We start from the raw sequence: 119,535 nt of genomic DNA, 5'->3' as shown, positions 1-119,535 counted from the left end.
GTGAATCACCTCCCCACCTCACTGCCCCACCTCAAGAGATGAATGTGAGAATCTGGAAAGGTATATCTGTGTATGTGTGATATAATTATAGACTTTTAGTTTGGTGTTTGCCATTTTGTCATTTGTATGTATTAACTATGCCAAGATTCAGTTTCCCAAGATGATGGTTTAGACCAAACACCAAGATCAAAGGCATCACCATTGGCAAAACACCAACTAAAGGAAATGGAGTTCATCCCTCCAGTACAGTTCCACAGGCTTGTAGAATTTCTCCCTTAATGTATCTATGCCAAGGCACACTGAAGTTGTTTTCGTGGGTTGTGGTGGCCCAGTACCTTCCTAATTCACTTGTTGGTTTTTCCTTTACTTTGTCATCAGGATGTATTTGCTGAGAAGTCTTGGGTATATGTACCATAAACATGAAGGTTAATATGAAGATATAATATAAGATGATATAAACTAAATCACCAGTCTCTGTCTGTATCAGATACATTAGCAAAGCAGAAGACAGTCCAGGGAATTTTCAGTGAATGTAAGTTTTTATTTTCCTGTTTACACAAACTCCATATGAAACTCCACATACACTCTGTGTAGACAGTTTTAACATATGTAGCTTAGAGATTTAGGTTAAGTTTAAGTCCCAGAACTGCCAGAGAGGCCCAGTTGGGAACATGAGCAAAGCTTTTAACCCTCAGCTCTTTGCTTGAATTGTATTCTGTCTCACCTTAAAATATTCATCTGCCAAATGAATAAATGTAAATCTAAGTCAAGTTCACACACAAACTTTCCAAACAGAAGAATACCATCTGTATTCAGTGTCTGCAAAGTACATGAATCAAGCATGAATCAACTAATTTTACATGTATTGATTTGGCAAAATCCATTCCAAGGATAAATATGATCAGTTTAGAGTCAAGAGAAAGCAGCAACATGACACTCCTTACAGTCTTTGAGTCACTAGCATAAAAATCTTACCTGTAAACTTACCTACCACTCCAATTCCAACTTCATTTATTCACTTCTTTTTCAGATTAAATGCTCAACAAATTCTGTTATATATTCTCCTGTCTTTTTTAGTGCTGAATATAATTGTGTGCATTGTCTTTAAATCAACATTTGATTCAAACTTTTTTTAAATAATGAATAAAAGTTATTTAGGGATAGTTTATGTAAATAAGCTTTCATTCATCATTAGATGTGATGCATATTATGTGTAATACAAATGAAGGTCTTCCTCAAAGCTTCAGATTTAGCAAACAACTACTGTATTTAAAATGGAACACTTCATGTTTCACAAATTAAACCACCACATTTTCAAAATAAGAGAAATTAATAAGCAAATACAGTAAGCCACTGGAAATTAAGACAAGAAAAAAAAAATCAAGGAATTATACACAGTTGTCAACTGTCTAATAACAGCTGTATGCTAGGACCAGTAAAACTTTTATAACATAAAGATTTTGAGGCTTTACTTCAAATTAGTAAGATCTGGGTCATTTGGGTTTAGAATACTTTTTGGTTACAAAAGACTTACAATGAAAAACCTCAATATGCAAACATTTATGTTAATTTCTATAAAACTAGACAGTAATTCTGTTCGTTATTCATTATATTAAAACGAACATAAATAGATTTAGATGAAAATAATTAAAAACACATTTTTATATAAGGTTTATTTTCAATTTATATAACCTTCTTTTATCAACCTTCAAAAAGCTAGTTAATGTTTGAAACAAAGTTGGTTTTCTGTCAAGGATAGAATGTACACAACCATTTTTTTTCTACTGAGCTCATATTTCAAAGTTCAAATGATCAGAAATCATATTACAATTTAGGAAGCTGATTGTCATAGATCAACATTTACTCAAAAAAGTTCCTTGCCAAGTTGTCTCAAACTCATTCTTGGAAAATTACAAGAATTACTACTTTTTATAAAAACTATTAACTTTGCATTCATAAATAATTATAACTTTGCTTAATGTTCTTTGTAATTTGGTAATAATTCAATAATAATTATTATAATACCTTATAAAGCTTATAAAACCTCATAAAACTCCAATAAAGCACTTGAGAGTTATTAGATTTTTTTTTTTTTTTTGCCTTACAAGCATGCTGTCCCCCAATTATATAAAACACAATACATATTTAAAAATCAATCAAAGTTCTAGCAAGGAATTAGAATTAAATCAAATGATTTGATGATAGAACTACATAATGTTTATAACTCATCAATAAATTCATTATAATACATTATTGGAGATTTACAAAGCATTTTTAGCGTTTATAAGTAGGCTTATAGAACAATGTTAACAAATTACAAAGGATAAAGTATAATCACAGTCATTATGCCCTTATGAAGGCTTTACAAAAAAAAATTATAGAGTTGTTTTGTCTTTTTTTTTTTTTTAAATATACAAGTTTTTTAAAAAATCCTCAGGTTTTAAATAGAAAGGAACAGCCTATAAAGGCTGTAGCTTCTTATAGTAAACAAAGTAATGGTCATGATATTTTCAACACCATAGATAAGTGTTAATATATAAGCAGCAGTGCATCAGATGGTCAAAAGTATTAGGTATGTTTTTAAGTTGATGATGTAATACAGTAATTAAGACAGCTTTAATACAGTTCATAGCTTTAGAATGTGATATAATTTGGCTTTATGGAAGCAATCAGTATCACCTTCTGCATATTTCCCTTTCCCCATTTCATCTTCTTTCTTTTTCCTTTGGAATGAAATTAGGCCTAGGTCACTCCCTGAGGAAAATAGGGAAAATATTAATTCATGAGCAAAATAAATAAATAAATAAATAAAAATCAAACTTTGGCAGTGCAGATGGTTTTCTTACATTGCTGGACTGTTTAACTCCAGTTCTCTGTGCCACTAAGAGAAATAAATAGAAATCAGCATTATCAAACACATAGTGAAAAGAAAACTAAAACTCTAATGAGATTTAGACAGATGAAAGATTAATACTTCACAAACACCGAAAGGTCTTAATGGAATGTAAACATACACTCACTATCCATTTTATTAGGAACGCCTTTACACTACACATTCATGTAATTATCCAATCAGCCAATCCTGAGGTGGCCTTCTGCTGTTGTAACTCATCCAGCTCAAGGTTCGACATGTGCCGTAGCTGTACTTTCAGCTCAATTTCCACCTGCAGAACTGCCACTTGATGGATTTTTTTTTTTTGCTTTTTGCACCATTCTGTGTAAACTCTAGAGACTGCTGCATGTGAAAATTCCAGGAGATCAGCAGTTTCTGAAATACTAAAACCAGCCTACCTGGTACCAACAAAAATGCCATGATCAAAGTCAGTGAGATCGCACACTTTTTTCCCCCAATTCTGATGTTTGATATGAAGTGAAATATATCTGATATAAACTGAAGCTCTTGAACTGTACCTGCATGATTGTGATTGATTGTGCTGCTGCCACATGATTGGCTAATTGGATGATTTCATGAACATGCAAGTGTACAGGTGTTCCTAATAAAGTGGACAGTAAGTGTATGTGAAGTACAGTCAATTAAAACAAGCAAGAAATTCTCTAAACCTGAGATGTTTAGAGGTTTTATCTGAAATGTGAGAGATGATTGCCCATAACTAAACATGCAGATAAACAAGAAGTAAAGTCAAAGTAAATTAAAAATTGCAATGAAAAGCATAGAGGAGTTGCCAGAGGACTTGTTGTTCAGTGATGGTGAATAGAGATTCATAATGGCACAAGCAGAAATATTTCTTGTAGCATATGTATATATATATATATATATATATATATATATATATATATATATATATATATGTATATATATATATATATATATATATAATAAATGTGGGGAAAAAAACTCAAAACAAGCAAGCTCTACAAGGACGATGTGATGGAATGTGACACATCTGTACAGAAGCATGCGTCCAATGCTTTGCCTTCCCTAATTACTCACATCTACATCCTAATAGCATATGTAATTATGCACTGTTGATATAGTCCAAAAACAGAGAGTCTATTCATGAAGCATTGCACATACTATGTGATTGCAATTGCACTATTCCTTTCTTGTTATGCGTAGTTTTACCTTGCCTTCCCTATACTGCCTTGAATGGGTTTGTGTTTATTCTCATGTTTCTAAACGTCAGTATACTAGTAACTGTGTCTAGCTCCATCAGTCAGTTTGCCTGGTTACACTCTTCACTATATTTTCCAGAAGAGTTACAAACCCTTTCAGAGTTGCCTCTATAACTTGCCTCTCAGGATGACTCTCAATCTCCTTCAACCAGTTCATCTCCCTCTCAATCCAGCTAGATAACCTGCTACATGAGTATCATCATCATCAATAACCTTCCAGAAACTCTTAAGCTGTTAGACCTGAGCCCATGAGCCTACGCCCACTTTACTCCAGTGGGTTGCAAGTCAAGGTTATGCCTAGGTTTACTGTGGGGATTTGGGCCATATATCTACTATATATCAGATGTCTAGGGTTAAGCCCTTGCATGCACTGTCAATCCCAAATGCAACATATCAGCATCAGCATCACCCATGCATTGTCCCAAATGCAACAGATCAACATCTGGTTCAAGTCATACCAATGCAACCTTGCTAGCCGCCGCTTATATACATGCTGTGGGCAAACATCCTCCGGGCTTGGGGAGGAGCAAAGCCCCTACTGCTACAAATACTGATTGCACATTATGAGACCTGGTCCTTCTATGTCACTGACTAACCACAGAATTTTGTTGTTTTAGGATTACTATGGCTGAAAGAAAAACAACATAACCTCAGGATTTCTGGACCAGTAAGGAAAGGTAGCCTGATCCACCAAGTGCAAGGAACACTGCCTTGAGCATCAGTGTGGATCTACTATCACTGCCACTAAAAAGGGTGTTTAAACTGCTTAGGTGTCCTCAGGCCTGTCTGAGGTCTTCAGTAAATAGGGCATCCAGAATGACTATGCCATCACTGTTGGGATTATGCCATAACCCACAGTTCTAAATGTACCTTATCTCCATCAAAGAAAGGGCAACTATGGCATACATCAATGAGGCCTTGAAGCAAGACTTCATCCAAACATTTAGTTCTTCTGTATCTGCAGGATTCTTCTTTGTGAAGAGAAAAATTAGAGGAGCCAAGCCCTGTACTGTGTACCAAGGATATTACACATTACTACTCGACCTGACAAGTGCCTGCAACCTTATTTGTATTTGGGAAGGAGAGGAATGGAAGACTACCTTTTCTACAATGCTGGGGTACTATGAATATATGGTTATGCCATATGGCTTAGCCAATGCCCCATCTATGGTCCAGTCTTTTGTCAGTTTTTATTGGAATATATCAATAATATTCTGGTGTTTTCTTCATGTTTGTCCATGTCTTCCACTGGAAGGAGCTACCTGAGGACAGCAGTTAACCCAGCAGGGGGACTGGTGTTAAGTTTCTCCCCAGGCTAAGTATTCCCAGAGATCCCTAGTTCACTCATTCACTAGAATAAGGTACGTCCAGTGTAACCTTGGTCACCAGCTACTTTTGTTCTATTGGATACCTGGCTCAGAAGAAGTATCAGTGGCAAGCAGTTCTAACATGGACCTCAGGTCATGTCCACCTGCAAGAGTCACCAGGAGACAAAAAGAGCAAGCAGATTGGTCCATTAGAAAGGCACAGGAATACAGGCCATCGTAGAGGCACTCCTGGACTCACACAGTAGTAGTGGTTCAGTTCATGGGTCCCTGCTGGGGACATGTTGGACCGTTTGGTTAAACCAGAGTTCCACACACATTGTCCAGATTGTCCAATCACTCATCCATGTGAGCAACATTCTGATTATCCTTCCCTACACACATGCAGCTGCCTGCCACATCAAGTCAGCCTCATCAAGTCATCCATGTCAGCCTGATCAACCATGACCATGTTGCTGGTTGCCTAGTTAAAAGGTGGGGATGCGCTGTGCTTGGCAGTACACATGCAATGCTTTGCCTCCCCTGATTACTTATACCCTCTGCATCCTATAAACAGACTAAACACAAAGTCTTGCACCTCCTTCCCTGTGCACACGTTAGCACCATTCTTTGCATTCTACCACTGACCAGATATATTTATGCCTAGTTATGTTTATACCTAGCCCTCACCACATTTTATATATTACTTTGTCTCATGCAGGAATTGTACCTAGCCTTATGGGTCTGTTATGACAAGGCCTGATTATGTTCCATTCAGACTTCTTACATCTACTCTCTTTGTCTTGCCCCGTTATGGCCACTAGTTCGTTGATTTAAGTTTAACTTTATCTCCCTTGCATTTTAAGTTTAGTTTACTTTAGTTCTTTGTGTTTATAGTTTAGTTCTTCATAGAACTATTACATAGAATTATTCATAGAACTATTTTGTTACTAACCTTTATTCTCTTTGTCTCAACTAGTAAATAAACCCTCAGTCACTAACTTGGTATAATCTTGGTCTTACTCAGAGAGGTTGAGGAAATGTCAATGTTCAGAGCTCACTCAATGGATAAAAGCTGTTGTATTTATTTGTGTTGAACTGTGCTGCATGTTTCATTTCTATGAACGTGTTAGGCGAAATACAGCCAAAAGAAAGTGTATTAAGAATCATTTGCTAAGACAGAGCATGTAGGAAGCCTATTGGAGTTTTAGAATTAATCTGAATGTAGCCATTTTAAGACTTCCAAACACCAAAACACACAGAATCCATTTTAACAAGTCATTAGAGTGCTCTTACAGTGTAGTCTCATTGTTTGTGCGAAGTCTCTTCTATCTCTGTTTTCCTGAAATTCTGAGCTTTTAGCTTCCACCACTGTTTACTGAAACACATAGATGTGTATAATGTTACTGCCCTCTGAGAAAAGTTACTTACTGTTAGAGGCTATTAGAAGACGCTATCCATGTAGTGAGCTGACCTGTATAACACCAATGCTGCCAGCAACAGTTAATCCTGTTAACTAATGTCTGACTTCTTTTTTTAGTATACAAGCTAGCCATGTGTCAGCACAATGATTTAACAAGCAAATCCAAATGAAAGTTGTAGTCAAGAATTCAGATGAATCTAAGATTTAATTGCAAATTGCATGCAGAATTTTACTAATTGAGGTGTTTACATACTGCGTACTCAATAATTGGTTGCCCTACATCTTGAGAACTATTCATAGCCCTTTCAGCAATGAGAGGATTTGAGTAAGTAATACTCCATTTATGAAACATGCTGGTAACTAAAAGATATGAATAGTTAAATATACTTTTAGGCCAAGCATGCTGAAAAATAAATCACACAATCCAGGTTACTCATATAAATTCCAACTAAACCAACTAATTTGCACGAAATGGGGTTATTCCTTATTTTATATGGGTTATGACTGTAAGTAAGGAATAAAGATGAGATAATTGTAGCACATGCAAAAAAGCAATTGCTTTTCATTAGATATGTTAATAAAATGTAATAAACTTAGCAACTTGTAGTATCAGTCAAGAGTTTGCACCTGACTTCAAAGACATTTGATTGATTGATTGATTGAAGGCAATGTAAGTAGTGACATTAGTGCCTCTGTTTAAATTTATTTCCGAAACAAATAAAAAAGACAAGTGCTTAGAATATGTTGGAATCTTGTTGGAAAAGCATTTTCAACTACTGTCACATCAGCAACTTGCTCTGGAAACAAATGAAACAAACTACGCTACCCAAGATCCTCTGCCAAACCCCATATCAGCTGAAAACCACTTCATGAAAACTACAACGATAGTAAACAATTTGATGTTATAGTGTTTAATATTGATTTTTTATTGTAAATAGGAAAACACTAAGCTTTTTTTCCCCATCAGGCTATTATACAAGTCTGAATTTTGGCATATTAATGGCCATATTATAATGCTGTTTATTGTTATTAAGATTACTTTGAAAAATTTAAAAAATAAGACTGATTTATGACTTTTTTTGGTCAGTTCCATATAGTGTTATCTCATATGTTCCATGTCTTCACTATTATTCTAATTGCGGAATAAGCAGCTATGCCCAAACTTTTGACTGATACCGTATACTATAACATTCATTTGTCATTCACTAGCAGAATATAGAATAATATAGAATCAACTTCCTATCATTGTTATTTGAAGACTTCCTAATGGCATGCAGACCGAAAGTACGGATTTACTGTACCTGACCATCACGGGGTAATTTATGCCACATATGTGATCACTAAGATAACCAATGATATTGGCGTCCTTACTGAAATAAATGGTGAGTACAGAAGTAAAAAAAAAAAAGAAAGATACGTAAAACAAGAAATGGAAAGTAATATGATGAAATTTGAAAAATCTGGAACTGTTTTAAATTATGGTTGCATCACCTTTTCCAGAGATTAATATCCAGAGATCAAAAAAATAAATAAATAATTAAGTCATTCATTCATTCATTCAATAAACACTTTATCCTGATCAGGATCATGGTGGATATGGAGTGCACTGGGCACAAGGTGGGAATACACCTTGAATGGGATGCCATTCCCTCACAGAGCCCCATGCACACACATTCACAACTAGAGTATGTTAGTGTAGCCAATCCACCTACTGGCATGTTTCTGGGAGGTGGGAGGAAACCGGAGAACCCGGTGGAAACCCACACAGAAAGAACATGCAAAACTTCACACAAACAGTAATCTGATCGCAGTATCAAACCAGTGACCCTGGAGCTGTGAGGCAGCAATGTTACCTGCTACCCCCTAATTTAGAAGTAAGGAGAACATGTAAGAAGGAAAGATGGACAAGAAGTAAAAACACTGGGAAAATGAAAAGTATGGATTGTTGAAAAGGTACTGGAATGAATGCAGAATGTTTTTAAAAGAAATTGATGAAATGGTAACAGACAGTAATATAAATGAGTCAAAAACTGAAGTGCCAAGGTACTGGAAAACTGGAAGTAATCAACATAGGAAAAAGAACAGAAAAAGGAGGACAAAGAAGGAGAAAGGATTTATTAGGCATTTTTGACCATGGAAAAGGATATGGCAAACCTAAAGTAATAAATTAATAAACAATGTTTCAATCAAAATCAAAAAGGTGTTTACATTTGAAAAACATTATATAACTCCAGTTTGTTGGGTGTTTGGGAACAGCTAAATGTTTCATGCACTTTGACTTTGCAACTACAAATACAAATGTGAATAGCTATGACTGTGTGTGTGTGTGTGTGTGTGTGTGTGTGTGTGCACGCACTTACTCTTCAAATACATCCTCTGTGTCCATTCTGCGGTAGAATTTGGCAAGTTTGACAGACATGATGATACTGGGGATAAGGAACAAACAGCAGCCACCCAGACCGAACCAGAATGTGTTCTGCAATGCACACACACACACACATTTCACAGCACAAACGTTACAAATTTTACCACAAACGTTACACATTAAACACTGCACACATTCATTTTCAATACAATATTGATCCTGACATCAGATCAGGATTTGTGTCATTTAATGCCATCTACAGATGCAATAAAGTAAAAAGGAGTTTCCTTCAGAACAGAGTATTCCTGTTTGCTCACTTCCTTGCCTAGTACCAATAGCTAGGTCTTCAATTTGTGACCGTGACCTCATGTGTGTAGTCTATAAAAGTTGGTTCTACTATGGTTCTACTTCCTTTTGTTCCAAACTGCCAGGGTGGTTTCCTTCAGAACTAGTGGAGGTGCTGATGTACTCTTTTGAGGATAAGAATCACTCAGTCCTATTGCTATAATGTACTGAAGATCACCACAGAGTTGTGAGGAAGCAAAATTCAGTCTGTAAAGATCTGGCAAAGGTAGAGGAGGAATTCTAATTCATCACATCAGAAATTCCCCAGCTAACACTTGTCTTAATGCCACCCAGGAGGTAGCCATACCATGGGCATTTGATGGATGAAGTTGCCTTTTGTCTTGTGTTCAAGAATGCTTACACAATCACTTTCTTTACCCAATGGGCTAACATGTCTTTAGAGATTTCACCTGCAAATTATCTTGAAAAAATCCTGGCCAGGGGCTCTGGTCCATATAGGCAATAATCTTTATCGCCTGTAATTGAACTGTACTTCTGCAGTTTAGCCAGTTGCTGTAGATCTCACCTCTTCGTGGGCAGACCCTCGTGTTTGATGGTGGTCGACAATGAATTAAGCAACTATGTATTTTCAAATATGATATATCTGTGCTTTTATGATTAACTGTGTCCTGGGACCATCGTCTTGCCCTTTTTTTTTGTTCAGGGCTTTTGTGTTGGCACTGACATGATCCATGCTATATCCTGCGTAGCTCCATCCATATGAAACCTAGTTTTGCAGGAATAGTGTGATTGTTAGATATGTTTTGTTAACAATGACTCACTGTCTTTTGAGTGCGTGACTAAGGTCTATGTGCCAGAAACCTGCCAGGTAATAGTGGCAGGTGGTGCAGGGCAGTTTGTACCAGGCTGACTTCCAAATTGCCTTCCAGTGATTCAGTAATGTACTACCACACATCGCTGCCATGTTTCCATTGCTTGGTTAGTGTTGCCTGTAGGATTTCTATACTTTGTGCCTGTACTGGAGGTATTAATCTAAACCTTAGTGCTTCTGCATCTGCCATCACAGCAAACGTTTCTCATGTCACGGCTTCTCGGTTCATGTAAAAGCTCTTTAGTGCTGTTTAACAAGCCGAAGAATTGTAGGATATCCCAGTCACTCATCTGGGTGATTATACCATGAGTTGGGTTAGGCATTCAATTAGCTTTGTCAAGTGGAAGATGCGGCTTCAAGTTCACTAAGGCAGGCTTAATACCACCCTGCAGCGCACTCGCGACTGTTGCTGAGTTGTACTCCTGCATTACAGTCTGACCACACAGGTGGTGGGCTATCAGCACTCTCCACCAAGGTGGACCTCGAGCAATATGACTCTGCAGTCATACCTGTTGCTTGTTTTGTTTCTTTTTTCAGTGATGTCTGAGTTATTAGTCTATGAACATGACTACAGATACATTTGTGTTTAGATTTGTATTTGCAGATAACTCATCATTTAAACATACCTGTTAGTACATTTTTGGAAACAGCCTGAATATTTCATACAGTATAGAGTTCTCTTCATCTATGAGTTGCTCTCTCCTTCAGTCTTTTCCTGTCTCTCTCACACTAATACATACACACACGCACACATACGCACAAACTCTCCAAAAACACCCCTCTTCCGTATGCAGCATTCAGGAGCTTCGAGTGTGAACAGTAAGAATCTTGTTCTGTGGTGTATGCTGGGTGTGTTGTACCCTCATTAGCATGTCCGTTAAATGCATCCATGCATGTACACTCTATTGCACAGGGGAAGCGTTGTAGCATGTCTTACCACTGAGTCCACTATGAAACTGCAGCCAACAATCTCCAACGAGTCAATGATGTTACTGATGGGTTTGCATTGAGCTACCTCCATCGTTAACTACAGGAAAACACACATGACAGCATTAGCAGTAAGTTTTACACAAATTTTATATTATAGATTACATGAACAACCAGGTACACACACTCACCGAAAGCTGAACCCAGTTAACATATTGTTTGAGGTATCCCATCAGATTCTTTGTGTATTTATCTGTCTCCTGTGATAGTGATAAGAAATAGAATATCCATCATTTAATATAAATATACATTATGAATATTCTCATAATATCAAAACCTCAGAATTATTATGTTCGTACTGTTAGACATTAAGATCCCATGTTCTATTTTATAATGTGCTTCTGTCAAAAGATACACTTCTTAAACCTTTTAGCCAGATGACCTTTTATTTCTATATGTTTATATATATTATAGGACTCATTAATATTGGCATACATTCAGATACTAAAGTAATAAAAATCTGTATACATCTGACAACTCTACAAAGTATTGTCTTCTATAATACTGCTTGTATCTTTATGTATTGTGTATGAATGAATGAAGTCATCACTGTAGCACTGATACCTTTTTGACCACATGTGAAGCATTGTTGGCAATTAGATACTCAGCTGCATCAATGGCACTCAGCACATTAGTCACTTTAGTCTGAAAGAGAGGTAATTAATAAATGAACAGTGTATGTGTGTTTGCAAAAAAAAAAACAAAAAAAAAACAGGCAAACCTCAAAAATATAGCCTTTGAGCTATGGACTTACAGGAAGTTCTTCAACTGTGGTCTGTAGTAACCTGATACTTTGACTTAATGAGCTCTGGAAGAGAAGCACGGTATTGCTTGAATAGACAACACACACACACACACACACACACACACACACACACACACACACACACAAGACTCCTACAGAAAAAACTCGTGGCACATGTCAACCCTTATGTTCTGTTCAGATCGAAAAGACCTATTTTACATTACTCTAAAAGTGAAACAATGCTGAAACTGATTTTCCAACAAGCAGGGCTCTGTAAAAAACTGTGTCAGTCTGGTTTTACATCGCCCCACCCTCAGCACCCAGTACGAGTATTAACAACCCCTGTTTGTTTCCCAGCTCATCAAAGAATCTTTAGAAAACACTCAGTCACCGTTCATGTGCTCCGCTATTACCTTGCCACAGATCTGAATATATTTCCCCATCTGTGAATCCAGTGTTTTGTTCCCTGTTGTATTCTTGCTTGTTGTATTTTTGATAATGTTCAAGCCTTGGTTTCGTTCTAATTGTTCTTAGTGTGTGTAAAGTTCTTTCATTGGTTATCAATAGTTCCTAGGTGTTTTTTGTGTTGTTTACTTCTTGACTTTGCTGTTTAACCTTCTCCTTGTTCTTCATCTTGTCTTAAATCTAGTTTTGTTCTGTTCAGCTGACTGCTCAACCTACAAACCCACCTGAGAATACCAGCAATATGAGTCAACTCCCTGTTGTTTCCCACAAGAACATTTCAAACCAGAGAAGTTTGAATGAGAAGCCAAAACATTATGAGGATTTCTCCTGCAATGTTCACTGTTTATCCACAGAAGCTTCAAAGGTGGCCTTTATTATCTTGCTCCTAACTGGAAGAGCATAAGTGTGGGCATGAGAGTACAGCATTTTGGGGAGAGGAAACATGTTACTATGAACACTTTATTCCATGTTCAATCATCCACAATCCACACATGGATTTTATGGGATATGCAGAGACTCTCCCTCTCCCTGAACTAGCTGATTACTCTCTCAAACAGACCAAATCACCCAAATCTCTCATTCACTCATGGTCAGACCTCAAGCCTTTCCAGTGCTACCTGAGTTAACAACAAAAAGTTCCAGCAGTCAATTAGTGGTTCCAGTGCAGTGGGGAGGTATGATAATCTGTTCATGCACAACTAGAGTGACAGAAGACCCAGGCTGATCAGGAAGGTACCTGAATACAGGTTGGGAGTAATCTCTGGTGTGACCGTCAACCAGAGAAGTGCAACTTGAGCTTGATTCCATGAAGCTGTCGTCCTGCTACATTGGACCCATCAAGATCCTCCGTCGCATCAACAGGGTGAAGTATAAGCTCCAGTTACCATCACATTTCCAAATCTTTCCATGTCACTCTCCTCAGGACTGTAGTTCCAGGACTCCTGCCTCCAAAATGCTGTCCCCTCTAACACTCCACCAGCAGCATGGTCATTGGATCTCCAGCTTATGTTGTGAGATCCCTCCTGAACTCCCACATAAGAAGGGGATATCTCCAGGATCTGGTGGACCCAGAGGGTTATGGTCTGGAGGAGTGCTCATAGATCCCTGCCAAGGATGCTCTGTACCCACTCCTGTAGGCAGGATTCCATCAATGCTACCCTGATCTGCCCAGCACCATTTGGGTGATTATGCCTTTACTCCCCGCCTTGGCAGCACCCCCAGTGCTCCATCTTGCCTGAGTATTAACACCTGTAGTTGATATCCCAGTTTCTACATAACAGGACACTTCCTCTCCTCACCAGCAGAGGTCATGGTCACTGAAGTACTAATGCAAACTCAGGTATCACTTCAAGGTACTTCCTAGTTCTGGAATATTTAAGCAACTCCTGTGCTTAGTGTGTGGAAATTTTGAGCTTTTGATCCTTTGTACTGCCTTAGTGTTCATTAGACCCTTGCTTTGTTCGTTGGATTACTCTTTGGATTACCCTTTGGCCTTGTTTATGCTACTGACTGTGATTCTTAGCACTGGCTACATAATGACTTTAATTCTGGATTATGTTTCTACTATAAAACAAAGATTAAAGCCATGCTGCAGTAATTGAAAAGAGATAGCCTGGGTCACTAAGTAGTGAACAGAACATGAGGGTTATTGCCCTTTAAATTATACACACACAGTACATTCTATGCTAATCACAACAACCGTGTAAAGAGGAATTTGGTTCCCTCATGAGACCCACACATCAAACCAAACACAAAACCAATACGCACAACTTCACATATTAGATCATTCACATTTCCTGAACACCTGGCTTACCCTGGCTCTGACAAATTTCTTTAGTTGCATATAAAAAGGAGTGGAGCAGAATTAAAAAAAAATAGAATAAGTCAGTTATTCAAAATGAATGATTGTGTGTTATTGTGTTTTGTGGACAAAGTGAGTGGGGGATTACCATGGCTTGCTCCATGGGCACTACTTGCTCTTTATGGATCTGTCTGATGCTGCTAGCATGGCCTTTTAGTGCATTTCCGAGAGCACCACGCGGCTGAAAAGGTGTAAGACAGAAGAAATTAAAGTCATAGTAGATTTCACATTTCACACAAATCTTAGGATTTTTTAAAATAACTTTTTCATTAAAAGAACCTTTCCACATGTGATATTCCTATCATTATGGACATACAGTAATTTAGCTTTTAAAACTCCCCCCACTCAGCTCCCTTCACATTACACCTCTGTTTTCTGACTTGTTTATATGTGTGTGTGTGTGTGTGTGTGTGTGTGTGTAGGTCACCCTTATGAATGGGGCTTTTGTCTGGCTCAGATCCACCATACGTCCACAAATTTTCCAGAGGTTAAATGCTATATGATAACTTGTCATAAATGCACATACTGTAGTCTGCTTCTGTTAAGTAAGGTATGTTTAAACGTAATCATATACAAAGCAAATAAAGACTAAATTCTAAATTAAAATCTGTATCACAAATACACATGTGCACTAGAAGACGTCTTATTACAATCCATTCTACTTTACGCTAGTGTGTAGTGTAGCACAGAAGTTTGTATACTACTACTCCAAGCAAATGTGTACAATTGTTTAAAAAAAAAAATTCTAATGTTGGCTAAATTATTTGTATTGTATTTGCTACATTCTTACATTTTTATCTGCTAGAAAATAATCATGCATGAACACCAGAAAATATAGACTGTTAATTAAAATGGATTCTAGGATTATGGGATGGTTCTCAAATAGGCTATCATCCTAGAAGGAACACAAGCAGGCATGGATTTGAGCGTTTCAGACATTAAATATATTTATATTAAAATATTTGTGATATTTGTGACGTCACATTGTTAGTGCCAATAGTTACGATGCTGTTTAATTTAAAATTTCAGTAATCTCAAACATAAAGGGATTACGTTCAGGTCTCACTATTAGCTCACAAAAAACACAAGAGCAAGAGTGCAGTGCAGTTATATGACACAGTTGTTGACACAGATCTCATGATAATTATAAAGATAAATATGCATGTTATTCAGCATGGATTTTTCCTTTAATATTAGGATTAATATACCCATTTTTTAAGAGTTTCCCCTAAATTGGCCAAGTAGGAGCTACTTCTTTTAGCCTTATGATTAGTTGTGAATATGGCTTTGGATTGTTACTTTAGTTGCACTGATTTATAGCTTTTAGATTAGATTAGATTAGATTAGATTCAAGTTTATTGTCATTGTTCAAAGTACATATACAAAGCCAATGAAATGCAGTTAGCATCTAACCAGAAGTGCATAAGTGGCATATTTACAATAAATTACAAATCAGGATATATAGCTATGAGGGTGATATGTACAGAGGAATGGATGACTTATGTATAGGAGGTACAGTAGGTATTATAAATAGGGATAAACGTGATCTATATATGTATGTACAATCAGTGTACAGTGGTGAAGACATGTTAAGAATATAACAGGAATATGAACAGGATATACAAATGAATATGTACATACATACATATTATATATATATATATATATATATATATATATATATATATATATATATATATATATATATATATATATATAAATACACATATATGCATGTATGTAAGTACAGTAGTGCAAAAACCGCATTATAATGTATGTAGTGCAAAGAAGCAAGGTGAATAAACAGTGAAGTAAGTAACTTTTAACACAGTTTTAACAGTATAACTCAAATATGGATTTGAGTTATGAAAGACGAAAGCATTAATTAAGCATAATCATGACTGAATAAGTAAATGACTGCAATATTAATTGCATAAATAGTAATTAACTGTATATATTCATATAATATACACTCACTGGCTATATGTCGCTTGTCAGTCCTTCACTATCTTGTGGAAAAAGAGCACCATGGGACCATGTCTGACTGGATATTATTTGGGTTGTGGATCATTCTCAGCAGAGCAGTCTAACTGATATGCTTGTATATCAAGTATACCAAGAACTGGAATTTTTAAACACCTCACTGTCATTGCTGGGTTGAGAAACAGACCACCAACCAAAAAGATCTAAACTGACACTTATGAAGAGCCAGAACACAATTAACACAATTGAAATATACAGCAGTGAGGTAGGTGTGTGTAATAAAGTGACCAGTGGCCACATCTGTTCAGTGGTGGTCCTGTAATGGTCCTATTTCATTGATGGACAGGTTCGACAGATGCAGATTTTTAGACTTTAGAAAGTTTTGTTATCGCCAGTTCTACATGTTTCTATGTTTCCACTTTACAGAGAAGGTGCTTTATGGTAAAGTTGTTTTGCTCACCAGATGGTCTGCCTCGGCCTCCAATTCATTGGCAAAGGAGAGAAGATCTACAACAGTTACTCCTTTATTGACCTGCCAAACCAAACACACACACACACACACACACAGAGTCAAAAAAAGAACTAAACATGAATCATTGTGGGTGGTCAGGGTGTCAGGGTTGTCAATACATTTACAAGAAATAAAGAGATACTTGCCAGGAAATCCATTGTGTTCATTGGCAAAAGCACTTTGCTGTGCTCAAAGAAGTCTCCTGTTTCCCACACATTCACAACTACGCTAATTTAAAAATGAACAAGCAGTATCATCACAGTATCAGGTCTTTATATATATATATATATATATATATATATATATATATATATATATATATATATGTATGTATGTATTTTTTTTTTAGTTATGTCCTGTGGCTTGATCATTGCTCTCAAATTGGAAGCAATTACTTCATGGGCCTAACTTTCTACAAAGGTTCATAGGATTCTCCTGTTTCTACCTGAGTTTCATTTAGTACTTCAGATCCGTAGCCTAAAATGAGATGACTCCGCATCCCAGCTCTTAAGGAATGATTCCCCTGTGCCCCATTTTTTTGTTCATTCTGGCCTATCATTATCATTCATAGAGATTAAAGAGAGATGGATGTCTCAGAGAGTGAGATTGTAGCAGTTCTGTCAAAAATGTACCCATACGCCTTTTAATTTAATTCCACAGTGGGGAATAGAGAGCTCCTGGCAATAAAAGCAGCCTTGGAGGAATGGAGGCATTGGCTGCAAGGAGCAGAACATCCTTTACTGTCCATGTGGATTCGAGAGCACAAAGACAGATACTCTGTCCAAAATAGATTAAAGAAGCAGAACATCTTTCTAAACACTCACACTGTGGCTTCTGTCTAATGAGAAACCAGGGCTCAAAAGAGAGAAACCCACAAGTCCAGAGTGTAATCTGGAGAAAACCTACATGCCTCAGTCCACAAGAAGGCAACTCATGAACTGGATTCACACTTCATTAAGATCAGCTCACCCGGGAATACAGCGGGACATTATGTTCCAGGAGGTCTTTGGATATTACCGGATCCCACCGGACATTGCCTCTGACAGCAGAGTGCATTTCACCTCCTGGGTCAGTGTGGATGTGATTCTACAGAGATTCCATCTCTCATTACAGATTTTCATCCTCAACATCCAGACTGACCTGCTTCCAGACTGAAGACATGCCCCGTCAGAGAAGTGATTGAGCTTCGGAGGGAAGGCCGATGTCTCCACAACAGCAGAGGTTGAGGTCTAACATGACCTCATACAAAAGTTTCACAATAGCTCCACATTATACAAACACTCATTCATTGCAAAGTCTTGCAAAATATTGTGGCTGTTATAATTCTGGGCCTGGTGTCTTACTGATCAATGATGCTCTTTTGTTTTGTTAACTCTTTTGGATTGTCCTATTGCCTGATTGTTATATGACTACTTCCTGGTTAATGACATTGAACTGGTTTCACAGCAGATGCTCGGAATTTGTATTAAAGCACATTTGCGCATGGATCCTCTCTCTCTCTTAGTATGTTCTGTTACATGTATTTTGTGTAGCATCGTGTATATTTCCGCTTTATTATTATCATAGTATACTATACTGACATACTAATATATGATCATATTCATATACTTTGATATACTGTAAATGTGTATGTGTTTGTGTGTTGTATGCATGCATGTTACCTCTGAAAGGTAGGCCTCATAGTTGATGTCCCCAAGGCCTGCATTGGCAAAATTGATGAGATTATCTTTTCCTTCTTCTTCCAGCAGGATTATTCCTTCCAAGTCTACCATCACCCCTTCAAATATCTCTGCCAGATTATGGTTATTCTGTAAAGCATAGATACAGTGCATTCAGTTTCGGACATCTTGTTAAATTCTGCACCACATGCTGAAAAAATGAATGGAGAACCTCTTTAGGATTCTGAATTGCTTTTATTTTAAATGGACAAAGATGAATCTCACCACGGTTCTGTTGACGAACTGGATGAAGTGGAATTGGTTCTCCAGTTGTAGTGCAGAATATATGCCATTATTCTCATAACAATCACTGAGAAATAAAAACACAAATAATGGCTTATTGTTGTGGTGCAAACACACACAGTAGCCATTACATTGTGTTATTTTTTTTTCTTCAAAATTGTACAGATACATCTTTTTTTTAGATACCATTTAATTTTTCCTTTTCAAACTTAATATCATTTTCTTCCATCAGTAAAAATCACTAATGTCTGAATGATTATGACTGATCAAGCACTATTAGCATTTTATATACCTGCTGTATTTGAAGGTATAATTTGCTAGTCGAAGGTTTAAGAACCGACATTCTAGTGCACTAGCTATGTTAGAAGTGTAGTTCTATTGACGCTTGGTGCTCAGGTCAGGTGCTCATTTTGCGAGATGCTCTCAAGAAGAGCTTCGTTCTTGCAATGCTTTCATTGTTAAGCTTGTTAAGAAAGTGGTTTGTGACAGCTGATTTTGAAATATAACAATGACAAGAATCAGCTAATTCTACAACTGTGATCTTTGGGCTGTTTCTGTTCCTCCTTCATCCTCTTCCTCACTGTACTGGGGAACAGCATGCTCATGCGGGAAGATTACTCTTTACACCGCTGTGAGCAGTGACAGGAAGGTTATGAGTTCAAATCCCAGCCACTGTTAGGCTCTAAACTACTCATCTTTACGGCAAATGAATGAATAAATTTATACATAAAAACATTTGCAAGATGCCATGTGCACCATTAGCTCAGTCACAGAAGCAAAAAGATTTGAGATTTATCCAAGATGGGTTACAAAAGTAGTTCTAAACTTAGACAGACACAAAATGTATAGACAGATTCACACACACACACACACACACACCTGTACAGGCTGCCGATGGTAAGATCAATGTTGTGGTTTTGGAACAGCATTCCGGGGAGGAAGTTCTTTTTGCCAGGATGGACCACGTATGGTGCGTCTATGATCTACATAGAAAAAAACATTAATTAATTGCTATTTATTATTATGTCCTGTTCTAATATAAATACTAAAATATGACATTTTGAAACTGAAATTTGTCAAACAGTTCTGCTTTGAGAAAGTCAGTTGGGGCTTGATAATTTTGTTGTTGAATGGGACCCAGATATGTAAGGGATAATCCACAGCTAGCTAAGTGGAGGCAAAGAAGCACTTGACGCGAAGTGGAGGGATTAAAATCGTATAACGCACACCTAGCTGTGGATTATCCTACTTCTTATACCATGGTCACTTTGCAGCATTGACAAGTTAAAGCTGTCACTGACTGAAAGGATAAAAATATTCATTAATTTTCATTATTTATTTATTTTTTTTACATACGGGTCATTAGATCTACAATTCTGCCCACTCCAGATTATACACAGAGATAAAGTAGTGCACTAAGATTACATTTATTTGAATGAATTATAATAAATTGTTATTAGAGGGAGAGCGAGGGAGAGCGAGAGAGAGAGAGAGAGAGAGAGAGAGAGAGAGAGGCTGTGTGTGTGTGAATTACCTGCATCTGTGCCACGTCTCTACTAATAATGAAGCTGTTTAACTACTGTATGCAACTATAACTGTAAACTGACTGGAATTACCTGTGCAATTCAACAGTTTGAACGCACACCTTCCAACCAATCAGAATCGAGTATTCAGACAGACCATGGTATAAATATCTGTACAGCATCTGCCCCAAATCAGTACATTTTCTTCCAAATCTTTACAAAGCTAACATGAACTAACATCTCTCTCTCTCTTTCTCTCTCTCTTACACACACACACAGATGTGTGTTCAAAGAATGGAGTAATATTGTTTTCAGAACATCACTGAGAATGTATACACATCTCATCTTTATATATACTGTATATATATATATATAATGTGTGTGTATTTATTTTACCATAAACAGCTGTCTGTTGGCCAGAGGCTCACAAACGAGCTTCTCCACATTTCCTCCAGTAACAAAAGTGGTGACCACAACTCCCATCAGCACCCATGAAAAGATGAAGCTAAAGCCAACGCCTCTGATTTTTTCAAAGAGAAAAATACAAAGGTTACAAACAACAAAGCTAATTCAGCTGTGCTGTGAATGCAGCCTGTGCTGAATTTTGTATAACTCATTAATTAGCTACCAGCATCATAGACCTACTAATATTAGAAGTCTAACGTTAGCTAAATTGAAGTATGCCTAGCATTGCCCTTGCTAGCTAGTTAATGACATGATTGAACAGAGAAAGGGTTTAGGGGTTTCTGAAACCTAGTTGTAGTAGCCAGTGTTGTTGAAATAATGTGATTTCACAGATAAAACACAGCTTTGGATCTGAACATATAAAACCGCAGGGTTTGTGTGGTTCTTCATACACACAGAAGCTTGGAAATTGAATACATTCTTAAATCTACTGAGGTGATTATTATTTTTTCTCTATTTTTGACCCGAAAGCAAGCTAGTTAACAAGGCTGCTAATGCCATAACACCCTCAGCTGAAATTATTTATCTGGAGACAGAGCTAGCAATTGGGACATGCTTAAATTGGAATTGAAGTGTATCACACGCTGACATGGAGACTGAATGATAAGTCTGCCAAAGTGCATTAAGGGAGCTCACACTCGCATCAGCTATTGATATCTGCCGAGCTGCAGAACTCTGGGTGAAAATGTTGCACAAGGCAGACTTGAGGACAGTGTCCATGCTGCAGATGCCTGATTCATGGGACTCTTAATCAGTTTGAAAATGTGTGGAGGAAAAGTCACTGTAGACACTTCCAGATGAGAGGAGGATGATGCTGAAGGTCGCATTTGCTCTACCAGGGCTGGAGTGTACACAGCTCTGCCAGGAAGGAAGTGCTTTGTTAATTTACCTCTGCATAGCATCCAGCAACGGTTGGATTCAAGAGTGACATGTAACATCGTAAGTCTGAGAGACAATAGGACAAAAGGAAACTGATATCCTGCCAAACTAAGCAGAGGCAAAACAATACTCATTTACTCAGGAAAAAGCAATGAACTTTTCAGGATATTCAGGATGCAATGCATGTTAAAGGGGCAAAGATACAAACTAGAAATTGCGGTCAGACTCAGCATGGGAATGTCTGGGACTGATGCAATTCACCACCCGAGAGGAGTTTTACAAAGTTGATAAGCTGATAAGGCTCAATTGTACAAGTATGAGCACGGTGGCCATCTAGCCCCAGTTAGTGAGCCCATTATCAATTTGCATTGATCCTTAGTCCCCGAATAAAGTGCATAGGAGGCCACATTACATCATGGACGATGTGCTTTATAAGCTCCCAAAAGACTGTATTTTCTAACTTGAATGCTCACATTGCGTTCTTACGGTGATCAAGAAAGCAGCTTTCCTAGAACATATTCACCCTGTGGTAGGAATCATTGGCTCACACTGCCATTGCCATTTGAGGTCTCAGTGCCACCATGAGATGCTCAATGGACTGAGCGGTGTGGAGCTAACTGGTTATGATATACTGGTCATTAGCTTGGGAGATTCAGAGGAGACCACCTGGGACCACAATGCTAAGCTCATTATCCTCATCAACCACTGCAGAGAGAGGAGTCTGAGATGCAAAGTTCATTCTGCTAGTTATGGTCAGACTGATTGGGTTATCATGGAGTCTGGCCCACAATTTGACTGTGCCACCTTCAGAAATATGCCCAAAACTGGGATCTTGAACATCCCCCAAACATCTGAAGCCCAATGGCAAAGCAGAGTGACCTATAAGAATTGTCAAGAGCTTCTGTTTTTTTTTTTTTTGTTTGGCTGCTCCTGTTAGGGGTCACCAGGGCGATTCATTGATCCGCATTTTTGATTTGGCACAGTCTTTACACCCGACACCCTTCCTGATGCAGCCCTCCCCAGTTTTATCCGGTGCACTGCCTTGTGCACCCCAGTGGCTGGGGTTGGTTCCCTGGCCAAAAATCGAACCCAGGCTGCGGCAGAGAGAGCACCAAAGTCTAACCACTAGTCCTCCAGGGACCTTGTCTAGAGCCTCTGTAAGCAGTAATAATCCATGGAAAGGCATCTTGCTCTGGAGAAATGCTCCCACAGCAGGCAGACATAAGCTCAGCACAGAGCCTGATGACACACAGACTAAAAACACCATTGCCTGTGTCAAATGCACTGTTCGAGAAGCTGAACCGTACAAGACAAGTAGCCACGGGAACTTATAACAATTCCGACTAAGACCTTCCAGAACTGAGCAGAGACAGGAACAAGAGACAGAGACAAGAGACATCTGGATCATATGTGAAGGTTAAGGGTGCCACATACTGCTGCAATCAGGTGGACCTTAGGCCAGCCAAGCCCACCCTTCTTACGAATAAGGAGTTTCCTGAACTGCCCAAATCTACCTAGCCAGGACTTATAGTTCAGGGTCAGGGAGGATGACCTACAATTGCCTTTGTGCGAGCCAGGAGGCCATCCTCCTGACACTGAGCAGCCTGATCAGACACAGCCTTCTGACAACAAGCCTTCTTTGGCACCTTAACAAATTTCATAATAACTTACATGGCCTTGCCTTAACGTTAATAATTTGAGATGTCGTTACTGTAGTAGTAGTATATGAGCTTTGCCTTAAGCAGACTGCTTGCTTGTCATAGTTTGCTGCTACTCAAGTTCTCGAAATGTTAAAAGGGAAATGTTTAGGGGACTGCTGACACCTAGTGGCAGGAGTTCACAAATAAAACACAGCTTCCACTCTGAGCATGCAGAACCACACATTTTGTGCTTCTTCACACACAAACAAATAGAATAGATGTTTACTTTTACATAATTGGACTGATGAATGGCTAGTTTTTGTTCAAATTTAATGCAATGTTAAATGATAAACATCAATATCTAAGTGGTTAGAAATATATCTCGTTGCTTTCACACTAGCTAGTTTCTGCTCATTTATTTAAAAAAAAAATAGCTAGTTAGTTACATGTAAATATTTATTTCTAAACAAATCTAGCATTCTTTTGAAGTAATTAAGTATGATTAAATGATTAATGAGAGAACAGTCTTCCAGCTTCATTGCATAATGTTACTGTATTCAATTTTGAAATATTATTCCATGTTTTTCATCAGTTGCTGAACAATAATAATTGTTGATATTGCCATATTTGGAACATTAACTATGTTTAAAACGGTAACTTACTAATCAATACATTGGAGATAACACGAGTACTATGAACCACAGTAATATGGGAAATCATGATTCAGAGTAAACGAGTTTATACGATACTCTGTATTCTGGTGAAGTCATATTATGTCACATTTAACAACATCAGTACTCACTAAGTTACACTGTGGGGTTTCCTAAGTGACTGGCTACTATTCATGACTACAGAATGGTGGACACCCGAAATAGAGCACCATGATATAATTTTTGAATTTTAGACGAATGGAAAAATTACTCTTGGCTGACCAAATTGTGGACATAATTTTTATATGTGGCAAAATTTGGCAGCATTATAATTATTAAATACTTAAATAATTAAAAATTTCATTATTAAACAACTATGATTGGCTGTTCATTTTAGATTCAGCTCATACCTGTTTAATCTAACTTACGCCATGAGGAGGTTGCCGCCTGTGTTTGAGAGGCAGCCACGTGTTGTAGGTGTGGTGTTCTTATCATGGCCACACATTCCACACATCAAACCCAGAAGGTTAAAAGCCAAGATCAGCACAACCATGCAGCACAGCACCACACACCCTATCCACCTAAGGAGAGAGAGAGATTGTTAAATTAAGATTGTTTTTAGGAATAGGAAATATTTTTTTATTTAATTTTTTTCTTTTATTTGAATGGACTTTAAATGAAAGACTGCATTTCTAAGTGGGATTTTGTAAGAACATATCTAGTCCTATTTGACAAAGTTCCAGAAGGTGTCAATGAAATATCTTTTAGAAAATTAATGCAGTACACAGTATTAACAATAAATTTCATTGTGGAATCCCAGGCTCTGTAAATAGGAGAAAATAAATAATTATATGGTCCATCAACATCAATCAGTCAGGAAAATGAAAAGCTAGATATTCAGAGTTCAATTCATATTCTCAGTTTTAAATAATGAGTTTGATTAATTGACTTGTGCTTGACTTTTGATGTTGATATTATAATTGATAATTGATATTCTAAAAAATAATTTTTAAATGAAATGCACCTTTAAATGTACCTTTTTTTTTTTTTTTTTTTACAATTTTATTTGAGATCTAGATGACAGTTAAAAGCTCTAATACAGTACTACGGTTTGGTGTCCCGTTACCTGTAAAAATCAAACTGGTCAATCTGTGGGTAGAGCGCTTCTATGTCCTTCTCTGCTTCTGTCAGAAACCGAGTGAAGTTCTCCAGTGCTGGTTCCACCGGGAACGTATTGGTGAAAGCAACAATTTCTGCTCCTGACTTATCCAACAAAGCCTTCACTTCTTAAGCACAGAAAGAAATATAGAGAGAGATGTAGATATACATTGGTGTACACATGGAGGTAAGAACCAAGCTTGTCTCACACAGAATGAGGGAAAGGTGAAACCGTGATAAACTAAAGTACTAAAATTGTACTAAAAGTCAGGTCTGAGGACATGTGGGTTAGCTGAGCCACTTAAACATAAAAAGTAGGGAATAAAACATGACAGGGTGGTGTGATGCGTTGCCACGCTGAAGTCGATTGCCTTCCAATAACAGCACATCCCAAAGTCTTTTACTCCTCTTATACTACATCAGTTTAGAAACAGCTTGAAAGACACATTGTACATTTTATTCATTTATAGTTATGTGTAATGTTGTGTAATGTCTGTATTCCTGTGTTCCTGTTATCACTTACATTATTATTATAAACTACAGCAATAAACAGTTGTTCCCTCACCAGGCTTTCATACAAATCCCTTTTGTAGTTGTTACTATAGAAAAGGTGACGTATTAGAACGATTAGTATAAACCTCGCAGGAGCTAGCACTACTGTCTGAACTGTGTTGTGTATATATATATATATATATATATATATATATATATATATATATATATATATGTGCAAAAGTCTTAGGCACCCTATATTTTTTAGTACAAACTTTGTTATAGATTTTTATTTTATGACTTCTACATTATTGATTCAGTACAAAAACGTTTTAGATTCCAAACATTAGTTTTCCAGCACAAAATTAAATGTTACAGAAAAATGTTTGTATGTCAGTAAAGAAAGCAGCAGATTACATAAGAGACACTTTTCAGATAAAAATCATAATGAAGGCTGCTGGGTTTCGTTGCAAAAATCAGAAGCGAGTCGACAGTCAGAGTCTCCAGAAGAGAAGACTTTGTGGCTGCTTCTGCAAGATGCTCAGTAACACTTACAGCTCATTTCCTTATAAAACTGCACACACTGCACCTGAGAATACTATTTTTTCTTTTTTAAAGCAACAGGCTGTCACACCAAATATTGACTTTGTTTCATTTATTACTGTTTACTGCTCTTTATAGTATTTTTTAAAATGTAGAAACATTTAATTTCATAATTTTTGAAGGCATCTTTGCTCTACAGCATTTCTTTTGCACAGTACTATATATATATATATATATATATATATATATATATATATATATATATATATATATATATATATAGTACTGTATACATATATATAATCAATCAACACATTTGGACTAAACACAATTGAGCATTCAACAGCACTGTGTGCATATTAGAATATCTCTATTAAATAGCATGCTGTTTTGTAAATAGCTCATGTCTATGTCTATGTGTGTCTGATGTCCTTGAGTTACATCATGCTGTTGCTCCTTCTTCTGCATATTCACATAGTAATAGCTGATGGAAATACCTTCGGCTTTGGCAATTCATTTAAAATCTGTCAGACATTTGGATAAATCATACCTAAGGATACTAAGGGTGTAGTAAAGCAGTAAAAATAAAGTGCATTAGTAAGAGAGCAAGAGAGAGAGAGAGAGTGAGAGAGACTTACTGGGCAGTGCTGAAGTTCAAAACAGAGGAGTACAGAAACAGAAGAAAAGAACAGTATTGTGTTTAGTAGAAACGTATAGAGAACACAAAACAGAATGGACATCCATCTTTCAGAAATTTAGCATGTCTTTCATTCTCAAGCTTACTGACTGTATCCAACCTTAATTCAGGACACTTAATCCAGCTGATCAAACTCACCTGCAAAAGCACCTGAACACTAGAACATAAACTACTCGTGCTTTATTATAGTAACAATTAACAGTTACGTTCTAGTCAGGTCGAGATGACCAATTTTTAAGTTTTAATAAAAGTGATACAATGCTAGAAATAATATTTTCTCTAGTTAAAATCATTTAAGAAATTATTTATATTTTCGATTATGCTTGTAATTATGATATGTGGTAGATAAGGTTTTAAAAAATGTAAATCAGTAACAAAAAATGTGATTTTTTTTTTAATCTCTTGCATTCCTATCATCTTTTATTTGAACTCCTACATACCTGCTCTCAGGTGGATCTATTTATATTATTATAGTAACAGATATAAACATAATTATAAATAAAAAAAAATGTAAAAACGAGACATCAGATATCAGGAGATACCGCCATCAGTGAGTGTAATAAATGTTTATAGATAAGTGGATGGATGAAGAAATTTTACTCACTGTTCACGAAGTCTTGTGTCTGTTCGCTCACTATCCTGGAAGTGTCATTAAAAGCAGAATAGCCCTAAACAGAGAGAGAGAGAGAGAGAGAGAGAGAGAGAGAGAGGGAAATAATGAGAGTAGCATGGTTTTCCATGTATCATAATGGAAAAGCTGTCTTGTGTTTATTCTCATGTCTCTTTTATTTAAAATTGTCACACCAGTACACAATGAACTAAATGACAGATTGACATGTAAGCGAAGAAATGACACACATGTAGTACCTTCTGTACAATGTAGCTGAGATCCGTCTCCATCACAGTTTCTAGATTTGCTAACTGAGGACTGACATCTGGTAGCTGCAACATAACACAAAAATTGCAGAGGTGGACTAAGTTGTGTGTCCAAAAATACAAGATGCATAGGAAAGTTACTGTAAATGATTGTTCATTATGCATGCAATCTGCATGCCATTTTATTAATACAGTAAAATATCAAACCCATCCATTCCTAACATTTAAATTTTTCTTTCTAGATCACTTTATTTTGTATAGTTATGTGTACGTCCTTTTTGCTGTGTAGTGTTGCATGCCCAACATGCCCAATACCCATATTGGTATATAATATGTAATTAAATCATATAGTTATTGTTTAAGTAAAGATTATTGAAAAGGAAGTTGTCTGCTTTTATCTTACTTCAGCCAAAATGTCCTCATAGAGTGGGACAAAATAGTGAGGACGATAAAACATACAAGACGTGTAGTGTATGTGTGTGTTTGTGTGTCTTACCCCATTAAAGTTGGCGCTGACAGCGAGCCGGTTGAGTGCGGCCCGGATGTTGTCGCACGTGTGTGTGGCGTTTCCGCTGCTGCAGGCTGGATCGTGGAGTGTGTTTGAGAGTGAACTGCGCTCCGACTGTAAAGACCTCCGCAGCTTGGTAGTAGCTTCTTGTAACGTCTCTAAGGATGTGCTCACATTCTCTAAAGCCTCCTTAGTGTCTCGCATTGCTTAACACACACAGATACAGGGACAGAGAAAGGATTGTGAAGCGAATGTATCCATAGAATTAATGTAAAATCTTAGTTAAAACTAGAAGTCAAAAAATATACGTGAGTGGACGTTAAATATTTAGAATAAAAATTAATTTCAGCTGAAATTAAAATGAAAAAAAAAAAAAAGTTTGCATATTCTTAACAATTAACAAAACATATGATTCAACAATTCCTATGAAAAGTAGCTTTATAAAGTAACTTTACATGCTGAAGATTAAGTGAGACTAATAGATATTTATTAAGCAAAGTTGATTGTTTATGGTATTTATTGAAATTGGTGTGAAGTTGATTGTTTATGGTATTTATTGAAATTGATATGAATTTCATTGGATATTTAAACATGTCTAGAGATCTGGGGAAAACCGACACATATTCATATTTCAACATTTTCTATTTTACTTTTTCTATTTCTGGAATAGTCCACACTTTTTCTGAACTGAAATACACTTCTCTTTTTCATCTCATCTCAATTACAATGAAGTAAGAACATTTTAAAATCTACTTACCCCCAAATGTGAAAAGGGAGAAAACTGTATTTGGGGCATGGACATTTTGACAACTGAATGTATTAGATTTATGTTTATTTCACTAATGGCGTGTAACTAACTAACAACCTAATCAAAGCCTGACATTAATTGTGTGAGGAAATTACACTTAGCTAGCAGGCAATTAGGAGTATTTAGACAGACTGACTGTTTTTACCGTTGTGTTTGTTAACCTGGCTCCTTACTCAACATGAGCTTTTCATGAAAATACCCAGGACAAGATTGAGCAAAACTTTTGAAATATATTTACATTTGCCTAAAGTAAAATTCAAAGTATGTCAGAAATATATCAAAGTATGTTATAGGCAGGAAATTTGGGCCAAAACCCATTTTATGGTCTATTTTTTTTACTGTTTGCCAGAATTCACAGTGACATCCAACTTGTTTTCCCAGACTGTAACACATATAATTAATAAATAATAGTGAAATGCACTCGACAGAACTGGTAGGCAGATGAAAGGCAAAAAATGGCCATGATAATGAGTAAGAGTACAAATGTACATTTTGAATTATATTCAGTTAAAGTAAAACGCCCTAAATTAACTTAAAATAACTTAAGTGCAGTAACAAAATACCCTTACTTAAGTACTTTTAAACTCAGACACAATCACACATATGCTCAAGTAATAACTACAAACACACACACACACACACACATAACCGTACAGGCACATACACATTGTTAAACACATAAACACATATGACCCAACATGCACACATGCAAAATGAGGATACAACCATACGTACACACAGGTTAGAGACAACTCACACAGATTCATACAATGAACTAATAACACATTCATCCAGACTCATATTCACATATACAGATTTTTTTGGACCATCAAACATCAAAGATTCCTGAAAGAGACCATTTAAAGTGATATTTATTCTGATTCAGTATAATCAGGCGATTCATGTAGAAATGTAGAAACATAGAAACATTTTTTCTGGCACATGCTGTAGCTTAGTTAGTCATCATAATTTAATCATTTTGGATACCTACAGTACATCACCTACATCAAAAGTGTGAAATGGTCCATACTTTGAAGTGTAGTAGTGGCATGGGGGCATAGTAAATCATAGTAAATCACATGGAAAGGCCAATGTGCTGTCAGTTTAAATCCCAGAACCACCAGGAAACCACTTCAGGCTATCAAGCAAAGCATTTAACCCATTTAACTGCTTAGATATACAGTAGGTTTGGATCCGATTCTGGTTCATTTGTGATTTGTTTTGGATAAAATTGTCTGTCGTATCATCATCAAGTTTCACAGTAATGGCAATAAATACTGCATTTAAGTTTGGATGTTCAAATACAGGGAGGCAAAGTGGAGGAAGAACTAAGGGTCACAACAACACAAACTACAGTAGACCAAAACCCACGTCACATGTTCTAAGTTCACGGCACAGGAAAGTCGGGTTTGATCGGTTACCTTTAATAGCACTTTCCACTTTGACTTTATAATAAAATCAGAGCGAGAGAGACAGAGAGAGAGAGAAAGGGAGAGAGAGAGGGAGAGAGCAGTCAAGCAGTCAGTGCTATGTTCATATGTGTGTGTGTGTGTATGTCCATGTACGTGTCCATGTAAATGTCATCGTCTTGTACTTTTGTAACAGATGAACTGTCGCAGGCCAAAAGTTACTGTAATTATAAAAATTAACAAAGAAATATTATGCTAAATTGCTTATCGCCATCACAATCCCCTTTCATTTAAATGAATCAGTTAGTAAGCTCTCTGTGTATGTACACAGTGTCATGTGAATTATACACTCATGTCTATACACTCATTCATGCAATTATCCAATCAGCTACTCATGTGGCAGCAGTGCAGTGTGTAAAATCAGATACAAGTCCAGAGCTTCAGTGGAAAAACATCACCTGGTCTTTTTCCAATCTTCATCTGTCCATTCAGGGTGAGCCTGCGCCCACTGTAGCCTTAGATTCAATTCAATTCAATTTTATTTGTATAGAGCTTTTAACAAAGGACATTAAACCAAAATAAATTGTAAATATGTGACTGTATCCCTAATGAGATGGTGGCAAGGTGGAAAAACTCCCTGAGGAAGAAACCTTGAGAGGACTCAAAAGGGAACCCATCCTCATCTGGGCGCTAATGGATAGTGCGATTATAAATAAATCCCTTCTATAACTGTGTTAGATTCCTTTTCGTGGCTCATAGGAGTGTAAACCTGATGTGGGTTTCCACTGTCGTAGCCCATCCGGCTCAAGGTTTGGTGTGTTGTGCGTTCTGAGATGCTTTCCTCGCTGCTTGATCCATCCTGATGCCCTACTTCTGGTTGGAGTTCTCATCGGTTGAGATCGCTCACTGCTGCTGGGGGTGGCCCCATATGGACGGTCTGAAGAACCATCTGGATTGCTGGGGATGGCGCCACCTGGGGCTGTGGAGATGGTTTGCAGATCACATATAGGGAGCTGTACTGTAATGGCCTGGGACTGCGATTGCTGTAGTGGCTTTGGGGCTACGGTTGCCACGAGCACCTTCATACTCAGGACTCCATCAGTGGACAGTGGATAGATTTTAACCAACTGGACTTCTTGCAAAATCTGTGATGAATTTATTGGTTGCACAATTGCACTATTTGTCCATATAGTACACAATAATAGAAGGAATTTATTTATAATTGCACTATCCGTTGCACCCAGATGAGGATGGGTTCCCTTTTGAGCCTGGTTCCTCTCAAGGTTTCTTCCTCATATCATCTCAGGGAGTTTTTCCTCACCACCGTCGCCTCTGGCTCGCTCATTAGGGATAAATTCACATATTTACAATATATATATATATATATATATATATATATATATATATATATATATATATTTTTTTTTTTAATCCATTTATTTCTGTAAAGCTGCTTTGTGACAATGTCCATTGTTAAAAGTGCTATACAATTGGTAAAGATACAATTGGCTAAATACAGTTGGCTCATCACATTGGTTAAGAGTGGTTATTGAAGTTACCGTAGCATCCCTGTCAACTCAAACCATTCTTCTAATGAATGGCCATTCTTTTCCACCATGTGACTGCTGCTCATTGGATGTTTTTTGCTTTTCACATTACTCTGTGTAAACTCTGTGAATAAGTGAAAATCCCAAGAGATCAGCAGGTTCTGAACTACTCAAACCAGCCTGTCTGGCACTATATAAATAAACTTGAATTGAATTGAAGTGGCCATATTCTTTCATCATAAAGTCCTTACAAATTAAACACAATTTCCTATGTGAAAAAAGCATGGAAAAAACATAACATCCATTGTGCGTTAATTAATTAGCCTAGTAAATGTTTGGAAGATGAAAGAGAGGAGTACGGGAGTTTGTATATTTAAACCCGAAAACTAACTTTCTTAACAGCTGACCAATTATAATTTTATTTTTAACATAATTAGAAGTCAGATTAAAAAAAGTGACAGCTTGTCAATCTCCCAAAGGCCACATTATTGTTGAAATATAGATTATTTTCGTAACCCACAAGCCATAGTTTTCCAGTTGCTACTTGCTACTCAGTAACTACAGCAAAAATAATACGAAAGGACCCACGATAGGAGTTTAAAGGGTTAAAGTGTCATATAAATCTGCTTGTGTTTGTGTGTGCATGTGTGTGTGCCCATGTATATACAGTATGTGTGTGTTTTGACTTTACCTGCTGCCATGCGCAGTACGTTGTCTAGCGCTGGCATCACATCTCTGTCCAGCTGCTTGTGTATCTGCCCACCCAACAACGGCCCAATGTCTGGTCACAATCACAATGATGAAACACACACACAATTAAAAAAAAAAAAAATCACACACAGTTAATGAAGACGGAAAAGAATATAATAGCATAAAACATCTAAAAATAAAATAAATATACGAAAAACAAATTAAAGAGAGAGAGACTACTTACTGTCTAGATTGGAGAGAACTTTATTTTTGGCTGTTGTGTATTGTGCAGTCAGATACTCGATTTGCTGTAAATGTACACAAATCAACAGTGACTTAGTTTGACTTAGTTTGTGACAGTTTCTCAGTGTGTTTATTAGTTCTAAAATCTGTATCTATGTGTATAACTACACACTTTGTTTCATTTATGTTATGCTGTTAGCATTCTGTGTGTTTGTGATGTGTGTTACTTTGTCACTAATATCATGCTGTTAGAATTCTGTGTGTTTTTTGATGTGTGTTACCGCTGGTGTATAACTGGCCAGTGATTTCAGGTCTTTTATGTTGGAGCTGACGAGTCGTTTGGTACTTTTGATCTGGGATGTGATGTTGTGGCTTCCTGTGTAGGCAACCAGTACACCCACTCTGGAACATACACAGAGATAACACTGTGTTATTTTGCATATATGTGGCATAATTACCATATGTTGTACATACTATTTTTTATGTTCTCAGTATCCCCTGTACATAGTATCCTCTTGTATCTACACTCCTACCCCCTACCACATTGAAGGTATGAGATGGTCTACACTCAGTAATTGCATACCTACAGTGTATACCTATATGCTAGCTGTCCCTGATAAAATTGCAACAAAGTGCACACACAAAGTGTAACAGAGGTGGCTTGCAGTAGCAGCCACTAACCACACAGGGGCAGTAACTCAACTACTTTATGCCAGCACACACACACAGTTATTTTTGAGGACCTCCTATTGACGAATGATTACAAGACATAAATATAGCAGCAAGCGATGCTTATCGGGGTCCAAGCACCTTCTCCAATGATTGAACCCAATGACCAGTTCTTGCCAGGTTACATAGAACAATAAAGATTCCACAGATGAATATAACTTAATAAGCACAAAATGTCTGAAATTGTATGAAATGTTGCTGAAAGTCATTTGGCTGAAGACAGCCATGTTTTTGAAGTAACCCAACAGAAATTCAAATCCAGTTACATATTAGCAGAACAATTCAGAACACCAAATTTCAGCTTAGACTCAGACTTTTGGTTCCTGACAAAGACCTATTTGAACTTAACTCCACCCCAAACCCTGTACACCTCCTTATGACACTGGCCTGAAGGTGCCTTTCAAGTTTCAAGTGGATCCATACAATCAGTCCTCAGTTACAGCTGCTGGATTGATTGGCATGTTGTTTGCAAATCTCTGCATGTTTTTGATCATTCTTGAATATTAGACCCCCGTTGCTTTGAATATTGCTTTTGTGTGCACAGACTTGGACAGCACCCCCAAGTGGCCAATTTGAGTAAGATTAGTAAGTATTGTTCCCAACCTGAACCTTCCATTTAAGTTTCAAGACAATAGCTCAGTGTTAACCCTGATAAACGCCTGCTGAAAGCTGATTGGCTGATGATGGCCAGGTTTTTTTTTAAGTAGTCAGGTCATCATCCATTTACAGACTTATCCAGATATGCAGATATCTACCAAATAACAGCTCAGTAGGACTTATGTTCCTGAGAAACAGTTATTGGAACTTAGCTCTGCCCCCTATGTATAACCACGCCCCAAACTTTGCATATGACCTCAGTACGGTTTACTGTATATACCTTTCAGATTTTGTGCAAATCCATGCTACTTATCATGAGTTAAACCTGTTTGTGTGAACTAGGTTCCACCTTATAAGAATTGATTGGCATGTGATTGTCATATTCTTAGAGATGGAGCGTAAATTTCAGCTTGATGCGACTTATGAGAAACAGTTATGACACCATAGCTCCACCCCTATGGATCACCATGCCCCAAACTTTGCTTATGACCTCAGAATCTTGTCCTGTATAAGCCTTCCAAGGTTGGTGCCAATCCATTCAAGCAAGCATATTACATCTTTTTGAGCAAATTAGGCTCAGTGGTGTAGTGGTCATATTGTTAACATGTTTCTGATAATTAATGAGGTTCACACACTGCTGAGTAGTTTGACACCAAATTTGTGAAGATAAACCAAAAATCCTAGGACTAGTTCGCAAAAGTTGGTTTTGCATATTATGCTAATTATCATAAATTAGAATGGCCAGAGCTAAATGGTTCCTGAGGCTTTTTTGTTTGAGAGAATACAAGGAATCAGTGGCAAAAAGATTTTCTTTGCAAGACTTACAGTTCATGAGATATGGACCACAATGTAAAACCTTGTGCTATTGTACCACCATCAGACCTATGTGGGTCCCTTCATGTACCTGAGTAGTGGGGGGCATATTGCACTTTCCCTCCAAATTTCGTGTTTCTATGACTTGTGGTCTTTGCTCTCCATACTATTTTAGCGCTGAATCATCATCATCTTCATCATCATAAGAAGAAGAATCTTAACAAAAACAATAGGGTTCCAGCACCTTCGGTGCTTGGACCCCTAATTAATGATATCTTCTAATAGATATATTAATGAACTCTAACCTTAACATCATTAACCAACAGGTTTTTCAAATAAAATCTCTAAAAACATTTTTTTTTTTCCTGTGAGGACCGGATGTATGTGAGGACATTGTCCTATAATATTACAGGATACACACATGTCCTATAATTTTGAGGACACATACCCAGACTGAGGTGGTTACAGAATGGTTTTGTAGCTATTGCAATCATGGTTTGTGATTATTATTAGTATTATTAGTATTATTATTATTATAGAGTCAGGAAAAGTGAGGGGAAATAAGTATATACACTTTTTTGTTATTTAATATACTTCCAATGCATATATCATATATGTACATATTGACACGTTGACTTCAAATCGGCTTTGTACTTATAAATATGAACAAAACTATGTATTCATAAAGCATTAACAAAGATATGTTTAAAATATGAAATTGCTAGGTATTTGATAAGATATATATTTTAGGGACCTCATCAGCAGACATATATGAATATAACTTTTGACTTTTGATCTGAAAGCTCGTCAGGTGAAGATGAAAAGGAAGAAGGGACGCCAATTTAACGGGAATGTGCAAATCAACGTAAGCTAGCTAGCCAGCTAAGTGATTGTGGCTTCTTCAGGATGTATTTCCACAAACGGAGCAAAAATAAACAAAACATTTGGCCATATTGTGTCCGAAATGTCAGTTATATCGATATCGATATTAATTTCTTGTTTATAGAATTGTTGTATAAAAGCATTTTCGCACTCATCATCGGCTGTGATTCGTCTATAGGCAATCAGTATAATGTTCAGTATAACCTACTACTCTGGTGTCATTATAAAAGATGTTCTCTTGGTTCACACAACAAGTTTCACACAACAAATAACACGCAACGAGTAACAATCATGGTTAAAGTGAAGGTGTACAAAGTCAAAAGACAATATGTGTATAAATTTGAAGTGGATATATGCACTGAAAGTATATTAAATAACCAAAACAAAGTGTCTGAATATTTATTTCCCCTCACTGTACACACACACACACACATCTACGCACACACACAATGCAGACAGGGCTCACACTTTGTGAAGTCTACCCTTCACAAACGCTCATTGTGGCATGAAGGCTGCAGTCTGCACAGTGCAGGAAAGAAAAAATAGGAAAGGTGAGAGATGGAGAGCAGTGAAAGAAGGCGGAGAATTTCTCTGAGGACAAAATAAGGGCTATCGATGTCACATAACTGCTATACACACTCACACACACACAGACACACACACACACACATGGGGAAAAAGAAACTCATGCTTTTGTGAATGCTGCAAAGTCACAACTCTTTCTCTCTCTGTCTCTCTGTCTCTGTGTGTGTGTGTGTGTGTGTGTGATTCTAAACCACTGCAGGTGTACTCTCGAGCCTTTCTTCTAAAGAGAAAGTTGTATTTGAGTTACACTGCTTTGATTGCAGCAAAATTGTGACTTTCCTCCAAATTTACATCTGGAATAAACAAACCGATAAAAAAACATGGCACGTAGAGCTGCATTAGCAACATCACACTAACAAGTGCCTTTCTGATTTTTAGAGAAATAAAATGTGAAGGACTGATGGCAAACACACACACACACACACACACTCATATTGCTGAAAACGTGCACACAGATGTCAACACAGTCGTTTCTATACACACAGAAAGAGAGTGAGAGAAGGGGATGGACAGAAAAAGGTACATACACAGAAAATAGAGAGAGATAAACAGGTGGACGATCCATGGAGGATGTCCAGGTTGCGATCCTTATTCTATTTCTAGCCACGTATTAGTGTAATTCACTTTAACTAGAGGTTCTCTCTCTCTCTCTCAGTCACACACACACAAACACACACACAGGGCTGAGCACGGGCATAAGCATGATTTCTGATCCATATTTTTGAATGACAGCTTTGAAATAATAAACACTATTAAACTATAAAACGGTTAAAACTTCTGTAATATATATGTATATGTGTGTGTGTGTGTGTGTGTGTGTGTGTGTATGTGTAAATTGTATCCTCAGTACACACTTTCATCGCAATTGGCTTACACAGTAGTTAGCAGTTGACTGTTAATGTTCTTGCTTAAGGGACTGGCATGAATGGCATCCATGCTTGAATTCAAATTCCCAACCTTTCTATCATTAATCCAGAACCTTAAACTTACCCTAATGATTCTGGTCCATTTTAGAACAGACCCTTGCACCAGTGCTGCTTTACACCTGCCTACAAAATCTAAACTTCAGTTTGTAAACAGCTCATGGACCGAGATACTTTTGTTTCAGTTCTTATGCTGAGGATATAATCTATTTTCTCATGTTGGAAGCAAAGCCCAATGCACACTATACAATATCTACTACTACTTTTGAAAAAAAAAAACAGTTATGAGGCCCTTCATTAATGCTGTACATTAACCATTGCCTAATCACTCCACTCTGTCGCCTTATAACATGATCACTCGTCTGGTTTCTCATGAAAAGAATAATGACGAGACCAAAATGTACACCAGAGTAGAGTATGCAGGTGTATGTATTCATCTGTGCTAATTCTATCCATGCTAAATTGCCTGTAGGTATGAATGGGTTTGTGAATGTGTGTATGCATGGTGCCAATGGACTGGACGCTCATCCATAACCACTCTTTACAACCGTGGTGAGCAGAAAAGCACCTCAGAACGCACAACATGTCAAAACTTTAGGCAGATGGGCTACAAGCGCATAAGAAAGTTGTCCGCTGTTTTGCTATATAACAAAAAGAAATAGCCTTGAGTGTTGGGAAATGATAAACATATTTCAGTGGAAGTTTGTATACATACGCGATAAACACAGATGACGTGATAAGCGAGACTGTATAGAAGCCACGTTGGCAGTCAGCGTTTTTGCGGTGCCTTTGGTGCATCTCGCCTCCGCAGTTCTCACAGCACCGACACAAGCAGAAAAATAAACCCACCAGCGGCATCAGTAGCACGAACACAACACCCAGCGCTGCCAGCACGATGAAGCCGATCTCATAATAAATGGCCTTCAGAGAGAAAAAGTGTGAAAAATATGAGTCATGGTTTATTTCATCAGTTATGAAAACCTTACGTGGCTCATTACAAAACAAGATTACATCATTCTTTATGTAAGTCACCACATTAACTGAGTCACAATCAGTGGTTCGCTCTTAAGCAATGCAATTAACACTGTAATTAACACTGAGCATCCATGGAAGATTGTTAGAATGGAACAATTTACATCAATCACGGAGAAAAGAATATAGAGATTTTAAAAAATTCATATGAAGATTTTGCTAATGGCAAATACATACATGTTTCAGTTTTAAATAATGTAATCTTGAATAGTCTTGACTTTTGGACAGAAAAAGAATAAGACTATGCAATAGTAATGATATTATAGATGGATTTCCAGCTCATTTATTTCAATGGCTAACAAAGTGCGTAAGTACATACAAGTACATCAGCAATGTGCTTGCACATGGATGCTCAAACATGAGTATGGAAATAATTGCTCTATGCCTCTTGCTCTGTGTAAGAGATCCAAAAGTCTATTATTTCTTACTGAAAACAGTGGGGCACTAACACATAACACAAAGAGGTCGATTTGAATGAAATATACAAATGAGTGACAAATTAAAGGAAAAAAAAACAAAAACAACATCAAGTGTGGTTAGTAAGGTGTTGGGCCTCCACAAGCCACCAGAACTGCTTCAGTGGAACATCTCTGGAACATCTCTGGAAAGATCTCTCTCATTTGCTGTTTTAATGATAGTCTTGGTGAGCACTGTCTATCATACGACTCTAAAATCTCCCATAGGTGTTCAAATGGGCTGAGATCTGCTGAGTGTGAAGTCCATAGCATATGATTTATCTCATTTTCATCTTCATTAAACCATTCAGTGCACCCTCTTGACTTGTGGAAGGGGGTGGAGTCATAAGAGACCACTCCCATCTATATAGAATGTTTCATTTCATTTCAGTGTTTCGTTATAGGAGAATGGTGATCAGTCCGAGCTTTGTATTGATTCGCAGTGGGACAAGTGGAGCCAAACCATGGCAGCAAAATAAATAAACCCAACCACAGCATAACAGAGCCACTGATTTATCTGTTTAATTTGTCACCTATCTGTAAATAGTGAAAACAAATGAAGAACCTGATATGACAGGAGATTTCGATATTAATTTGTTTAACGTGCAACGGTGTACACAGACGAACGAATACAAGATCAAATATCAAGATGGAGTTAAATGTAATGACAAGCATAAATATCAAAGTGGGGTTTTTTTTCCCGACCATTAGAATACAAATGTGATAGCAAGTGAAGTTGTTACCTGTAGCGTTAGGACAATGTTCTCCGGCTGTTGTTCCATAATGTTGAAGAAGCAGCAGTGACAAAATTAAGGTGAAAGTGAGATTTCGACAGAGTAATAAAGTCTAACAACTAACATATACACATCCACACAAAGACACACACCTTCTGGAGCTCCTCTGGTTTGATTCCATTCATGTTTTGTTGCAACATCCTGACAATAAGATCTGTATTAAAAAAAAAATAATAATAATTTTGACACAGACTCCACAATTGGGGTGGCAGTTGATATTACATCTACAAATGTGTATGTGAAGTAAAGGTAAACCCTATGGACAGTGTATGTGCATGTTTCAGATAAATAACTTATTACATTATTACAATATTAAAAAAACACCTCTACAGCATTTAGAAAGCAGCATTTTTGAATGCACTAGATCGCTATAACTCCAATTTACCTTGAAAAATAATCACTAAAATACTTAAATATCATATTATTTTATACACGAAAATATCTTATTATTTTCATTTAACATCTTATGACATCTTACGAAATTTCTTTTTCCATGAGTCCATTAAATTTTAGTGTCATTCATTCAACCCTGTTTACTGAAATATTTGGAAAGTTGAGGTTTGCGTTAGTTAGTCTTCTTATTCGTAAATTTAGAAACAGTCATGAACAGGACTAGGATATGAACATTTTCCCAACATTTTAATGCAATTTTCATGAATACCAAATTTCTTGAGTAAAATGCATGTGATCTTAGATTCAATGTTGGAAAATCATCCCTGTACACATGCATATATATAGAAATCTACATATATATATATATATATATAACAATCTATAAGTAGGCTGAGTCACCACTATACATTATTTATATATGGTTATCTATAATGTCTTTATGTCTTTTAGAAATAAAATGTATTATTATTACTAGAACACGACTGTTACTTAGCTAATTCTGAGTCATCACACACCCACATGTTTACTCACACCCGGACTGAAACATGCTTTATCATGGAGAATCATGGACATTAGCCCAACTCTCATAGCTTTTGTTTTTTATCATTCGAGATTAAAGCAGAAGGCAAACCTTCAAAACCTTCTAATCTGAACGCATTCAGTCAGTCTAAGGTTCGCTATGGTGAAGTGTTGGATTACTGAGCTGAGTGAATGTGTAGCTAAGACAAGGCTGCCATGATGTGAAAAGTAATTGATGTGTTTCCATTAGCTGGATATACAGTACATGTGTGTAAAACAATAAAAACAACAACAACAACAAGAAAGATAATATTGTTCTTTCATCTGAAATGCAAAAAATAGTCTGAACTTATGAGACGTATGAGACGTAACACTGACTGGCGTTACCAGATGCATTTGGAGCATTGTCAGATATTACGTTTGCTTTGATATTACTTATATATAAAAATCAAATTTTACTTAGACGTAAAAATCAAATGAGGCAAAACTCAGAGCATAATGCTATAAAAGAAGCTGAAATTGAAACAGGTCTTGCAAGACAGATTTTACAAACAGAAACAAGCGTAAGACAGATGTAGAAAGAACAGCATGGCACAACTCAACACACACACACACACACACAAACACACACACACAAAAAACAAAGCCATGAGCACCTCAACAGCACAACAGAAATCATATCTAGATAGACTTTTTTTTCTGCTTTGCATTATAGCACGTGTTGTTATTTTTTTTTTTTTTTACATTACATGCTGGGTGATGACCAAACTGTGCAGTGCATTCTGGGACCAACTATGAAGAACATGCCTTTATGCGTTGTCAAACACAATGTGACTAGCACACATGCCAGAAATCGTGTATCTGCCTTGGAAGCCATCAAGGCTTCCAAACACATTGGCAAACCAAAACACAACCGCAAATTCAGAACATGAACACAAAACAGCAAGAGTAGGTTCATATTGAACAGCACATGCTAGTTGCTGATTGGACAAGGCATACGACTATCACAGTTTTGCACAGTCTCTTGTCTAGTTAGTCTAGTGAAAACAATTGAATGACATGTTACGTATGTTATTACAGTAAGGAGTAATTCTTTAATGCTGGGCCAAGTTGACAGCGTATCTAAAATAACATCATTATAAATGCTCTTAACAAAAATGCAGAAATAAAAGCATCAGTAGATTCATCCATTCATTTTCCATACTGATTATCCTGCACAGGGTCGCAGGGAAGCTCGGGGACATCCTGGACAGGGTGCCAACCTGTCACAGGGCACAATCACACACAAGATGGAAATGCCAATCAGCCTACAATGAATGTCTGTGGAGGAGAACAAACTCCGTGCAAACTTCATGCATATAGTTAAGAGGCGGGATTTGAACCCCCAACCCCAGAGGTGCGAGGTAACAGTGCTAACCACTAAGTCATAGATTCATTTAGGCTCATAGTTCCTCTAAACATCCTGCAGCTTTCCATTTTCTGCTGTCTCTCAGACTATTGCATGCTGTAGCCAATCAGCAACAAACGTGTAATATTCAACAAGTTCAACATGTTCAATGAGGACCTTTCTGTTACGATATAATGCTGTCGTGTTTTTGGTTTTGTTGTTGCTTTTTCTGATTTCTCGTTGCATTCTTGGTGTGTTCATGTGCCACTCTTCACCTTCAACTGCTCACTCGTATCCTGTCTCGACTGTAAATCGCTTTGGACGATTGCAACGGCCAAATGAGGTAAATGTAAATGAATTGATTCATGTGTTCATTTTTATACATTTAAAATGAAAGTCATGATATTTGTTATGACAATAACTCGCTGAATGGCTATGGAATTTGGAAAATTACTACAAAATTTATCTCTATCCCTGCTTGGGATTATTTACTATACAAAAGGATTTAGTAATCATGTATATACAACAAAGGTAAAAAAAAAAAACTCGCACAGTTCCTAACTAGAGTGTATTAGTATTTTAGCTTTATGTTGTAGTGATTCAGACTAATGCACATCGTATTAGTTTAAATAACAATTCAAATTCGAGGACATATGAACTTGTAAAACAAGCACCTATGTCTAGTGTGTTTGTGTGCATGCGTGTGTGTGTGTGTGTGTGTGTGTGTGTGTGTGCATTTGGGAGGTTAAAATTTGAGCTGTAGATGTACACTTAGCCATAGTTAGCTGCGCAGAACATGATTACACAAGTGTGTGGGTATGCGAATGTGTGCGAGTGTGAGTCACTCTATTTGAAACACATGATCAGTATCATGACCTACATAAGCAGTCACAACACAACACAAATAGCAAGCTGCTTATACACTAATCTGCATTTACTGCATGTCTTATAAACACACTAACTCTTTCATTAGGTCTGCATGTGTCAGGAGCGAGAGTGGATACAGTTGCAAAAATGTGCTTTCATTAAAAACAAGAGCAGAATGTCAAACAGGTTGAAAATGTTAGGCAAAAGCAGAGTCAAAAAGCAGGCTAGGTTCAAGCAATCAAAACTAGAATCACAAAACCGGAGGACGAGGAAAAAAGAGGAGAATATCAAACAGGATGAAACCATCAGTAACGACAAAAGGCTTGATACATCAAGAGAAAGGTTCACTGAACAATACTTCATGGTTCGTGTGTTTGGAGTCTGTTTATATAGCGTGGGTCGTGAATGGAATCAGGTGTATTAAATCAGAAGTCAGGGGAGCTAGAACACGACAACTGGGAGCTGTAGTTCGGAGTGGTCATGTTTGTAGTCCACAATGCAGTATGGGAAGTGGAGTGTGTTGCTGATTCTAGCATCGATGTGAGACGATAAAGATAACTCACTGACATCCCAATTTACGTTACCCTCTTTTCCGGTTTAAATAATTGGCATGGTCCAAATAAAACTATTTACACATATATATAGTACAGTTTGGGGTTAGAGTCCAGGGTTTAGCTCAAGGCCTAAGAACAACACTGAATAATTTACATGGATTCTAGTTTATTCCACTAGTCATCAGATTTCCTTAGACTTATTAATCAATGTACCACTATAGAGACATATTTTAATAATGTTATTTAAACGTCTTGTTTTTATTTATGTATGTATTTATTATTTCAAAAAAAATCTTAAACTAACTCAGTTCATACATATTCTTAAGAAGTTATTATTTAAGACTGACATTTTTAGTGTCAGATGTTTAAAGAGTGCTCACATTTTAGAGGAAAACCTCTAACCAAATTAGCAAAATGGTGGAGTTATACCTGTAAATTACACCTACACCTACACAGAGCCATGCACCTCCTTCTGTAACATTAAAAACTTTAAGGGCCCTATTTTTGTGATCATAATATAAAATTAGATATACAATTGTGGCGTTTGTAGGCTTAACAGATTGTTAAATGACTAGCCTCCTAGTGGATGCTATCTCTGTGCCCATGAACACTACACAGTAATTAGATGTCCTGCTTCGTTTATGTTTGGCTTGAACACTAATTACATATAGATGCAAGTATGGTTCTGTGGTCGTTATAGCTCAGACAGCCACCAGGGGTGGTGAAAATGAGCTGGATAACTATTTGTGTACATGGGTATGCAGGCCAAAACCTTTAGAACAAAGTCACAAAGTGAAATATGACATACAGCCATTCTCTTAGGAACTTTCTTGCTGAGTACCCAATGGATCAGCACTGATTCCAAATGACAAGAAACCATGGTAGTTATCTGGGGTTCACAGAACCACATTGCTTTCTAGTTATTTCACTCCTCCCAACCCCTAGGAGTGGGTAACTTATGCCAAAACCTGGATAACCTATGCATAACCACCACATTCATCCCCAGTGGGGAGGCAATGGTATAGATTAGATGGTATAGAACCTGGAAAAGATACATGGGGATGCCCAGGTAGCAGCAGCACTTACTTCCTGGAGTGACAAGTCTTTAATTAATGGCCATGACAAGGAGATTCTCTTCATAGCACTCTACCCACTACTTTGCTGAAGCGATTGCTAGCAAAAAGGCAGTATGTTGCATAGGCTTGAAAGGACCCAGGGATCTTGGAAGATGAAGGCACTTCACCCTTTTAAGAGAGGTTGTAATAGGTTTATTAGCCTCCAGAAAGATGCCGTTGATGGTGCTCTGATGATCTTTGATGGCTGCAACATACATCTTTAGTGTAAAGGTGATCTTGTCAGAGAAAGGTATTCTGGGAATGGAGCAATACACTGGATCTAGTTGATGAGGTGCACACCATTTGTAATACAGCTTCCACCTAAGGGCATACAAAGCCCATGTACTAGGGACAGCAGATCTGTTCAGGGAGGAAGCCACCAGGGTGTCCCTATCACTAGCAAAAGCAGCATTGGATAACAAAGTCTTGTCCCAGCAGGCTGTCCGGCTCCACCAGGGAGAACCACAATCAGCAATGTGCTGACCTGGTATTGGCAATGAAATCCACCTATGCCTTGCCAAGTTTTTCCCAGATCTGGGACACCACTTCTGGGTACAGACACCACTCTCCCTCTTGTCTGCTGCACCATTGCACAAATTCCATCTGGTTGGTGTGTTCAGATCTCACACGGGGAGGGGCCACATGCCAGCCAGTAAAGGTCTGTGGTGACTGTCTCTCTCTGATGGGGCACCGCTCCCAAATGGACGCATTCAGTTAGAAAAGCCTTGCTTCTCTAGTAAGCTAGAGTCTGTACACCTCTCACTGTGACAATGACACATCTCTGTTTGTGGGTCTAGCCATAGGCTGATAACCCCTCTGAAATGTTCTCAGTTCCAGCAAGCCCATTGTAGAGTGGTTGCCATGACTAGTTTAGAGCCTGTCCTGTGAGCCTGTGAGCTTTCAGAGGCCGGCCTGTGCATTGCTGAGACCGGAGTTGAGTCAGTCCAAAAGAATCTCTCTGTAGACATATGATTCTGTAAACGTAGCATCCTCTTGCTCCACTGATGAAGACTAAACATACAGTATATAAGGAGGAATCTATTGCAGGACATTAGACATATTAGTCAATACTAAAGCTTTGATTTCAGCATGGGTCGATTAGCCACTTGGTGTAGCGTGAAAGAATGTTATGTGGAGGGAAAATCAACTCCAGCCCCAGTGCTGCATATTAGTCGAAATCCAGCTAACTTAGCAGACCAAACCAAGAAGTGTGTGTGTGTAAGTAAGAGAGTGAAACAGGAAGGTTCAACTTCACGGAGACGCATATGGTTAATCCTCTTTAAGGGGTCTTCTACTGGGTATTTAACTGATCTGTCTTTTTTTGTTTGCATTCATGGTTCTTTTATTGTCAATCCCAATCTCTTTCTCTCTAATCCCTTGTTAAACCCCCTTTTCTACCTTCCTTCCTGCTTGTTTTTCTCTATGTAATTCTGCCTTGCCTCGCTGGACTTTGTGTTTGAAAGGAGTTTTGTGTGCAAATGACTTACTATGCAAAAGCAACATTTTAGATATGCAATAAACATCATAAACATTAGAAGATAAGCGTCATCAATGGGTTAAATTAGACAGTGCAGGGGAACAGAGACCACCCACTTTTAGTTATACTATACTAGTACTATTATTTGTTGGAAGTGCCTAGTTATGTCTAGTACCAAAAATATAACCATCACTAACTTGAGATTTATCCACAGGTAAGCCAAACTAGCAAATGGTTGTGAAAAAATCAACGTCACGTGTGCAGCACACCAAAAGTTATTTATTTATTAATTTGTCATACATTTTTCATGCTTCTTTTGGGGCAACAATCATGCCAATAAACATTTTTCAAATTAAACCGTGCATTCACTTTATGTCCCTTAATAAAAACGCAAATTAATATATTAAAAAAAACATGCAATGTGATATTTTGAACATTGTATAGTAGCACAGAATAGTAGTAGCAGCAGAATAAACACTTTTTCCCTTTTCTTAACACCGTAATTTTTTAAGTAGTGCAATCAAAAATATCAGCCCCCTTACAATTAATATTTTGTGACACCTGTCCTGTAGAGAATAACAGCACTGAGTCTCTAACAAGGTTGTAAACACATGTGGAGAGATCTTTCATGGAGATCTCCTCCATGCAGAACATTTTAAGCTCTTTTATGTCCTTAGATTTGTGTATGTGTAAGTATGCTTGGCTCATCATCTTGCTGAAAGCTCTATGGCCAAGTCTGAACTTTCTAGTAGGGGCAGGCACTAAACAGAATTCAAGATGACATCAATCCTCAAAAAGGCCCCTGAACCATCAGGCACAAAACAGCATCGCTGATCGACCCGCTTGTGTCTTGTAACAGCTTGTTGTTATGAAAGTAGCATTTAACACTTGATTTTGAAATTTGACAACCACAAGAATCAAGCAAAAAGGGCTCTTTTTCCCCTCCTTCGCCATTCTCCATGGCTTGCTTTCTTTAATTTCTTTGCATTTTGAAAATTTCTTTAAATAATGAACAATTATAATGAAATAACTGGGTTTCACAAAATTTTCATTAAATTTGCGTATGTAATTGAAATAAATAAGGTAATTAAACTTGAATAAAAATTAAAATCCATGTATAAAATTGCAGTAACTAATTGCCAATTATGTAATTTGAAGCTGATCAACTGAGCTTTGCATTAGTGTATAGTGTATAGTTTAGTGTATAGTGTCCTTATACATAAATTTACACAAACTCAGGAGCTCTCATAGGATATGAACCTTTTTCCGAACTAACAGCATTTTCCAGAATACAATATTTCTGGTGTAAATGCCCTAACAAACGATTTATAAATAAATTCATTTGTATCCAACTTGATAAATGAGGAAGAATGCTTGTGTGTTTAAGATGGAATAAGCACTTTTTTATTTTATTTGTGAAGTAATATTACATGCTGATATACATAGGCTATAGAATGATTCTTCCATAAACATTGCAATCTAGGGTTCTAAATTTGTGATTATTTCCAAAAAAATGTTATTTAAACTTCCACTATGGCAACAACCTTGGTGAATGCAGATCACATTTCCAGATTATATACTAGGAATTATAATCACATCATAATTTGGGAAGTTTAATGTACATTGTAGGGCCACAGTGTGCATGTTGGCAGCATATGGCACTCAGATTATCAGATTATGTGATGAGGGAGGTGACTCAGAGAGACAGATCAGCTAATTGATTAGACAGCAGGGACTTACCTCTGCAATCCTATTCTCCTCTAAACACACACACACACACACATATACACGGTCAGTCAGTCCTCATTTCCTCTCTCATCACCCTGAGAAACAAAAGAAATGCATAACCTGTTTTTGAGTCTGTCTGTTGCTCTAGTTTTAATGTAGCCAATCAAATGTTTCACTAGCTAGTTATAAACAACTTTATTTTTCTTCTAAATTGAAAAAGAAATTGCATATGTTTGCATAGGTTCCCTGAAATCTGCAATAATATTCACTTCATCCTAGCAAAATAACCTAAACAAGTACTGAAACAACCCTTATCAAAGTAATGTGGATTCCCCCTAGTGGAAATAGCAAGTGCAAATTGTTGAGAGTGTGTTATACTGGAACACAGCCTTAGTCTCAGAAACTGACTAGATGGCATCTTACACAATGTGGCCATTTTTACCCATTTGTATACAATAACCAGTACGACAAATCTGGATTGTCATACCATTCATGACAATTCTAATTACATGGTATGCCCTAAAGGATAAAGGCAGTTCTAAATACATTCTGAATAACTGTATAGCATGAAAAGTGTAAGTTAAGTATTTGAGCATTCTTTCTTTGCATCCAATTAAGATTCTTTATTTTGGATTGATCAGGTTTCACTGAGCATACAAAGAGCAAAAAGGAGAAGCCTGTTGGACAATCATGAGTCTCATATGTCCATTGAGAGACTAAGTTACGCTAAAGAAAATGGCATAGTTATGCTTTCATTTCCACCCCTATGCAATCATTAGCTTCAGGTCTGTGTACAAGCCACTAAAGAAGCATATCAGTGCTTCATGTAAAGCCTGGATGAGGAACAATCCTGAAAAAAAAAAACAATGACATCCATGGAATTAGGCAGAGATATTTGCAGAATTATGGGAATCTCCTATCCTCTGGCTGCAATTCCCTTGAACAGTAACTCTGGCTTTAGCATGGGTGGGGTACAGACTCCACCACCAACTCAGCCCTGCCAGTCCAAACAGCAACTCAGCCCTGCCAGGCCCCACCACCAATCCAGCTCTTCCGGTCCAAAAATCAACCCAGCCCTGCCGGGCCAAACACCAACCCAGCCCAGCCAGGTGCCACCTCAACACCTATCCCTGGCAGGCTTCACCACTAAGCCTGCCCTGCCAGGCTCCACCATCACCAGCCAGTCCTGCCAAGCTCCACCACCAAACTAGCCCTGCCACTCCCAACACCAACCCAGCCCTGCCAGGCTCCTCTATGAACTGAGCCATGCCAGGTTCCTCCATCAACACCCAACCCTGTCAGTCCCAACACCAACCCAGCAATGCCAGGCTCAATCATCAACACTCAGTCCTGCCAGTCCCAACAGCAACTCAACCCTGCCATGCTCCACCACCTACTCAGCCTTGCCATGCTTCACCACAAACCCAGCCCTGCAAGGCTTAACAACAACCCAGTCCGGCCAGTCCAAAACACCAACCCAGCCATGCCGAGCTCCTCCTTCAACACCCAGACCAGCCAGTCTCAATAGTAAAATCACCCTGCCAGGCTCCACCACTAATACAGTCCTGCCAGACTCCACCACCAACCCAGCCCTGCCAGGTTCCTGCACCAGTCCAGCCCTGCCAGGTTCCTGCACCAGTCCAGCCCTGCCTGGCACGAAGTCACATGCAGACCTGCTTAGTTTTTATGCGACCACTAGTGCACCCTAGCCAAACAATATCAGAGTTGACAAAGGACTACTGTCACCAGAGGATGTCTGGTCTTATCCAAAAACTGCCCCCAGAAAACCAGCTTGCCAAGGAAGAAAAGAGTGCAAAACAGCAAACTGACACAACAGTGAAGCAGGCATTAGAAGATGAAAAGAATAAGACACATTTTGGCAAAAGGCTCTTTCAGAAGAAAGAGTAGCAAGTGCAGTGTGTGAAATTCAGTAAATGGGCCACACAATGCAAATTATGTGGGCCAGAACTGTGACTCTGAAGAGTTTGATTAGTCAGATATACAGTAGACTATTTTGCCAAATGCCACTATATTCCAATATTGTTCATTTCAGAGAGCAGCTTTCTACTATAGTTCCTTACCAAGTTTATTGATTATTGATAGGTCTTGGGGGGGGGGGGGGGGGGGGGGTTGTGATTGGAAGGGATAACCTGCAGTTGTTTGCCATGGAGTTTGTTGAAAATTCCCCACTGTAATATATTTTGCATTTGTGGGCAAAGTCACCATTGCATAGCCTCTGCTCTGTCCATAAGCCCATACTGAAATAAGATAGCAAGATATAATAAGTACAAAATATGTGCTTGATACTTCATTATTTCATTTGGTATGACATTTATTCCATTGTGATCTACCCAAGAAATGTATGGAACAGTCAGAAACGTGACAACGTGGCCCTCCTCTCCCTCGGACCACCATGCTCAGGCATGTATGGTATAAGAATTCAAATACTTCAAAAAGCAGCCATGGCATATAAGTCTATTTGAGCTGCCTTTACTCAAAACTGGTGCTCTATAATTTATTCTGAGATTTGCATGTTTTAGTTGTTGATTCAAGAGTTCAGCAGCAGCGAACCAAACCCAAACCCCATGTAACACCCCCTTCCCCCAGTTTTGATGTTTTTCCAGAGCCTGTGTCTGAGAGAATTCAGGATTCAGTGGTGAGGTTTGTCAGAGTGCCCAAAATTCCCACTGGTACTGCCATACTAAGTAGCATATCAAATTAGTATGCCACTGTAGGTCAGAATAGTTGGTCAAAAAACCAAGGGCCTGAAACTACATACTACCCTACTAAACATTACATCAGAACTGGATGCCAGAATAGGTTCCGAACCATATTATCTAGAGTTCTGTTTTTTGTTTGTTTTTTTGGATATTTTCTGGGTTTTTTTGAGTAAGAAAAGTCAGTATACTGTTTTACATATAAAAACTGTGACCCAAAAGACTACAATCATATGCTTTTCAAGTGCTTGCGGAAATAGAAATGCAAGAAATAATAGAACTTAATTCATGTGACATCATATAAGGGGGTGTGTTTAACATCAAACCGAAAGCTGGCCTCAAAAATCTTGAGAAGCATGGTTTGGTAATTTGGGACAGCATGGTTCAGGTTAATTAAAATACAATAAATTAAGAATGAAAAAGTGAAAGAATATAATGTATGCGTGAATGGATGCATGAAACACCCAACAACTATGGTTAAATGATACATTGATTTATTTTATATGCAATAAATTGTGTTTTTATGAAGCATTTTAAGAAACAGGTAAATAAGGCATAAGACTGGGAAATACAGAATGTTACTTAGGCTTACTACTTAGTATGCAGAGATTTTTATCTAGTGTATAGTGTTCATATTATTTTAGAGATTATGTGTTGATATATATATATATATTTTAAATCCTATGTTATGTTGCTACTGCAAGAAAAGAAGTATAACATTATTATGTTACTTACACTTTAGTCATGGTTTTCTCCTGTGATTATTAGGCCCACTTTATAACATATATTGAATTTTAGAAAAGAAGAATGGTAATGAATTTGGAAAATAGTGAGCATTTTTTAAATCCAATGTCCAGATTTAATGTATCAAAGCATTAGCAAACATCATTTAAAATAGGTTTCTATCAGTTTTGACAAAAGGGTAAGCCATGCTTCTTCAGAATATGATATGAACATTTTTGCTTCACATGTAGAGTCAACATCTTGAGGATTTCAGAAATGTATCATGTGATTTGCTCTAATAATGGCAAGAAAGCTTATACTGTAAAATACTGGCTGTAAATTTGACAGTAATTTACATTTTTACAGTAAAAAAAAACTTTTCTGAAGCAGCTTACAATTGATGCATGATACAACTGTGCTGAAGGTTAACAGACTGGCATCAGATGTAAATTGCTCCTTCTTCTTCTTTTCTTTTCTTTTATTTAAAGCATCAGCTAAATGAGCGAATGTACTGGAGTATGTTATGTTATAGCCTACTATGTAAGATATTACAGTACTTTACTGTAAAGACGTTTTACAGGTGTTTGCTGTAATTTTTTACACACACACACACACACACACACATATGTAGATGAGATGAAAGAGACATACAAAGAAAGACAGAGGATGAGAGAAAAGAGGGTGAAAGACAAAGACAGAGGGTGACAGACAGGCATAGAGAACGACAGAGTGAGAGATACCTGCAGAGAGAAGGACAAAGTGAGTGCAACAGACAGACAGAAGGTGAGAGATACAGACAGACAGAGAGAGAAAGAGAGTGAGAAAGGCAGAGAGTAACTTTTTTCCCAGAAAGTACTTTCACCCTAATATATAAATTTTTATTATTAATAAATACATTTTATATATATATAATTTTAAGTATTTTAAGTAGCCTCTGCTCTGTCCATAAGCCCATACTGAAATAAGATAGCAAGATATAATAAGTACAAAATATGTGCTTGATACTTCATTATTTCATTTGGTATGACATTTATTCCATTGTGATCTACCCAAGAAATGTATGGAACAGTCAGAAACGTGACAACGTGGCCCTCCTCTCCCTCGGACCACCATGCTCAGGCATGTATGGTATAAGAATTCAAATACTTCAAAAAGCAGCCATGGCATATAAGTCTATTTGAGCTGCCTTTACTCAAAACTGGTGCTCTATAATTTATTCTGAGATTTGCATGAGTTCAGCAGCAGCGAACCAAACCCAAACCCCATGTAACACCCCCTTCCCCCAGTTTTGATGTTTTTCCAGAGCCTGTGTCTGAGAGAATTCAGGATTCAGTGGTGAGGTTTGTCAGAGTGCCCAAAATTCCCACTGGTACTGCCATACTAAGTAGCATATCAAATTAGTATGCCACTGTAGGTCAGAATAGTTGGTCAAAAAACCAAGGGCCTGAAACTACATACTACCCTACTAAACATTACATCAGAACTGGATGCCAGAATAGGTTCCGAACCATATTATCTAGAGTTCTGTTTTTTGTTTGTTTTTTTGGATATTTTCTGGGTTTTTTTGAGTAAGAAAAGTCAGTATACTGTTTTACATATAAAAACTGTGACCCAAAAGACTACAATCATATGCTTTTCAAGTGCTTGCGGAAATAGAAATGCAAGAAATAATAGAACTTAATTCATGTGACATCATATAAGGGGGTGTGTTTAACATCAAACCGAAAGCTGGCCTCAAAAATCTTGAGAAGCATGGTTTGGTAATTTGGGACAGCATGGTTCAGGTTAATTAAAATACAATAAATTAAGAATGAAAAAGTGAAAGAATATAATGTATGCGTGAATGGATGCATGAAACACCCAACAACTATGGTTAAATGATACATTGATTTATTTTATATGCAATAAATTGTGTTTTTATGAAGCATTTTAAGAAACAGGTAAATAAGGCATAAGACTGGGAAATACAGAATGTTACTTAGGCTTACTACTTAGTATGCAGAGATTTTTATCTAGTGTATAGTGTTCATATTATTTTAGAGATTATGTGTTGATATATATATATATATTTTAAATCCTATGTTATGTTGCTACTGCAAGAAAAGAAGTATAACATTATTATGTTACTTACACTTTAGTCATGGTTTTCTCCTGTGATTATTAGGCCCACTTTATAACATATATTGAATTTTAGAAAAGAAGAATGGTAATGAATTTGGAAAATAGTGAGCATTTTTTAAATCCAATGTCCAGATTTAATGTATCAAAGCATTAGCAAACATCATTTAAAATAGGTTTCTATCAGTTTTGACAAAAGGGTAAGCCATGCTTCTTCAGAATATGATATGAACATTTTTGCTTCACATGTAGAGTCAACATCTTGAGGATTTCAGAAATGTATCATGTGATTTGCTCTAATAATGGCAAGAAAGCTTATACTGTAAAATACTGGCTGTAAATTTGACAGTAATTTACATTTTTACAGTAAAAAAAAACTTTTCCGAAGCAGCTTACAATTGATGCAGGATACAACTGTGCTGAAGGTTAACAGACTGGCATCAGATGTAAATTGCTCCTTCTTCTTCTTTTCTTTTCTTTTATTTAAAGCATCAGCTAAATGAGCGAATGTACTGGAGTATGTTATGTTATAGCCTACTATGTAAGATATTACAGTACTTTACTGTAAAGACGTTTTACAGGTGTTTGCTGTAATTTTTTACACACACACACACACACACACACATATGTAGATGAGATGAAAGAGACATACAAAGAAAGACAGAGGATGAGAGAAAAGAGGGTGAAAGACAAAGACAGAGGGTGACAGACAGGCATAGAGAACGACAGAGTGAGAGATACCTGCAGAGAGAAGGACAAAGTGAGTGCAACAGACAGACAGAAGGTGAGAGATACAGACAGACAGAGAGAGAAAGAGAGTGAGAAAGGCAGAGAGTAACTTTTTTCCCAGAAAGTACTTTCACCCTAATATATAAATTTTTATTATTAATAAATACATTTTATATATATATAATTTTAAGTATTTTCCCCATTATATATATATATATATATATATATATATATATATATATATATATATATATATAGTACTGTGCAAAAAGTCACATACAAAGAAATGCTGTAGAGCAAAGATGCCTTCAAAAATAATGAAACTAAATGTTTCTACACTAAAAAAAATACTATAAAGAGCAGTAAACAGTAATAAATGAAACAAAGTCAATATTTGGTGTGACGATCCTTCGCCTTAAAGAAGAAATTAGTAGTCTCAGGTACAGTGTGTGCAGTTTTATAAGGAAATGAGCTGTAAGTGTTACTGAGCATCTTGCAGAAGCAGCCACAGTTCTTCTGGAGACTTTGACTCTCACACTCGCTTCTTATTTTTGCAGCGAAACCCAGCAGCCTTCATTATGCTTCATTACTGAAAAGTGTCTTTTATGTATATATGCTGCTTTCTTTACTGACATACAAACATTTTTCTGTAACATTTAATTTTGTGCTGGAAAACTAATGTTTGGAATTTGAAATGTTTTTGTACTGAATCAATAATGTAGAAGTCATGAAATAAAAATCTATAACAAAGTTTGTACTAAAAATATAGGGTGCCTAAGACTTTTGCACAGTACTGTATATATATATATATATAGTATTTTTTCCCATTGTATCTGACTTCAGCCTATGCTTTGTAAGTATGCTGTTTTCTCACACTCCTGAGGATGCTAGTGTGTGTTTGTGGTGGGGGACTCACCTGCAGGGAACGGGTTTGGTTGTACCGTGTGCAGAAACGCGTGCACTACGTGAAACAGCACGTCCACGGCTCCGGGTTCATAGTGCGCGTGCGTCTCGTACACCACCGCCGGGACAAAGCCGAAGTCCAGCGTGTCCTCGTGAGGAGCCTGCGGTTCCCCGCGCGCGGCACCGGAGCCCAAACTCCAGCAGCACATCACCATCATCACCATCATCATCATCCTCATCCTCACCATCATCATCATCATCATCATCATCATCCACAGACCCAACTTGTGCTGCACGCTTTTAAAAAGCCCGACACAACTTGTAGCACGGAATACAACAGGTGCACTGCTTCACAAGACGTGAAGCCTGACTTCTGACTTCTGGAGAATGTTATGAAACAGATGGGGATGTTTCAGCAAGTGCAGAAAACTGAAAGAAGGAATCTAGAGGCTTAGACCTGGTTGCTGTCAAGTCGGTTTTACGGCTCACATCCTGAGTGCACGCGCTCCGCGGTGCGGTTTATTCCCTTCTGGAAGCTTTTCTCAACTCCTCTAATGCACAAGCTCGCGCCAGAGAGGCTAGACTGTCTGACGCGCGTGCACGCTGGTGTTTGGACGCTCGTGCATGTGTGTGTGTGTGTGTGTTCTGTGTGTGAGCGCGGATGAGCTGTGTGCAAGTTCAAGTATCAGCAGGAAAAAGTGTTGGGGTCAAAAGTTTACATACACCTTAATGCAGAATGTGCAAAATGTTAATAATTTAAAAAATGCAATAAAAAGTGCATTTTGTTTTTTATTTAGTTCTGCCTTGAATAAGCTATTTCACATAACAAATGTGTACATACAGTCCACAAGACACAATAATAACTCAATTTACACACATGAACCAATTCAAAAGTTTACATACGCTTGATTCTTGTAATAGTGTCTTGTGATAGTTCTTCATGAGTCTCTTGTTTTGTCCTGAGCAGTTAAACTGCCCACTGTTCTTCAAAAAATCCTGCACATTATTTATTTTCTGGCATCTTGTGCATATGTGATCCCTTTCCAACAGCAGCTATATGATTTTGAGCTCCATCTTTTCACACTTAGGACAACTGATGGACTCGTACACAACTATTACAAAAGGTGCAAACATTCACTGATGCTCAAGAAGGCAACACGATACATTAAGGGCCAGGGGGGTGTAAACTTTTGAACAGGGTGATCTGTGTAAATTGTTATTTTGTTTAAAGATCTTTAAACATTTAGTACTGTCCTTCAGAAGCTACGTCAGATATTTACATGTTTCCCAGAAGACAAAATGATACCATGGGACTGGTGCTTGATTCTGATTGGTTGGAATTGGTTAGTGTTGACACAAGGACTTCTATGACTGACGCTCTGCGTAAACAATTAAACAAAATGTGGGTAATGGCAGATATGGTGAAGTTTGCTTAAAGAAATGTTTATTTGACGTTTTTGGAAGGAGTCTCCAGTGTCAGCACTTTGTAAGTCAGAGTGTTAGGAAAGTTGTAACTTTAAGTTGTCTGGTACAGGAAAGCGTTCAAGACAGGGTTTCTTGGTAACATGAAAAACGCATTTTGTTGTTGTTTTCTGAGGCGGTTAAGGGAACTGATTGTTTATAACGTAAGTGATAACAGGAAATCTGTGAGTGACAGCATCCAAACATCCCGGTTTTAAAAACAATCTATCACCCAGAAGACGATAGGTTCCCTTCTGACTCTGGATAAAGTTTTCTTCCTCATGTCGTCTCAGGATGTTTTTCCTTGCCACTGTTGCCTCTGGCTTGCTCATTAGGCGTAAATCTAAATCTGTATCTACTGTATATCTGAATATCTATAAAGCTGCTTCATGACAATGTCCATTGTTAAAATGCTATATAAATAAAATGGAATTGACCTGAAAGTACAGATATTCCATTAAATGTAACCGTAAACCAATAGAAAGTACGAAATATCGTTCTTTAAAGAATAATAATAATAATAATAATAATAATAATAATAATAATAATAAAAGTAATCACTGATACACTGCTTTGGTATAAAAGGGATAAACGATTCAGAGAGGTCAAAGTAACTCAAGCTGCATCACTGATTATTCTCTGGAAACTCTTTTTTCCTTTATTGTGATATTGACTGACTTACAACATACAATTTCCTCTCATGACACAACTTATAGCATGAGAGTAAATTATTCATTCAAAAAATAATTTAAGTGAATCACCATAATTTGTCCTTAATGTCCTCATGACATCACATACTAGTTTTATACAACATTTTGTATATTTGCTGATTCTATGCTAATAATCCTGTTGTTTATTTAGTAAAATGCAGCCACTGCCAGCATACAAACCCTGTAAAAATTAGATTCTTACTTGAGATACGGCATATTTTCTTAGTTTCAATGTTAAAAATCATCAACTCCAGTATTGATTATTATGGTTCAATATTCTCCTTAGAAGTCTGAGGCAGCAGACCTTCAGCTTCACCCATGTGTAATATATAAGAGGGGTTGGCATTTATTGTCCGAACTTCTTAAATTTAGAAAATGGTTGTGTGTATGAAGTGTGTATGCGTGAGATCCACTTCTCTTCACAGTGCCATACAGGCAAACTGGACTGAAACCATGGCAACACGAACCGTAGCAACCAAAAAAAATGAGATTATCCAAGAGATACAAAACAAAACATTTATTCAGCAACACAATTCCTTCTTCCTCTACCCTTGCCCTGAAAATCCATCTCAACAAATAATGTAACAATCTCACTCTATTTCTGAGGAATGAAAAAAAAAAATTAATCACAAATTCAAATTGATGGTTGAAATTGACAGACAATGTGGACAGTTTTATCAAAGAAACATCCAGTAAGTTAGAGAGCTTTAAGAAAAAAAATAAAAAATAAAAAACTCGCAAAATATATTGAACTATAAATGTTATGCTGGTATGAAGGCTTCCAGTTTACTTTATTTAAAAAATAAAAAAAATAATAAAATTAAAAAAGTATTGACCTGATGAATTTCTGAAGCTCAGACATACAAGAGCAACTCAAAGGCTTGGAAGCAGAGGCATGTAAGTGACATTTCAGACAGCTGTATACGCTAAATCAAAGCTCTTAATGGTATCTGAATCTTTAGATTGATTTAGTGAATGTTCTAATCCGAAAAAAAAGATGATTTTCCACCAAGTCACTTCCACCATTCTGGTTCCAAGCAATTACAATATAAACTCAAATATAAATCTTGAATCAAAATCAGAGCATCTTTAACAAACATATGGCATAAGGCTGCGTTACACAGCGTTATGTATAATGACTAATAAAAATTTTGACACTTCAATACACTGCTGGAATGATCTTAATTTTTGGAATTTCTTCAAATAAAAAGAAACGAAACAATGCAGACATTTTTGGCAAATATATACTTCACAAGCTTACTGAGATGCTAATAAATGAATTATTCAACAATCACCGGAAAGCTGTAGAAAAATGATGATTACGCTGTAGAGCATTTTTTATTTTTTTTTGGATGTTAATGTAACAACATCCAAAATCATTTTTAGATATAAAATGTATTATAGTCTAAGGGCAAATTTGTCTTCATAAACGTGATTACAAATTCCATTGGAATCCTACTAGAAATTAAGCTCGAAAGATCCACTTTAGGTCTTCAGATTTGTAACATTTAGAGCAGAACAAAACAATTGAACGTGTTATTTGCTTGAAGTAATGCACATTTTGCATATTTTCACATTTTCAACCATTCGAATTCTTGGAATGTACAAATTATTAAAATGAATTAAATTGTATTTGTTGACTTTTTTTTTTTTTTTTTTTTTTTAAATCGGCGACTTATTGGAGATCAGTATTGGAGTACAAGAGACTTGATCTTGTTCAAACAAAACATCCCTTATGACCAAAAGTTGCATGAAATCCAAAAAAATTAAAGCACTGCAAATCAGCAATGAAGAATTAAAGGTGTATAAAGCCACTGTATTACTGTAACAGATATTAACAGACATGAGGAGATTATGTTATTATGATTATGTTATGTTATGAATATGGCATTATGTTGAACGTTGCTGGTACGAAACTGCAAGTAATAACAGCAATTTCTGTTTGGCATTTAAAAACAAAGATCTACTTAGATATTCAAAATATTATGTAGGGGAAACAAACACAACTACTAATATGTAAAATACAGCAACTGAAAACATGTCAAATATCATATATATCAATTTGGATGTTTGAAGAATAAAAGAAAAGAAACCAACAATGGATTTTTTTTTATCCAGGGGCTCAAACAGAACATATTTTTTATTATATACATGAAATGAGTTTCTAAATTTATCTTGTATATACTATTAACTGCCAAGTAACTTTATTGGATTTTGTCTATAGTGTTTTATTCAGTATCTGATGTGACTGTATTTAAAAAAAAAAAAAAAAAAAAAAAAAAAAAAAAAAAAAAAACAACTATACATATTTAATGTCTATGTAACAAACTAATGTGCAATTCACAAGCATTGAAGTGTAATGTACGACATTAACAAAGTGTTCAGCTTAAATTAAGACTGGCAGAAAAAATATAAAAATACCTGACTTATAAAATGCTTTGAAATAAACACACATTTTAGCTTTGCTGTTTAAAAAAAAAAAAAAAAAAAGGATTAAGAGCACAATACAGCTTACGTTTTTCTACTCGGGATATGCTGCAGAGTCTTCAATGTACATTTGTGCTTACTTTAAATGGTCCAAATTCACTCTTCAGAAAATTAACTAAGATATTTCAGTCTAATGCTGGGCTAATGCTGACATGTTGTACTCAATTTACACAGTTATTTATCAGTAACACTTTATATTAAGGTTCCTGTAACTGACATTTAATGTATCAGTTAACATCAACAATGAACTTTAGCATTAATACACCATAAATCACAAAGTATCTAAGTAGCTACTTGTATTAATTGATGTTTCAAATATTCAGCCTGCATTAATCAGCAATAAATAAACAGTCAATGTATTCAGATGTATTTTATTAACATTTAAACAAATGCCAATTAACACATCTGTAAACTTGCCTTGTTACTTTGTTAACATTGCTAATGGTTTGTTAATGCTAATTTTTTTTTATGTTAACGTGTAACTAAACGTTAGTTAAGGGAACCTTTATATAAAGTGCTATCTACTCATCTGTCATTTCTGCACAAGCATAAATCAATGGGTTCAAATCACTGTTCGCAAAAAATGATATAAAAAAAAAAAAAAAGCAAAGTGAGAAACATGTGCAACTTCAGAGCTTTAAAAAAAAAAAAAAAAAAAAAAAGCAACTTAGCATGAAAAAAAATGCCACATTTTAAGCTACCACTTCAAAATGACCTAAAGTTTAGTCATGACTGAACTCATATTAACATTGGTCTTTTTGTTTAGTCATTGACCTAAGTGATCAGTCACTCTTTCTTTCTGTCCGTCAGGATGGTGAAAGGTCAAGGTCTGTTCCTGGTGCTGTCCGAGTAAATGAGGACCTTCGGAAAGGCCGGAATTATCCTCGGGTCTGGTACAGAGAAGAACGTAATGATGAGTGTGTTTCAGTTTGAAACTTAAATAAATTAGGTGCACTTCTTAATAAATATCCTGCTCTCTCTTTCTACCCTGATCCTTCAAGCAGAGGGTCAAAGGTCAAAAGGTCAAGCCAGTAGACACCGTCTAGCTTTCGTCATTCTGTACAGTCGAGCGTCAGTCGATTCGGTTCCCGCAGATCGTGAAACGATCGATCTCCAGCAGGTCTTTCTTAGGAGCTCTGTGGATGAGCTCTGTTCCGTCCTGCGTAATGATCTTCTCCTCTGATTCGTCTGGCGTCGTGAGGAACTGATCCGATCTGCTGCTCGGGAGATCAGGCATGGGGCTCTCCATTTGGTGGACAGGTTGAGTTATAATTGACGGAGATATGCCCTCTTCCACTGGCTCGCCTAAGGGTAAGAAACTTACTATGAGAACTACATCGCTTACAGGGTTAACGGATATTAGTTCGAACGTTAATACAGAAATTCAGCGCACTCTTTGCCTAGTTAAATCTCAGACATCTAAACCCCAAGATACTTTACCATTAGCTATAATTTATCTAATCAAATGAACTAATCAAAAACCACAGCAAATAAAATTTAAAACTTAAAATTCTCATTCAAAATTCCTTACACATGTGCCTGACTTTAATAGTTTAACATTAAAATTAACTTTAAGTAACCTATTAAGACTATAATAATCTATTTGTTTTTAATAGCACGATTATTCAAATTGAATTAGATTCATATGTTTTAAAAAACTGAACATGTACCATGTGAATGGATATAATGACTTATGTAAGATCTTATATACTCATTTATTTACATTATATTACATCACATACATAAATTGGTGAGTATGCTTGTACATTGTATGTGTGTGTGTGTGTGTGTGTGTGTGTGTGTGTATTACTCGTTGGCTCTCGTGTGCGTTTCGCATGATGAGCTCTACTGGACGCTCGGCTGGGAGCGGCGGAGGGGGGAGACTGGAACAGCTTCTCCTCCATGTTCGCTTCTTTCACGTACACACACGACTTTCCCAGCAACACGATGCTATTCAGCACCTTTAGCGTGATCATACTGCACGCACACACACACATACACACACACGACAATATTAAGACACAAATATCTGGTGAATACAGCAATATAATACACACTGAATTAGACAAACACACACAAACACACAAAGAAAACTTACCCGAGATAAAAAAGTATCACACACACGAGGGAGAGGGCGCCCTGAATTTTCACTGAGCTCGTTACCACCCGGATGAGCTTATGAAGAAAAAAACACTGCATGTTTATAGCAAGGCCATATTGTGTTATAACTGTGTTATTAGCAGAAAAAGTCAGAGATTCTGTATATGTTTATTATGATCAATGCTTGTGAAACTGCTGCTGAATCAAATGAGTGAAATAAATATCATAAGACATTTTTATTACATCATAAACAATAAGATTTAGACAACATTGGGAATAATGTTACCAGTAGAGCTAGAGGAAGAGGGATGAAGCCCATTCTCCTTGATACACTGTCGCTATAGTCAGTATATGCCTAGAAAACATTAAAAAAAAAATAATAATAATAAAGTCAGTTTAACACCAAATAAAAGTACAGTGTGTCATTAACAAAGAAAACACTTTCACAGTACTAAAAAGCATACAAGCAGAGCACAGTGTAATGGAAAACCGTCCCAAAATCTCTCGTCCTGTATCACGTCATCACTGACTTACATTTTTCTGTCTACTGCTGACCAGATCAAAGGCCAGGCTTGCTCTGTATTCACCATACACCTGCAAACACACGTAAAACATTTTCACTTTTGTTCATTAAACTCATACGACACACAACCTGTAAATACCGAGTACACACATTTAAACACGCACAAACACTGTCCTGTTTGCGGGATCTGAGTTGACATAATTTTGTAAAGCATAGATCTAAAGATCCTAACAGTTGACACTGACATGGTACCCAATCACTACCACACACGTGAGCTCAATACTAACTCTTAGCAAAGACAAATTCACTTTAGCATTCTTTAACACCTGACGTATTTCAGAATAATTTTAGATGAGGGTATCACTTCAGACGCGGCAGACTGGCGTTGATTTTAACCAGCGGCGCAGTGGCACGTGCAGTACTTCTGTGGTTGCTACTAATATTATATACTACAGATATTATGTGAAAATGTAGAATAGTAAAGCCATTTCAATATTGTTTTTTTTTTGCAATTTTATTATTCCGTTTCAGAGACATTTCTCCAAGCGTGAATATACATTAAGTGTTAAATGTTCACACTGGGATGAACACTGATACAGTAATTATTATAATTTTTGGCATTGTTGTGAGATTGTAGGAATCAAAATCCAGTTTGTGATAGTTTTGTGTCAGTTTAACAGTTGAACAGAATCCGAATTTAGCAGGAAGCTTTATTAGAGGAGTTGACTGAGGGAATCTGTGTTTGTTTGAGGGCACGTGGACTGAATTTGTGTTTTCAAGGGGTTAATGTTAAGGCGCATTACATAACCATGCTTTATTTAGATCAGAACACACACATCCACACTCTTTATGCCTATACGATCCCTATACTGATCTGCAATGGTTTAAGTTTTATCTCTCTGACTGTGAAGGGAGGGATGAAGAGAGAGATAAAGAATTTAAAAAAACATACACAAAAGAGAGCAAAAGACTGAAGAGGAGAAGCAGTAATGTGTGTGTGTGTGTGTGTGTGTGTGTGTGTGTGTATGGTGTGACACTAATCTTCTGACTAAACTAAGCCACTCTAAGACAGAGCAGATCTCTGGCTCTAATCCCTGCCAGTAACCGCAGCTCACTCCCTCTTGCTCTCCTTGTGTATCTCTCTCCTTCCCTCCTTCCTTTGCTTCATTTTGTAATGTAAAGTAGAAGGGAGAGATTTGTGTCAAAGATGATTTGGGGTTAATGGAACTATCGGCTCATCTGTGTCTGAGAGCTGTGTCGCTTTCCAAACCTCCCTCCCTCCTGGGAGACCCGTCTCACTTTTTTTTTTTTTTTTTTTTTTTTTTGAGGTTCCTCTTCATTGCAGTGTTGCTGCCCTTTTCACATGTACTAAGAAAGAAGCACTGTTGATGTTGGCTCAGGTTAGTTAGTAATTAGGTCAAGTGATAATGTTCCTTATCGTTTTAGGTGTTTCTTTGAGTTATTATTAATGTACACTTTGCTTACAGATACTTTATGTGGCAGTGAAATGTCCAAGACAGATAAGTAAAGAGAGTGGGATTGAACCAAGTCCTACAATTTGTGCTTTTACTACTTCTATTGCCATTATGTCACAGAATGCCATACAGAACATCTGGCTTACTTCACTTCACCCCAACTGAGTAAATCACTGACCCTAACTCATTTGAGTGAAATATCAACTTCATTCAAATACCAAATAGCAATATCACTTTATATCACAGCACTGTTATATTCTCAAATCTGACTGATTCTTCCCCTATTTCTGCAGGTAGCACTACGCACAGGAAAGCAGACACACACACACCCAACCAGGATACGAACTGTCCTGGGAAGATGTCACAGTTTCACGGTTAGTCACGCTGTATGATCAGACGCCTGATGCCACTCCTAGCATGTTCCTAACTTTTTTTAAACACAAGGGCCGTCAAACACACAGAGGAATATGGCACTATAACTATACGAAACGACTATCTATTTTTGGCTACTGCCAAAAAAAAAAAAAAAAAAATAGTAGTTTTTTTGGGCTCAGTGTGACACCTTTCCTTGCAGCCACTTTCAGTTTCATTTACCAACATGGTAAATACTTACAATGTATAAGATTTTACAGAAAACAGGAACAATTTGAATCTTTTGGTTATAGTTATATACTCACGGATATTCAAAAAAGACCTTTGTACCATTTTATAACTTTTTCCTTTAATTGTCAGTCATTCCTCAAATCCACACCATGCAGGGAACTAGTCTGTGACTGCACCATTCACTGCATATGTGAATACAACACTGAATGTAAGACTGAATTTGTGCAGTGAATAGATTTCTCAGTTACTTTGTTAATGTAGAAGCGACAGGCTTTATTTAAGCCTCACAGCCGAAAGTGCTCACTTTTTTGATCTTTGTCTTGCTGTCTGTGCTGCCTGCATACGTCCGAGACTCTTGAATATAATCCTTCTTCTACTACACGCTAAACCATTGAACTTTTACCATTTGAACACACAAAATTGATTACCAGCACACAGTCAATGCTGCATGTGGTACTACATCAGACTGTACCTGTAAAATATTTGTCTTCTTCTGCAATTCTACACGCAGTGAGCTGAGCTCTTATAGGACTGATGAAAACTGAGCACCATACTCCAAGATCCTTTTCTAAACTTCATACTCATATCACCACAGGTTACACTCACATCTGCTGGGATGTCATTAAACTTGGTGATGAAGGCGTGTTTCACCACATCCACAGCCATCTCCGAGGCGATGACCATACACACGTCAGGAAGCAGCACCCACAGATGATCTACAATCACAGATCATAATTACTATCTGCAATCAGTAAACATATTACATCATATTACATCTACGGTTGTACACACGGAGTTAAAATAGTAATTAGCACAAGGATAAACCAGTAAAGAAAAATTACGGTAATTAGTTATAGCATTCAATTATGAATCAGGAATTAAATTATATTATAAATTATGGTTAATTAGTTATAGCATGAGTACCTGGGTTCCAAGAGAACTGCTCCATATTTCTAAGACATACAATTAATAAGAGCACATAGTTTGTGAATCTTTCTTTGATATCTGAAATAACACAAACACAAAGAAAGGCAAGTTTTAGACAGTCCATTACTCATCTACAATTCATGATTGTTAGCTGACCCTTTAGATGTTAAATCAAAATTAAAAAAATTCCAAATAATTTCGTGTCAAGCTTCAGTAAGCTTCATTAAATAGAAAACTGCTTCATTAATAATAATAAAAAAATAATTCATAGTCTATATCAGCAGATGTAGCGCTAGGTGTAAGGTAGCCCATATTTCTACTTTTTAACACTAATTCAGCCACAGTTATAGCTACAGAAGTTACCTAAGTAACTACCAGAAACCACATGTTAATAGCTCTGGCATCAGTGTTATCTTCAGTCAAGATTTCTCCTCATAGAGCTATAGTCTAGCTAGCTTACTTCAGCTAACAAAAACAAGAAAAAAAGATTTAGCTTAAATTTAACATTTACTTCAAAAGGGTGAAGCAATAAAATAAACCTTAGCATAACTTATTGTTTCCCTATATATTTTTGTTAAGATCAACATGACTGCATGATCAGAGGTTTAGACGTGTGTGTAGTTTGACAGATGAGAACAATGTCCCAGGTATATGTAAACTATCAGAGATCTCCCCTACTGGGCTCTCACTATTGCAAACTCAAATCTTCCTCAGAACTCAAATAATCATTCTTCATTAGAACGTTTCTTTAGCCATTTGCAGTGATAAAAATCTGTAATCCTATGGGAAGCTGCTGTAAGGCAAGCGGAAGCGGTTACTTCTTTAAAATAGAGCTGCTGTCAGCATTTTATGGTCACAGTGGAGCTTCCAATGTTGAAAAAAATCCAAAGCGATCTCGAATTCGCAATTTGGGGAGCGAGTGAGAAAAACAAAAGAAGAAAAACTGCAGATGAAAAATCTTTGTAAGCAAATATAAGCTTCTGAATCGAAAATATATCATTGCCTACATTTTTCATATCAGCACATAAAGTGTTCTGGCCAGTAGAGTGTGAAAGCACCCTTATTTGTCAGTTAGCACTTTTAGTCCATTATGACTAGCTGCATTGATGGTGTAGCGTTACGTACCACTGTTGGACATCTGAAAGAGGTTATTCTTCTCAAACTTCTTAAACACGCTCCCTTTGATCTCAACAAACTGCAGTGACAAAGAACGAGACAGACGAAAATGTCTGACAGTGAACAAAACACTTTCTTTGAATAAAAATTCTCTGCAGTAAAGAATCCATGGTTTGTTGCTTAACAGCCTGAAAATGTTTTTCTTGTTAGAATATTTTATATTGCCAAACCAACAAAGAGTAAAACGAGAAAAAAAAAATAAATCACATAAAATCATTGTGATTGTCGGAAGGTGTGTACTCACATTGTTGGACATCATAATGGTGAGCAGAGATTTGTTGTGGGAGTTGAATGCCACGTTTAGGGTGGTGGCCTGGACCATGATCAGAATGGCATGAAGAACTGAAGCTCAAGTTAAGGAATGCATAGACATATACACATAGCATATCTTTCCACTTCCCATATATTTAGGCTAAGATATAATGCTTAGCAAGCTACACATGACCGCGAACTTAAAGCACTGGGGTGTGTCTATACAATAAAGTAAATCTTACCACAAATACCAACACAAGAGCCTGAAACTGCCTCTTTACAAGCATTGACGGTGACATACCTGACTTTAAAGTACACAAGTAAGGAAAAGTCTAGTGTGTGTCTTGGATAGTCCACGAATACTAGAATACTAAAATGTCCAGAAAACTAAATTCTAAACAGTTTAATAGCACTCAGTTGGTGGGGATCTAAGCTTTTGTTTAAACCAATAGGTGTTACGCAGGTGCCTCGGCTATTTAAATTCCCGCCCAACAACACAAAAAGCCAGGTCAACTGACTCGGGCATGTTTAGTAGCAAGAGCTTTAACAGCTTTGTGTGCATATGACTGCACTTTTAATGAGCACTGTCACGGTTAAGCTTGAATTATTTGCTATTGAAAGGAAGATACTGCATATAAATTGTAAGATGGAGAAACTGCTTGCATCATTTTGGTGCCGACTTTAGATTCTAACCATTTGAAATAAATCTAAAATGGTGAACCAGGTTTTCTTAGCCATGAACACTGAATCACAGAAAGAGGTACATATATACATATAAAAAAATGGCACAAGCCTAATGGGTGCAGTGTATAAAAGATACAGACATAAAGGACAGCCATTAGGAAGTGGGGTATTACACCTATATGAGCTCTCTTTCTCTCTTTGGGCTCTGTGGCTGTCCAGTAGAGAGCGTCCAGAATGTCCTGCCCAAAGGACGAAAACAATCGGTCTGCCACCTGAAAGAAAGACAGACAGAGAGAAAAAGTGAGTAATTACTCAGAAGGAAAAATTTAAAATATTGATGGAACATACTGATTCTCTGTCAAAGCAATTTGATTCAAGAATGGCATTGTATCTGCATTGTATCAGCGCTCGAGCGACTGTGAGCAACAATATTTTCCCTTATTAACTGTGATCAATTATCATAGATGCTGTACCACATGATATTACACGCACACACACACACCTGAAGCATGGTGAGTCTAAAGAAGCCAAAGGGAAGAAACGATGTTGGAATGGAACTGAATTGTTGTAATGTTTATTATTCATGTACTGAATATTACATTTTTAAATTATTAAGTAAACGATGACTAAATGTATGAAATGGCACTTCTTGTGCCATTTTTAAGGCCATTTGGCATTTAAATGGACTGAACAACTGCAGGGGCTTTTAATAAAAAACTAAATATGATATTAAAGGCTATAATAAATGAAATGAATAGAATAAAATGAAGGGGGCAATCACTACTTTTAAAAAAAATACATTTTTGTCTGATTGCATGTGCATTTTAAAAGATAACCTCACCTAAAATCACAAAATTCTGGTCAAACATTACTGCAATAAATTTATCAAGACTGAGGATAAATAGTGACTTTCTGAGTTAATGCACAGTTTAACATTAAAAGTTGGAAGGTCCAAAACGGCACGCTTATTCACTATACAGTGGACTACTTTTGAAATCTTGACATTTCCTAGCCATGTTCAAAAGCACAGATGAAAATATCTAATGTACAACAGGGCAGTGCCCAAATAATGTATCCTTACATAATACTCATTAAGCACTTTTTTTTTTTTAAGGTTTGTAACAGGGAGGACAATAATTCAGATACAGGCTGAAATTTTCAGAACAAACACTGGCTGGTTAACACTTTGGCTGCTTAGACATAATAAGTTTTACGAGATAATTTATGTTCAATGGCCATCTAAAGTATTTTGCATACATATTTCCTGTTAAGTGACATTATTATGATTTTATAGGGGAATCATTGAACGTGTAATGTGCCGTATTCAGGATCTTATTTAGCTCCCACCAGCTGGGAAACAAATGTACTCCTTAGACGCTCAAGTTCAAACACTGGAATTACAAGCGTCCTCACAAAACATAGCAGACCTGCTCAAATATTGGCTGACAAGGAGGAGGTGTTTAAAACGAGGTTTTATAGTGTGCTGGCCAAACAGTAATTATGGAAGTGTGCCTGTGTTTATTTGTATGCACATTATTAGCAGATCCCCCAGTAAACTGCCACGACCAGTGCAAAAGTTTTCAAAAACAGCTGAATTATTTCTTCTTTTAGTAAATACAGTCCCTAGTGTTCTCCTTTCCCAACTTAATAATCAACTGATGATTTATCGGGTGTGTTATTGTAAGGGAATCATACATCCTCGTAAAAAAATGGGTTCCCAGGACTGCAGTGTAGAAGCGCTGTTGAAGATGACGATACAGTGATACGGGCTGATCTGAGAGCAGTGCGTGTTACCTCCAGCATGTTGTAGATGATGTAGAGCTTGATGACTGACTGCCCCCTGATCAGGTGGTACATCATGGAGTAGTCCACATAGTGCATCATGGAGTAACACAGAACCAGGATGAAGCCTTTCAGCACATCACACACCTGAGCGGGCTGAAGGAGACGAGAGCCACTACACACACGTGCGCGCACACACACACAAACACACAAACACCCATTTGCTTTAGGTGATATTAAACTTCTGTATATTACAACTGTAACATTTTTCCATACATCTTCACACCTACCTGAAGCAATAAAACATGCATTAAAGAATTCGTTTTTGCACTTTCTTACACACAGTCTGTTAGTTATACAAGGTGGTTATGGCAGAACAACAGACTAAACGGGACATGCATCGTGCAGCACACTTTAAAAAGTATTGCCGCCTAGGGTTATGCAGTAATACAATATGGTAGATAGACATTGATAAATCACATCAGCAAATATTTCTATATTATATGCACATTTATAATATCTAATAAAGCCCATTTTTAGACAATTTCAGCCCTTTTAAGATTGTTACGTTACACTGCATGAGATGATCATAATAAAACCTTGGCTGAATATATCTATAAAAGACTGTGTGATAACATGTTTTTGTCCACGTCAGATTACACAGTGAAAATCTTCTAAATATTGACCTTGGAATAAAGAACACTACTAAGTTCTGCTTAGGTCACCTAAATAGAAACATTCTTCAAAGCGAGCTTGAGATAATAAGAATATTATTTACTCATTTACTGTATACTGTGCCATGAGCTTTTACCACCCTCCTATTGCTGGCTTTTAGCTGAGAGTCGTAAAGGTTGTCACACTCAGATTTTAATAATAAGGCTCTAAGACTGCCAGAACTATTATAAAATCATTGCATAAATTGTAACCCATTTGTATGATCTCACTCTTCTAAAAACATGGCAGAACACTGCCACCTGCTGGCTGAGTATGAGAATTTAAAATGAGTATTTTGCATTCAGAAGGATGTGGGGCAGATTCTGAGAATTTTTAAAACGTGAAGCTCTAAGTGAGAACAAAACACACGAGCACCAAATCAGACAGCTAAAACAGCTGCAGTGCGCGTGCCTGCATGCGTGTGTGAGCGTGTGTGCTGAGTGAGCACGGAAAGCTGCTGCATTCATACCAGCACTACTGGGTGTTACTGCGTACCTTCTTTTTCTGCAGTAGGGGCATATACTTGCCCTGCAGGCAGAGAGATAAATAATGAGCAGCTTCTACAAATTTAACAGTTTACATGGCTTCTGTGCACGAGTGTGTACAGTTGCTATGGACTCTGCCTATCTATTACAATGTAGCCTAAAGTAATATTTTGGAGAGATCATGCGATTAGAAGGTGCGTGAGGAGAATAGAAGACAATTAGAAAAATCTGTCAGAGAAAAAAAAAAAAGTACACGGTCGCCCTGAAAGAACTGAAACGACAAGGTCAGTTCTTTTGTTTTTGCTATACACTGAAGACATTTGGGTTCGGTGACTGATCAGAATTTCAGCTTTCATTTCCTGATATTTACATCTAGATGTGTTAAACAACTTAGAACATGGCACTTTTAGTGGCAGACCACCCAATTTTTAGGTGAGTTGAAGTCTCTTGATTGACTTGATTGACTGAGGTTGTTGGTGATATCACTGACTGTTGTTTTTGGGTTTTTCTTCACAGCTCTCACAAAGCTTCTTTGCTTTTCTCCCATAGACAGCTCTCTGGGCTTCATGTTGGTTTATCTTTTTTAACAACAACTACAGTCTACACAGGCAAAACCCAGGGATCAAACCAAGAGTTTGAAAAACAGGTGCCCTCTTCCAAGTTGTTAGATGTAAATATCAAGAAATGAAAGTTGAAATTCTGATCTATCATCTCAGATTCATCTTTTGATCTCAAACCCAAATGTCTTCAGTGTATAGAAATAGAAATGGCCTTTCTATTACAATACTTTCAGAGGGGACTGCATATAATAACCTGTTTTAACAAAATATATAATACGCATTCATCTAACACTATTAACTGTTGGCATCTACTAACCACTGCAGTCACCATAATTATTGGCACCCTTGGTTTAAAAAAAAAAAATGGGTAAAAGGTTATGCCAAAATTTCCTTGTGGTTAATTAGCTTAATCTCATACTGAAAATATGAGAGAAATGTAACTTTTAATTGAAGTAAACATATGCAAAGAAAATAGACATTTTTAACAAAACTATTACTGGCAACTCAGAAATTCTTATGAACAAAATGTAACTGTTTATATATATATATATATATATATATATATATATATATATATATATGTGTCTGCTGTGTCTGTCTGTGTGTGTGTGTGTGTGTGTGAGAGAGAGGTGACAGAGGCCAAATTCCCTTATTCATGGACACTTGGCATGATGGATTTCATCAGGAGGTGAAGTACCAGGAGATTTCAAATGAAAATCTGTTTGCCTCTGCCAAGAAGCTATATCTAGGTCGTGTGAGGCAAGCTGAACGGGAGAGTCCACAAGAGAGGACCTTGGAAATTGGAGGATCTGGAGAGATTCTGTACCGAGGATCTCAAATTCCTTGATCTGCATTCTACAATCTCACTGAAACTTAGTGCTGTTATACAGGCAAAAGGAGGTCCATAAACACATTGTTTTGTTGATTTTCATTTTTGTATTTTCTTGGAATAAAGGCTAGATTTTACTCATATTTTCAGTGTGAGATTAAAATTATCAACCACAAACTGGAGGAAACTAGTGCCTGCCATTTTGTAAACCTGCGTGCCCAAAAGAATTATCACCAGTTCAGATTTAATTGTTCTGTGTGAACCTTATTCCTAATGTTTATAACTAATAGTTTATTAGTAACTATTATACAATGATTGTGTCTTGTTTGACACACATTCAATTTCTTATATAAATATTTTAGTACAGTTGATGGCAGTGGACTCTTGAGAGTAGACTTTTGTGAGCATCTGGGCTGTTGGTGTAAGCAAAAAAGAAAAAGCCACATACAAACAGTGCAAAAGTGAATTATGAGAATTAATTTTTAAACCTCTGAACAGAAGTGATCAAAAGTGAACAAATCCGTTTCATTCGAATGGAAAAGGCCATTCGAACCAGCAGCATGCTCAGTTTCCAGGCATTCTCTACACTGACTTCTTGTCTAATGGATCTAAATTCACAATACAGGTTTTCTATATTTCAACAAAATATTTATAAGAAAATAGTTTGGCAACTTAAAGTACACAAAAATGGTTTATTTAATCATGCCAAATCATATTACTATTGTAATTTGTTAAATATTACATATTATAAATGTATTATATAAATATTTGGAGCAATCACTAAACAGACTGTGGGACACTACAAGGCATTACTAATTTGTAGAAAATTATTTTATGTGCGTGCAATTATCCTCTATTGAATTGTTGTGGCATTGCTATGATTCAACCGTGCCATAAAAAATATTTGAAAATATGTTCAATCACATAAAGTCACCTCCAGATTAATAATCTAAAGCCTCAAATATAACACCACATAAATGTAGTACTGGGAGAATTTACTTCATAAAATGTAATTTCAGATAAATTAAGGCTCTTTAAGCACTCACACATTCTGATTTTGTTAAACTGACAATAGCAATAATAATAACATCATTTCAAATTGAAATGCTTACACAATCTTGTTCTCAGCTGAATTTTTACTGTCAATCAGACATTCCAGTAGGTGGAATTTTGATTAGGATTGGATAAAGCAAAACAGTTAATAGTACTGGAATTAAACTTTTGCCATTACTGTATGAGCTGAATACTAAATGTTGTATATTTACAAGGATCAAAATCATCTTTCTTGTCTCTTATCACGACACTTAAGGTAATGCACGAGATCAAACATCTGCAAATATACAGAATGGAGTTAAAAAGACCCCAAAGACATCAAAATTAAAATGGTGATTTACCCAATGTTTGAGGAAAAAAAAAACGTTAAGACGTTTAGGAATCATTTGATCACCCTCGGGTGAGTGTGTGTGTTTGTGTGTTACCTGAGTCCGCAGCATGGCAGCGTTAGCAGCCTGATGAGTGCCAGCAGCACTCTGAGGGGTAACAGTGTGAACACGTAGAGAAATGCATCCAAACACAGGAAGAAGCCAAAGATCATCAGCTACAGGAATAACGAGAGGAAGACAGAATGAGTGATGTGAGTGATATTTGGTATAATCATCTGATGCCACCTCCAACACGAACAACTAGCTCGTTACTAAAACAAAGTACATTTTATTTAGACTCCAAAAATTGTGATGTGTGATGATGTTTGACATATCCAAGCTGGCAAGTGTACAAATGTTTCACCAAATTCGACCCGACCCCACAGTGCTGGCTGTGAATTATCATTTCAGGATTGTTAGGGTGACTCACAGCAGCTTAGAAACAACATATTTGTTTTTTTGTTTGTTTTTTTAAAAAAACAAGATCATTGTGTGTTCATTTGGAATGGTACCTCCCTGTGGTGAGCCATGTTATGTTATAGCATGTGGTGTGCAGTGTTTTATTACTGTAGTATTAGTGCGCTTCCTTACCTTCTCCAGTTCTTTGGGGATGCGCAGGCAGGTATAGACTCTCTCTCTCCTTTCGGTGTATTTGGCCTCATTGTGTTCCAGAAAATATCCTCTCGTCAATTCAGCTCTGACAAACCGCAGCAGAGACAGGTCTGCACTCACACACACACACACACACACCATTCTACTCATTATTTTGGACTATTATTAGAACTCCACTATGTTGTCTACTGAGGGATATTGCACAGAGGATAAAAAGAATACTAGCAAACACTGTGACTAAGGATGTCCCAAACCAGATACTGGCTTCACATGCTGATTCCATATTGCACAGGATTTGATGTTTTCTGACTCGTCCCCCTGTCATATTTTACACAGAACGCAATAACTGATCAGGACAAAAACACCATATGCATAAATTAAGGATGTAACTGAATATGAATGTGTTATTCAGATTGAACAGATAAAGTCTTCTAAACAGATACAAATCGGTGGAGCACTATTTGCCAGGGCATCTGGTTGAGACTAGAGATCACCAATGTGGGTACTAGATCTGGTAAATACGTGTTATTAAAGAAATATATCCTTTCAAAAATATATCCTTTCAAAAATAATGATTGCTCTATTATAGGAACTTGCGTAAAAACCACATACATGAAAGCTTTCAGTCAGGATTTAGACCTCATTACAGTACTTAGACAGCACTGGTTAAAGAAGTAAATGACCTACTTGCCTTTTTGTTTTTATTGATACTATACATCACACTATTCTTCTAAATAGATTAGAAAATATGGTTAAGGGAACAGCTCTTCACTGGCTCAGGTCTTATTTGTCCAACCGTTATCAGTTCACAGATGTTAATGGTTAATCTCTATGTATACAAATGTTTGGTGTTCCACAAGGTTCTATTCAAGGACCACTGATTTTTCCCCCTATACATGCTAACTCTGTTTACAGATATTCCTAAACACTGTCTTACCTTTAACTACCATGCTGATGATGTGCTGACTAATGTCCTCCTACTTCATTCAGAAAAGACGGAAGTACTATATCTAGGGCAGCCAGAAGTAAGCTTCCTGATTATGTAGTAAATTTTGATGACCTTTGAAATGGATCATGCATAGCAGTCAAAGACCTTGATGCTAGTCTCTCCTTCAAAGCTCATGTAGATAACACTACTAGGGTAGCCTTTTTCCTTCTCAGAAACATTGCTAAAATGAAAATCTCATTCCAGGAATCAGAATAACTAGTTCATAGGGGTGTAAGGATACACTGCGGTCATTACTCGAATACATTCACGATACTGGCTTCATGATTCGCTTCGATTCCAAGAATATTTTAAACAAAATTTGCATGAAGAAGAATTATGACTGAAAAGACTCTTTTTGATTTCTGAATCATAAACAATGCAAAACACTGTGCGTTTTTTTTCTGTATAAAACTAAATAAATCAAAAATTGCTAAAATGAAAATCTTGTTTGATTGAAAATCTTATTTGATTGAATAAACAAAGTCTGTGACCTGGGGGAAATGATTGATTAAAGCATAATGAACTATGTAGCAGCACCTGAGGCATCAATTTAACTGGAAATAGAGCTCCAAAGTCAGCTAAAATGCTTGTGCGCTACGGCCTCTTTCTTGGGCACTGTAGATCGCACAGGTGACAGGTTGGTGTCATTTGAAAGCTAATGAGGAGCTCTTTTTAACAGTTGTAATGTGTTTATGTAACCATATAACCTATAATATGTGTCGGTCATTGAGCTGGAGCTATCTATATATTTTAACTCTATGGGTTGCACAGATTGGGACGTCTGGTGTTCAAACAATGCAACTGCGTTAAATGCATAATTACACGATATGAATTACACACTTCTATGATGCACACTGTCACAATTTGCTATTAAACCGCTACTAGTTCATGGTTTTCTTACCTCTAGGTTGGACTCTTGTAATGCCTTGCTATCTGGATTTTGTAGACAGAAACTTTGATGATACCACCCCTATTTTTTCCACATTACACTGGCTCCCAGTAAACTTTCGCCTTGATTATGAAATACTACTAATCATCTAGAAAGCATTGATACCTGACTTTGAGACTTTTATAATCCACCACATCTGTTTCAATCAAAAAGTGCAGGTTCTTAGCTATCCAGAATACCTTGGCTATGACCTTGGCTAAGTACCTAGTCACCTAGGTTCAACAAGCAGAAAAAAAAAAAGCAAAAAAAAAAAAAGCTCCATATTGATGTTAGCAAAACAAAAGTTTTCATGTGATGTTTAAACATAACGGTGGTGCTTTTGTTACCTCTAAATTAAGAGCTTTATCAGCTAGTAAAGGCTCAAGTGTTCCACCAGATCTGTGTTTTTTCTTGACTTGGGTAAAAAGTGGTAACGCAGCTTATGGTGGAAGTGCAAGTAACGTATTGCAAGGCATTCTGGGAAATGAAGTTTTATTCACCTTTGCAAGACGGCTCAACAACAAGAGCTTTACAAGTCCATCATGCTAAGACTTCTTTAAATTTGATGTTTGTTTATTGTAGGAACACGTGCACTGTTACAGCAAGGTAAACATTTCCACCACTCCACAGAGATCTGAACAGCAGGCAAAACTGCACAGGCAGGTTTTAAAGAAAGCCAGAGCTATGTTGCTTTTCTAATCATTTAAACCCCCATAAAAGCAGATATATGCATTTTTCATAAAGTAACAGCCTGCTGTTCGGTTCCTGTGAGTCTTCATGGCATCTTGCTAAGTAACTTCCTAGCTAGCTTTGCTAGCTTGGTACCTGGCTGCAGGTTTGCACTGTAGCTAATATACACACACAAACACAAATAAATACAGCAGAAATAACAAGGTAGCTGGGAGCCTTTTCTAAATATCAATTGTTCTGATGCTATTAAATATTCGCTGAGATATAAGAGCACGAGAGCAACATTTAACCTTGCGTGCTCTTTGCAGAAACACACAAATAACAGTGATAAACACACTCAGCTGTTAGCCACCTAAGCTAGCGTTTGACAGTTCGGCTCTTACCAGAAACACTGCGCTTGTCCCGGTTGTTGGCTTTTTTCTCATAAAACCCCAAAGTCTCCGTCAGCTCTGAAGCCCCACTGTTTATCTCTGTCTTAGCCGTAGCCCGGAAACCCACTTTCTCCCTCTCCTTATCTTCATTTTCCGTCTCTTTTTCATCTCCAAGCCCCGCCGACACCGAGTCCGCCATCTTGGCTCACTCGCACCGAGAGCGGACGTGACGTCTGACGTCATCACGCACGAGCGGTTATTGCTTGTTGTTGACACCAAAATGTTGTTTCTGTAAGCTATGAAGCTGTTTTTAGCTGCTTGAGTAATTTTTTAAAATTTTTAAAAATGTATTTTCCCTATGTGGACAAAAGTGTACATTCCCGTAATAATAATAATAATAATAATAATAATAATAAACAACTAAATGAATACATGGTGGATTGTGGTTGTTAAAATACATTAAAGAATTGGGAGAGTTGCAGTGTTTCAGGGGCCCATTCTTTGTAGGGGAGAGTGGGGTCACTTGTAACAATGCAAACAATGGGCAATTTTCACACACTTTCAGGTATTTGCTGACGGAAGTAGCCTTTGCAGGCAGGGGCGTAGCTAAGGGGTGGCACCCTAGAATGAAGCATGGCCAGTTTGAATAATAACGGAACGCTCACTACGTCTCTGGGAAATTTCAAAGTTCATTTCATCATTGTACACGCAAGTTTAGTTAGCTAACCCAGAAGTAGATGATTCCATGGCCCACTGACCACACCAAACAAAACAGTCAAAACCAGTCAAACCTTTTGACATTAACAATAATCATTATTTGGAGGCATACCACTGGATGCCTTTATTTTGTTATTAGCTACTTAGTTATTATTATTAGCTACTCTTGATTTTAGCTAATGATAGTGTACAGCAGCAATAGCTTAATGTTATGTTGTCACAAATCATGGACATAGTTGGATGCAAATGCAGTTTTATTACCATCCACAGAGCAAACAAACCAAAATTGAAGTAAAAAAAAAAAACAACAACAAAATTTATAGCATTTTCAGGGGCCAAGCACCCGGACTCAGGGAGCCGCACATTCACAGATGCGCTACAGTTGTTGCCTAAGCGATCACAGGAAAGCAGAGCCATAACTTTAGGCAAAGGGATTCAATGTATTTTCACTCATATCTTTTGACCACGGACAGTGGTGGAATTCTCTGACTGTAGGAGGAAAGGTCTAGATGAACAAATGGGAAGCAGGGTGGCATTGCTGCTGCAGCTGCCACTACTGCTGTGACCTGTGGTTGTGATTGCTACTGCTCTGACCTGAAATATTTTTTCCAAAGGTAATAAAAATGGCACTTAGATAGAAGCATTTTCAGCCTCAGGACATGGTCCAGAAGATGCCTACCAAGATTTGTGTCATTGCACAAGGTTGTTGCTGAGATACAGCCTCACTTCCTGTTTGATGGCTTCGCTGTCAGATTTGTTGGCACATTACAGGCAAAATGTTTGGAATATCAACATTCTTTTGAAGATGATGTATGCCAAATTTTTGTGTTGATTGTACATACTTTGTAGGAGGAGTAGCAAAAAAAAACAGTTTTTGACAAAATCCAAGATGGTAGACAGGAAGTACACTTGAATTTCAGATGTTGGTGTGCGTTTACTTCAGCATACTCCAGGGAATTATTACAGGAGAACGGTTTGAATATCAAAATTCCTTTTTTAGATTGGTCTCAATATGATGTGAGCAAATTTGGTGAAGATTGGACAAATTTTGGAGGAGGTGTAGCATAAATGGCTGCTAGATGTAAGCATTTTAAGCAAGTAAATGTAACTTTTGACCAGTAGGTGGTGCTGGCACGAAATTTGTTGCATAGCTTCAATCCTGATGCCTACCAATTCAGTTTTTCCGTCAGTGCGCAAAGTCATTGCTGAGATACACTTCACTTCCTGTTTGGTGGCTTTGCTGTCAGATTCGTTGGCCCATTACAGACAAACAGTTTGGAGTATTCAAAATTCTTTTGATAACTTTTGTGAGGCTTAATCTGAAGATGACACGTGCCAAATATGGTGATGATTGGACAAAACTTCTAGGAAGAGTAGTGAAAAAACAGTTATTGACAAAATCCAAGATAGTGGAAAATCTAATTAGGCGGAAACGTTATAGGGTGTCTTCAACTCATCTTTACCCAGGGAATCCAGGGATGCCTGGCTTTTAAATTTTGGACACACTGTTCAAACGTTATGACCATAAACATGCTTCCAAATTAGGACCAAATTTGATCCAGTGGTGGTGCTAGAGCATTGGCTGCATTTGGTCCAAATTTGGTGAGAATGTTCCTTAGACCCTCCCCAATCAGTGTGCCATATTTTACAACTTTTTAGGGTGCCGTAGACACCCTAGCCAGAAGAAGAAGAAGAAAAAGAAGAAGAAGAAGAAGAGATAGAATAACAATAGAGTGCCTACACACCTTTGGTGCTTGGCCCCCTAAATATCCAGCAGTATATCTGCAACAGAGCAATGTAGGAAAGACAGGAATCAAAAGTATCAGACAAGCATAGACTGTAATCCAGAAGGGTAAACAAACAAACAACAGGCTTAGAATTGTAATCAGAAAAAATTTGAATGTTCTGATGAAACTAGAATAATTATGAGCAATGTTCTCATGAATGTCCAGGCTATTTAAAGTAGAAGCGGTGATGTTCAGCTATTTGCAGTATAGAATTCCACAGACTGTGACCATGAATATGAGTCATGTGACTGATCATGTGGTGGTGTTTGTAGTAGTGTATTGTGGGAAATAGAGTCCAAAGCAGACGTGGTTAGCAGTTGTAGAGGATTCTGGCAAACGGAGTTTGGGTTGAGAGTTGAAGATGACATGACATCCAGTATGTTGGCTATGAATTTTATATGCTTGCTAGACATCAGACAAATGTTTTTTAGTTGTGTGCCTGTTATGTTCAATGAGGATCATACACAGGCCATACACAGACAAAGGAAGTCATATTATGTCATTTTCTATAGATGCAGATTAGTGTTTTGTCACACCCTAGACTGCCACCCCAATAGAGTCATTGGGTCTATCCTGGCCACTCCATTGTAAAAGGTCTGGCTACGTCCCTGTTCACAGGGTAACGTTGTTTCCTCTACAGTAACAACAATGGCTGAGTCAAATGCCATTTATAAGAAGTGTTATAGAAAAACTGAGCACTGCAGCTAATTTAACAGACTCACAAGATAACCGAAATAATTTTAATAATCAAGTTCGTGTGGCTCTTTGTTCCTCCTCATCGACCAGTAGCATAAAACTCTGGCTACCACCTTGCTAGTGACAAACAAACAAACACACTCATTAATCTCACTACAAGTGTTAACTCAGCTCGTAAGGTACAAGAAATACAGCTAACAAATGTTAGCAAAAGGATGTTACCAATGATAAAAGTTTTACTAACTTTTTCACCTACACACAATTTTATCATTTTGTAAAGGAACATGAACTGAAATAAACTACATATCATACACATCATCAATGCTAATGTCAGTTAACGTTACCTTACACTTATAACTGTGAATCAATTGCCACATGCAGTAATTGACAACATTTGTTTAGCTTGGAATCCTTCATTGCTGAAGTGTTCTCCAGCAGTTCCAGACACACCTGCAAAGTTTAGTCTTGGCACCGTTGACAAAGATGGTGATCATAATGGTGATCATAATCTGGTGGTTCTGCTGTAAGGCTTACCAGAAATCATTTTACCCAGTTTGTGAAAAGGGCCCTGTGGTCTTTGTACCTTTCAGCATTGAATACTGTTTCCAACCTTTGGAGCATTATTGCTTTTGTCCACTAGAGAGCATGCCAACGCCAGCAAGCCAGCCAGCAAGCAATCTATAGAAATCCTCCATCCATCCACCCATCCACACGGGAACTCCATTTCATGCCTAACTTTACATCTGTCTGTGGTGAGAGGAATGACAATAAAGTCTATCTATCTATCTATCTATCTATCTATCTATAACTGACAGATTAAGATCTGACAAAATTGATACCTGATATATATACTTGCGCAACAGAACACATAATAGTCAGTAGTCAGTTAAATAAAATGCACCACATCATCTTTGTACCTTGTTTGAGAACTACACATCTACCTGCCAACTTCTTAAACTTCAGGTTACGTGACATGCTCATAAGGTGACATCTCGCTGCTTTCGTGTCTTCACTTCACTGAGGTGAAATACTCTTCCACCTCCACTCAGAACATCTTGCGTCTCCATTCCTTCCACAACGTACCAAAGAGCTTTCTTTTCATACAGTATCTAGAGTAAGGCTTCTTTGTGTACTTCCACTTTGGCATTTATTTTCATGCACTTAGTTAGGTTTTGAATTCTCCAGCACTTGTATAAGACAGCATAAGATTCTTCAAGAGCTTTCAGTCATTTAACCTTCATCTGGTTGGACGTTCCCTCTGAAAAAGAGTTTGCCAGATGACATGTGTATGTAAAGGAACAGGAACAGCAGTTATTGCAAAAGTTAGCATACCCTAACTTAAAGTAAGAATAATAAAATAATAGTAATCATAAAAGAAATGTATTTTAACCCACAAGCGTTAGGTTTCACAGATGTTACTTCATTTCCACAAGTAACATCCATAGACAGAGTATTTTAAGATATGAATAGTGAAAAAAGCTTGTATTATATGCATTATATAATTATGTTTTACATTAATATAGTATATATATAATTGGGATAGAGACAGAGAGAAACAAGTCGAAATCGTGGATGCCTCTGCCACCAAGAAGTCTAGTCCCACTTGTTACTAATTCGTAATGCCCCTAAAAACACCCCTAAAATATACTTTCTAATAGCTAACAGGATGGAATAAGTCTAGAATAAGTCCAGAGTTACTTTCTGGGCAAATTAATGACCTGGCAGACATGGCTCAACTGAAATCAATGATTCAGGATGTGAGACTGTAAAACTCAAAAGCTCATGACCTTCAGCAAAGCCCTCCTTATAGTCCAATGACTGGTGATCCTGCCCTTGTCTCATTTGAGGAGTGTGAGGATGCTATGTCTAAAGCCAGAGCCAGGAGTTTCTTTCAGTCTGATAATGACCCAGAAATGACCATGAACAGCCGTGGTCTTGCCAATGTCCAAAAATGGGCCTTGATTTGCCCCTGCTAGCTGAAAACGCACTTCATCCAGATGTGCTCTGCCCAGGCATTGGTGACATTTTTCTAAGAACTTATTGCATTATGTGCAGCACACACCGGCAAAACTGTATATTAGCCATTTTACAGATGTTTTTCTTCTTTTTGAAGAAAACCTATTTCAGACATTTGATCTTGTTGTGACCTTGATCCTGTTTGGATCAATTCCAGAGTCTAATCAGACAACTGGAAAACATAATGCCTCCAACATCTAGGCATTATGAGAGAGAGAGAGAGAGAATTTGACAAACATCCTGACAAAGGTCAACTGAAAATATTCTTAGGCAGCTGGCAACTCTGACCTCCTATTACAGCTCTAAGAGGTCTAATACTGCTGTGTGATTCAGGCAGAATTAATGAATCATATCCTGTTCATGTTGATTTAAATCATCATGGTAGAGTTTATAGTTCTATTTCAATCCTCCTAATTGCCGGGGGGAGTGATAATCATCTGGATACCTTTGTGTGTGTGTGTGTGTGTGTGTGTGTGTGCACAGATTCCAACCTTCCAACAAAGTCATGAAGTTTCGTATGATGCCAAGATATTTGCAAAAAATACCTCTGTTGTATAGTCACCTTTCCCTTTATTCTTCTTGTCTCATAGACACATCAGACCACATGCACACCATATGGAGATATCCATGTAGCAGCTAGTGACTATGGTTGGAGTTACAGGTAACCGGTCCTCCAAAGCTAGCGATAGCCTCGTCTCATCTCTTGTTTGATGAGGAGTGTATTTTTTTCTACATAACAAGCACTTTGCTAGTGATATGCTACAGGAATCTGTGATGCCAGCTAGCTTCAAGGTAGGTGATCCTCGTTAGTGCTGCTAGCCTTATTAGCATCACTTACTGCACTGTTTGCTAGTTATCTCTATGAACTTGCTCCATCTTGTTCAGTAGCTGCACTTACCTCCATTTTCCCCATTTGGTTGGGTTCAACCTTGGATCATAGAATTTCTAGTGGTAAGCCCATGGTAGGCCCAACTGACTAGTGGCTACGTTCCTGGTTTGTCGTTGCCATACCATGCACTGTTCACAGTTTAGTTGCAAAGGACCTGCAATGACTAATTAGCATAATAAGTCCAGAATCTGATGAGCGTAACAAGTCTAGAATAAGTCCAGAGTTACTTTCTTGGTAAATTAATGACCTGGCAGACATGGCTCAACTGAAATCAATGATTCAGGGGGTGAGACTGTTCAACTCAGAGGCTCATGACCTTCAACAAAGACCTTCTTATAGCCGAATGACTGGTGATCCTGCCCTTGAGGAGTGTGAGTTTGCCATGTCTACAGCCAGAGCCAGGAGTTTCTTCCAGTCTGATAATGACCCAGAAATGACCATGAACAGCCATGGTCTTGTCAATGTCCAAAAATGGGCCTGGGTTTGCCCCTGCTAGCTGAAAATGCACTTCATCCAGATGTGCTCTGCCCAGGCATTGATGTGCAGGATGCACTGGCAAAACTGTATATTAGCCATTTTACAGATGTCACTGGAATCTACAGAAGTTCCTCCCTCTGTGCGCCAAGTGTGGTTAGCACAATCGATTTTGCTGGATATGTTTCAATCAATCCAGAGAAATCTGCCCTGGTTTCCTGACTTTGATGTAGATTTGAAGGGTACTACCACTAGGGTACAGCTCATGACTCTGAGAAAGCTGGTAAAAATATTGGAGTGAGATCTGGCACCCTCAGATAGGTCACCTGTGCCTGGGGCTTTGGTCTTATATGCCTTTGTGTGGATGCTGTTTAATGAATGATACAGTATGTACCCCATAGACTGGACTCAGAAGAATCTGACTTTTCTCCAGGGACTGCTGGATAGTGCCAAGTCCCCATATATGCTCTTGTTGTATGTGGGCTGCCATCTTAGCATTGCACAGCACTGTGGATGGCATCTGTCTAAGGTCTTATGAACTTACTACAAACCTTCCTAAAAGGGGCATGGCACCTCCATCCACCATGTTTCACTTAAGAGCCCGACATGGGAGCTCCCCTTTATGCTGGAGATCGTTAAGGCCCTTCTTTATGAATCTACGCAAGGTGCCGATATGAAATTGGTGTCTCTGAAAACTGCCATTTTGATAGTGATTACTTCAGCAACAACAGTAGGAGAACTACATACTCTGGTAAAAAGCTTGCCTTATATGCATCGGTGAGTTTGTGCCTGAACCTGTACCTGATCCACTTCTCTAAAACAATCGATTGACCTTTCAACATTCCATGATGGTGCGTCTAGAGTGTTTCTTGTTGATCTTCTGATCCTCAGATCAACTTGTTCATTTGTCACAGAGAAAAGACACCAGGACTCCATTGTCTGAGCAAAGACTGGCCCACTGGGTGGTAGATGCCATCATGGCCTATAGACAGGCTGGATACCGGCCCCTACTGTGACATGCCACAAGAAGCATCTCCACATGGGGATTACTTAGAGGGATGCTGCTCCAGGAAGCAGCAAGGTACAGCCCACTCTGTTCCATCAGTGAGTTATCTTTATACATCTTGTATGCCTTTCCAGTGATTCTCACCAATCTTGGCAGATGGAATGAGTGAAATAGAACTATCTTCCTTTACTGTTACATTTACTCATTTGGCAGACTCTTTAATCAACAAAAAGCGCAAAATGTTGAAGGCTGAGTGATGGAAGTCACTTGGAGAATTTATAAACTTTCATAACCCAAAAGCCAAGACAAGACTGGAGTTCTCTCCAGGTTGGCATTGGCTCTGAAAGACAAGGAACCCTGGGTTTCACATATACATACATATAGCCTCAGGTTCCTGTTATTGGCTCACAGGAGTGGAACCCGATGAGGTCTTTTGCTGTTGTAGCCCGTCTGCCTCAAGGTTCAGTGCATTGTGCAGTCAGAGATGTTTTTCTGCTCACCATGGTTGTAAAGAGTGGTTATTTGAGTTACCATAGACTTCCTGTCAGCTTAAACTAGTCTGGCAATCCACCTCTGACATCTCATCAATAAGACATTTCTGCCTGCAGAACTGACGCACACAGGAAGGTGTTTTGTTTTTCGCACCATGCTTTGCAAACTTTAGATTGTTGTGTCTGAAAATCTCAGGAGATCATCAGTCTCTGAAAAACTCAAACATGCCACAGTCAAAACTGAGATCATACTTTTTCCCCATTCTGATGTTTGATGTGAACATTAACTTATGCTCTTGACCTCTATATGTATGATTTTATGCATTGCACTGCTGTCTCATAATTGGCTGATTGGATAATCGCATGAAGGAGCATGGGTACAGATGTTTCTATTAAAGTTGTCATAAACCTTTGGGATGAAGACCTTTGCAATCAACTGTCTACTGTGATGACAGTTATAGCGTTGTAAAGTAATTTTCCACACAGTTTTCTTCAGGTAATTGAAAATTTTTTATTTAATTTGTCACTGATTTAAAGAATATTAAATAAGCAACTAAGGCCTTAGCCTGTTATCATAACCAAACACAATTTATTGATGCAAATAGTTGAAAAGCATACAGAAAATACACACTTAACGGTAAATACACATACCTGCAGGTATTTTACATTATGCATTAAACAATTAAGTAATAAAGGGGGAAAAAATCCGCAGTTGCAGATTGTGCAGCAGTAAAAAACATCACAACACTCACAAAGTAGACAGTTTAAAGTCAATTTTGGAAGGCCGAAACAAACGTTACAGAACAGCTGAATCATTACAGAAAAGCTTAAAAATTCTGGTATGAAAGTAGTTAATAGCGCAGCTTATTTATAAAGCTTTCTTATGAAATGGGAATGTATGTTTCATGATTATCGTTTTCTTACATTGGTTTCTGTTTGTGATGATGGAGACTGAGAAAAATGCTATTAAAGCCATTGTAATAGTTTTACAAACTGGATGACATCATTTGTCATATAGGTCATAACTCTCTTTCTCACATACACACACACACACACACACACACACACACACACAAATTCCTTCTCTCCATCCCCAGATGAGCACGCTCTCACACCCCTCGCCCGATCCTTTCCTGTAGCGCTCCCGTTACTCCGGCCGCTGCATCGCCACGGCGGTGGGCTCGCCGTCCCGGTTGCCGAGTGCCTGCGAGTTGGTGTAGTCATGGCGACCGTCGTCCCGGAGACCGCCAGCAGGGTCGTACTGCTCGTTCTCCAGCCTGGTGATCAGACGCTCGTCCACGTCTCCCAACTCGGCTCCCATCAGAGAGGGCTCCCCCACCACCATCACATCCTACACACAGACAGCCAGACAGAGAGAGAGAGAGAGAGAGAGAGAAAGAAAGAACATTTGTTGAACATCCTGTCAGAGAGAAACTGAAATTATTTTCTATACTGTACTTACATAAAGTGTGTGGGCACACTGAGATTACAGTAGCAGTCATTACATAGTCTCTGTGTGTGATGTGCATGAATATGTGACTATATTCTCAGAATGGGATGTGTTTAAAACACCATATTATATAATTTAGACTTTATATTAGTATGCTAATACCAGTAAAGATACATTGCATTGAATTGAATTGAATAGAATTTGGAGAGAGACAGAGAGAAAGAAGGGAGGGGTGGGTGAGTGAGAGAGAGAGAGAGAGAGAGAGAGATGTATAGTGAGGGGGAGGGAGGCACAGGAAGGAGATATACAGAAACAAAGAAGGAGGCAGAGAAAAATGGAGAAAAGAGTGACTAAGAGAAAGTTTTTTTTAAATGTCCTGACAATGAAAACATTCTTAGGCAGCTAAAAAAATAAATCGCGTCGTCCCGACTCTGACCTTGAATCACATCTTTAAGAGGTCTACTATATTATAATTCATGCAGAATTAATCGATCATATCCAGCTCATGCTGATTTCAATCATCATTGTAGAGATGGAAGTATTTTAACCAAATCCTTCAAGTATAAGGAACTACAGTGTAAGTATGTAGCCAATACATTACACCATTATGATGTTGCGTTTTTCTTTACACCAATAAACAGATCGGATATTCTGCAAATTCGATTTTGTCCTATACATATTTATTTACGTGTGCCACTGATTAATGCGCTCTTGCCAAATACCATCAGGCAAATATTATAGTACCAGTCGTTATACAGTGTGTATACGTGTGTCTGTGTGCACCAGAGCCGACAAAAAAATACATTTGAATGTTATTATAATATAATATAATATATTAGATTATTATAATTTGATAAACAAACTTTAGCCGTAGCTATGTTTTTTGAATCATGTATCGTATAGACTATGGAAGTTGAGCACTGCTGCTTTTTTAAGCAAAGAATCTCAGGAGATGGTAATATCATTTCTATCTATCTATCTATCTATCTATCAAATAAATAAATAATGAGTCTTACTTCTCACCCATAGTAATGTTTTCTTGTCATTTTCACTCCTGATTTATAAAAAAAAATAGTAAGCCTCCAACACACGGTCAAGTATAACATATAGAAGTTATACCCCATGTTCAATAATTTACTGTATATTATACCTTAGGCTATAATTTAATGACATTCTACAGCCTATATGTAGAAAATATGTAGTAAACCACTTAAAGAATGTTTAAAAATCTATTTCTTTAATATGAAATATTTAATTGGATTATTAATTAAATGCATTATTTTAACGCCTAGGTTAAAATGGCACACGTCATGCATTTATTTAGATCACTTTTCCTAACTCAAGGATCCTAACTATTAGATCCTAAACATTCAAATGTGGATTTTTTTGGCTTATCCATACATATTGTGAACATTTTTTTTTTTGTTGCATCCTATTTGCTTCCCTTACATAGAGCCCCTTTAGGAAGCTCAGAATCTTCAACTATTTAAAGAACCCTTGACAAATGCCTTGTGCAGTGTGTAGATGTGTAAGTATATTTCTGGGTCTCTGTGTTGTTTGTGTAGAAATGTATTTCCGTGTGCGTATATTAGAATAGATGTAAAATGCCATTTCAAATTATTTTATTTGATGAATGGACAAATATAGAGGAATACAGAATAATGTAATAATGTATCTTGGTATGGTCATTCCAATAATGCTGCTCTGAATTGAATTAGAAGAGAGTGAGTGAGTGAGTGAGCGAGCGAGAGAGAGAGAGAGAGAGAGAGAGAGGAGGGGGGGGGGGGTAAAGGAGGGGGTGGATGAGAGAGAGAGAGAGAGAGAGAGAGAGAGAGTGCAATACAGTGGGGGAGGGAGGTACAGAAAGAAAGAGGGGGGAAGACAAAAAAAAAAAGAGACAGGTAGAGGCAGGGGGTGGGAGACAGGGAAAGAAAAAAAGAGAGAGGAAGGGAAACCAAGATTAGAAACACAGTGTCTAATATGAACGCAAGCAAAACTTGTACCATTTCTAATCAAAACACATGTCACATGCCAGACAAGTGAATTAGCAATGTAGATTTAAAGTTTGGAATGTGAAGGATGAGAATGGACATACGAATAGGTTCATGCGTACACTGTTTTACACACACACACACACACACACACACACACACACACACACATCCTTGTCTACAGACACTATCTCTTTGCTCCTTAATTAGCCCATTCAGACAAAGCATACCTCCAACATGTTCGCCAATTAAGCTTGTTCGCATTGCTAATTAGATCGTTAAGGCAGCACATGCTGTGCGATAGCCATCTGCACATGTCACTCACCTACCTAAGCTCCGCCTCCAGCCACCCGCCACCCCTCGATTCACCGGCGACGCGTTTGGGCTGGGGACCAGAGACGGACAGCACTAATTATCATCAAATCAATTATGACTAATTGCTATCAATTACAAACACATCAATTAAACGGGTTAAATCAAAGCACATTATCAGGTACTAGCAAGAACAACTCTGAACAATTACAGTTTTGTAAATAGCAATCTTTCAGAATCAGATCAATATTTCAAGAAATCACTTGCATAATTATTAATTGGTAAAAACTTCACAGCAATTGTTATCAATTAAGCTAAACTATCTAGAACACAGCTTATCCTCATTTCTTAAAACACATTCAGACAGACACACACACACACACACACACACACAGATTATTCAGTCTTGCTAGCATGTCGTTATGAGTAGTTTGCATCACTGTAGCACTATGTGTGTGTGTTTTGTGCGTGTGTATGGACATACCTGCGTGGGCAAACTGAAGCTGTTGGCTGGGCTGCGTTTCTTGCTGTTTCCTGCGCTGCTATTGGATGCGCTGCCAGCCGAGTTCCGCCTTCTTCTTCTCTTCGCTGTCGGTTTGGCTGCTTCCGCTGTCAGTCAACGAAGGGAAAGGTGTAATGCATAAATATACACCACCAAAATATACACTCATCACTGCATAGAGAGATGTATGAAAACAGTATCAGCCTACATCTTCACACTGTCAAAATAATAACAGTGACAGGGAAAGAATTACGCTGTATGGCATTATATGCTTAGAGAAACTGCTAGAATATGCCAATGTTTTTAACCACCTCTCTATGTAATGCATCTGTAGCAAGTGTGATTATGTGTGGTAGATAATAATCGTAAACCTATAATGAAAGTCTAAGTGCAGTTGGGATGGCAGTTATGTACATTTAAAAGAAACGCCACTTTATCAGTCAAAAGCATCTGTAAAGCTGTAAAAATTCACCTTTCAGAAAGGGGACTATTGTTCTAGAGGTAGCAATCTGTGGTTATGAGTTATCAGTGTTGTCGTGTGGGTCTGGTTGTGCATGGATGCCAGGAAAAATGTCTAAGGCAATGTCGAGGAGAACATGTGAAACTCCACACAGGAAGTAACCCAAGCTCAGGACCGAACTGCCCCTGTAAGCATGTATCCTACCCCCTGAGCCACCATGTTGCCCCGAGTGTAATGGCTCCAACGTATTCTCGGTACAAGGGAACATGTCGTATCAATGTACAGCATCAGTGCTATATTTCACTAATATATTGCACTCCTATATGGAATATGATGAATGGATGAACAAATGGATGGAAGGATTATATGGATGGATGGACATATGGATGGAATCTATGGATGGATGATTGATTGGAAGTTGGATATGGAGAATAGATGGATGAATAGATGGTTGGACAGATGGATGGATGATTGATTGGAAGTTGGATATGGAGAAAAAATGGATAAATGGATGGTTGGACAGATGGATGGAATCTATGGATGGATGATTGGAAGTTGGATATGGAGAACAGATGAATGAATGGATGGTTGGTTGGACAGATGGATGGAATCTATGGATGGATGATTGATTGGAAGTTGGATATGGAGAATAGATGGATGAATGGATGGTTGGACAGATAGATGGAATCTATGGATGGATGATTGAGTGGAAGTTGGATATGGAGAACAGATGGATGAATGGATGGTTGGACAGATGGATGGAATCTATGGATGGATGATTGATTGGAAGTTGGATATGGAGAATAGATGGATGAATGGATGATTGGACAGATGGATGGATGATTGATTGGAAGTTGGATATGGAGAATAGATGGATGAATGGATGATTGGACAGATGGATGGATGATTGATTGGAAGTTGGATATGGAGAATAGATGGATGAATGGATAGTTGGGCAGATGGCTAAATGGATGGATGTATAGGTGGATGGATGGATGGTTACTTACATTTTTTGGAACTTGACTGAAAAATTTCTGTCTTAAAGTTGGGCGAAGGTCCGACTGCAACAAAATTTAGAATTAGAATGTTCAGTCAGTTATGAACTATTAACCTCACTAACACACTATCTTGCTCATAAACATAACAACCCATATTTTACAAAACACAAAGCTTTCGGTCCTAATAACACCAGATACACACAGAGAGAAAGAAAACATGCTGAGTATTATTTTCTTTTTCATGCCTTTTATTGAGAAGAAAGTGGGAGAGTGTTTAAAAAGCAGTAAAATAGCACAAAAATAATGATCCCATGGTCACAAGGCTCATTAATTAGGCGGGACATGTTATTGCAGAATTTCACAATACCCCTAACAATCTGTACTCTGGACTTTGAAGTGTTAATCATGATTGTGAAACATGTTTACTGTGAATGAAACCATAAATTTCATGATCTTATTTTACCTCCGTAAGAACAAAGTAAAAGAAATAAAGGCTTGAGGGGAAAAAGGGTAAAGAAACAATGGATCTTTTTGTTATTATTCCCTACAGATAGATGGGTGCGGCACAAAAAAATTGTTTGGGCAAAATATGAGGTTGTGGTGTGTGTGTGTGTGTGTGTGTGTGTGTGTGTGATACCTGGTGGTGTTGTCATCCTTTGCCACTGGTGAAAGAGGCAGGTCTTCAGGCAGTCTCTGGGACTCAAGCCGTATGTTTTGTGCCTTGACATCAGCTCCTGCATTGGCTCAAGAATCATACACAGCTGCACAAACACACACAAACACACACACACACACACATACACACACACACACACCCTAAGTAATGTAATATAACACTGTACATTTTTTTTGTATGCATTCATGTGTATATGTGTGTGTGTGTGTGCAGCTGTGTATGATTCTTGTGTGCACATGCATGTGCAATGCATGAGAGATCTTGTGTGTGTGTGTGTGTGTGTGTGTGTGTGTGCACATAGTATGTCTATGTGTGTGTCTTACTCTGAGGTAGTTCAGCGTGAGATTGGTTAGTCCCACTCTGCTGATGTTTTTGGACAGTTGCTCCAGAGCTCCAGGGTCTTGTGCCTTGGCAGGAAAACACACACACACACACACACACACACACACACACACACACACACACATACTCCTTTTATTCTGTTTGCTATTCTCTCGCCACTCCGGCCCGATACGTCTCTAATTCATTAATAGAGATGTTGCTATGGCAACAGCCCAACAGCGCCACTAGAAGGTTTCACCTCGATTGATAAAAATAACACAGAGGAATTTTGTCATACCGCAGCCTCCTGAATCAACGTTATCAGCATCAATATAATATTCTGGTTCTTGGAAACTTGCACAAAAACGTCCTATTCATGGTCCATGTTTATTGAAAGAATTACCCTTTTATTCAGGTCATTTTCTTAATTCCTGTCCTGTATGTTTGGATCTTGTTTTTAGCATTTATAGACTGTCTTCAAATATGTCAAATATTTTTGCTAAGATTCTCCACAGTGTTGGTGCATAAAGATAGCAGCCTGATTCGAATGCTCGAATCACATGCCTTTAGGGCTGCAACGACCAATCAGCGAAATCGATCAAATTCCATAATAAAAACGCATTTGATGGAAATGGCGTAGTTTGATAGAATTTGATGGAAAACGCTATCGGCCTCATGAAATAGCTTACGTTTTCAGGTAAGTAATATTTTGATTTGTAATGTGAGAAACAGTGGAAGCGAGATGTACCAACATTAATAATTATTAATATTATTATTATCAACCTTATCCGGTTTCCTAGATACATCACATTTACGGTTATATTTATCTATCCTTCCTGCCCAATCAGAAAACATTATCTTGTGCTACTTTGGCTAAAAAGTGAACGTTTGAACGTTTTCTCACTTTAAAACACAACTCACGTCATGAAGCATGTGCATTATGCAGTGAGGGGCAATAATGTAGTATTTCTTAGCATACACAATATATATTTTTAATAAATGTTGTGTGTCAGGTCATCAAGTCTCCATCCTGCTTTTGGTCGCAAAAAAAGTTTGATTCACTGATTCCAGGCCATGAAATCTTTGAGTCAAGCCTAAAGCTTTGGACATACACCGAATATGAGTCACACACAGCGCGCAAAATGAATTTATCATCGGTGTGTTTGTTTTGCGAGACAGGCAGTGGATATTTATTTTACCTTTGAATTTATTTGATCAGAACGGAACTACTGAGGTCTTGAAATATAAACAGATTATATCTTTGGACACGTTTTTGCTAGACCAGCTAAAAGGCTGGCCGCGAAGAACCATTTTCACTGACTGACTGACTGACAAAATGATCTTCACGTACACGAGAGTCGCTCAGGATATCCATACAGTAAATCAGACCTTCCCAACTCTGGTCTTGGAGTACCCCCTGCACACAATTTCGTGTTTTCCGCAGCTCTAACACATCTGATTCAATGAACCAGCCAATTATTAGCCCTTTCTGAGCTGAAGTGGGTGTGTTAGAGCAGGCGAAACACTACAGTGTGCGGGACAGGAGGTACTCCAGGCCCACGGCTGGGAACCTGTGCACGACATGGTGATATACACATAAATCATGGACCAGCAATCCATCATAAACTTCCTCTGGTGGTTGGGAACCTAGTTTAGTCCAAAACTAGGTAGGAAACCCTATTAATGCAAACGCAATTAATGCAATACAGTAAAAAAAAAAAAAAAAAAGATTAAGATTAAATATACAAAGGTATATACAAAGGTAAATATTAAAGGTAACATAATGTAAAATTCCGTCAGCCAGTTAGTTATTTCTGTTATGAAAATATGATTGTAAAAACTGTGTTACTGACCCTTAAAATGTCCCTTTCCTGCAACACAATGCACACACTCTTTTTTTTTATTTTTTATAAAGAGAATTAAAGAAGCTGATTAGAGTGGATTCGTGAAAGGACGCCTATCCACACCTGCTGATAATTCACTCCAACCCAGCCTCCATATACAATAACAGTACTCGTTGCCTGGTTACTACTTCTTCCAATGATCACGACGAATAACCAAATGAATTAAAAAGAAACTTATTACTCATACGAGCAGCAATAGACTTGTGCTGAAAAAAATAATATCTGACTTATAAACAGTCTCCCGACTTGTATGGGTAAAGACAATCAGATTAGCGTGATTAATATGAAGGAAGAATAGAAGAAAACTCATGAATCACTCGTGCTTGATTTTTATGAACAACGCATAAAATGGGACTCGTGAACATTTGACTCAGAACATGACCAAAGAATATTGGTGTGAATGGCATTAAAACTGTGATTCATTTGAACAACGTTTGACTCATAACGTCAAAGAATATCTGATTCATATTACCAAGAGTGACTGACTCCATGAATAAAGGACAAAACGATTTTATCTGAAGAGTGTTTGATTCATTGGCGTGAAGACAACTGGATTCACGTGAACGGTGTTAAACAGTCACGTTGATTTATTTGACTCACATGAACGGCCAGCATGCTGCGAGGAATGAGCTCGTTGTAGTGTGAGATAGTGAAGTGCCATGTCTTGATTCTCATGAGGTCATCGAAGGTAAACACCAAAATCAGACGGCCCTCTGTACACACCTGGGGAACAAATTCAGAGCAAGCGACATGATAAGACAGACGGGAAACAGGCGTTCGATTAATTGATAAAGCTCCATAATACACATGTACAGTGAAATAGATCACAATGGCCTCATTTATCAAGCTGGAAAGGAATTTATTAATAAGTAGTTCGCAGGAACGTTTATATAAGAAATATGATTTTCATGGAAATCCAGTTTGTTTAAGAAAACGTCCAAATCCTACGATAACTCCTGCGTTTTTAAGGAAACTCACTAATGTAATTTACAGTAAAATGCAATTTTATATACATATCATTTGAATATTTGAAACTAAATGAAATTTCATATGAAGGACTTAAAAGAAAGCAATCCAAAAAAAAAAAAATCCATAAATTAAGACAAATAAACTAGCTATTTAATTAAGACAAAAGTAATGGCACCCTATAAAAGGAGGAGGGGTTAGTGTGTGTCTGTGGTAGCCGATGCACTGCAGTGGCTGAGCTGCATTACTTAAAGATTTAGCTTCAGTGCGCTGTGAGCTTTGCCTTTTACGGAGTTTTGTGGGCGTCAATAAATGTAAATCAGCAGTGCTGTGAATGTGCTTGGTAATTTATAAGACATTTATCATCATACGTACATGAATACGAAAAGAAAATGAGCCTTTCCAAAACTTTCGTAAATCTGGTGGGAATTTTTTTTGTTCGGTTTGGCCTATGAAAAGATGGACACACAACTTGATAAAAGATTGATAAAGTACGTCCACTGCATGTTTCAGCGACTCTATATCAAACCCAGGTTTCAATCATGACAATCACACATTCATAATTTAAAACTGGATTTAATTTGTGTTCAGTAAGTGCGTCATATTCTTATTTATCGTAGTCAAAGGGGAAATAAAACGATAAAGAAAAAGAGAAAAACATGAATGTCACAGTGAATGATAGTGTGTGTGTGTGCAGACACTCAGAAAGAGAAATAATGATGGACAAAGAAAGAAAAAGGAACAAGAATATGTGTGTTGTGAGTGTTATTTACTTTAAAATATAATAATAAATAAAAAAATAGGTATAAATAACTTATAAAATGTAAAAAAAATACCTATTTTTTATTTCCCCCAGTTTGTGTGTACTTTTTAATGGATAAATGATGTTTAATGGTATTTTAATGGACAATTTCCAGTAACTAAGTGAAATGTAAGATGTCCTACTGACTTTAAATCATCTACGTTGTTTTCTGTTCAGAGAGCCAGCGCTTCAAATCCAGCGAAAATGATTTACTCATTAAACTGGCAATTTCAGAGGAGAAATTTCTCTATTTGGAACTCTGAACCCCAACATTCTGTTGCCGGAGGAACGGTGGGTAACCGAGAGGTTGGCATGGCAACAAGCGGGATGTAATCCCAGCAGACGCACTCTAATCAATGCCTCCACACACACACACGCACGCACGCACACACACACACACACACACACACACACACACACAGAGATACACACACAAGTATTTGTGCTAGTTAGCTCAAATCTAAGTTTTTTGCAAATCGATATCCAATTCACCAATGGCAATTTACTAATGAGCAAAGTTGGATATCGCTCTGCCATGCAGAAGTTTGCATTAGCATATAGTGATATATGAAAATATTATACATGTTGCATATCAGAAAAAAAGGAAATGTAAAAAATATATATATATATATACACCAGGTGACTTTTTCATACAACAATTGTGCACTTAAGAACTTTATTTCTTCTTTAATAGGTTTTTTTTCCCCCTATAAACCCCATTTACAACCGACTGGAGTGATATTACAAAAAATATTTATGCACATTAATAATTTAGCCTTTGTAATCAAACCAAACATATGTATCTATATGACTATTAGTTAGTCATTTTCAGTTCTTGTACTGAGTAAGGGTTCTCACATTGAGTAAAGGCTATACATGGTTCCTTTAAAGCCATGATTTTTCCAGCTCTTTTTTTGCATGAAGCACCACCAAACCTGAACGCTTGCCAAGTGTCTTGCAACTTTCTACATGATTACTTTACAACTGATTAGTATCTGAACTGTAGAGTTGTAGGTGATTCCACAATTGGGGTGCCATTTAGCCCTTGCAACTCTTCAAAATTAATTAAAAAAAAATAATCATTTTTCAACACTGAATCTAAGAAAGCACCCATTTAACCATTCAAAAAAAAAAAAGTCCTAGCTCAGACAATACAGTCTATTTTTTCAAGGTTTCTTTACTGACAATGCTCTTAAATGAACAACAGGGATGAAAGTAACAGGGTTGAGGTTTTTTTTTTTTTTAAGCATAGAATTAGCAACTACACAAAATGCCATTAACTAGCATTCACTTAGCATTTAAAACAGGGTTAATTAACATTCATACTTTCAAGGTGACCTTGATAGGCAATATCACAATATAAATGAAAATAAAAAAGAATAAGAGAACTTAATTATCTTCTTCCCGTGATCATCGGGAAATTTGCATGATGCAACTTCCTGTTGAACATGTAACTTGTGAACATTCATATTCAGTATTTCATATGGGTGAATGTGTTCAGGTAATAGGCTTGAGTGAATGTACATTTTTCAATGCCTGTAATGGATGGCTCATGGAAAAGGATGTTTCAGGCATGGATTCACACATTAATGCAAACATAATAATAGATTTCAAAGTATTTTAATAGAAAGTATATTTTTGAAGGTAAAGTGTAATTATAGTGGGCTGAGACAGGCAAAGTGCTGTTTTCTAAGGGCTCTAGAATTTTATTCATATTTATGTTATATATATCTGAAACATGTACAAAGGTTGTTGTGAAAGATATGTGTATGTAAAGGGAAATCTGTTTTCCCTTTACATACACATATATATATGATCGAAATGTAGACTTTCAGCTTTATTTTAAGAGGTTCCACAAAAATATGGCATTTACCATTTAGGAATTACAGCCATTTTCAACAAAGTACCTCCATTTTCAGGGGCTCAAAGGTATTTGGACAAAGTGACAAAATTGTAAATATAACCATAATTTTAATACTTGGATGAAAATCCTCTTGCAGTCAATGACTGCCTGAAGACTGGAGCCCATGTTCTCAAAACTCCTTGCTTTGCCAAACCTTCACTGCAGCCACCTTCAGTTGCTGCTTGTTTGTGGGTCTTTCTGCCTTCAGTCTTGGCTTCAGTAAGTGAAAAGCATGCTCTATTGGGTTAAGATCAGGTGACTGACTTGGCCATTGAAGAATATTCCATTTCTTTGCCTTCAAAAAGTCGCTTTCGCAGTATGTTTAGGGTCATTATCCATCTGCACTGTGAGCTGTGGCTTAATGTGAGCAGTGAGTATAGCCCTATACACCTCAGAATTCATCTTGCTACTTCTGTCAGCAGTCACATCATCAGTAAACACCAGTGAGCCCGTTTCATTGGCAGCCATACATGCCCATGCCATAGCACTGCCTCCACCATGTTTGACACATAATGTGGTATACTTTGAATCATGAGCTGTTCCTTTCTTTCACCATACTTTTCTCTTCCCATCATTCTGGTCCAAGTTAATCTTGGTTTCATCAGTCCAAAGAATCTTATTCCAGAACATGGGAGATGTTTTCTGGCAAAGTCTAATCAGGCTTTCCTGTTCTTGAATGTTACCAGTGGTTTGCACCTTGTTGTAAACCTTCTGTATTTACATTCATGAAGGCGTCTCTTGATTGTAGATTTTGACAATGACACTCCTACCTTCTCCAGAGTATTCTTGACTTCTGTTGATGTTGTGAAGGGGTTTTTCTTCACCAAGGAAAAGATTCTGCGATCCACCACTTTAGTTGTCTTCCGTGGTCTTCCAGGCCTTTCGATGTTGTTGAGCTCACCAGTGCTTTCTTTCTTTTTAAGAATGTACCCAACTGTTGATTTGGCCACACCTAAGGTTTTTGCTATCTCTCTTATAGATTTATGTTGTTTTTCCAGCCTAATGATGGCCTCCTTCACTTGCATTGAGATCTCCTTGGACTTCATATTGGTAGCTCCAGTCGAACAACTGCCAAATGCCAACTCAATACCTGATATCAACTCCAGACCTTTTATCTGCTTCATTTGTTTTAAAGTATTGGATTTCTTGTCAGTCAATTGTCCAAATACCTTTGAGCCCCTGAAAATGGAAGGACTTTGCTTAAAATGGCTGTAATTCCTAAATGGTTAATGCCATATTTTTGTGGAACCTCTTAAAATAAAGCTGAAAGTCTACACTTCGATCACATCTTGGTTGTTTTATTTCAAATCTATTGTGGTGGTGTATAAAGGCAAAATCACAAAAACTCTGTCATTGTTCAAATGCATCCGGAACTGACTGTATATATATATGTATAGTAGATGCTTATGATATATATTCATTATATGGTTAAAAGCTTTGAAAGTGGCCTAAAATCTGAGTACTCCAAGCAATTTGGCTTTTTTAGCACTTAAACCTCTTCACTTTAACTGTTAAAGATACACTTCAGGCAAAATTACTATTTAATTATTTATAATTGGACATGCATAATGCTAACTGGGTCTAATAGCTCTCAAGTATGACCAATATTAGCATGTTTGGCTAATAATAGATCGATAATTTTCTAGTAGTTCTTTTATAGTAGCTATACAGTTATATATATATAATAGTTATTTAAAATATTTCAGGTTTGGTGCATTTCTTGAAATGTAAATTGTGACAGGATTTCTAAACCACTGTAGCCTACTTTTTAAAGGACACTGTTTTGCTCAGTAGAACTAGCCAGCTAGTACTAGCTAGTATTTGAAAAGAGAACATAAAACTCAATGGGACAAAAAGGAGCCAATGTTGCTTGAAATGCTCAACAGTGCAAGAAAATTGTAGACAACAACTATTTAGTGACAGACATGAAGAGAATATGTTAAGGTTATCAGGAAAAGGGAACAAGCTCTGTTAACCATACTATGTTCCGTTAGCTATTATGTAGCATTATTGGTAAATTTAGCTTGTCTTCCCAAACACTGACTGTATGTTCATAGCCTATTTTATGTTCATAGCCTAAGAAATTTGGACTAAACTAGCTAAGCTGCAGTATGTCTTTCCTTTTCAAACTTGGCAAAACCTGGAGTTTGTAGTAGCTACATGGCTAAGTGTCTTACAGTATCACACCCTGTTTACCTCAGTACATTGTTCACCTCAGTTTTAGGTGCCTGTCATTCAAAAACATTCCCTAGGAAATTTTAGCTACCGTAGTACTTGTCCTATATAGTTACCTATACATTTAAACTGTGATATTAGTATGTTTTTTTCATTGGAAAAAAGATATGACCTAGCATAGTCTCACACTTGCAAAATTTCAGCATGTATGAAATCATACTTCATTTCATTATATAACAACCACATCACACTTGTTTTGCTCACATTTGTACAAAATTTTCATGAAATCAAGTTGAATTTAACAACCAAAAGTAATCAAAACACCATGATAAGAGCAAGGAATAAAACACAATGGGGCTTGCTGTTATAAGAAAATAATCAATGACCGATAAAAGCACGTCTCTTTCATTATTATTATTATTATTCCACTCATACCAAGAGCAGGTTGCCAACAATTACAATTTTCAATATATTTTTTCTTAATAAAAAACATATTTTAACCATTTATAGTTACATTTAATATTGTGAATATCCATGAAACAAGTTTGGTTCTATTATCACTTGCATTATAACATTTTGCAGCTCATGTCACAGTGAAACCGGAAAGCACAGTGTTCTCTGTCCTAAAGACTTGCCCTAAATCTTACTAACTGTTACAAAGAGCTGACATCCCAGACTCCATCTAGATAGCTTCACATATCAATGATTATATGCTTTAAGTAACAACACGTAAATCTTTTTGCATCAGTTTTATCATTTGCCAGTTCCTACCCACCAGCCAGCTCTCCCTTATCATACAACAGCTACCAACTGGAAAGGGTGAAGGTTAACATGTTTTTCCTCTGAGATATGTGAAATCAGCCAACTGCATCTTTTCAAACTGCTGCTCATGCTGCATCGCACTGCAGTGCAACACACTCGGAGGAAAGTGCTCTTTGCCCTCTTCCACATACATGAGCTATAGATGTCCGTGATTGGCTAGTGCCACTGTGATTGACAGGGGAAAGACAGCACAGCCAATTTTACTCTCTAGAATTCGAATTCAGTCAGGATTAGAATTCGTGATCTCAAAATAAAAGGGTGAATGCTTTTCTGTTGTGCCACTTAAAAGCCCTGGAACACGTTTTATCTAATCTGTTTAAATGAACCTTAGATCATTTGGAGTGTTTGCCATTCCCTGTGAATGAGTATTTATTATCGAAACAATAAAGTAATAGAAGGAGTGCATTAGTGTAAAGCTGTGATTTGAATTACAGCCAAGAGTGTCAAAGCCGTTGTCATCGAAAATTAATGAACACTTTCTGACCAATCATAATCGAGAATTTATTAGTGCTGTGGTATAAAGTGAAAACAAAACACAGTTAATCTGTTAAAAAAAAAAAAACATCTGTTTCCATAAGTGAATAATATATCTATATATCTAATATTTAATGTCATCCTCTTACAAGATCTAAGCTGATATTGTGAAATACCAAAGACCATGGTAGTGCAATTATCATACCATAAATTTATCACATCACTTCACTCCTGCGACTGTACATGTCCCTAGTTTGAGTGAATTATATTAGAGTAGGTATTATACATCTCAGTAATGTGATGTTCTGTGATTAACCAACACTAATTAGACTTTTACACTAACAGAAACTGACACATATATATATATATATATATATATATATATATATATATATATATTTTAAGAAATAAAGAGGGAAAGGAATAGAGAGACTGAAGGGAGCTTCTGTGTGTGTGTGTGTGTGTGTGTGTGTGTGTGTGACAGAGAGAGAGAGAGAGAGAAAGAGTGAGGGAGCAAGAGGTGGGAAGGGGGGAGAAGGAAAGGGGGAGCTATATTTTCCTTTTTTGTTTTGTGCAGCTCAGCCCTGAATTCACAATGAGGAGCAGCACATTACTGCTCACACTGTGCAGCGTGTGTGCGCGTGTGTGAGGATGAGAGAGTAAGGGGTTTGTGTGTGAGCAAAAGAATATGTGAATATTTAAGTGAAAGAGGAACAGAATATGTGAAAATGTATATAGACGTGTATCTATAGCTACTGAGTTGCTGCTGTTGATAGTTTGTGTATAGGTCCAGTGTGTGAGTATGTGTGTGTATGTACCTTTGTGAATGTGGGCTTGCCATGTTGTGTTATCATGGTGCACTGGTGGCAGTCTACAGTGATGGTTGAGCTGTTGAATGACTCTTTTGTGTGCTTGAGCTCGAAAAACAGCTCGTACACTCCTCCTTCGTACAGCGTGCCGAAGAAACGGGGGATCAGCGCCCGTCCGATCGCTAGGAGGAAGACGGAGAACGAGAGAGGAGGATAAGGAGAGAGGAAGAGTGTGGGGTTAGGATTAGGGATGCCACTTGACACATTATCTATAATCATAACACAGTAGTAGAGTACAGACTTGAAGGAATGCAATATAACAGAATAGAACAAAGTGCCAAAAAGTGAATTAAAATTGATAAAGAAAAAACATATTATTATATATATATATATATATATATATATATATATATATATATATATATATATATATATATATATAAGCTACACTGGTAGTCTTTTTAGAAATCAGAAATGAACAGTCTACTGAATAGAGCTGGAGCTTTAAGTCCAACAGACTGCGCGCGCACACGTGCACACACACACACACACACACACACACACACACACACACACACACTACTTAGAGCTCTGCGGTTGTCAGTCATGCCGGGAGACGCATGTGAAGTCTGAAGCAGCATGTTTATTTAATCACCTCGTACCTGCCAATCAAGTCTTGCCCCGTACATTTGGAATGAGGATGGTAAAAGCGAAATGAAGTCCCCCCGCGTACACACACACACACACACACACACACACACGCACACTCGCACACCCCCTACCCCTCCATCTATCTCTCCTCTATCTATCTCTCCCCCTCACATACACTCTATCCCTATCTCACTTGCTTTGCTCTCTCTTTTCTCTGTTTCTCGCTTCTCCCTTCGCTCTCTCTCACTCTCTCTCTCTCTCTCTCTCTCTCTCTCCCCCGCCGGAATTTGTGAATGACACTGTGCCTGAGGGATCGTGATGATGATGACAGTGTTGGTAAACATCTCTGTTGTTTGCAACACAACACCTTTTAAATCAACTGATTTGGAATCACAGCGCAGATTAAGCAACATCTGCAATTCACCTTACGTTACTTTAGAGACAGAGAGTCACACAGATAGAGATGAACTGAGACAGAGGTATTCGTTCTATATTTGCAGTACGCTGTGTTCCATCTGCCTCAATCAGGACCTGCATTCACATACGGCACCCATACAGACCACTTACTCTTTAATTTGAAAATGAATTTGTTGACTTTGGACACGTAATACTCACTATATGTCTTTGGTCCATCCTCGAGACAGAAGGAGAGTGTTAATGTTGCATCGTCCTCGAAGAACTCGGTGCAAAACGCATCCCACCATAGTATATCACAATCCTGTGTACACACACACACACACACACACACACACACACACACAGACAGATGACTACACGACCCTGATATTACCACAGCGACTACATGTGTCTTTCCTTATATTTAAAAGTTCAATCCTACGCATCACTAATGTAGCTTTGTATATATCTACTAGCATAAAGGCAGGATTTATCTACATGTTAGTTTACACTCTTTTATAAAAGCGTCTAAAAGGAACTCTAGAAGCTTCCTTCACCAAACCTTTTAATACATGCAGTACCACAGCAGTGCTATAAGGTAAGTCTACAGTTACAGAACACGCAGTACAACACAGTAATATTACAAAAAAAACAGTGATGTTTTGTTTTCCTGGTATTATACCACACATTTAAATAGTGATGTAAAAGTTAAACAGTTATATTACAGATATAAAGAACTATATCACTGCATATATTATATTATATTATATGAGCAGAAGTTGAAATGAGACAAAAGTCCAAAGTCATTAACAATTTTAAACTAACGTAGAGTGTTAAACACACTGCGCCGTTTAGCACATGCAGTGTTAAATACCTGCAGCATTGAAACAACACACTTATACGTTGAAATTAAGCACGTTCATTTTTACAGTGTTGAAAGAATACTTCGAATACTACGGTGTGAATTTGTTGTTCCAACACTGAATTAATTCCCACGTTAAACGTTAGTGTTAAACGAATACTTACAGCCCGGAACGAACTATTACAGCATTGATTTATCTGTTGTGGTGAAAAATGAACCCCTGTGATGCTGAATAAACTCTTAGAGCATTGAATGAATACCTGCTGTTCAAAATGTTAAAGAAACTCTTGGTGCACAGATGAATATGTACAGGCTAGAATGAATGATTACATTATTGAATTATAATTAACAATAAAGGTAGTATGGAATTACATTTTTTTTTGAACAAACACCTACAGTGCTAAATAAACACATCTAGCAACATACAGTGTTGAATTAACACACAATAACCATAACATACATACAATTTTATCATTAAATTCACACAATGCTAAATTACCATCTACAGCTCCAGTGATACCTGTGATACTGCAACCTGTAAGTGTTGAATAACCGCCTACATTATATAATAAACCTATACAGTCCCCTCCAGAATTATTGGCACCCTTCATAAAAATGCACGCGAATGACTGTATACACAATTACATTACGCATTACACACAATAAACAGATTTTCCACTCAATAGGAGAAACGATTTAATGAAAGAATTCTTGTTAAAACTATTTTTTTACATAAGAGTATTTTCTTGCCAAAATTATTGGATTACAGTTTTAGAAATTTCGAAATCAACTGTTACATGCTGATGCTTGGAAGTGTTGCAAAAAAAAGAAGCTATTCCTGAGAGCAATCCCTGACCTTCACCAAGTGACATTACAACTGCAGTTGGCATTGTGTCTTGGGGTCAGGTGAGACCAAAATCAAAATTTTTGGTCATGCACACAATCAGCAGGTTTGGTGGCAGAACGGGACTGCGTAGACGGAAAAGCACCTGATATCCACTGTAAAACATGAATCATTGATGTTTTGGGGCTGTATTTGTCACTGGGCTCTTGGGAAGACTGCGGACATCATGAATTCCTGCGAGGATATTCCAATCCAAAACCTGGCTGCCTCTTCCAGGAGGTTCAAACTTGGCCAAAGACAGCGTTTTCAACAAAATGATGATCCAAACATACTTCCATAAACACAAAAATGGTTAAAAATAATGTTTTTTTGCAATGAACATCTCAGTGTCTGTACTCGAACCCTACTGAAAATCTGTGTTTTGAATTGAAAAGGTAAAGCCACATGCACAAACCTAAGAATATAAAGATGAGTAAATCTTTCTGCGTAGAAAAATAGACCGGGATCTCTCTATAAGCGTCTCCAACTTTGTTAGACATCATCCTCTCCAGGCTACGCGTCACCAAATATTAACTGTAAGCGTGCTGATCATTTTGAAATCGGTATTTCGAAGAATAAAAAAAGTGTATAACTATAACTATAGAAGGTCTGTTTATATTTGGGCTCCAAATACCACTTACTGCATATGATATCATTTTTCTATATTCATCTTTATTCATTTTCATGAAAGGCGCCAGTAATTCTGTACAGCTTTGAATTAAGAGCTGTGGTGTTTAAATTAAACAATATGCTCATGTTTAAAAAAAATTCCATACTGTTCAAATGATTACAGTTTTGAATGAATACGTATTGTCTTAAAAATTCATTTCTGCAAAATACTGCAATAATAATTTAACACTTACTGTGCTGAATTAGCAAGTGTTAAATAAAATACTATACAGTCATGCATCAAAACATGGATTACTGAATGATCACAGTGTAGAGTTAGCTATTAGTGTGCTGAATTAACCCCTGCAATGATAAATGACTAGTAATCACGGTGAATTAGCACCTGTGGTGCTGAAATAACAAGTACTGAGAAGGTCAGTTAATATACACCGTTTTACAATGAGCATCACGGTGTTAGGTTAAAACCCATCTTACTGAAATAATACGCCAATCGTGTTCAATTATGCAGACAGAGTTACAGGATACACTCGTGCTGATACTGAAAAAGTTTTTTTTTTTGATAAAAAATCAAAATAAGCAGCGTTGAAACAATACACATATAATGTTAAATTAACAGTGCTAATCAATCCTTACGATCTTGAATGAACTGTTACGGTATTCAATGTATTCCTGTGGTGCAGCATTAACACGTACCATAGCCATAGTGCCTCAAATAACATGTGGTGCTGAATTAACTCTTACAGTATTGAATTAACACCTACAATTTGAATATACAGAAAAATCTTCAGTTTGAATAAAAAAAAAAACAACTATCTTGCTGAAAGAAACACATACAACGTTAAAGCAACGCATCTGCAATGTTATATTTACTCCTGATGTTGAATGAATGCTTAGTCTTAAAGTATTAAACGGCGTAAAGTGTTAATTATCTCCTGCAGTACTATGTTAATTATAATGCTCATATAACAAATGTTAAATGAACACCCACAGAGCCATGTTTTATTACACAGGATACAGTATTGTGTTAAGACCTGCTGTGTTGAATAACCTACAGTGTTGAATTAATACATATAATGTCAAATTAACAGTGCTAAATGAACTTTCAGTGTTGAGTAACGGTGAACGGTCACTCTTAAGTTAACTGGTACACTGTCAGATTAACACATGCAGTGTTGAATTAAGTCTTCCAGCATTTACTGAAGTATTAAATCAGTGTTGCGTTGTGTTAATACAGACAGTGTTGCATTAACACCTAGAGTTTATTATAGAAAATGTTTCACTGTTTGAATTCAAACCTGGTCTTGAAATAATATACATATAATCTCAAATTAACATTTGCAATATTAAATTAACACATGGTGTTACATCAATACTTAGCCTTATGTATTAAAGTAGTGTTAGACAGAGTTGCATTAACACCTAGAGTTTATTATAATGTTTCACTGCTTGAATTCAAACCTACAATCTCGATCTAAAATACATATAATGTCAAATTAACATCTCAGTGTTAAATTAACACATGGTGTTACATCAATATTTAGTCTTATGTATTAAAGTAGTGTTAGTGTTACATTAACACCTACAGTTAATTATAGAGGATGTTTCACTTTTTGAATTAAAATCTACAATCTTGAAATAATATACATATGATGTCAAATTAACATCTGAGTGTTAAATTAACACACGGTGTTACATCAATATTTAGCCTTATGTATTAGTGTTAGACAGTGTTACATTAACACCTAGAGTTTATTATAGAAAATGTTTCATTGTTTGAATTCAAACCTGGTCTTGAAATAATATACATATAATCTCAAATTAACATTTGCAATATTAAATTAACACATGGTGTTACATCAGTACTTAGTCTTATATATTAAATATAGTGTTTAGTTACCTCCTGCAGTAGTGTGTTAATTGTGATGCTCATATAACCAATGCTGAATGAACACCCTCAGTGCCATGTTTTAGAAGACCTAAACTTTCACAGTGTTGAGTTCACTGTTACAGCTCCTGCAGTGTTAAATGAATGCATGCAGTGGTGGATTAACACCTGTGGTGCTGAGTTCATCTGATGGTGTTGCATTGTTGCTCATTAACACCTACAGTGTTAAATATGAAAGCAGCTCAGGTACTGCAGGTGGTAACTCTGTTAACTCAGTTAACTCCCCGAGTCCGGGTGCTTTGGCCGGTCCCCGGTGCTCTCTGCATGCTGCTCACCTCGCTTCGGCTCTGGAGCCGCTTGTTGAGCTCGTGGATGCGGTACTGCGGCTGCGCGGCGCTGGGCGCGTGCCTCCGGTAGAACGGGCCGAACGGCGAGGAGTAAAAAGGGTCGCGCGGCGCGCCGCTCATCGTCCCGGGTGCCGAGTCCGCGCGCGGGCCGCCGCCTCCATACACGCCGCACGTGGGATCGCGGCGCTCGTAAACACATACATATACCACACACACACTCCACACGCAGCAACGAGCGCGCGCCCGTCCAATCAGAGAGGGAGAGGGAGGGACAGAGAGAAGAGGAGAGGAGAAGAGGAGAGGAGAGGTGGAGGAGGAGGAGGAGGAGGGGGGAGTAAGTGGAATCAGCACACACTTTTTTTAATTTCTCTTTCCTGAATATTTAAAAATGGCAAAGTTGCCAAATAGATGAAGTTTTAATCATATAACGAGTGCGCGCGCATTCCGGTAGTCATGGTGTGTTTTTTTAATCTCGTGCGCGTTTTAATGGAGTTACACAACAGCAGCTCCATGCGTTTAAACCTTCAGTGGTGTTCAAGCAATGCAAGAGTTAACAAGCGACATTAGAAAAGCCAAATTGCAATTATTATGGACCCGAACCGAATCCCAAGAAAAGATGGAAGTGTGTGTGTGTGTGTGCTCAAGTGTGTGTGTGTGTGTGTGCAGTGGTGTGTGCGTCACTGTTTTCTCTCCTGTATTTTTCCATTTCTCATTCTTTTCAGTTTCTCTCTCAGGCACACACACACACACACACACACATGCTTCTAATTTACAGATGCATTTAAAAAAAAAAAAAGTCTTTTTTTTTTTTTTTTTTTTTTTTACGTTTCTTTATTTCTTTACACCAGAGATCAGTAAATCTCCTCTAATACCCCCATCCCTCCCCCAACACACACACACACACACACACACTTGTGAGGTATTTTATGGACTTGTGTATTAATGCAGCTAAAAATGTTATGCCTAGACATAACCACAACCTTAACCTCAGTAACCAAGAGAAAATCCTTTGGCTCAATTTTTTTTTTTTTTTTTTTTTTTTTCAGTAAAAGCTGCAGTTTAAAAAAAAAAAAAAGCAGAATTTCATCATAGGGACGAGCCAAATGTCCCCACAAGGTCAAAACTGTTACATATTCCACTCACATGTGGAGATGCGTGCACACACACACACACACACACACACACACATATTTAAGATATTTTTCAAGAAACAGAGAGAGAGAGAGAGAGAGAGAGAGTCTACATCTGGATTATATTACTCTTGTTCAGGGGGGAACCAGGGCCCCAAGAGTTCTCTTTTTCTTCTTTCCTTCTTTTTTCCCTTCCTTCTCGCTTTCTCTTTTCCCATTGCTAGGAACAAGGAACTCCCTCTTGTTAGAAAACAACACTGGAAGTCAGTCACACACCCACACACTCCTTCTCTCCCTGGTTTATTTAGTTTGCTTAATTAACAGCTTGTTATAAAGAAATATTATTATAAATGAACAGTGGGGAAGGAATTTTATCTTCCACATATCATGCAAGCTTTGTGCTATAGTTTTTTTTTCTTATAACACACACACACACACACATATACAGACTATATCTTTCTCTTCTTTACTCTCAAGCATTTCACACTCTCACACACAAATGTACGAATACGCATACACACACACACACACACACACACGCACACACACACACACACGCACACACACACACGCACACACACACACACCCCTCCCCCTCTAGGTCAGTTAATAAGAGTGGTTGCTGGGCTCTTGTGAGTGAGTGGAGTGTCTCAGGGGGGAAAAGGGAAGAAGAGGGGGGTGTGAGAGGAGTGGAATTTTACCCATTCTATCCCTGTATGAATGAAGAGAGAAAAGGAGAGAGAAAATGAGGGATTGGAAATGCAGAGAGTGAGAGAGGGAATCTCAGTCTTCTTTGTATTTGTCAGCATTAGTCCCATGTCCAAGGTGGTGTGATCAAAGGTGGCCACACGGTGTCACTCTCTCTGATGGTACCTAGCTTGGGCACGCTTAATTGGTTTGGTTCAGATCTCAGATCAGTTGTGCGATTTCGTCTTGTAATGTGTGGGGATATGTTTTTTTAAACGGCAGACGCTCTGCGCCAAAAAGCAATTAATATAAATCTGAAGGCTGAGATGTGGATCCATCTAAACAACATCACATCTAATTGAATTACCAAGAAGCACTGTTTTAATGGGCGACTGTGCTTAGTTAAAACTCAAGGAATGTACCACACACACACACACACACACACACACACACACACAAACACACTTACTTGTCTTACTATCCTTGTGAAGACCCTCCATTTACATAATTATTGTTAATGAAGCTAATTGATGCTATGCCTACACCTAAGTCTAAACCTAATCTTAACCTTAGGAACTAAAAGGAAACCTTCTGGCTCTTTTAAGTGTTTTTTTTTTTTTCTTTAATTAAAGCTTCAGTTTTTGTAAAACAGCAGTGTTCCTCATGGGAACCAGCAAAATGTCCCTCCGAGATCAAATATATCAGATATTCCTATCCTTGTGGGGACATTCGGGTCCCACCAATATATAATTACATACTCACTCTCACACACACACACACACACACACAGGGGATTCGGAGGGGAAAGCGAAAAGAGGAGGAAGAGGGAGAGAGGGGTTTAGCTGTACATGGATTTCATTGTTGAATTTGCGCTATGATTAAATATTAACGCAATTCTATATTCTCTAAAAATACTGTATAGACCATGTACAAAAAAATGAACTTCACTATCACAGATATATACACACCCCTACACACACATACATCCATGCCCATATACATAATAAGTACTTGTGTTATGAGATATTTTTCCCAGTAATAAACAAAGTTTAGGACTTAGTTTTCCCAAAGAGCACAAACATAAATGGGATTGTGATTTTTAAAATCTTATCAATGATGAAAGGCTACAGTTTAATGCTTTAAACATTTAGCTCACTGACCCGAGCAGCTCAGGTTTAAATGGCAACTGTACACATAAATCTGCTGTTGTTCAATCTGTAAAGAACATTTTTGGACTGGCTGCTGCTTTAGATGTACAAGGTGGTATGTATGTTTATGTGCACTGATGAGTTCATGGGCAAACAGACGATATATGAGATGATCAGAAGCCTGGTAATGCAAAGCACTGGTGATCCAGAACAGAGAAAAGCATCAAAAGCTGAGTCAGCATTCCCCCTATTGCACAGCCCCAATACCCTGTGAGGGTCAAGACGCTCTGAATGATAATCTGACTGAGGCCGGCGAGTCTGTGATCCAACACTGCTGCTTGTGCTGTACCCTTCCCTGAATGCATCCCAATTCTCCAAAAATTCAAAAGGTTTCAGCAAAGGAACCTCTGACATCCAGTAGGATAGTGAGACATCAGCCAAGAGTCCAGGGTCAAGGGTACAGGATTTTCTGTTTTTTTTTTCTAAAAAAGAAAAAAAAAATGCACGCAACATACAAGTTCATTCATTCATTCATTTTCAGTAACCATTTTATCCTTGGTAGGATCACAATCATAGTGGTGCAGCTGGTAGTGCTGCTCCTTCACAGCTCCATGGACCTGGTTTGATCCTGACCTCAGGTTATTGTCTGTGTGCAGTTTCACATGTTCTCTCATGTCCATGTGTGTGTCCTCCAGTTTCCTCCCACCTCCCAAAAAATATAGTGGTAGGTGAATTGTCTACTCTAAATTGCTCCTAGGTATGAACAAGAGTATTCATTCTCTGCAAGTTTTTGTGTCTCCACTTGTATGTGTGGTGGTAGTGGTGGATCCGGAACCAATCCCAGGAACGCTGGATGTGAGAGTGTATTTACTACATAAAATATTATCATGTCAACACACTGTAGCAGTGAGCAAACTACACAACCAAGATTAGACAGTCACAAATGGACAGCGCAAGGCTTCTCAAAGATCGAGTGGTAATGAGAGTGTTTTAAAGAGTCCTTGTTTAGCTAGGAAACAAACTACAGGTGTTAATAATCAGGTGAGTGCTCAGTGCAAGCAAATGAGGGTAGGGTCGACGTAGGCTGCGTTCACTCCTGGCATTAACATGCGTCCTGTCTGATAAGATCACAAGTCTACAGCCGAGACGCATAGCCGTTCACACCTGGCATTATGAATGCGTTTCCAGTGATCACTTATGATCGGATGGATCGGATGGGGGAAGGCTTAAATGTACATTTATTATGTCAATCTCATGCTGCAGGTATTTTCAGGCAGAAATGTCTTGCAAATTATATCTCATATACCTTTACGTGCTGTTTCAAAAGTTGGAATCGTGTAAAACTTAGAAATGTATGAGACATGACAAATGTAGTTATGAAAAGCAGCTGCTTTCAGGCTTGTTGATCAGGCAGTCCTTCGTTGCTGTCTGGACACATCAAGACGCACTGGCCACCTCCGATTGTGGTTTGAGTGATCGGACCACAATGCGTCTTTGACCCCATTCACACCTGTACTTAGCACTGTCTACCTATGATCAGATCACCCAAATGTTAGTCTGGCATTAACACTGAAAGTTGTTGCCACTAGACATTATGCCTATGTAACTATGTTTAACTCGTTTTATCCAACTCACTAATTGACAAACAAAACCAAAGAGCAGTTATTAGTAAAGCACCATTTTGCCTGTTCTACTAGGGGTTTCTGCAGCACCCTCAGCACCACCCTTTCCACATCTCCACCACCAGCCTAAAATAAGAGACGTGAAAGGTTGAGAAGATACAGAAATAGAGTAGGAGTATGGGCAGGTGCTGGGAAAATTGGGTCTACTCATTGTGTTGGTTCTCAAAAAACTATTTTTAACGTCTGTAGGTCAACAGGACACAAGTGCCTTATAACATTGACAGGAGAGATGAGAATCGTTTGGAAAGCTAGTGTAAAGACGTATTAAACGCAACACAGTAAAAGAGTAAACCAGGGTTAACACGATAAAACAGCTATGCCTATGCTGATCAAAGGTCACATTATCACATGTGATAATGCAAACTCAGACTGGATAGGACAGATATCAGGTAATGTTTTGTTTTTCGGTGATTTATATATGTTGCCTGGAGTCATTGACGGTTACCTTGGAAACAAACTCAGAGTGAGTGTGAAACTTTCATACAGCAAGTTATAGTTTGTGAGTTGTACGAAAAGCAAGTTAATACAACTTTAATGCAACTCGAGAGTGAACAATCAATAATGAAAGTGGTATGCAACAGACAAATAACCAACTTTGTTTAATGTTGTGAGGCTCACGTTGCTCAAAGGTAACAGTAATCATGTGCAATGAGACGCGATAAATGTCACCTTGTTCAAGGCTCTTATCAAGAAAATAAGTTTGAATTAATTATTAATTATTTAACTGTAAGTAAAAAGCCCTGGCTGCTGTTTGTCAGTTTACGTCATATGACCTTTTGTTCCGCTAAAGCCACAACCTCCAACCCTACATCTGCACTCCAATTAGCATTGTAGGGATGATGAGTTTGTTGCGTTTACAATCATTCAGACTGACTCTTGTTTTGAATATTGTCACATATTTATTTATATTTATATACTAGGGGCGTAAAAACACAGATATAAGAAATATGCATTTCTGGATTTTGTAGTGAGGGCTGAGTTTTTTTCAATGGGAGGTAGAGGTTGATGTCTTAACCAGATAACCATACCGTCTTTTGGCTTGTACTCTGGATTATATCCAGTTATATTTACCAGCCAGCCACTACAGCCAGTCTTCTCCCTTCTGGGGCCAGCTAACTGGCAAGAAGTTCCTAACTGACGATAGTATTGTTTCTCCAAGCTGACAATAGGTTCTTGGAGAAAAAGGCAACTAGACAGCATTTGGTTGGTCCCACCTGATTCCCACCTGAAAAGTGTCCAACTATACCACATACTGCATTGTGTGGGGCCTGAATGATGACGAACAGGTGCAGTGAATTTTGTCTCTAAGGAAGTAAATAGCGACCTGCTTGAGGCACATATGAGAAGCACAGTGAGGTTGTATGGCATGCATACTGAAGATCTGGATGGACCTCATATAGAAGTTTGCAAAAAAGACAAAACAGAACAGCTGAAGCTCCCAGAAAGTCTTGGGATGAGTCCAGTCTTGCTCTTTGTGCTCCTCTAAGCATACTCCTCCAGAGAACAGGGTTTAACCTTAGAAAGAAACAGTTGTTCTATTTAACCCCACCTACCCACAAAGATCTGTATATAACACTTGAATATCCCTTGTGCGCATGCACAGACATGGCAAGATATTCCAACAAGGTCACATAGTGATGAACTGCTGTCATTCAACAATCATTCCCTTTTACCGGCAAGCACACTGGACTACACGTACACTGTATAGAGCTATCCGCTTAGCAACTTGTGAATACTGTTGCATATACAGGTTCCCTGGCTCACTTACTGGGGACCTTTGCTTGCTACCAAAGAAGCCCTGGGCTAGAGGTTGCAGATTTCAGAAACCTGAAGCCAGCAAGGCCGAAGAGAATGACTGCATTATGCATTTAGACTCTCACACTCTGGTACTGCTTTCCAATGCTTAAGGCTGGTTTATACTTCTGCCTTGAAGCACATTTGCACATCTGTGTTGTGACACAGAGAGGCTGTTTATGGGTAAGTGTGGCATACAGAGATGCACACATGGACTGATGTGCACCCCCAAAATCCAAACAGCACATCATGTATATCTATGGTGCTGTGAGTCAACCAGTCTTCAGGCGAATTCTAACCCATGAAGTCAAAAAGCAAGTAAATAGACTTTGAGGTTCCCCTGTCTTGATTGTGTTTTAGGTGAAATTACCTCTCTACTCATCTGTATGATTAACTGAATAATATTTAAAGGACACATCCCATTTTATGGATACTAGAGAAGTGTACTTTCTCCTTAATTCAAAAGTTCTCTTACAAATTGCATGCAGCCTCTCACAGTCCTGCATACCAATAATGTGCTCATAGACAGTAAAGATTTCTTTTTTGTTAATCTGAGGTGCTGCCAAAAACAGAGAGAGTGGGCACAAAATGAATGCTTAAATATATTGTATCTCTGTAAGTGATGCAATCAGCTGTATATTGGAGAAACCAAGAGAAGATCATTTTGCTGATCATTTTGTCAAGTACCTTCATGTCATCAGAATAAAGGATTTCTGCTTTCCTGTGGCAAGACACTTCAACAGTGATAGACATAACATTAATGACATCATGGTTTGTACTGCTAGTTGTTATGGGAGAAATGAAGTGAGGAATCATAAGGGAACTTTGGAACCCCATGGAATGAATGGCATGTTTTTTCACCTTGCTTGCTCTTTGCTGGGTAGTTTGAAGTGTACTGTTTCTACAACTTTGTTGACTTTTGTGTGTGTGTGTGTGTGTGTGTATATATATATATATATATATGTAACTTGTTCAAAAGGACAGTAGTTCCATCCAGTTTTAGATTTGAGAAGGTTGACCTGGTTCCCAACAGAATTGGGGAGTTGCATGCTCTAGTGATAATCCTGCCTTCTTTGTGTCAGTGGCTATATGACTGTCGAGTTACCTTGTGGCTGAATCCAGGTTTTTGCCTAAGATCATATAACGTAACCTTGCGAATCAGTCTACTGACCTTGCCCTGACCTTGGACTTTACCATGTAGCCACTACAGATTTTACAAGGTTGACTGGTGTGAGTGTTTTGATTATCTCTAAGCAGGGTAGAGATGGTAGTCTTAGTCCTCCAGTGTAGTCCTAGGATGAGTTCTGTTTCTAATGGCATTATTGGCAGATGATATCCAGGCAGATGATATACACTGCCCCTGGTGGTTAGGAGAGACAAAATAGGATACTAGCTATTTAAGTTATCTATGGTTCTATAATATATGAGGTTTATAGATCCACAGTTTCTTCCATAGCTAGTATTCTACTCTATTTTATTCATGGGCATAAACACACACACACACATTGCAATATATATATGTATATATATATATATATATATATATATATATATATATATATATATATATATATATATATATATATATATATTAGTTACTGTTATTTTGAGATTGCTGAGAATCATACAGTACAAAATAATACTGGATTATAGTGGGATTTGTTAATAATTCCCATATAGTTTGTATATTTTTGGAACTTTGACATATACAAAAGTGAAATAAGCTGAGTCCAACAGCTAGCATACTGTATACATACAGTAAAAAGAGAGAGAGAAGTAAATGTAGCAGCGAAGCCCTGCTGTATGCTTCCACCATCCACCTTTTTTTAGATGTGATGTCGCCATGGCAACTTCAACTCCATGGCCTCGTTCTTTCAGCTCTGAAATTATGGGCTGCCCTGCCTGATAACACTGATAGGAAGACAGAGAGAGAGAGAGAGAGAGAGAGACAGAGTGAGTGTGAGAGAGAGAGAGATTTCAATTCCCATAATGATCTTTCTTATGCTATTTCAATTTACCAGTTTGCTTTGTTTTAATGAATATCTGTGGAATAATAACGTATAATCAGTGTATAATAATTTCAAAGTAATAATATAGACAGTACTGCATCCAATCTATTTTGATATTGATTTTTTTTATATACTTGCGATTTGCAACATACTGGCATGTTGCCACAAATAAACACAAAAGAAAATACACAAATAGATTTTGTTTGGGAGAGGGTTTTCATAATTTATTCATTATGAGTTGGAATTATCAGCTGGAATTATTACATATAACTGATTTGTTGTGTCTCTTATTGTAACACAGATTTGTAACATGCTTCCTGTAAAATCCATAAACATGTTGCACCATCCCCCATGTAGTCTAAAGAAACACACACAAAGGAAAGATGTTAAAAGTCAGTAATTAATCATTTCAGGCAAAAAAAAAGAGGCCTTTACCGTAAAACACATCTTTGTCCACATGATGCATTGTTCCCTTCAGTACTTAATTAAAAAAAAAACTGTAGCTGTAGTACCGCACTAACGCTGCAGTATTAAAAACTACAGTAGTACTGCAGTTATACTGTATCCATTTTAGTGTACTTGTGCTACAGTAATACAGCAGTTCTACTGTATAAGTTTTACTGCACTTGTACCTCAGTACCAAAATTTGCAGTAGTACTACAGTGATACTGCAGTTGTACTGCGTCCATTTTACTATACTAATACTGCACTTGTACTAAAAACTGCAATAGTATTGCAACTGTATTGAGTACATTTTACTGCACTTGTACTGTAGTAATAATTCACTTGTACTACAGTAGTATTGTGTCCATTTTATTGTATTTCTTTATTTATGTTCTATTTATATAGTATTTTCTAACCCAAGGTTGCTTTACAAGTATATAACACAAAGTAACATTATTTAAAAATGAGTAGAAAGAGAAAAGTAATAGAGTAAAAAAAAAAGCTGTTAAGAAATGGAAAGAGAAAAGTAAGATTTGTGAGATGAGAAAGACTTTCAGCTGAGATTTAAAAGAAGCTATACAAGTGCAGTCACAGAGAGATTGGGGTAGGGCAATCCACTTTTTTAGGGGCCATGGATATGCCTCCTCACCCATTGGGGATAGCCTGGTATGGGGAACAGCAAGCAGTCTGCTGCCAAAGGATCAGAGGGTTCAAGATGGAATGGAAGGATGGAGAAGCTCAGGAAGATAGACAGGTGCACGGCAGTTGTTCGGCGTTCATATTACAGCAAGTATACTGCAGTAGTACTGCAGCTGTACTGCAGTTTACAAAAATTGTAGTAGTATTTTATCAATTTTACTGCATATCCCTACAGTAATAATGCAGTTTTACTGTATCGATTTTACTGCAGTACAAAATGTATATGTATACACTTACTTCAAGTGCATGTCCGACAGTCCATGTCAGTTGTTGCACATGATAATAAACTGTATACAACGTTTATTGTAGTCCAGGGGTCTTCAGTCTTATCTGCAAAGAGCCCGTGTAGCTGCAGGCTTTCAGACTTACCAGTCAAATAGGATGCACACTTGATAGTTGATTGGAGATGAAGATGAACTGATTAAACAAGTGGAATCAGGTGTGGGTCCTGCCTGGTTGGAATGAAAGCCTACAGCCATACCCGCTCTTTTCAGATAAGATTGAAGACTTCTGTTGTAGACCTTTGTCAACCTTTGTAGACCTTGTAGTGTTATGGTTTTTAGTCAATGATCTTGAGATGTAGTAACTTGAATAAACTATTATAGACATAAGACCAGAGGACATTAACTAAGCTAACTAATGTACACCAGTCTGAGATGAATTCTCAAAAGAATTCTGATGGGTACATTGCAGAATGCTAACGGCACGTGTTCTCTAATAAAATACCATTACAACACACATCGCTTAATTGGTTTAACTTTAGTGCTGTTCATTAATACAAATCAGAAAGACTAAAAGAAGACCATCAACCTTAAACAACCCTAAACAACTAATAAATAAATGTTTGACACTGTCTCATCAACATCCTATCATCTGCATTGCAGTACATTCACTCCGTTCATGGACTCAGTCCATGAATATTTATTAACAAGATATACTGACTGGGTTAACTGGGTGGACTACCAGTCACCATCATAGCCATACTGGGTTATTCTGCTACTGTAATGCAGGCTATGTTCTATTCTACACATACTCTCTTGTCCCTGTCAGCAACATGTGAGTGCATCTCTGTGTCACACCCTGTATTTTTCTCACCTCTGTAATAGATGAAGCTTACATATGAGAATCACAGTACTATGGACTGTGGCTAACTAAATCCAGCCCTTCACGTTATCCAGTTTCACAGCAGCACAGGTCCCAGGCTGGAGCTCTGGCAGGGTTTGATGTTGAACCTGTTGTTTTCTGATAACTTTTTTTGCCATTCCCATCCCTCTGTCTCAATTGTTGAAGGTCTGGCCATACAGGCTGTAGATTAGCCTCCAGGCTAGGTACAATAGTACTACAAATCTGCCTGCCCAGCATAAGATCTGATGGACTCAAGGGAGTTTCCTTGTAGGACAAGAGCTCTAGGAACGGATCTGTTGTTCATAATCTTCTTAGGCATCTGCACGGCACATTCTGCTTTCCTGTTGGCTTGAGCATAGTGAGAACTGTGATGTGTAAAAAACTCATAGGCCTGCCTTAGAAAACTGAAGAGTCAGAGAGTGTTAAGGTTTGATTGAAATGTGTTTAAAAAGAAGAACCTTGAAGAATGTTCAAGTGTTTAGGCAGTAGTGGCTCTCTTCTTATGACAACCTGAGCACATGAGCACACTGATCACCTGGTGCTAGAATGCTCTAATCATAAGTGTGCTAGTGCCCTAGTGCTCTAGTGCCCAGAAAACCTGAACACAGTCTATCAATGTCCTCCAAGTTAAAGTAGTGATCAGTAGAGTCAAAGAAAGATGAAAGCGCTGATGGAATGGAATGGAATTTACCATCCTAAGGAGATGGGCATTGGTCATTTTTTACTTTGATGTAAAGGAAAATCAAATTATATTCCCTATATAATATATATATTATATTCCCTATAAGTACTGCATGTACTTTGGGTGAGGATGTACTGTATGATGTTTAGCTGATGGATAGTTCTGCTTCCAGAATAACAGAATACCTTTCCTAAAATTGTGGTCCACTGTTTGTAACAATTTCATCAGAAGATCCCCATTAGGCAAAAATGTCCTTGTTTAGATCCCACCAGGAATACGGACGTTCTGCATATCTTTCACAACTGCTTCAACATAGCAGGGTTGAAACCAAAGTTTGATGGTTTAATCCAAAGTGTTGTATCCTCAGATTCTTTGGTGTTTATTAAGTGTTCTTTTGTAGGAATCCATTGGTCCTAAGCAGTGACAGTCTAGTATAGATTCAGTCCACAAGCGCCAACCATTGCATCTTCCTCTTTATGAACACACAATAACAGTGGATATAAAAAGTCTACACACGCCTGTTAAAACTGCAGGTTTTTGTGATGTAAATATAAAACAAAGATAAACACATCTTTGACACATCTTTAATGTGATATAGCAACCATCAAAATTCATGTAAAAATATCAAACAAACATTTTAAGAAAAAACTTACAATAACCTATGGTTTATTGGTGCACACCTCTTAACCAATAATTTGTTAAAGCACCTTTTGCTAATAATACAGCACTCAGTATTTTTGGGTAAGAGTCTACAAGCACTTCTTGTCGGAATTGGCAGGCACTCTTCCTTGCAAAAATTCTCCAGATTTATCATAACTGTAAGGGGATCTCTGATGCACAGCCCTCTTCAAGTCATTCTACAGGTTTTCGATAGGATTTAGATCTGGGCTCTGACTGGGCCATTTAAAAAACGTTGATCTTCTTATACTGAAGCCATTCCTTTGTTAACTTGGATTTGAGCTTTCGGTCATTATCGTG

General features: G+C 37.6%; 3 protein-coding genes across 14 annotated transcripts; all 3 read right to left on the bottom strand.

The window, feature by feature from the left end:
* Positions 1-421: 421 nt before the first annotated feature.
* Positions 422-55,782, bottom strand: prom1b (prominin 1 b). 9 transcript variants are annotated; one of them, XM_053231122.1, is made up of 28 exons: positions 55,098-55,780; positions 39,947-40,008; positions 39,804-39,830; positions 38,289-38,494; positions 33,326-33,446; positions 33,046-33,109; positions 32,803-32,892; positions 30,577-30,600; positions 28,336-28,553; positions 27,831-27,905; positions 27,568-27,631; positions 25,200-25,359; positions 24,502-24,654; positions 20,836-20,959; positions 19,796-19,899; positions 18,899-18,983; positions 18,617-18,763; positions 16,905-16,976; positions 14,550-14,642; positions 14,414-14,431; positions 12,145-12,198; positions 11,955-12,035; positions 11,522-11,590; positions 11,341-11,430; positions 9,222-9,337; positions 6,735-6,816; positions 2,847-2,881; positions 423-2,754 (listed from the first exon to the last, which is right to left on the bottom strand). In XM_053231122.1, exons 1-26 carry the CDS (start codon positions 55,354-55,356, stop codon positions 6,744-6,746), a joined length of 2,649 nt encoding a protein of 882 aa, XP_053087097.1. In that variant the 5' UTR covers positions 55,357-55,780; the 3' UTR covers positions 423-2,754; positions 2,847-2,881; positions 6,735-6,743. The 9 variants fall into 9 exon arrangements, 7 of the variants coding, with proteins under 7 accessions (XP_053087100.1, XP_053087097.1, XP_053087098.1 ...); XR_008301212.1 differs by lacking the exon at positions 423-2,754 and adding an exon at positions 8,163-8,915 and having other exon boundaries at positions 2,858-2,881; XM_053231125.1 differs by lacking the exon at positions 39,804-39,830 and having other exon boundaries at positions 422-2,754; positions 55,098-55,782.
* A 1,975-nt stretch (positions 55,783-57,757) lies between these two features.
* Positions 57,758-77,101, bottom strand: tapt1b (transmembrane anterior posterior transformation 1b). Of its 2 annotated transcripts, XM_053231078.1 has the most exons (15): positions 76,875-77,101; positions 73,865-73,995; positions 73,331-73,449; positions 70,474-70,506; positions 69,277-69,439; positions 67,619-67,754; positions 66,791-66,888; positions 66,496-66,565; positions 65,368-65,448; positions 65,050-65,159; positions 62,377-62,436; positions 62,129-62,197; positions 61,841-61,917; positions 61,553-61,719; positions 57,758-61,047 (listed from the first exon to the last, which is right to left on the bottom strand). In XM_053231078.1, the coding sequence occupies exons 1-15, from the start codon at positions 77,059-77,061 to the stop codon at positions 60,815-60,817; spliced, it is 1,734 nt and encodes a 577-aa protein (XP_053087053.1). In that variant the 5' UTR covers positions 77,062-77,101; the 3' UTR covers positions 57,758-60,814. The 2 variants fall into 2 exon arrangements, with proteins under 2 accessions (XP_053087053.1, XP_026798681.1); XM_026942880.3 differs by lacking the exon at positions 70,474-70,506.
* An 8,306-nt stretch (positions 77,102-85,407) lies between these two features.
* Positions 85,408-107,419, bottom strand: ldb2b (LIM domain binding 2b). Of its 3 annotated transcripts, none has more exons than XM_026942916.3 (10): positions 107,146-107,419; positions 102,770-102,872; positions 101,513-101,685; positions 94,153-94,275; positions 91,651-91,734; positions 91,289-91,412; positions 90,661-90,714; positions 89,176-89,300; positions 88,709-88,764; positions 86,152-86,289 (listed from the first exon to the last, which is right to left on the bottom strand). In XM_026942916.3, the coding sequence occupies exons 1-10, from the start codon at positions 107,275-107,277 to the stop codon at positions 86,283-86,285; spliced, it is 981 nt and encodes a 326-aa protein (XP_026798717.3). In that variant the 5' UTR covers positions 107,278-107,419; the 3' UTR covers positions 86,152-86,282. The 3 variants fall into 3 exon arrangements, with proteins under 3 accessions (XP_026798714.3, XP_026798717.3, XP_026798718.3); XM_026942917.3 differs by having other exon boundaries at positions 86,153-86,289; positions 88,705-88,764; XM_026942913.3 differs by lacking the exon at positions 88,709-88,764 and having other exon boundaries at positions 85,408-86,289.
* Between the last annotated feature and the right edge of the window lie 12,116 nt (positions 107,420-119,535).

The sequence above is a fragment of the Pangasianodon hypophthalmus genome, chromosome 28, assembly GCF_027358585.1.
Source record: "Pangasianodon hypophthalmus isolate fPanHyp1 chromosome 28, fPanHyp1.pri, whole genome shotgun sequence".
Taxonomy (NCBI): domain Eukaryota; kingdom Metazoa; phylum Chordata; class Actinopteri; order Siluriformes; family Pangasiidae; genus Pangasianodon; species Pangasianodon hypophthalmus.
The sequence above is the reverse complement of the archived record's forward strand: the minus strand, read 5'-3'. Positions and strand labels throughout refer to the sequence as shown.

What these genes read in the sequence shown, in the direction of transcription:
- prom1b (XM_053231122.1), bottom strand. Translation starts at nt 55,356, where the DNA reads ATGATGATGATGATGATGATGATGATGGTGAGGATGAGGATGATGATG. An exon ending in ACATTGTCCTAACGCTACAG is followed by an intron (nt 38,495 to 39,803) that starts GTAACAACTTCA and finishes TTCTCTCTGAAG; the next exon opens with GCCATTTATTATGAGATCGG. An exon ending in AGTTCGTCAACAGAACCGTG is followed by an intron (nt 18,764 to 18,898) that starts GTGAGATTCATC and finishes TATGCTTTACAG; the next exon opens with AATAACCATAATCTGGCAGA.
- tapt1b (XM_053231078.1), bottom strand. Translation starts at nt 77,061, where the DNA reads ATGGCGGACTCGGTGTCGGCGGGGCTTGGAGATGAAAAAGAGACGGAA. An exon ending in GGACAAGCGCAGTGTTTCTG is followed by an intron (nt 73,996 to 76,874) that starts GTAAGAGCCGAA and finishes GTGTGAGTGCAG; the next exon opens with ACCTGTCTCTGCTGCGGTTT. An exon ending in CTCTTCCTCTAGCTCTACTG is followed by an intron (nt 61,918 to 62,128) that starts GTAACATTATTC and finishes TTTCTTCATAAG; the next exon opens with CTCATCCGGGTGGTAACGAG.
- ldb2b (XM_026942913.3), bottom strand. Translation starts at nt 107,277, where the DNA reads ATGAGCGGCGCGCCGCGCGACCCTTTTTACTCCTCGCCGTTCGGCCCG. An exon ending in GGCTCCAGAGCCGAAGCGAG is followed by an intron (nt 102,873 to 107,145) that starts GTGAGCAGCATG and finishes GTGTGTACACAG; the next exon opens with GATTGTGATATACTATGGTG. An exon ending in GCAGCATGCTGGCCGTTCAT is followed by an intron (nt 91,735 to 94,152) that starts GTGAGTCAAATA and finishes TTTCCTGCCAAG; the next exon opens with GCACAAGACCCTGGAGCTCT.